The sequence below is a fragment of the Mesocricetus auratus genome, unplaced genomic scaffold, assembly GCF_017639785.1.
Source record: "Mesocricetus auratus isolate SY011 unplaced genomic scaffold, BCM_Maur_2.0 Super-Scaffold_100057, whole genome shotgun sequence".
Taxonomy (NCBI): domain Eukaryota; kingdom Metazoa; phylum Chordata; class Mammalia; order Rodentia; family Cricetidae; genus Mesocricetus; species Mesocricetus auratus.
In genome coordinates, this window is record NW_024429233.1 from 2844405 (window position 1) to 2973369 (window position 128965).

General features: G+C 44.8%; 2 protein-coding genes and 1 long non-coding RNA gene across 9 annotated transcripts; 1 reads left to right on the forward strand and 2 right to left on the reverse strand.

Annotated features, from left to right (window-relative positions):
* Positions 1 to 58178: 58178 nt before the first annotated feature.
* LOC101828508 (uncharacterized protein C2orf78 homolog) lies at positions 58179 to 92121 on the reverse strand. Of its 2 annotated transcripts, XM_040736497.1 has the most exons (4): positions 92003 to 92121; positions 91504 to 91625; positions 64065 to 64826; positions 58179 to 62869 (listed from the first exon to the last, which is right to left on the reverse strand). In XM_040736497.1, the coding sequence occupies exons 2-4, from the start codon at positions 91523 to 91525 to the stop codon at positions 61005 to 61007; spliced, it is 2649 nt and encodes an 882-aa protein (XP_040592431.1). In that variant the 5' UTR covers positions 91526 to 91625; positions 92003 to 92121; the 3' UTR covers positions 58179 to 61004. The 2 variants fall into 2 exon arrangements, with proteins under 2 accessions (XP_040592431.1, XP_021091647.2); XM_021235988.2 differs by lacking the exons at positions 91504 to 91625; positions 92003 to 92121 and adding an exon at positions 66740 to 66835.
* On the forward strand, positions 66972 to 86931 carry LOC121136285. 5 transcript variants are annotated; one of them, XR_005873434.1, is made up of 7 exons: positions 66972 to 67253; positions 67482 to 67628; positions 71178 to 71384; positions 74986 to 75149; positions 78284 to 78432; positions 86600 to 86654; positions 86764 to 86930. It is a non-coding gene; the product is annotated as an uncharacterized LOC121136285 (long non-coding RNA). The 5 variants fall into 5 exon arrangements; XR_005873433.1 differs by having other exon boundaries at positions 66979 to 67253; positions 86600 to 86931; XR_005873432.1 differs by lacking the exon at positions 86600 to 86654 and having other exon boundaries at positions 66987 to 67253; positions 86764 to 86928.
* Vstm2b (V-set and transmembrane domain containing 2B) lies at positions 91820 to 120471 on the reverse strand. Of its 2 annotated transcripts, none has more exons than XM_040736499.1 (6): positions 120037 to 120471; positions 119027 to 119639; positions 118323 to 118507; positions 117285 to 117314; positions 115659 to 116067; positions 91820 to 92373 (listed from the first exon to the last, which is right to left on the reverse strand). In XM_040736499.1, the coding sequence occupies exons 2-6, from the start codon at positions 119106 to 119108 to the stop codon at positions 92285 to 92287; spliced, it is 795 nt and encodes a 264-aa protein (XP_040592433.1). In that variant the 5' UTR covers positions 119109 to 119639; positions 120037 to 120471; the 3' UTR covers positions 91820 to 92284. The 2 variants fall into 2 exon arrangements, with proteins under 2 accessions (XP_040592433.1, XP_005085212.1); XM_005085155.4 differs by having other exon boundaries at positions 115659 to 116130; positions 120037 to 120464.
* Between the last annotated feature and the right edge of the window lie 8494 nt (positions 120472 to 128965).

Below are 128965 nucleotides of genomic sequence, written 5' to 3' on the forward strand. Positions count from 1 at the left end.
GACCCTTTCCCAAGAGTTCTGGGTGAGAGTGCACCTCACATTGTTCTATTGGAGTCCAAAGTCCGTGTGTATACTTGGGAGCGATTCTCTCAAGTGATTAAGACAAACCACAAGAGAAAAGTACCCCACATGTTCCTCTGACTTCTTCATGAATTCATAAGGATACAACGTGCTCACAAGCACACCTATAAAATAGTGCCTGGACACTAAGGCAAAACTGAAGATGAGGTTCAGAGTTGTACTCATATCTTGTCTTGCTTAAAGTCTTCCAAGTCACTGTCTTATGGCTTATAGATTTCTGAAAAAAATCTGTGTTGTATATGCAGATGAAGTTTCTTTCGTTTTTGAGATTTCAGCAGATAGATTGTAGCCACTGGTAATTCATCAGCACTACGAATATCAACAGTCATTTCTCCAAATAGATCCAGTGCTTTTGTTTCAAATTGTTCTTCCTGGTTATCAAGAGGCCATCAAACAACCTCTGGGGACTCATCAGTTTCCTGCTGCACTCTCCTTGACTCAAACTTCTAAAGTATTTAAGGATCTCCTGTCTCGTCTCTTTTGATGGTATAAAACCCAAGTGTGGTTTCAGCATGGTATCACCTTTTTCAGTGGCAGTTCCAAAAGTAAATATACCAGTTATGAACCATTGGGTGTCACCACCAGCATAAATTTCACTTAGAAGTTGGGGTAAGCTTCCAAGGATGCGGTGAGGTTTATCTTTGTTTTCTCTGAGGAAATAGAAGAGGGCAACCAAATACCACTGTAGTGCAGGATTTTAAAACACAAAGCAGTCACCTCGTGTATTGAGAAAATTCATTCACATCCACACTGTCTGCTCAGGTTAACATACCCCATTCCTCCTGAGATCCTCAGAGATAAACACAACTACCATTTCTATGTTTCCTCAACAGCCAAGGTACACAGAGTTTTTAATCGGGCTCTGTTCTCTTTAGATGGGCAGTTTGCCTCCTCTGGTCTGAATGAGCTCAGTATGAAGCTTGTATACAAAGCCAAATCTGGGTCACATTTCCTCTCATCTGTCACACTGCCACTTTAACATGCTACAGACCTCCAGCATATGTAACGATTGCTATCTATAGAGAACACTGGTTTGCTTGTTTGTAAATAATTAAAGACTTCTAAGCCATTCTCAATATTGTTTAAGAACACACAATATGATTTTATAATCAGGTTAGTAAATCCTCCAACAGTTATATTCCTTGGATACTGCAGCAACAGATAGATTTTTTGGTTCACTTGGGTGACCTAATTCAAATAGCAGAGAGGATTCTTTGAACATTAGTTTTTGTAGCAAACTGCTCAAGACAATGTGTGTCTACATCCTCTACCTCCAGTCACTGCACAAGTTTTTCCAGAGTTCCAAATCAAATTTCAGGTAGTCAAATCCCTCCAGGATAAACAGGATTCTCCTATGATCAGATAAGACATGGTCCAGAGCCTCTGAAGACTCAGACAACTTACTTAACAGGAACTTAACTCTGTGATGGTATTAAGAGACATGAGAGAGAAGAAGAAAACATACGAAAATCTGTTCTGCCAAAAGTCTCCTGACCCCAATCCAACATTACTTTTCTTAAGAAAGTGCTTTTTCCTTGTCTTTTATTACCAGAACAACTGCAGTGACTGGCTCTAACTGATGATCAAATACTTCTTGCAATGCATACTTGGCATTCTGCATCAGGCATATGAACGTAGTTCTCCTGGGCCTGTATGTATTTACATATAGTCTTCATAATCTCTTTGTGTGAACTTCATTTATCTGAGTTTGTTGAAATCAGAACACAAGGAAGTTAGGACTAGGATGCTCCTGATAATGAATCAGAGATTTTCTTATATACATATCTAGAGTGTTCTACACATCTGGATGACCAGTGAGGTCATGTGTCCCAAGGAAAGGACAAAAAGAGAAGAGCCACCCACCCCTCCCGCTGTAACAAGTTTCCATTTCCCTTCAACTGATACAGACTTTTCTTCCTGTTACACGACAAACAATGGGTAGGCCTGACCCTAACCCAATCAATGAACCTGTTCTTTCTACACCTACTCATCTAGGTAGAGACCTCTACTGTATGCAATTCTTTCTACGCTTGTGAACATGTGTTGGGAGTGTTAACTTACTCAAATCACTATCATAAAGGGGGTATATGGATATTTTAGGACCAATAGAAGAGAAGGGATGGCTCCAGATGGCAGGGGTACTTAAATCAAAGTAAAAACTTGGACCCCCCTAGTTATAAATAATTTCCATATGTAGGGCCCCTTCTCTACCTACAAAAAAGTATAATGCAAATAAACTCTACTTTCAATTTCCCTGGAAATATTCCTCCCCTTACATTCTTTAATTCATGAATAAAAAGAACTCACTAGCTGACCAGCTTCATCTTGGTACACACATGTGGCCTGAATCCCAGACATTCAGTTGGTAATTTCACCCTATCCAGGGTAATAATGTATTTGATATATTGCTTGTAAAAGCATTATGAGCAAACTGGAAACTCACCTCTCAATCACAGCTACTGTAAAGCATGAATTCTGGGTAATGCATTATGAATTTGAAAAGGGCAGGGTATCTCCCCAGGACAAATCCTTGAGTACTTCATTTATACTTAATTTCATGAGTGAGGGCTCAGAATAGTGTCACTAAAGTGTAAACTTTCATGCCTTCAGTAAGTCATTTACAAGTCATACTGTTTATAAGTTTTCAGCTTGATTTACATGTTTATAATTCCATGTTTTGTCAAAGCAAGATTTGACTCAGGCAATGAGAGAGAGTGAAACAAACTTTGGGCTTATGATTAGAAGTCTATGGAAAACAATCCTGATCAGGATGTCAGATTGTCCTATATTCAGTCTTAAGCATCTCATAGTTTTAAATATGTTATTTAATATATTTGGATCAATGTCCTAAGCCAAATGAGATTAACAAAATTATTTCTCTAATCATTCATGGAGGTATTTAGCAGGGAAATGGGAAATGATAAATACCACACTTCAATATTTTTTTCCATGAACTTCTGCCACAGGTTTTCTGACTGCAAAAGCCCACTGTCTTCTCTGAGATTTACGGGGACTTATGCCAGTGAGTAGTAAATTACAAATGTTCAATAAATTAAAAGTACTTGCTTCTCTTCCAGAGGACCTGGGTTCACAGCTCACCATCTACTCTAGAGGTACTTTCTCCTTGCCATTTAGTTCAGTTCCAGGGATTCCTGCCCTCTACTGGCAATCACAGGCACTGCATGAAGGTACACACACACACACACACACACACACACAATTCAAAAATCTTTTTAAAAGGGAAAAATGTTTTCTGTATAGACTTTTAAATGCTAGTAAATTATTGTTGTATTTTTAGAAAGAATTGTTGTATTCACACATTATAAAGTGTTGAGTGTTGGGCTGTCAACATGGCTCAATGGATGGGGGCACACAAACACTTTCAACAGGTTGTCCTCTGATCTCCACATGTTCTCAGTTGTAAACGAAGAGGAATGATGAAACTCATCAACATGGGTTAGAGTAGTAACTATGAGGTTAAGAGTGAATATAGATTTTGTGAAGGACCTGAATTCATTTCCCAGAACCCACATCAAGTGGTTCACGAATGCCTACAACTCCACCTCAGAGAACCAGATGAAACTCACCTCCAGGAACCTGCACATGTTGTTACACACATATAAACCTAATAAAAATAAACCTGAGAATAATAAATGTAAAACTTTATGTTAAGGGTATACGTTGTGATGTCAAATAAATGCCAGGATTGAAGTTTCACTGCTACTTTATTTGAAACTATAAGGTCTAGATTATTTCTGTTGTACAAAACTTGTGCTTAATTTCATAAATTATTCTTTCTATTCCCTGTGTCTGTAGCCCCTACTCTATGTTTCTGTCTCTCCAGGCAGACAATAGATAACATCTTTATTTTTCAGTTTCATCACTAATAGGGGGAGTCCTGTTATCTGATGAGGAAAAACCACCAATAATGTCTCTTAACAGTCAGGTCAACTTCCAAGTAAAAACCTGCACAGCTCCAAACATTGATGTCACTAAGCCTTGGAAACCTTGTTTTCAGAAGTAAAGGTTGCACAGGTCCACAGAGAACAGTCACTTAATTCGGCCATCCTAAGTGAGTCTACTATCTGCCATATGCTGTTGCAGGCTCTGGGGTGTGTGTGATGCTGCAACTTACTCTTAATTGAGAGAAACTTGCCATGTGCGTAATTCCACCCTTTAAAATTACCTAGGTGTAACTATTTAATCAAATTAATGGTTAACAAAGAACATCATTACATTCATAGGTGTAGTCAGGCAACCAGAAATCTCAACTGTGTAGAAATGACTCTAGCTCCATGCCCCAATAAGAGACTTCCATTCTGTAATTACTTTTATGGTAGTAGCCTAAAGAGGACAAAAGTTTAAGGTGATATGAGCTAGAAATTATCTTGCTTTAATCTAGCTTCTTTTGTCTTCTGCTTTTAGAGACAGGTTCATGTCTGGACCAGAATGTGCACTACCATCAAAATAGCCAATTAGTGAATGCTCCTCTTATCCTCCCAAACTCTCTCATTTGCCTCTGCCTGTGGAACACTAGGGGGAGCTAGACTGAATAGATGTGGGGGTTTGGATTAGAAATGTCCTCCATTGGCTGTTATTTGTAAAGATGTATTCCCCAGTTAATGGTCTTGTTTCTAAGTTTTAAGAGGTGTGGCCTTGCTGAAGAAGGATGTTGCTTAGGGCAGGCACTGAGATTTTATAGCCCCACACTAGCTCAGCTCACTCTCTCAGCTTTCGTGCTTGTAGCTAGCTTCCTGCCCCTATAATCATGCCTTTGTGTTCTCATACCTCTCTCCATGATGTTACTCATCACTTTGGGACCATAAGTCAATATGTCCCTTTCCAGAAGTTGCTTTTGGTCATGGTGTTTTATCACAGCAGCCAAAATATAACTGATAAAATAACCATGGCCTGTTATTCTCCATGTCTTGTATGCATGTGTCTGCTTGCTCCTTGCCAAATTACTGGATCTTTATCTACATGAGAAAACAGATATACTGACGTTTATCATCTTGCTGAAGCTGTCTAGAAAACTCTTTACATGACTAAGGACCAGCTAAATGATGCACATTTTTCATCATTTTTGGCTGACACTAACAGCATCTGTTATTTCATAGTTCCTCTAAAGGATCATGAACAACAAACAACTCAGAACATAATGCTACTTAATATGCATCTGAAATGTGGGATGATGTGTTGGTAAATTATTCCCCCTAGCAGGATTGTGACATGCCCCCAACCTGGACATCATCCAAGGTTAAACATTTTATGTCTGCCTCTATCGTCTCAAGACATTCATAGGAAATAAAGGTCAAGTCTCTGGAAAGAAGACAAAGGCCTATTCTTTGTCTTCTTTCATGTCTGCTCAAAAAGTTGAGTAAGTACTAAACTAGAACCCCAGCCCAGCTGAGTGTGGCACAGTGCACCTGAAACCCCAGAACTCAGGAAGCTGAGGAGGGAAATCATGAGTTCAAGACTAGTCTAGTCTATAGAGTGATTTTGAAGCCAGCCTTGGCTACACGGTAACACATTTTCAAAGACAGAAAGAACAAACAGAGAAGGGAGAGAGAGAGGAATGGAGGGGGAGAGAGAAGGGAGAAGAGGGGGAAGGGATTCTGTGATGTAATGCATTGTTTTGTATTGTAATTTTTAAAAATGCAAGGGAAAGAATAATTTTCTTGTTGAGCAGAAGAAAACAATGTTAATGTTAGGATCTGCCTTACTTGTTTCAATGGATCCTACATTTTCTTTTATTGGCAATGGTCATGTGTGTTAGGATACCTCCCCAAGCCCAGTTAAAGAATGATGTATGTAACAACCATTGGTTTCTTCAGTGCAGCCTTCCTCAACTCTTAGGACAGGGGTGACATGACCTTCACATTATGCTTCTTAGCATGATATTATTGTGGGCATCCTAGAAGTGGAAGTGGGCTGTCTGACTCTTTCACCTGCTTTTGGGACCCATTTCCTATTATGGAGATGCCTAGCCCAGCCTTGATGAGTGTTTGTGCCTAGTCTTACTGTATCTTGTCGTGCCATGTTCAGTCGATATTCCTGAGTGGTATGCTCTTTTCTGCAGGGAAATGCAGGAGCAGTGTATCTGAGGGAGAAGAAGGTGGGGAGGAGTGGGATAAATAGATAGAAGGGAAACTGGTCAGTATATATCATATGAGAGAATAAATTTTAAAAAGCAGATCCTATGTGACTAACTTTCCCCTTGTGCCCCCTCTGTCTCTATGCTCGCTTATCTCTCTTCAGTTTCCAAGTCATAATTCAGAGGTCTTTCCTATTGACTTGTGAAAACAGTCTCAAAACTATGTCCCATACCCTTCATGGACAATATGTTTTCAATAACATTTCCATGTCTTTTCTCCAAGCCATCTCAATCTTAGTCCAGGGGATCACCTTGAGTTTAAATAACTCTGGCACTTTTCCTGAGCAGCTCTTTAAATGTCTGGAGCTCTGCATCACTGAACTTTTGCAGGCAAAGAGTCAAGCTATAGGCAGTTGAAATCTGTAGAGCAGTGAAGTAATCAATAGAGCCAAAAAGGTATGTGTGCATTGTCTTTGTGCCTGCTACCACATGCTCCTAGGGACAATTCTTTGAACTGATTATAAAACAGAGTCCTTGTGAGAACCTCTCTATAAATTTTAACACAATGAAAATGGATTATTTTTAAACAATGTCTGCTCTAGCTTAATAGGTCAGAAATCCACACCCCCCCAAACACACACTCACACGGTTTCTCTGTGTAACTGCTCTGGCTATGCTGGACCTTTGTGGAAGAGGTTGACCTCAAACTCACAGAGAACCACCTGACTCTGCCTCCGTAACGCTAGGATTAAAGGCAAGCTCCACCATACCTGCTCCAAAGGAGTTTTCAATTAAAAAGTATTGTGTGTTTTGCCTGCATTTTTGACTAGGCAACATGTGCATACATGCAGTACTCATGGAGAACAGAAAAGGGCATCAGATCATGTAGCCCTGGAGTTCCAGTTGGTTGTAAGCCCTTAAAGATTGCTGGAAATTGATCATTTGTAGATCCACCAGTCCTCTAAATTATGGAGCAATCTCTCCAGACCCATAAAAGTTGTCTTCAAATAAAAGAAACAAACATTCTTTACATGCAGGAAAATGTTCATGGAACACTGAAAGATAGGTTCCATCAGTTATTGTATATAAAAATTGTTAATTTCAAAGAAGGGCCTTACCCCCTCTTAGAAATAGATGGAGGGTGAGCATGGGGGAGGTTGGGGATAAGAAAAGAGGAGGGAGGAGGGAACTGGGGTTGGTATGTAAAATGAAAAATAAAATATTTAAATAAATATTATTTTAATGTAAATTTTTGTTCTCATTCTTCTTTTTATTTAAATTAGCAACAAACTTATTTTACCTGTCAATCCCAGTTCCCTCTCCCTGCCCTCCTCCCTTGCCCTTCACTGAGCCTTTCTGCTCTGCAGGGAGGGTGAGGCCATCCACAGGGGATCTTCAAAGTCTGTCATATCATTTGGAGCAGGGCCTAGGCTCTTCCCATGTGTCTAGGTTGAAAAAGTATCCTTCTATGTGGAGTGGGCTCCCAAAGTCCATTCTTACACTAGAGATTAAATATTTATCCAGTACCAGAGGTCCCATAGATTGCCCAGGCCTCCTAACTGACAACCATGTTCAGAGGTCTGGAACAGTTCTATGCTGGTTTCCCAGCTATCAGTCCAGGATCTATGAGCACCCCCTTGTTCAGGTCAGATGTTTCTGTGGATTTCTCAACCCTTTTTCTCATCACTTCTCCCTCTCTGCAAATGGATTCCAGGAGTCCGGGTCAGTGTTAAGCTGTGGGTGTCTGCTTCTGCTTCCATTAGCTACTGGATGAAGGTTCTAGGATGGCATATAAGGTCTCATTATCGGGAAAGGGCATTTAATGTAGTCTCTCCACTATTGCTTAGATTGTTAGTTGGGGTCATCCTTGTAGATCTCTGGCTATTTCCCCAGTGCCAGATTTCTCTTTAAACCTTTAATGGCTTCCTCTATTATGGTATCTCTTTTCTTGCTCTCCACTATTCTTTCCCTGACTCGATCTTCCTGCTCTCTCATATCCTCCTTTCCCCTCCTCTTTTTCCCTTCTCTTTTTCCTAACTCCCTCTCCCTTCCCCCATGCTCCCAATTAGCTCAGGAGATCTTATCCCTTTTCCCTTCTTAGGGGGACTATGTATGTCTGTCTTAGGGTCCTCCTTGTTTCCTAGTTTCTTTGGCAGTGTATATTGTAGGCTGGTAATCCTTTCCTCTATGTCTAAAATGTGTATATGAATGACTACATACCATGTTTCTCTTTTGTGACTGGGTTACCTCACTCAGGATGGTTTCTTCTAGTTCCATCCATTTGCCTGTGAATTTCAAGATTCCATAGTTGTTTTTTTTAATGAGTAGTACTCCAGTACTCCATTGTATAAATGTACCACATTTTCTTTATCCATTCTCCAGTTGAGGGGTATCTAGTTTGGTTCCAGGTTCTGACTATTACAAATAATGCTGCTAAAAATATAGCTGAACAGATGTACTTTTTGTATGAATGTGCATCTTTTGGGTATATGCCTAAGAGTGCAATTGCTGGATCTTGTGGTAGAATGAGTCACATTTTCCTGAGGGAAGAGCTATACCGATTTCAAAAGTGGCTGTACTATTTTGCACTCCCACCAGCAGTGGAGGAGTATTCTCCTTTCTCCACATCTTCTCCATCATAAACTGTCATTGGTGTTTTTTATTTTAGCCATTGTCACAGGAGCAAGATGGTATCTCAGAGTTGTTTTGATTTGCATTTTCCTGATGGCTAAGGGTGTTGGGCAACTTCTTAAGTGATCTAGGCCATTTGAGATTCCTCTGTTGAGAATTCTCTATTTAGATTTGTACCCCTTTTTTTCATTAGAGCATTTGGTGTTATGGTGACTTGCTTCTTTTTTGGAGCTCAACCCTCTATCAGGGGTTTGTGGAGGTCTTTTCTCAGTCTGTAGGCTGTCATTTTATCTTGTTGACTGTGGCCTTTGCATTACAAAATCTTCTCAGTTTCAGGAGGTCCCATTTATTAATTGTGGATCTCAGTGTCTGTGCCTTTTGTGTTATATTCAGGAAGTGGTCTCCTGTACCAATGTGTTCAATGGTACTTCCCACTTTCTCTTCTAAGAGGTTCAATGCAGCTAGATTTATGTTGAGGCCTTTATCCACTTGTGCATTGGGATAGATATGGATCTATCTGCAGTCTCCAGTTATGTCAACACCATTTGTTGAAGATGCTTTCTTTTTACTGTTGCATTATTTTACCTTCTTCATCAAAAATCAGGTGTTTGTAGTTGTATGGATTAATATCAGAGCCTTCAACTTGGTCCACATGTCTGTTTTTGTGCAAATACCAATCTGTTTTCATTACTGTGGCTCTATAATAGAACTGCAAGTTAAAGATGTTGATGCCTCCGGAAGTTCCTTTATTATACAGGATTGTTTCAGCTATTCTATTTTTTGTTTGTTTGTTTTTCCATATTTAATTGAATATTGTTCTTTCAAGGTCTGTGAACAATTGTGTTAGGATTTTGATGGGGGGGTTGTCTTGCTTTTATTAACATTGCCATTTTTACTATGTTGATCCTACATATTATCCAAGAGCACGGGAGATCTTTCTATTTTCTGATATCTTCTCTAATTTCTTTCTTTAAAGACTTACATTTCTTGCCATACAGATCTTTCACTTGTTTGTGGCTATTGTGAAGGGTGATGTTTCTCTGATTTCTTTCTCAGCCCATATATTATCTATATACAGGAGGTCTACTGTTTTGGTTTTTTTTTAGTCAATCTTGTATCCTGCCACTTTACTGAAGGTGTTTCTCAGCTGTAGGAATGCGTTGGTAGAATTTTTTAGGTCACTCATGTAAAGTATTGTATCATCTACAAACAGTGAAAGTTTGACTTCTTCCTTTCCAATTTGTATTTCTTTTTTTTTTCAGAGACAGGGTTTCTCTGTATTGTTTTAAAGGCTGTCCTGGAACTTGCTCTATAGATCAGGCTGGCCTCTTTAAAGGCTGTCCTGGAATTTGCTGTATAGATCAGGTTGGCCTCGAACTCACAGAGATCGCCTGCCTATGCCTCCTGAGTGCTGGGATTAAAGGCATGTGCCACCAACGCCGACTCCAATTTGTATTTCTTTGCTCTCCTTTTGTTGTCTCATTGCTCTGGCTAGAACTTCAAGTACAATATTGAATAGATGCAGAGAGAGTGAACAGCCTTCTCTTGATACTGATTTTAGAGGAATCACATTGAATTTCCTTCCATTTAGTTTAATGTTGGCTGTTGGCTTGCTGTACATTGCTTTCATTATGTTTAGGTTCCTTGTGTCCCTGGTCTCTCCAAGACCTTAATCATGAAAGGCTATTGGATTTTGTCAAAGTTTCTTCAGATTCTAATGAGATGATCATGTGTTCCTTTCTCTTTTTTTCAGTTTGTTTTGTTGTAGATTACATTACAAGACCATGCTTTCTAATACTTCCCAAATAGCTCTTCCAACTGGGGCCTAAGCAATAAAAATACCTCATCCTGGTTTCTTGTCCTGAGATGACAGTCCTTAGAAGAAAAAAAGGGACTTTTTACAAGCTCTTGTTCTGTATCTTACTCTTAGAAACAAAGGAACCCCTCTACTGCCCTACTGGTTTGCAAGAGTCAGGATAAACTACATTATGTATCAGTAAGAAAATGTCCTAAAGCCTCAGTGACTTCAAATAAAATTCTGTATTTCTCTGTTGCTTGTTATGGTAGGTCAATACAGGGGCTGTCTTAGACACTTTTCCTGCTGCTATGATAAAATACTCTGTAAGAGACAACCTAACATAAAAAGGGCATATTTTGGCTCACAGTTCAAGGGTACAGTCCATCATGGTGTGAAGTCATGACAGCAAGACCTTGAGACAGCTAGTCACACTGCATCTGCGTCTCCAAGAAAGAAACAGTGATGTGTGCTTGTGCTGTATAAAAGTCCTGTACCCAAGGCCAGAGAATGGAGCTGCCCACTTTAAGTGTGAGTCTTCCCACTTCAAGAGCCTAATCAATATGATTCTTCCCAGTCCTTCCCAGAGGTTAAATAATCCCTCTCATTAGGACTGGAGGCCTGTCTTCTAGGTGACTGCAAAAAATCACAGGACTTCAGGGGAGGGGACAGTGCCATCTAGACCATTGTCGGTGGATAAGCAAAGGGAACATAGCTGTGGAAAGTGTCCCACTGACCTCCAAACACTGTAGATTTCAATGACACACATGACTTCTGCTCATGATATCAGCTAGCATTCTATGGTCCCATTCAAACACAAAGGGACAAGGAATTGCTTGGGCAAATAATTGCTACATCTGTTCTTATTGCTCAAGATAGGGTCTCATGTCTATTTTAAAGCTAATCCCTGAAAGGCTTTCTAGGATAGCCATGACCACTTTACAGCAGACATTTGGATAGCACAGAGACTTCCATAGTCCATGAATGTAGCTGGGGGTACACACTGTGAGAGTTCTCTGACATTCTTAGCCCCCAGGTGACTCGGAGCCAGGTTTTCCTTCCTTCCTTCATTTCTTCCTTCCTTCCTTTGTTGTTGTTACTCTGTTTTTTGAGACAGGTTTTCTCTGTTTAATATCCCTGGCTGTCCCAGAAGTTGCTCTGTAGAACAGGCTGGCCTTGATCCCACAGAGATTGACCTACTCTGCTTCCTCAGTGCTGGAATTAAAGGTGTGTAACACCACTGCCTGGCTGCACTCTGGTATTTAATCACATAGTCTATCTCATTTCTTTAAAAAATGTTGTTGCCCCTGCTACCCTTTTTTAATGTTTGTTTATTATTTGAATGTTTTCATGTATGCCTTCATGAATTTATGTGTGGTATGTGCATGCAAAGGTACATAGAAGTCAGAAAATGGTGTCAGATTCCCCTGGAACTACATATAGTCATAACCTACTCATTGGGTGGATGCTGAAAGTGAACCTGTGTCCTCTGGAAGAACAGCAGGTGCTTTTAACCATGGAGCCATCTGTCCAACTCCCACCCCTGTTATCTTAATGACAAGACATAGTGAAGTCATGATACCTAGTTTGGAGGCATTAGCCCATGGCACTCTCAATTCAAAGCATGCCGAGACAGACGGATCCTGGTGGGATGTTCAGTGAAACTTCTTTGAAGTACAGCTTGACCAAATGATGGCTCTTTAAGGGACCCACAAGTGCCTGATCACAGCAGCTTTGTAGACTTTCACCAAACACCTGCATGGAGCAAGCCTTTGTTCTAAGCTCTAAGACTCTGGTAGACTTCTCAGAGTTCAAAGTCTCTGACATATCATGGTAGGTCATGAAACATTTAAACCCCTGCTATCTGGGCTCTGGTTGCAGGGGCCTCTGGTCCTGCCTGGGGCCCCAGTGTGTGGCTGCAATTATCTTGGGATCTAGGGAACATACTTAGGATGGTAAGGCATGACTGTTCTCAAAGTACAAGTCTTGGAGTTAGGAACCATCCATTCAAAAACAAGAACCAAGACAGGGAATTTACAAGAGTATCTACTTGGGTTAGACCCTGTTTCCATCCTTTTCTTCATAGTCTTCCTCTCCTTCATGTTCTTCTGTGCTGGGGGTGGAACCCAGAGTCTTGTCACTTTCCCAACCTTTGGTTTCCAGAGACAGCATCTCACTATGTATGCAGCCCAGGCTGGCCTTGAATACGTGCTCTGCCTGTCTCAGTCTGTCAAACTTTGGGATGACAAGCATGCCCCACACCACAGCCTTACAGAGCAGAATGATTTTTGAAGGCTGTGGTAATGAAAGAATATAGATTCTTTTGAAAGAGTCACTGAAGACCGCATTGACCCTTGGCCATATCTCAGCCAGACAGCATTCTTAAAGAATGGGGCCCTATTTAATATCGAAACTTTGACCTTGGGCATGCCAGCATCCAGAGCCATGCAAAAAGTCTTTTATAAACTACCTGGTCTGTGGTTTTGTGACAGCAGCCTGAACAGATGAAGAGGTAGGCCCCTGGCAGGAAGTCATCCCAGACTCATGTCTAGAATCAAACTAAAGTACAATGACCAGTCACCCTGGTTGGTTCAGGACTCTGGCAACCCAGATCACTTCAGCCGCTTCATCTGAGTCAAAGGACAAGAGGAAGCCTGGATGAGGAAGGCAGAGGAGGCACAGAGCCAGGTGTGAGAACCTAGTGAGATTTGGGGGATAAGCACTTCCTTTGTCTGCCCCAAATGGAAGCCTCTGAACATGACCACATGTGTTTTGAGGGGCAGCTGAGACTCTTCATCAGAAAGGAAAGAGCCAGTCTAGTACTGAGCTGCCACAAGATTCCAGACTCAGGTTCAGATGCCCTTCTGCAGGAGCCCCTGAGTCCCTCTGTCTTCATTATTTAAGGATATGCTTATGTCTTACTCAACACAACCAAGGAGTGGCTGCCACTATAAAAAGCTCCTGCATTGGGGCTCAGATGGCTATCAGGCACTTCACAGAGGAACATAAGCTTCAGTGAGAGGACTGTAACTATTTGTTACATTAATTAGGCTTCCAGATAACATCATGTTGATGGTTACTGCAGTCTATCACTCCTATAGGAAACACAGGTAGGAGCATGGAGCTGCCAGGGGTTCCTGCCTGGCAGAAAATAGTCTTGGTTCTTTCTTGTTAATGGGGATTTTAAACTCAGGAGGAGTTTAAGTTCTGAAGACACAGATGATTTGGGGGAGAGAAGTCCAGCCATGAGACCCACCTGTTGTTGCATTCTACATAGATGGATCTGTGTTCTTAACTAGTCAATGGGCTACCAGTGTGGACTTTTTAGGGATAGCTAGAATTTGCTGTGGCAGGGACAGTTTGGAAGATAGTGTTGGAGATCCACAACACCAGGTGAAGCCACACACAAGAACTTTATGCCTTACACACTTCACTCATAGTTCTTATTTTAAAAATAATTCTGGGGTACCAGGAGGACCATGGTGGCTTGCCTAGGGTCACACAAACAAGACACGCAAGGACCCACTTTTCTGGTACCTCTCAGCTATGCCCACCTTGATCCTGGTATTTTGAACCTAACAGGCTTCTCCTGCCTCTCTTCCCACTCCCCCTTTCTCTGAGCCCTTGGCTGCAGGCCTGATACCAACTGTTCAGTCCTGCTGGCAGTAGGCCTCAGCTTCTCTCTCTACCAACCTACAATGTTTGTCTGTCCTAGTTAGCCAATCTCCTTTGGGCCACCTGCCTGTGGGTACATGGAAGTTCAAAGAGGCAGAGACTGCTTCTGAAACCTTGCTCATGGGTGCTAGTTTCATGCCTCATAACTGTTTCTGAGAGGCAATGGTGGAAAATGCCTATAATATACCTATAATCCTAGCATTTGGGAGGTTGAAGCAGGGAGTTCTGGTTTTCCCCGACTAGCCTGATCTATATAGTAAATGTCAGGCCAGCCCTGAAATATCAACATCGAGATCCCATTGAGAGAAAAAATATCAAAGCCAATCAACCAATCAAACAAGCAAAAGTTAAAAGAGAAGGAGGGTGGGATTGTAGGTCATGGGTACAGTGATCACCTTGCAGTTTCAGGGTTGGGATTTAGTTCCCAGCATTGCAAACAAACAACACAGAAAACCATGCTTCTGTGTACCTCTGTACTAGCTGGTTTTGCGTGTCAACTTGACACAAGATAGAGTCTCATTGGAGAGGAAGGGGTCTCAGCTGAGGAAATGCCTTCATGAAATCCATCTCTAAGGCACTATGGGGAAGGGCCCAGTCCATTGCGGATATTGCCATGCTTGGGCAGGTCACCCAGGGTTATGTAAGAAAAGAGGCTGAATAAACCAGGGGAGCAAGTCAGTAAGCAACACCCTCCCCAACCACTCCTAAGGCCTCTGCATCAGCTCCTGCCTGCAGGTTTCTGCCCTGATTGAGTTCTTGTCCTGACTTCCTTCAGTGATGAACAGCAAAGTGGAAATATAAGCTAAATTAACCCTTTCCTCTCCCTCCACCTGGCTTTTTGGCCATGGTGTTTTGTCACAGAAAAAAAAACTGTAACTAAGACAGCATACAAAGCTAACCCATATCTAGGATACAGATAGCCCTCACAGACCATGGCCACCTCCTCACTGCTCTTTTGGTCCTTGTTCTGGTCTCTCTGGTCTACCACTCCACTCTTGACCACTTTTCTCTGGCTTCTTCCCAGACCACCCATAGTCTGAAGCTTCCAGTTGCACTTGATCTAAGTACCCCGTAGGTTATACCCCATGCCAGTTTTCTGGCCTGCCTTACTCTAGTGTAGATGTCTGACCTCATTCTAATGTCAGTTCCCACAGGACATAGGCATATATTTCTTTCCTGTCCTATCCCATAGTCACATGGCCTCTTTTCCACTAATCACTGCTTTACCCACTAAATTGGGGATGACCTATGGGGTGGGAACAGCAGATTCAAGGCAATCACACCATAGTGACTGCAACACTCTTAAACTCCTGTTCTCCAAAGGTCCAGGGTAGAGAAATAGCCAATATTTTGAGAGGTGGCAGGAGATAATAAAATACTTTATTTGGAGACACACTGCAATCTTTAGGACTTGGTGTTTTCTTTCCTTAAATTTGTAGTTCTTAGGCAAAGGCCCTAAGTAGCCTAGGCCCTACTAAGTGGGATGCTTAAATTACTTCAGATAACTGTTAAGCTTGAATTTAGTAGTAGCCTTATTCATGGTTCTTGTTCTTTTTCTTCTTTCTTCTTCCTCTTCTGCCTCTTCCTCCCTCTTCTTCCTTCTTCTTCTTTTGGGTTTTCAAGACAGGGTTTCAAAGTGACTTTCTTCCTATCTGGAACACACATTCCACAGGCCCTTCCCCATCCATTTCAATCACAGTAACATGTCAGAAGGAAAGACTGCTGCAGGCAGGCTACACCAACAGTCTCCCAAGGGACCCTGCAACCTACAAATCCCACTCTGTCCCCAATCCCAACCATCCCTGGTACATCAGTGACTCCCTGTGTCACAGATACCTACTGTGCAGAGAGGGTTGAGAGAGAGGACAAAGAGGGTTGGATCAAGAAGCAAAGACACTGCCTTACCAAGTGGAAGAAGAGATGGGTAGATGTCAATGCAAGAATACATTCAACAACCTAAAGGGCTATATGGCAACATCAGAACTTAGTGGTGCTACATCAGGAGAAGCAGAAGAAAATGACCTTAAAAATAACTAAATCAAGATAATGGAGGCCCTTAAAGAAGAAATGAAGGATCCCCTTAAAGAAATGGGAGAAAAGACAAAATCCTAGAAGAAATCAATCCCTTAAAGAAAGCCAAGAAAAAAAACAATTAAGTCCAAGACTTGACGATGAAATGGAGGCAATAAAGAAAACACAAATGGGGGAATTCTGGAAGTAGAAAATCTGGGTAAAATAACAGGAACTATAGATACAAGCATAACCAACAGAATGCAAGAGATAGAAGACAGAATCTCAGGCACTGATGATATGATAGAGGAAAAAAGATTCATTGGTCAAAGAAAACATTAAAGTCAAGATAGGCTTTCTCTGTTGCTTTGCAGCCTGTCCTGGAACTCACGCTGTAGACCAGGCTGGCCCTGAACTCACAGAAATTCGCCTGCCTCTGAGTCCTGGGATTAAATGCTTGTGCCACTACCACCTAGCTTCATGATTCTTCTACAGATGACTCCCTTTGCCCCCAGTATCTAGGACTGAACCTAGATCTATAGACTAAAGCTATAATCCTGTTGCACAGGACTAGCCTCTGAGCGTAAGTGCAGCCCTGGGTTTGCTCTCCAAAGATTATCACAGCTGGCCTGTTGATGTTCCCTCTTGGAAGGAGGGACTAATGAGGATTATGGGACCCTCATCTGACTAATATCTGCAATTCTTCCCTACTTCACATGGCCTCTGGGTCTCTGGAAAGGGCCAGAGGACCCATGTCCTCTTGGATATATCCTATAGGTAGGGAGGGAGTCAGGGAAAAGGTTGTCCTTTTTGTTTTTGTTTTTCCCATCAACACAAGCTATAATTATCTTAGAAGAGGAACCTCAGTTGAAACAGCATGCTTCCATCAGATTACCTGTAGGGCATTTTCTTGCTTAAAGACTGAGGTGGGAGCATCCAGTTTACTGAGGGTGGTACCACCCTTGGGCAGGTGGTCCAGGATGGTATGAGAAAGCAGAGTAGGCAACCCATGAGGAATAAGCCAGTAAACAATACTCTTCTCTACTTCCTTGCGTCTGTTCCTGCCTTAAGTTCCTGCCCTAACTTTGCTTCATGATGGACCACAACCTAATGTGGGTTTCCTTAGTGTTTCTATTTCTGCAACAAAACACAATGACACAAAATCAAGTTGGGGAGGAAAGGGTTTAATTGACTTATACTTCTATACTGTTGTTCACCATTGAAGGGAGTCATGACAGGAACTCAAACAGGGCAGGAGACTCTTGGCAAGAGTTGATTCAGAGGCCTTGGGGAAATGCTGCTTATTGGCTTGCTCAGCCTGCTTTCTCATAGAACCCAGTATTACCAGCCCAGGGATGGCACCACCCACAATGAGCTGGGTCCTCCCCCCATCAATCACTAAGAAAATGCCTTATAGATGAATCTTATGGAGGCATTTTCTCAGTCAAGTTTTCCTCATTTCAGGTAACTAGATTGTGTCAAGTTGACATAAGACTAGCCAGCACAGGAGTGAAATGAAATCCTTTTTTCCAAGGTTGTTTTGGTCATTGTATTTTACCTGTTATTACATAGAAACCTAAGTAAGACAAGAGGACTCCATGCAACAGCTATGGAGAAGTGATCATCCATATTGGATTGAGACTATCCAGTGTGGCTGCTTTAAAATCACCCATTGCTCTGTAAGTAAGTCTAACAACTCACTGGTTTCCCAGAGTAAAATCTGGCCGAATCACATCTTGGATTGTGGTTGGAACCTTGGGAGGAGGGGGGGGGGGGGACATTATATCTCCTGAAGGGAAAGAATTGTAGCAACAACTCTCAATTTACTTTTACTTTTTCTTCTAACAGAACACTGTCAGTCTATCTTCCAGGCTGGCTAGAGCTCTCGTGGTACCATAGGCTAGCCTGTCACTTGTAACCCTCCTCCAGTCATGAATTACCTGGACATTTTTTCATTTAAGTATATACATCTTTCCTTGTGGTTACAAAATACTTTACAGAAGCAACTTAAGCTGGAAAGGTTTTGTTTTGTCTCTCAGTTTCAGAGGGCTCTGTCCATCATGGCAGGGAAGGCTTGCTGTTTGTTCCAATGGAGACAGGCACAAGGCAGAGAAAGCAGGTTGGAACCAGTTATAACCTTCAGGAATCATCCTTAGTGAGCCACCTCTAACAGCCAGAGCCCAACAGCCAGACCCCACATCCTCATGGATCCACAGCCTTCAAACTAATGAGAAACAAGTGCTCAGACACTAGCCTGTGGAGAATAATTCATATTAAAACCATAACAAAGTATAATACATACACAAAGAAAGCACAAACATAAAGTTTATGATTCTCTCCATTTCCAGTGAACACGTACACTGGCTGTTTCCGGCACCTGGACTTTGGCCTTTTGTGCTCCTTGGGGCTATGGCTGAAGGCAACCTTTCAGGCTCCATGCAGGAAGGGCATGACAGAGACTGACCCTGGGTCTTCAGGGCTCCTGCCCTTTGCTTGCCTCTGTCACCACCTCTACTGAGTACAGGGATACACCCCTATTTCCAGGCAGTGGCATCTTGAGTACGCCCTATTTGTTCTTGTGTGAAATGCAATTTTGAAAGTCCTGCCATGTCAATTTCATGCTGTCACTGGAAACATGGTGTCAGGAAGAGATGCACACACCTGTAGGATGAGTTTGTGTGTCCTCTGGGGTCATGGAAAACAGCATAATCATACACTGGTGAAAGAGACTGAGGCAGCCAACGGCTCTCCACCTCATGATCCCTGCAAACAGACTTTCTGTGGACGCGGGCACTGGAAGCAATCAATGTGACATTTCTCTCTCCTTCCCTTTTGGTGGAAGGTACTGTTTAATGCATGTGAATTAAATGCTTCAATAGTAGACACTGCTCCCTAGTCCTCATCCTCTGTTGTTCAAACTGGGGGTTGAGAGTAAGTTGCGCCTTGATCTCTGATTTCCTGACTCTCAAAGGTGACAGCACCTCTAGAGGCTCACACTCTTGTGTTTCAATGGGTAGATCTAAAAAGGCACAGTAACACTGGATTGGATACAAGTTCCTGCTATTTGTAAAGTGCAGACTTGTGGTTCTGAGTGTGTGTGTGTGTGTGTGTGTGTGTGTGTGTGTGTGTGTGTGTGTTGGGGACAGGCTCTCATGACACAGGACAGTTCCAGCACCTGGGGACTCTTGCTGCATGAAGTGCCTGCTTGTGTGGGAGGGTGGGTTGGTGGCATATAGATCTGCTGTGGACAAGTCACAAGGGGACTGATGGAGTCACTGATGTGTAAACCAACACCCACACATCATAGTCACACCCTTGGCTCCTTGACGTCCTCCCTCCCTCCCTCCTGCCCTCTCTCTCTCTCCCCAGACAACAACACACATACACACTTTTCTCTTTTTTTGTATGTGTGTTTCAGACAGGGTCTTATATTATGTATCCCAGGCTGGCCTCTTGGAACTCACTATTGACTTTGAACTCATGGCATCCTTCCATCCTTCTCCCAACTGATTGGAGTACTGGTATGAGCCATTATGGCTGGAAAAGCAACAAATACTTACAAACATTTTTTTCCTGTGCCAAGTATGGGTCATAGGGCTTTGAGCATATTGGGCAAGGTTCTCTACCACTGGACTACATGTTGTGGTCTTCCTTCTGTTTTTTTGACAGGGGTTTTTCTCTGTAGGTCAGGATTTCCTGGAACTTATTATCCTTCTGCCTCAGAGGCTTCCTGAGTGCTGAGATTATGGATGTGTGCCTCCATGCCCAGTGACCACTAAACACATTCTATACAAACACATTCTATACACTATGGGAATGTTTGATGTTTCTAATGACAAATAGGTAGGCAAAGTCCCAGCTGAGAAGTGCTGTAGGAGACATAAGAAATGACAGAGGCTATTGGAGGAGTGGCTCCTGAGCTAGGGAGGTGGAAATGAGCTAGGAAGGCCAAGAGGGAACCTTCTAGAACAGAGACAAATGCAGAAGATGAGGCTGACACAGGGTTGAGGAAAGCATGCCTCACAAAGAACTAACTAACTCAAGTGCAAACACTGAGAGTGGAGCAGAGACACATTTAAGGGGTCTAGATTGGACCTGCCAGGCACTGTGGAGGGGGAGCCTAGGCCATCAAGGAGGGACTTGGGAATTCTGGTCAGGAGCAGGAGTTACCATCAAGTTAGGGGAAAGTTACTTGTGGGTTTTAAGTGGAAAGACAAGATGGTCTGAGCCATGTTCCAATGGTCACCTTGTTTGAATATAGTCAGGAATGGTGTCAGGGAAGCCATGGGGTAGCTGAGGCTGTGACTGGCCAGTTGGCGTGTGGGAGGATGAGGGCTAGAGTTAGGACTGAGAAGAGCTGGAAGGAGTGGAGACTTCAGTTCCTCCATAAATTGACACTCAGTAGGACTTAAAGAAGTGGTGGATGGGGCTGTAGACAAGAGAAAAAGCAAAGCATAGGTGAGGTGGGTGTAGATGTACTTACATTGAGAGGTTAAAGGACAGTGTTTTCACACCAGCATTCAATGAGTCATCCATGGGTCAGGCTTGCTCCAGATAATGGGGGATCCAGAGTGATCAAAACACAGCCTTTGTTCTTACTGAGATTTTAATCTAACTTGGGGGAGGAATACAATGAAATTATACCTGGTTTCTTGTTGACAATATGATTTTGAGAGTTTTAGGTGTCCCTGAGGTTGTGGCCACATGACCATACATGGAGGGAAGTTGGAGAGAAGTCCAAAGATGGGGCTGAGAACAACCCAGCATTTATATCTGGGCCATAATGATCCACTGAAGGACTCTCAGAAGGAGTGGTCAGGAAGGTTGGGATGGTTCAGAGGGCAGGGATAGAGGAGTTCCTGGGTGAGGAATGGTCACCCATGTTAAATGCTGACTGGAGGGAGGTCAAACGAGATAAATATGAAGACAGCCTTAGGCTTTGCAAAGGTGCATCACGTGAGTGGTTGATGGAAGAAGCAGCAATGTACTATTTACATCTCATCCCATTCCATCCACCACCCCAACCAACCTGTCTCATCTGTGTCAGACCCACTGTGCCTCGTCCCTACTCCAATGTCACAACCCTCCACTCTCTTTTATGCTTTTCTCTCTTCATCCCTTTCTTTGTCCCCATCTTCTTCCCTTCCACACTCCTCTCCTCCTGGGAGTTCTGCCCAATGGTGTACAAAAACAGAAATCTTTTCTGTAAATGCATGTAACAGCTGAGGCCTTTGCTCCTGAGTGCTATCTTGGTGGCTGGGAAACATCTTTCTTTGTTGAAATCTCCTGGGACACAGAATGGTGAACCCTCAGGGCCCCCTCCATTCTGAATTTCCTGCTGCTCCAACACCTTTTCTTTTGCAGTCCATCTCTATGTTTGCCTACTTAGCAATGCTTGTCCTTCACAGCTCGTGAGAAATTACCAAGGATGTTATCGACTCCAATTTTAATTTGTCTAGCACTCTTGTTAATGATGTCTAGTTAAGACATCCATTAGAGGCCTATGAGGTTAATTAAATGGACAATTCCAATACAGTTCTATTACAGCACCTCTACTAAATTAATACTATAACATTTAACAGATGCCTTAATAAGGCATTATACTTAAGAAATACAAACTAAATTAATGCGAAAGTGAGCCTTTTACATTACTTGATGGATTTGGGGAAGAATCTTCATGCTCATTATTCAGAACCTTAAAGACTGGTCATTTGGTGATCCCTTTCAACATCCACAAAATCCTGGCTCAAGAATTTATGGTCAAATCAGACATTAGGACAGGAAGAGCCTTAGATGCCATCTGGAATTTGCCATCCTCAAATATTGGTACTGGAGGGTGGATGTCACATTAACACACGGATATCTGAGATCCACTCCTGGAGTGTGATTCACTATGACTGAACGGCAGCAGACATGTGCCTACATAATCCGATGCAGGAATCCTAGGAGCCTGATCTTAGAGGCCTTCATGCAGTCAAGTTGCCCCATTTGATAGATGGAGGTGATGAACTGATCAGAATTGTGTGTCCTGCTCCATGGTTTAGAAAGTTAGTAGATATCCCTGCCATCTCTTCTCCACCACTGAGCTGGGTGCAGCCTAAGGCATCTCTTATAGGGTTAGACTGTCATCCTGAAAGACCCCGGCCCAGTATACACAGGCAGCTGAGGCTTATGGAAAATTCCGTTTCCTCCACAGCTCAGCTGAATAGTCATTTTTTTTATCAGAAGGGAGCTCAGCTCAAGGTCCTAATGGCTGAATGGCTGAATAGTCACTACTATCAGAAGGGAACTCTGCCCAGGGACACAGGTGTCTGCTGTCTGCATAGCCATCCCAGCAAGATTGGGCAAGCACAGAGACCTATTGTTCCTCAGATAGGGCCAAGGCCGAGACTTGAGTTCCAAGCAAAACCTCAATTGCCCTCGTTCTGAGCCCCAGCCTCATTTAAATTGCCCAATCAGGGTCCTGTAACTAGGCTTCTCGCTTCTGTACTGCGCTTTTTGCTATAAAAGAATCCCCGAGTCCCCAGCTCGGCGCGCTCAGCCCCCCAAGACTGAGACGCCCGGGTACCCGTGTGTAAATGAAGCCTCTTGCTGTTGCATCCAAGCTCGTGGTCTCGTTGTTCCTTGGGTTCGGGTCTCCCTCCCGTGAAAGTCCCCCCCCCGTCTGGGGTCTTTCATTTGGTGCATTGGCCGGGAAACTTGAGACCCCCGCCCAGGGACCACCGACCCACTTCTGGGAGGTAAGAATTGTCCGGACTCAATTTCTGTTGTTTCTGTTGTCTGCTGTCTGTCTATGCCTGTTATTTTCTCTCGCCTGCGTTTGTAGTATACAGCTGTATACATTTGTATTTGGCGGCACCGAGGAGGAACTGACGGGTTCGTACTCCCGACCGCAGCTCCAGGAGACGTCCTGGTAGCGTTTGGAGTGCTTAAGGACTCATTTGGGTTAGGGGTAGATGTCTAGGAATCTGCCCCGTTTGTTTGGGGAAGTCCCGCTGGGATTTTCCATCCTTGTAGGGGACGAGGACGGGAGCACGAGGCCCCCGTCCCCGAGCCCAACTGAAGTTTTGCTTTTGACTTTACGTCAAAGCCACGCAGCGAAAATCTGTTTGTTTTTGTTTCTTATTTGTTCGTTCGTCTTAGTCATCGCTCTCGAGAAGATGGGCCAGACAGTTACCACTCCGCTCAGTCTGACCCTTTCACATTGGCCACAGGTTCAGGAGTATGCTCATAACCGGTCTGTCGATGTGCGCAAGAAGGAATGGGTCACCTTTTGCTCTTCCGAGTGGCCAGCTTTTAATGTTGGCTGGCCCCGAGATGGCACCTTTAACTCTCAAATTATCTTCCAGGTGAAAGAGAAAGTGATGGATCCTGGGCCCCACGGCCGTCCGGACCAAGTACCCTACATAGTCACCTGGGAAGCGTTAGTTCATAACCCTCCTACCTGGGTGCGCCCCTTTGTGCACCCCGGAGGGTCCCCCTCCTCCTCTTCCCTAACCCCGCCAATTCCAAACCATCCGCACCCCCCCCCTTCTGCCCCGTTTGACCCCCTCCCCGCATCCTCAGTCCTCCCATTCTGGCCTGTACCCCACCGTAACTAAGCAGAAAGAGAAAAAAAGGAGACCCCAAAGTCCTCCCTCCAGAAGACGGTCTCCTGTTGTATCTACTGACAGAGGAACCCCCACCGTACCAGGCTCCTCCGGCAGGTCAACCGGCAGCAGCAGCAGCAGCCGAGGCCCAACCTTCGCCTCCCACCGACCCGGAGCCCTCACCTATGGCCTCTAGACTGCGAGGCCACAGGGAGCAGCCCACTCCGGATTCCACTGCCCTGCCCCTCCGGACGCGCCATGATGGCCAATTACAGTACTGGCCGTTTTCTGCCTCTGATCTTTATAACTGGAAAAATAATAACCCCTCCTTTTCAGCAGATCCTGTGAGACTGACTGATCTATTGGAGTCAGTTCTTACTACCCATCAGCCCACCTGGGACGATTGCCAACAGCTTTTACAGGTCCTCCTCACTTCGGAGGAAAAACAGCGGGTCCTTCTTGAAGCCAGGAAGAATGTTCCTGGGGCAAATGGACAACCTACGCAGCTTCCAAATGAAATTGATGCTGCTTTCCCCCTCGACCGCCCAGACTGGGACTTCACCACTGAGGCAGGTAGGACCCATCTACGTCTTTATCGCCAGTTGCTTGTAGCGGGTCTCCGAGGGGCAGGTAAGCACCCTACCAATTTGGCCCAGGTAAGACAGATAGTTCAGAAGGCAGAGGAATCGCCAGCCGCATTTTTAGAAAGACTTAAGGAAGCTTACAGAATGTATACCCCATATGACCCTGAGGACCCCGGGCAAGCTACTAGCCTGACCATGTCTTTCATTTGGCAGTCGGATGCTGACATTAGAAACAAATTGCAGCGGCTAGAGAATTTACAGGGTTGTACTCTACCAGATGTATTAAAAGAGGCGGAGCGCATCTTTAACAAGAGAGAAACACAGGAGGAAAGGGAAGAGAGATGGAGAAAAGAGGACCAAGAAAGGGCAGAACGTCAGAGACAGGAAATGGAAGAGAGGGAGATAGAGAGGGACAAGAAGCGTAATAGAGAAATGAGTAAACTGTTGGCCACAGTAGTCGCAGAGCAGAGACAGGATAGGCAGAGAGAGGGACAAAGGGGGCCTCGCCTAGAAAGAGACCAATGTGCATATTGCAAGGAGAGAGGACACTGGGCTAGAGAATGCCCCAAGAACAAGAAACAAAGAAGGACATTTCAAAGGCCCAAACCCCGTTCTCAGACCTCTGACCTCCTGAGCCTCGAAGATTAGGGAGGTCAGGGCCAGGAGCCCCCCCTCCCTGAGCCCCGGATAACCATACCAGTAGGGGGGCGCCCGGTCACCTTCCTGGTCGACACGGGGGCTCAACACTCTGTTCTAAATCGGTCACCCGGCCCCCTGAGCCGCCGAACTGCCTGGGTACAAGGGGCCACCGGCGGGAAACAATATCGATGGACCACGGACCGCCAGCTCCACCTAGCGACCGGTAAGGTGATGCACTCCTTTTTTACATGTTCCTGACTGTCCATACCCCCTCCTGGGTGGAGACCTCCTAACGAAGTTAAAGGCTCAAGTACATTTCGAGAAAGCCAACATAAGAGTCACGGGGCCAGAAGGGGCCCCACTCACGGTGCTGACCATAGCCTTAGAAGAGGAATATAGAATACATGAGCCCAAGGATGACTCTTTTAAGGTCGAGGACCACTGGCTGACCGACTTTCCCCAGTCCTGGGCAGAGACTGGAGGAATGGGACTAGCCCTCCAGCAGGCTCCCATCATAGTCCATTTAAAGGCATCTGCTCTCCCGGCCTCAATTAAACAATATCCCATGTCCCGGGAGGCCCGCGATGGGATCAAACCTCACATTAGGAGGCTACTGGAGCAGGGCATTCTAACTCCCTGCCGGTCCCCCTGGAACACTCCCCTGTTGCCAGTCAAGAAGCCTGGAACCAATGACTATAGGCCGGTCCAGGACCTCCGGGAAGTCAATAAGTGGGTTGAGGACATACACCCCACGGTCCCCAATCCCTATAACCTCCTGAGTGGACTGCCACCTGACTATGTATGGTACTCAGTCCTGGATTTAAAGGATGCCTTCTTCTGCCTGTGGTTACACAAAGACAGTCAGCCACTGTTTGCCTTTGAATGGCAGGATGCAGACCTGGGAATCTCGGGACAACTTACATGGACTAGGTTGCCCAAAGGGTTCAAAAATAGCCCCACCCTCTTTGATGAGGCCTTGTATCAGGATTTGGCCGGATTTAGAGTCCACCACCCTGAGGTCATCCTCTTACAATATGTGGATGACATCCTGATAGCCACCAAAACAGAGGAGGAATGCCTTAGGGGGACAGAAGCTCTCTTAAAGACTTTAGGAGACTTGGGGTATAGGGCCTCTGCCAAGAAAGCCCAAATCTGCCGGACACAGGTCACCTACTTGGGGTACAAAATCCAGGATGGAAAACGTTGGCTAACAGAAGCCCGCAAACAGGCCATACTTGACATCCCTCCTCCCAAGACCCCCCGAAAACTGCGGGAATTCTTGGGAACGGCAGGTTTCTGTAGACTGTGGATCCCCGGGTTTGCGGAAATGGCAGCACCCCTGTGCCCCCTCACCAAGACGGGGGCTGCCTTTGACTGGGGGGAGAGCCAGGAAAAAGCCTTCATGGACATCAAGAAGGCTCTGCTCTGCTCCCCAGCTCTGGGGTTACCTGATCTGACTAAACCCTTTGACTTATTCGTGGCTGAGCAAGAGGGTTATGCGAAGGGGGTCCTAACTCAAAAACTTGGGCCCTGGAGATGACCGGTCGCCTACCTATCTAAGAGATTAGACCCCGAAGAGTCAGGATGGCCCCCATGTCTCCGCATGATTGCCGCCACCACAGTTCTCATAAAGGACTCTCACAAATTGACTTTGGGGCAGCCTTTGACTATTTATGCCCCCCCATGCTATGGAGGTGGTCATCAGGCAGCCACCGGGCCGCTGGCTCACCAATGCCAGGATGACTCAATACCAGACTTTGTTGCTGGACAAGGACCGAATTCACTTCGGGGCTCCAGTGACCCTAAACCCCGCCTCACTACTTCCCCTTCCCGGGGAAGCAGAGACTCATGACTGCTTGTAGGTCCTAGCTGAGGTCCATGGGACGAGAGCTGACCTCACGGATCAACCCCTTCCCAACCCCAACCATGTCTGGTTCACGGACGGAAGCAGCTTTGTACATCAAGGGGAGCGGAAAGCCGGTGCTGCAGTGACAACTGAGTCAGAAACAATTTGGGCCGAGGCCCTGCCGCCAGGAACATCGGCTCAACGAGCAGAACTGATTGCCTTAACACAGGCCCTGAGACTGGCAGAAGGTAAGAAACTCACTGTCTACACAGACAGCCGCTATGCTTTTGCCACCGCTCACATCCATGGTGAAATTTATAGGTGAAGGGGGCTATTGACCTCAGAGGGCAGAGACATTAAAGACAAAAAGGAAATTCTGGCCCTCTTAGAGGCTCTGCACCTGCCAACCGCCCTCAGTATTATACATTGCCCAGGGCATCAGAAAGACGACAGCCCAGTCGCCCGGGGAAACCAGAGGGCAGACCTGGCCGCCCGGGAGGCTGCCCTGGCCTTGGAAAGCAGCAGTCACCTCCTCCAGGCAGCTGTAGTCCCTGTAATTAATGAGGCTTCCGAGAAGACCTCCCTGTCATGGGACTATGAGATAAAAGACATCAAGGCCATGAAAAGACTGGGGGCGACCCGAGTACATGATGGTCTCTGGACCTATCATGGAAAAACTGTCCTTCCCCGCCTAATGACTAGATATCTGGTTAACAGCCTACACAAACTCACTCATTTGAGCTCCAGGAAAATGCGAGAACTATTAGCCCGGGAAGAAAATACTTGCCATCTGCTGGGAATAGAAGAAATAATAAAACAAGTGACTGAGCAATGTGACGCCTGCGCCCGCGTCAATGCGACCAGGCTAAAGCTACCCATGGGGACTCGAGCTCGTGGGCACCGGCCTGGGGTGCATTGGGAAATAGATTTCACAGAAATCAAACCAGGAAAATATGGATACAAGTACCTCCTGGTTTTTGTTGACACCTTCTCGGGATGGACTGAAGCCTACCCCACCAAGCACGAGACGGCGAAGGTGGTCACCAAGAAACTTCTTGAAGAAATCTTCCCCGTTACGGAATGCCACAGGTATTGGGGACAGACAACGGGCCTGCCTTTGTTTCTCAGGTAAGTCAGTCTGTGGCCACCTTGTTGGAGATTGATTGGAAATTACATTGTGCTTACCGACCCCAAAGCTCAGGACAGGTAGAGCGAATGAATAGAACCATTAAGGAGACTATAACTAAATTATCGCTTGCAGCTGGCACTAAAGACTGGGTCCTCTTGCTCCCCCTTGCCCTCTATCGTGCCCGGAATACACCGGGCCCCCATGGCCTCACCCCTTTTGAAATTTTATATGGAACCACCATTCCCTTTGTTCAGTTCTTTGACCAAGATATTTCTGACTATGCCAATTCCTCCTCTCTTCAAGCTCACCTGCAGGCACTCCAGCTGGTCCAGCAGGAAGTCTGGAAGCCTCTGGCCCAAGCCTACCGAGACCAGAGGAGACACCCTATCGTCCCTCACTCCTACCACGTGGGAGACAGCGTTTGGGTCCGGCGCCACCAGGCTAAGAACCTTGAACCCCGCTGGAAGGGACCATACACGGTCTTGTTGACCACCCCTACTGCTCTCAAGGTGGACGGGATTGCTGCTTGGATACACGCCTCACACGTAAAAGCTGCCTTCCCTGAGGAACCGGACTCAGGATGGAAGGCTCAACACACTCAAAATCCTTTAAAAATAAAACTTACCCGCTCCTCTCCCTCCTGCTAATAGCCCTCCTCATAAAATCAAACACTGGTGTGGCCTCCAGTCCCCATACCATTTATAAATTAACCTGGGAGGTTCTCTCCCAAGTGGGGGAGGTCATTTATGCTGTCACGGAACCACATGCACTTGGGACATGGTGGCCTACTCTATGGCCTGAATTTTGTGATTTAGTAGCAGGGTTGGACACTTGGGACATTCCCCATTGCCACCCAAAGGCATGCGCCAGAGGTTCCCACTTTTACAGACGTCGACGTGCACTCATGGACTCCAGAGAAACCACCCCCGGGTGTGTTAGTCGCAGAGCCAGAGAGCAGCTAAATTCACAGGACTTCTATGTCTGCCCCCAAGATGGACGTACCTGGCAACAGGCCCGGAAATGTGGGGGACATGATTACTTTTTCTGTGCAGCTTGGGGGTGCGAGACTACAGGGGACGCATATTGGAGGCCATCCTCATCCTGGGATAAAATACAAGTACACAGAGGCTGGGACAAAGGACAATCTTGAATGATATGTATGCCCCTTGCCATTTCCTTCACTGCGCAGGGAAAGCAAGCCCCGGACTGGCAGACTGGATATACCTGGGGTTTGCGTTGGTATCTATATGGGCCAGACAGGGGGGGGTAATCTTCAAAATCAGATGTAAGGTGGCTCCTGTCAATCCACAGGCCATAGGCCCTAACCAGGTCCTTGCTGATCAAAAGCAGCCTAGCCTACTCATGCCCAAGGCTGATACCAGGCCCCTGACCTTGCCTAAAACCACAGCTGCTCCCGCGCCTACAGAAAGCACTCCCAAACCCCCCTCCTCAGGTCCCCCCCCTTAAAGGCACGGGAAATAGAATATTAGCCCTGATCCAAGGGACATATGCCACTCTGAATTTAACTCGCCCAGATAAGACTAAGGAATGCTGGCTTTGTCTGACTCCGCAACCTCCCTATTATGAAGGCTTAGCGGTTGTGGGCAAATATACAAATCAGGCCACAGCCGAGGCTCTTTGTGGGACAGCCATGTAACATAAATTGACCATCTCAGAAGTGTCTGGAAAGGGGCTATGTATAGGTAAAGTCCCCGCCACGCATCAAGGACTATGCAATGCCACTGAGCCTTTGCCCCAAAGTGGCCGCTACTTGATAGCCCCCAATGGGACATATTGGGCATGCAACACAGGATTAACCCCTTGTGTCTCCACCACGGTACTAGATGCCACCGTTGATTATTGTGTTCTGATCGAATTATGGCCTAAGGTAATTTACCACCCCTCTGACTATGACTTGATAAGAACTGGCCGCAGTAAGAGGGAACCTATCTCCATCACTACTGCCATCCTACTAGGGGGATTAACCATGGGAGGCATAGCAGCAGGAATAGGAACCGGTACTGTCGCACTGCAGGAAACTAAACAGTTCCAACTCCTACAACAAGTAATGCGTGCAGATATTCGGTCTTTAGAGGAATCTGTCGCTGCCCTGGAGAAGTCCCTGTCCTCCCTGGCAGAAGTAGCCCTCCAAAATAGAAGGGGACTTGACCTTTTTTTTTTTTACAGCAGGGGGGAATTTGTGCGGCCCTTAAAGAAGAATGCTGCTTTTACGCAGACCATACCGGAGTGGTAAGAGACAACCTGGCTAAAATAAAAGAAAGACGCCAAAAGTACCACCAACTAATTGAGTCCCAACAGGGATGGTTTCAGAACTGGTATAACAGGTCCCCTTGGTATTCGACTCTCATATCCACCATTATGGGACCCCTGATCATTATACTTTTGATTCTGATGTTTGGGCCATGCATCTTAAGCAGATTGACCCAGTTCATAAAAGAAAGGTTATCAGTTGTACAATCACTGGTCTTGACTCAACAATACCAGCAGCTAAAGCAAAGGGATCTCGAGATGGCAGAAACCCTTGAATGAAAGATTCCATTCAGTTACAAGAGCAATGGGGGAATGAAAGACCCCGGCCCAGTATACACAGGCAGCTGAGGCTTACGGAAAATTCCGTTTCCCCCACAGCTCAGCTGAATAGTCATTTTTTTTATCAGAAGGGAGCTCAGCTCAAGGTCCTAATGGCTGAATGGCTCTTGTAACTACCCGTGTGTAAATAAAGCCTCTTGCTGTTGCATCCAAGCTCGTGGTCTCGTTGTTCCTTGGGTTCAGGTCTCCCTCCCGTGAAAGTCCCCCCCCCCGTCTGGGGTCTTTCAATCCCTCCCACATCTTCTGCTTGGCGGGGAGCACAGTAGGCAGACCTTTCCAGGCTTTGCTTTGATTGCCTGGGTTCTTTATCATGGTTCTGAACCTGGCTGGGATTAGATTCTTCATATCCCATAACATTCCTCAGGAGCCAACTCTGCCCATCCTACATGTTAGACTTTTTGTCTCTGGGAAAAAATACCTGACATAAATGATGCGAAGAAGGCATTATTTTGCTTATAGCTCCTGCCATCATTGCAGGGAGGGCACAGTGGCACAGGGACACATGACAGAAAAAAAGAGGAGACAGCAAGGATACCTATGAAATAGCCAGCTTTCTTTTCTTGTTTTCAGCTTGAGTGACCTTAGGGAATGAAACTTCCCATGTATAGGGTGGGTCTTCTATCTCAGATAATCCTTTCTGCAAAGCCTTCAGAATCACACCAATAAATGTACATTTTTAAGCATCTCTCAATCCAGTCATGTTGACATTAACCATCCCAGCACTCTACACATCGACAACCTGGCTGTGCTGGCCCCAGTGGAACAAAGAGGGAGAAGTTTGGTTGTTGACAACTCCAATACTCTGGATACTGTGTATTCTGCTTTAAGTCAAAGCCCATGAAATTCAGGAAAACAGGAGCTTGGAGTCTAGCAGTTAGGCTGGGCTGGCTGGTGGCCCAAGCATAGCATATATCAAGGAAACAACCGGAAATACTCAGGCCATTGTCTGTGGATGGGATCCAGGCTGGATGTTACTACATTCCTGGGAGGTATAATCAACTGTTTCTAATTAGGAACGTTTCACAGTTGTTACTGAGGTGTGCACTAAGCCCCCTCAAATTCCTATGTTGAAGTTCTAACCTCTAATACTACGTTTGGAGATATGATATTTAAGGTGGTAACTAAGGATAAATGTGTCATAAGACGAGATGTTAAGTCAATGGATGAGATGTTAATTCAATGAGATGTACTAGAGCTCCCCTCTCTTGAGGACAGACCATGTGAACAATGAGAGGTGGCTGTTGAGCAGTCAGAAGGCCTTAGTAGAAACTAATCTCTGAGCAGTCTGAGCCCTTTCTTGAGGTGCCACCTGCTCTTCCCATTGGCTTCTATGGCAGCCATCCTGGGGCTAAAGTTTCTATCTTGTGTGGTTAACATTCAACAGAGCTGGTTATCACACATGGCTCTCTACACCCCAAATCTCGCCTGTGGTGACAGTCACAAGTGGCAAGTACCATATAAGAGGTAATGTGCATGTACTCCCTAGATTTGTAGCCTGAACAGACTGGATATAAAGATTAACTGCCATTATCGCAGATGAGGAACCCAGGTTGGAGAGAGCTAACCTCAGAAGAGACCAAGGGCTCTGTGTTAGATAGATAGTTTAAGGTGCATCTTAAATGTCCAAGTAGCTGTTGGATGCCCTGGGTGAATGAGTCTGGCAATCACGGGAAAGGTCTGTGCCTGTGATGGCATCCTGGAAACCAAGATGAGAGGGAATCTTCCCCAAAAGAGTTTCAGCTAGAGGTTAGTTGCCAACCGTGTGAGCTGATGGCATGCAGAGACCAATTTGTGTGTTTAATGAGGGCCCTGAGTGGGTCAGGTCGCAATCATTTTAGAGCCTCACTGCTTGTACCTTAGAGATACCTCAGGGATGCCCAGTGACAGACGACAGGCTAAATCCAGCCTCTGAGTAACAGTCTCCAGATGGCCATATACTCCATAGAATTTACCTGAAATAAAAGCACCATGAAGATCTGCCTTTAGGAGCTTGTCCTGAACCATCTGCAGCTGCCTAGGAGGTGAAGAGAGCCACACAGAAGAGTTGGTAACAAAGCAAGCAGATCACAAACACCCACAGCCAGCTGGTTGCTCAGGTTGCATCTCTAGTGCTCTCAAGACATGGGATCTACTCCCATGACAGGCTTCTGAAATAACTCAAGTGTCTGGCTTAAGCTGGTGGCACAGGTAATGGATATACTGCTTCCAGAATTCATTCAGAGGAAGAGATTGTATCTGTCATAAAGTCAGAAACAGTGTTCAGCAAAACAGAGCTGGGCTCCAGGCTGAGAATGAGCACAAGGGAGCACCTGAGACTGTGTGTAAGTCTTAGGTTTCACAATGACAATGTAAAAAAGGCCAAGTACATTCCCCTCCTTCAGCTTCAATTTCTTTCCCTGTATAACCTTTTCAAGGTTAACATTTGCTCTCGAGAAGTGAAGAGGTGGCCCTCTGCCTTGATGCCCTTCCTGCTGGCTAGTTGTAGGTGTGATGGTGGAGCCCCTGGCTCAGAGCAGGAAGAGCACCTGAGGGTGGTAATGTAGCATCTGCCATAACAACTCAGGCACTATTCACCCTATCTTCTATTCCCAAGAGAAATGAACAAATGAACATCAGCATTGGTTAACAGGAAGTGAAGGTGGCCAGGCAGGTCCAGCTGAGAGTAGAGGACCAAATGTTACCATTTGTCTTGCTGCCCATTCACACAAAGCCAAGATTAGAGAGTCAAGAACACCAGGCTGAAATCTGAAACAAGCACTTCCTGCAAGGGCCCCAGGGCAAAGTGGCTTCTGGTACATGGGAGGCTGTGTGGCCATAGAGCGTTATACAAAGCCTATAAATTGTGGCTGTATGTAAATACAAACTCAGAAAAATCTTGAGGAATACATCTTTCCACAAGACAGTGATGAATTTCTTTCACAAACTTCTGAAATGCATATGCAGGACTTCTCCTTTGAGTGGGTGATTCTGTCTCGTGATAGTAAAAGCTATAGGAAAATACGTATTAAGGAATATCATGATGTTTCTCTTTTCTAGAAAGCCAAAAGACTTATTTACTAGTGAGGAAGCTAGGAGAGAAGCCAGAAGACCTCAGTCTCACCAATGCCTGCCTTTTATAGGCTAAGCCAAGACACAAGAAAACTGGTAGGGTGAGGCTGTCCCCTTGTGGCAGAAGGCAGAGAAGCCCCTGAGACTAAGGGGGCAGGACTGCCCAGTAAGCCCCTGGAGTCTTGAGTTTACACCCGGACCTGGAAGACTAGGCAATGGTGAGTGGCAAGGCCTTTAGAAAAGATGGGTGCAGCTCTGTTGCTCTGGGTTAATGTCAAAGAGCCTCATGTCTCTCCTCTGTTTGGCAGAGAGGCCTTTGGATTTCTTTTGCTGCTTTGGCTTCTGGCGAGTGGAGTATTCCAAGACCACAGCCTTGCGCTGCAGATGGCTCTCACAGTCTTGCTGGCAGTATGCTTCAATTCAGGAAGGCCTCAGGCTGCTGGGTTCCCAGTTCCTGCTCAGAGGCATGGTGGTGTGGTTCACTGTTCTGCTCTCAGACATCAGGACCCTCATACACCGTTCCTGAGAGCCACCATCTTTGCTGACCTTTCTGTCTGAGTATTTGTTCCACACAACTGCCAAGATGTAACAGTAACACTCATATGCTAGCTGTGACACTGTCCCACACTGCAGCTAGGTCAAACACTGACTTCCTGTCCTACTTTGAGGTTACTCTGTGGAGCATTCAAAATCCTTTGTAATGCAAGATTTCTTTAATCCTTGTGGGGAAGGAAGCTTGAGAAATGGATGAGCCAGGTCATTTAGTAAGTCATGACCACAAGACTAGACTGAAGTGGAAGGGAGCTGGGCTTGTTAGGGAAATGAACCATTTCAGCACCAGGGGAAACTGCCTGGGCTTCCAGGGAAGTCAAGGAGGAGGAATTCCGACTCTGAGCACCACAGTCCTCTGTCCTTGTTTTTCAGCCTTGTGGATCCATGTGGTTGTTCTTGGAGAATCTGCCCCAGCCCCACTTTGAGGCAGAAAGTGTGAGTGCATCTTGGGCACTATTCACTGTCAACAACAGGACATGCAATATCAAGTTACACAGATTCCTAGGGAAGTCAGAGTGAAAATACTTCACAGTTGCATCCAATCCTGAAACACTCTAGCATCACCACCTCTAAAGGTGGGGTGCAACAGTCTATTCTGCACTGGTCCTTCATATGTTGCAACCCTGGGCAGTGCTCTTTCCTGAGGACCTACCTCTTGGGGAATATTGTGTCCTTTGTTTATGCTACCTTGGTTTAACTCTGTGAAGCTGTGTTACTGTGCCTGTCTGAAACACTGGATGGTCTAATAAAGAGCTGAACATCCAATAGCAAGGCAGGAACAAGGACAGGCCTGGCTGGCAGGTGGAGAGCATAAATATTTGGAGAGAGGAAGAGAGGAAGCAAGAAGAGAACAAGGGGAGGAGGATGTCAGGGGCCGCCACCCAGCCAGCCAAGGAGTAAGCGTGAAATAAGATATGCAGAAGTAAGGCCCAGAGGCAAAAAAATAATATAATAATAATATATAGTTAAGTAAAGCTGACTAGCAATAAGTCAAGCGAGGCATTCATAATTAAGAAAGCCTCTGTGTGTGATTTATTTGTGAGCTGGGTGGTGTGCCCCCCCAGAAATGTGAAAGAGTAAAACATCACACTATACCTACCTCTTGGCTAGGCCATTTGCAGGGCTCTTTCTGCACCAACCAGACTGGAAAAGCAAGTCTGAGGCTAACTGCCAGTTTTAGGTCAACTTATGAACAGTGACTGATACCCTCTCTGTGCTAATGGAGGGGGGTAAAAAGATAGAATACACAATCCTTGAGGTACTTCAAGGCAGGGATGGCTAAACAATCCATTTCAACATCAGGAGATCTTGGTTCTTTTAAGTATATATGTGGTCTCTCTTTCATGGGGAAATGAAATTAAAGGTTTACTGGCCTTTAAAACTTTGATTTCAAGGATAGTCAGTCTCCTCTCTCTCTCTCTCTCTCTCTCTCTCTCTCTCTCTCTCTCTCTGTTTGGTTTGTTTGTTTGTTTGTTGTTTTTGAGACAGGGTTTTCTCTGTGTAGCCCTGGCTGTCCTAGAACTGAGACAACTGCCTGTCTCTGCCTCCCAATCACTGGGATTGAAGGCATGCTCCACACAGTCTGGCAGGACATGCTGTCTTTATGAGCCACAAGTGAAGCTTCTGCCTGACTGACAAAGCATGGTGGCACACTCAGTTCTAACTGTAACATTCACTTAAGATACAGGCTGAGCACCAAATAGGGCAGAGAAGCAAGAGCAAGAGAAGTTTCAGGTAGGCACAGGCTGTCACTGTCACTCCTTACAGAATGGAAGATGGCATGAAATCAAGGAGTCCAAGTCCCTCAGAGCTGACTCTGGTACCCTAGGAAAGGAGTCTGGCACATGAAGACATCAGCACAAAGACCTTGATGGAGCCTAACATACTGACTGTAAAGATGAGGAGTAACCCATGGGAAAGGACAGCTAGACCAGTCTTAGAAGACTCTGAGCCATCTTTGCTGTCAAGTCTCCTGCTCCCAGTCCACCTTTGAAAGACTGTACCTGTCCATCGTGCACTTTGGCTTCTTTATGAGAAAAGGCATGGAAAATCACAGCTGGGGGATGAAAGACAAAAATAGAAGATTACTTCCTGAGAGGAGTGAGTATAATACCCAAGGCTTTTCTAACTATGACAATAACTACACTTATGTAGAGGAGGAATACTAGGTTAGTATGAAAAGGCAAGCTTTCTTGGATGATCCTTCTATTTTACTCTGCAGTGCCAGATTAAACTCAGTGGGATTTAATGCAGGCCAGGCATGGGCTTCACCATGGATCCATGCCCCTGGTCCTACTGAATGCTGCTTGTTTACATATTAATTTACAGACAGGCTTTCACTTTGTATCTAGGCTGGCTTAGAGTTTGTAATGTAGCCCACAGTGGCCTTAAACACCCAGTACTCCTGTCTTAGGCTCCCAAGTGATAGTTTCTGGGATTATGGACAAGTACCACCACAACTATCCTAGATACATCTTATTCTTCCCTCTGGCCAGAGATTTGACCTGGAAATTCCCAGGAAGAGGTTTGAAAAGAGCACCTCTCACAGCTTAATGTGTTTAAGAATCACTGGGATCTTATTAAGACATGGGGTTTTAGATCCTACTCCAGACTCCATGTCTAAAAACATTCCTCACTGGAGCACATATAGAGTTGTTCTGATTGAAAGCCAAATTATAACTATATTTGGGCAGTTGCTCACTAAGTAGTAAAGACACTAACAATGAGGTGATGTTAATGGCTAGGGTGTGGTTGATTGAAACCTGACTTTCTGCTGACTACAAGAAGTTTAAAACAGATTTTTCAGGTTAGAATCTATAAAATTGGAATGTATGCTGACCAGATGGATACTATATGTCCAACATGATGCCAAACTCTCTCTAAACCTCATGCTCCAGTTTCTTGTTTGTTTAGAGGAAACATTCATGGTGAGACAGAGTAAAGGATAAATGGAATAAGAAAGGGCAAATGACCAGAATATGTAGCTCACACTGCACCCTATACATTCAATCTCTGAGCTGGGTGTTGTGGCACATACAGGTGATCCCATCACTTCAGACAGAGAGGCAGCCTCGTTTACACAGTGAGTTCCTGCTCAGTCAGGACTATATAGCTAACCTCATCCCAACAGCTACAATAAGAAACCAACAAACAAAAACCCATGTCTGTTCTCTTGTGCTTCTCTTGACAAACACTGAGTGTACCAGAGCTGTCACATATGTACTGCAGCAGGAAGACATCCAACTCTGATGCTAGGCATCTGGGTTAGGTAATCTAGGGTCCCTGGCCCTGCACATTTTTCTCAAAAAACAAACTAGAGTCTCAATCTGCAGTTCAAGGGAGAACTAGATTTTATATGTAAAACTGGTAACTGCCTTGTTTTCTTTGCTTGGTCAGACTGGTACACTCAGTGTTTGTCAAGTAACTGATTTAGGGACACATACATGCATACATGCATGCATACATACACACACGCATGGGTGTGTATAATTTATTTTAACCCCATCAACCTTTCTAAGCCATTTGGAATTAGTTATTTCCTTTTATGCACATAATAATATGTGTAAATCATCAAATCAAAGACTTAATCTTCACAGTGTTCTCTTCCCCCTCTAATACGGCTCTAGTGCTTACTTCCCTTCCTGGTTCATCTCTTTTCTGCTCAGATACCAATACCTTAGGATTGTGATACTGTGTCTAGGAAGCTTTTTATAAGAGGAAGAGTGAAAAGCCAGGAATATGGAGGGGAGCAAGAGATATCCAGGCAGGCAGTGGCCAGGACACGCTAACACCTTGGATGCACCTCTTCTCGTTCTCCTGAGTGGCACTAGCTCCCCTGGGGTAACACACACTCATCCTGACATCTATTCTAGTTTAGAGACTGAGTTGGCTGATTCACACTCGATTGCTGTTGTGTACTCTGAGTCAACTCCCTGGAAGTTGTCTTGAGACTCTGTTGTGACAGGTATCCCTGATTCAGCTTCCAGTTCCCGACCTTCTACACTGTCATCAGTCCCAATTTCGTGTCTCCCATACCACTTACCCTTCATTGTCAGTAGCTTCCCGAGCACTCCCATGAAGTCTACGTCAGGCCTCACTGACTCCTTCCCTTTCTTCGCTCTGTTCAGCAGCATTCAGGCCCCAGGACTCTTTCTCGTTGAAATTCCCGCTGGAAAAATCCGCTGTGCCCAAGAAACAAGGTAGGCACAGTGCACACACAGACTTGCTGCAGGGACATCAATGGACCACGACTAGACTTCGGCTTTGGCGCCTTGCGTGCCATCATCGATCGCCTTCGGCCCATGGCAGGAAAAGCACCTTGTGTTTAGTTCTGTGGCCCAGGGAGGGGCGAGCGAAGCTGCAGCTTCTGTGTGGGGTGGAGTCTGTTTATCGCGGTCTCCTCAGTTGGTGTCTCCTCCTGGTTGCTACAGTCGGGTTACCGGTCAGGATACATGAATATAGGAGGGAAGCTGTCATGGAGAGGACGCCAGGGAGACTGGGGACTAGAGAGGCCGAAATGGGCCGGAAATAGAGGAGGTAATGGCTGCATTGAGGTTTTAGGAGTCCTTTGGAGGTTTTTGTGTTTAAGTTTTCATTACAGGATTTTGCTGTTTAACAGCCATGCCCGACCTGGAACTCTCTCTGTAGAACAAGTAACCTCAAACTCAGAGACCTGCCTGCCTCTGCCTCGTGCGTGCTGGGATTAAAGGTATCTGACCCAACCCTCCATTAGTATTTATTTATTTATTTAGCAAGGGACTCTTTTTTTGCTGTATAATAGTTTCTTTATTAAATATGGGCTGTGAAGAAATACAGCATTTTTCTATCCTTTTCCTGCTCCTTTCTGATATACTGTGAACCAATCCATAGAGCATAATGCAGTTACTTTTTGTATTTACATGTTCAGGGATGTGATATTTAGATAAAATGAGCATAATTATGTGCCTTTTTTAAGGAATATAAAATACATTGCTACATTAAGACATTTTGCCTTTGTTTGGAAATAACTGGTTTAAATCCATGATAATTAGTAAGCTGCAATTCATCAAACTGTTACATTACTTAGCAAGGGACTCTTAATGGCCCTTGCTGTCCTAAAATTCTTCATTGTGTGCAATGATGAAGGGAATTCACTTCTGTTTCAGCTACTAAGTACTTTTATCACCTTATTTAAGGGTCTCCTTCCTATGAGTAAAAAGGGAGAGTGGCTTTAGCTGGCTTTGGCCTCAGAACTGTTGCTTTCTTAATTTTTTTCCCTCCGAATACCAAGTCTCCCTGAGTAGCCCAGACACTTACTATGTAGCCTAGGCTGAGCTTGGAAGTATAATATTACTGTCTCAGCCTCTGGCACATTAGAGTTCACAGGCCTCTCTTACTGCTTTCAACTCAGAAAGCAGCCCTGAGACTGGGAGCATTAGTTTCTGTCAGTATGATAAAAGACAAGAAGTGATTCTCATGGCTGTAGATCGGGGACCCAAAGGCCCTGCCCAGCCTGCTCAGGTTACCTGGGTGCTGTCTAGCACTGCCCTTAATTTCTGATGAGTGCTGGGTCTAACTTGGAGAGTGGGTGAGGGAAAACACTGTGTTTTAATAGTGAGCACTATGCAACTTTTAAAGGAAAAAAGAATTCTCAGAGAAACTTGGGCAAACAGTGCCACGTCCTTGTTTAAGAAACAGGCTTTGTAGAGCAGATCCAGTGGCAATACCAGGTAAAACAGGCCCTGCATTCAGGCCTGCATTCCAGTGCCTGGGGATTGCCTGGAGACTGCCACAGAGTTTCCCATTCCAGCAGGAGCCAAGCAACCCAGATCCTAGGTCTTCACTTCCACCAACAAGACCAGGGGACCAGGTGGGAGGCTACACACCCCAGATTCCTGGGCTTCTTCTCCACCCATGGGACCAGAACTACGACCAATACTCTAGTAGAGTATTGGATTTGCTTGTACCCACCAAAAGGGAACTCTGGTTCTCCAACCACCAGACCAGAAAGGGGCTCTTTCTGCACCCACGAGAAGAAGAGATGGGAAAGAGAAAAAACAAAAACACACTCAGCAACAGAACCAAATATGACACCACCAGATTCTAGAGACTCCACACCAGCAAGACTCCAACATTCCAATGCAAATGAAGCAGATTTCACTATTTGCAGGTGGTATGATAGTTTGCATAAGTGACTCAAAGCACTCTTACAGCTGATTAACACTTTCAGCAAAGTGGAAGGCTACAAGATCAACTCAAGAAAATCAGTAGCCCTACTATATACAGATGATAAAAGGCCTGAGAAAGAAATCAGAGAAACATCACCCTTTACAATTGCCACAAAAAAACTTAAAATACCTTGGGGTAACGCTAACCAAACCAGGGAAATACCTGTATTGCAAGAATTTTGAGTCTTTAAAGAAAGAAATTAAAGAAGACCCCAGAAAATGGAAAGATCTCCATGCTCTTGGATAGGTAGGATCAATGTAGTAAAACTGGCAATCCTGCCAAAAGCAATCTACCGATTCAATGCAATCCCCATTAAAATCCCAGCACAATTCTTCACAGACCTTGAAAGAAAAATAATCAATTTTGTATGGAAAAACAAAAGACCCAGGATAGACAAAACAACCTTACTCAACAATGCAACATCTGGAGGCATCACCATCCCCGACCTCAAGCTCTATTATAGAGCTGTAGTCCTGAAAACAGTTTGGTATTGGCACAAAAATAGCCAGGTAGACCAATGGAATCTAATTGAACACCCTGATATTAACCCATACATGTATGAACATCTGATCTTTGACAACGAAGCTAAAAATATACAATAGAAAAAAGAAAACATCTTTAACAAATGGTGCTGGCATAACTGGATGCTAGCATGTAGAAGAATGCAGATAGATCCATATCTATTGCCATGCACAAAACTTAAGTCCAAATGGATCAAAGACCTCAACATAAATCCAACCACAATGAACCTCTTAGAAGAGAAATTGGGTGGTACCCTTGAATGAATTGGTACAGGAGACAGCTTCCTGAAAATAACACCAGTAGCATAGACAGTGAGATCAACAATTAATAAATGGGACCTCCTGAAACTGAGAAGCTTCTGTAAGGCAAAGGACACAGCAAGACAAAAAGGCAGCCCACAGGATGGGAAAGATATTCACTAACCCCACATCTGACGGAGGGCTGATCTCCAAAATTTACAAAGGACTCAAGAAGCAAGTCTCCAAAACACCAAAGGATCCAATTAAAAGTGGGCTACAGAACTAAATAGAGAATTCTCAATAGAAGAGTCTAAAATGGCTGAGAGGCACTTGAGAAAGTGCTCAACATCCTTAGCCATCCAGGAAATGCAAATCAAATTAACTCTAAGATACCATCTTACTCCTGTCAGAATGGCTAAAATCAAAAACACCAATGACAATTTATGCTGGAGAGGATGTGGTGAAAAGGGAACACTCCTCCACTGCTGGTGGGAGTGCCAACTTGTATAGCCACTTTGGAAATCAGTATGGAGATTCCTCAGCAAAATGGGAATAAACCTACCACAAGACCCAGCACTCTTAGGTGTATATTCAAAAATGCCCATTCATACAACAAGGATGTCTCTTCCACTATGTTCATAGCAGCATTATTTGTAATAGCCAGAACTTGGAAGCAACCTAGATGATCCTCAACTGAAGACTGGATAGAGAAAATTTGGTACATTTACACAATGGAGAACGATTCAGCAGAAAAATACAATGGAATCCTGAAATTTGCAGGCAAATGGATGGCACTAGCGAAGTAACCCACTCACCAAAAGAGAAACATGGCATGTACTCTCTCATATATGGATTTTAGACATAGATCTGGGGAGTGCCAAATTACAATCCCATGGCCAGAGAGTCTGGGAAACAGAACCTTCATTCAGTGGCTGATGGGATCAGAGGCAGACTCCCATGGCAATGCACTTAGCTGAAATCAAGGAATCCAGGAACAGAGAGGGAGGACTGATGACCAAAGGGGTTAAGACTGGGTTGGTTTAACCCCCAGAATCAGCTGACCTGACAAGGGTTAGCTCTTGAATCCCAGACTGATGTCTGGGAATCCAGCATGACTGATCAAGACCTTCTGAATGTGGGTGTCAGTGAGGAGGCCTAGGTAATCTATTGAGCCTTGGGTAGTATATCAGTATTTATCCGGGGTATACAAGTGGACTTTGGGCTCCCATCCAACAATGAGAGATGCACTCTCACCTGGACTCTTGGGGGAGGGTCTAGGCCCTGCCCTGGATGAAATAACAGACTATAGACACCCTCATAGAGGGCCTCACCCTCCCTGGGGAAATGAGGGGATATTGGTGTGTTGGTGGGAGGGCATGGGAGGAGGGGAGGGAAAGGGAGAGGGACCTGGAATTGACATGTGAAGCAACATTGTTTCTAATTTAAACTTAAACTTAGAAATAAAAAATAAAATATAAAGAAAAAAAGAAACAGGCTTTGTAGATCTTTGGGTAATAATTGTGTGCCTTTTTTATTTTAAGCAGCACAGCACATAGTAAGGCACATAGGATTTAGAGTTTGAAGCGAGACTGATATCAACTGGATGGTCACTATATGTGTTTCATTTACAAAGACCTGTAACTAGTTTAGCCTCTATCAGAGTGTGTTTGAGAAAGTGCCCTTGAAGGCTCATAACATGTGAACTCAATAATGTCCACATGATCTCTTTTTTGAGACATGGTCTCCCTATGTAGGCCTGGCTGTCCAGGAAGTGGCTATGTATACCAGTTGGCTACAAACTCACAGAGATCCACCAACCTCTATCTCATGAGTGCTGGGATTAAAACATTTTAAAAGATTGCTTGACAAAAAATGTATATATTTATGACATTTAAAATGACACTTTGAAATTTGTGAAATGGTGAAATCAGGCTAATTAACACAATAACCTCATGTAATTGTTTTTGTGGTGAAATATTTAAAATTTTAGTGATTTTTTTCAAGTTTATGATGTTACTATAGTTACTATGTCATACATTGGGTTGTTATATGTGAACATTTGGTTTTCTTTAAAAAGTTAATTAGGTGCTTAGGATCAATCAAAGACCTAACTCATGGTCTGTATCACTGATCTATTCCTCCCTCAAAGTTATGAACTTAGATAAGCATAAGACAATAGTGGACTAGGGGTGCATCTCAGTGAGTGAACACTTGTACATTGAGGCCCTTGGTTTTGTTCTCAGGGTAGAAAACAGAAAATATGGGAGTCGTTTTTATGGGTTGTAGATTCAAAAGTAACATGACTTCTGTGGTTATAGTGGAACAGGCAAACACCAGCATCTTTCAGGTTATTAGGAGTCTCTCTTTTTAAAGGAATTATTTTTATTTTATGTGTATTTTTCTGGTTTTCTGAGATAGGGTTTCTCTGTGTAACAGCTCTAGCTGTCCTGGAACCCACTTTGTAGACCAGGCAGGTCTCTATCTCACAGAGATCATCTGGCTGGTCTCCTTTATCCTGGGTTTATAGATATGTGCTACCATGCCTGCCTCTATTTTATAGTGTTTCAAATTCATGTAATTGTGTGCACTGTGTGTGTGTGTGGCTAGTTCCTGAAGGGGCCAGAAGAGGGCCCCAGATTCTCTTGAACTGGACTTACACAGATGGTTGTAAAGCCTTATATGTTCAATGTGAATTGATCCTTGATCCTCAATAAGCATAGCAGGTGCTCTTAGCTGCTGAGCCATCTCTCTAACCCAGTTATTGGGACTCTCTTAATGAACCTTTGTCAAATAACTAGCATAGCTTTGGGTACCTGTCAATATAACCTGTGATTCTCAGATGACAGTAGGGTCCAGAGAGACAGTGTTTACTAAAATATTTGCCTTGTAGGAAGGAGGTGCCCTTACTCTATCATCTTCATAAAACAGTGCATGGAGAGAGATACCTATTAGAATTTTTGTGATTATTTATGATAGCAAAGGACTCAGAACAATATTTGATATGGATGGATTGAGCAAATGAAGTATGTGCTGATTTATTTGGTAAACCAAATTTATCCCACGGATAATAGAGTACATACCTATAATCCCAGCACTCAGATAGCTGTGCCGGGAGGATAAAGAGTTTGAGGGTCTCTTAGCATACACAGTGAGTCCCTGTCTGGAAAAGTAAATTAAAGGTTTCAACATTTCTGATTCCTAGGCATCTCTTAGGAGAATTACCTCACAAAAGAGAACCCAGAATCTATGATTTGGGTTTTTTGTTTGTTTGTTTTGCTTTTTGTTTTTTAAAAAAGATTTTAAAAACTGTGTGTGTGTGTGTGTGTGTGTGTGTATGTGTGTGCGTGCACCTGCGCATGTGCGTATTTATACACACTATGTTTGTGCCAGTAGCCATAGAGGTCAGAAGAACATTCCATTGGATCCTGAGTTACATGTAGTTTGCAACCACCCAATGTGGATGACTGGGAGCTGTGGAAAAGCATCAAGTTCTCTTAACCCCTGAGTCAAATCCCCAGCCCTGAAAATGTGTATCTTTAAAGAATGTTCTTAGGTGAGGTGTGCTCAAATGACATATAGTGTAGGGTCCCCTCAAGATTAGATAGTTACAATGTTAAGGACAGGTATAGAAAAATGGTAAATAACACCAAATATATACAGAAAAGAATATACAAATACATTAAAAGATTTTATAAATGGGTTAGGAAACATTTTCTTACTTAAAAATCTATTTTATGGCTGGGCGGTGGTGGCACATGCCTTTAATCTCAGCACTCGGGAGGCAGAGGCAGGCAGATCTCTGTGAGTCTGAGGCCGGGCTGGATGGACAGCCTCCAAAACAATACAGAGAAACCCTGTCTAGTAAAACAAAAAAAAATCTATTTTATGAAACTGACACATTAATTTTTTTCCTCTTTACAGCAACGAACAGTAAACTTTCCATCGTGGATCTGCATGTATGTTTCCAGACATGAATCTGTGAAAATTCTGTGGGAATTTGAGGTTCATTGACCTGGCTGTGACTCCATTCACCTCCAACAACACACTATGTATGACTTGAAATAGGATTGGTGAGATGGCTCAGCAGGTAAAGGAGTTTGCTATTTAAATCTGACCACCTGCACTCTGTCTCCGAATTCCACCAGGACAGAAAAGCATGGACTCCAGAGAGTTGACCTCTGACTTCTACACACATGCTGGGGCACACGTATACCATCGATTACACACATATTCACTCCAGTCAGTATGAGTATGCTTCTTTTTTTCCTTATTCATCATTTTAAAGTTTATTTTACATACCAGACACAGTTTCTCCTCCCTCCTCTCCTCCTGTTTCCTCCCCCACCTCCCTTCTACCTCCCTTCCTCCTCACTCAAAATATCTCCTTCATTACTCTCCCCCTCTGTTCTGTCCCCAACTCAATGATCCTGATCCCACATGTTTTCTTCCCACACCTCCACCCCTAGTTTATCCATGACATCTCAACTATTTCCTGTTCCCAGAGAGATCCATGTGCCCTCTTAGATTTTTCACTGTTTCCTAGCTTCTCTGGGGCTGTGGATTGTAGCCTGGTTATCCTTTGCTTTACATCTAATATCCACCTATGTGTGGTACATACCGTGTTTGTCTTTCAGGGTCTGGGTTACCTCATTCAGGATGATTTATTCTAGCTCTATCCATTTACCTACAAATTTCATGATGTCATTGTTTTATTCCTCTGAGTTTTTTAATCCTTTCTTTGGTCAAGGGGCATCTATGTTGTTTCATGTTCTGGCCAGTACAAATAATTCTGCTATGGAAATAGTTGAGGAAGTGTCCTTATGGTCTGATTGAGCACCCTTTGGGTGTATGCCCATGAGTTGTATTGTTGGGTCTTGAGGTATATGAATTCCTAATATTCTGAGAAAGTGCCATCATGATTTCCAAAGTAGCTGTACAAGTCTACTCTCCCACCAGTTGTGGAGTATTCCCCTTACTCCACATCCTCTCCAACATAGGCTATCATTAGCGTTTTTTTTATCTTGGCCATTCTGACTGGTGTAAGATGGTAGCTCAGAGTCATTTTGACTAGCAATTTCCTGATAGCTAAGGATGTTGAACACTCTTTAAGTGTATCTTGACCACTCATGATTCTTCTGTTGATCATTCTCTGTTCAAATCTGTACCCCATTTTAATAGGATTATTTGGTATTTTGATATTTAGCTTCTTGAGTTCTTAATATAGTTTAGATATGAATCCTCTGTCTGGTGTGGTATTCTGTAGGCTGCTCATTTGTCTTACTGAGAGTGTCCTTTGCCTTACATAAGCTTTTCAGATTAAGGAGGTCTCACCAGTATGCGTCTGTAACTGACACCTCCCTGTATTTGTGCAGGTTAGTTTTGCTTGCTGCCTTAAGACCTTCAGACTGTGGTATCAAAGACTGAGGAGCATTTTCATATAGAAACTAAAGAATAAGCTTCAGTTATTAAACACAGGAGTATTTGAAAATCAGGTCATTACTTGGCTTACTTCTGATTTTTTATTTTACTTTATTGATTTTTATTTCTGTGCATTGGCATTTTTCTTGCATGTATATCTATATGAGGATTCTGGTACCCTGGAAGTGGGGTTATAGACAATTGTGAGCTGCCATGTGGGTGCAAGGAAATGAACCCAGACTGGTCCTCTGGAAGAACAGTCAGTACTCTTCTCTCTACCCCCTTTCTTTTAGAGTTGGCAGGTGTGTCTCTGTGTGTTGGCATGTGTGTGCCACAGCACATTCAGGAAGGTCTAAGGACAGCTATGGAGTCAGTTCTCTCCCTTCACTGTGTGTGTCCCTGAAATTGAAGCCCTGTCATCAGTGTTGGCAGCAAGCACATTTACCCACTGTCCTAGTTAGGGTTTCTATTGGTGTGATGAAACACTATGACTCAAAGTAACTTGGGGAGGAAGGGTTTATTTTTCTTACATCCAGAGCCACAGTTCATTGAGGAAGCCAAGTCAGGAATTCGAACTGGGAAGGACTCTTGAGGCCATGGAGGAGTGATGCTTACTGACTTACCTTTCATTGCTTCTTCAGCCTGTTTTCTTGCAGAACCCAGAACCACCATCCCAGGAGTGGCACCAGCCACAATGGGCTGGGCCCTCCCATATCAATAACTACTTAAGACAATGTTCTGCATGTTTTCCTTCGACCTGACCTCCTTGAGGAATTTTATTAACTGAAACCTCACTTTCCCCTGCTCTCAGGTAACTTTAACTCATGTCAACATGACAGAAAATTAGCCTGTGTACCCACAGAATCATCTTGCTAACCCCTTAGTTTATCTCTTGCTGCTATGACATCATACCTACAGAAACAAGGGTGGAAAAGTCTACTTTGACTCAGGGTCAGTATTCTGGTATCTTTTTCAGCAGAGTGGGCATGGGGGAGTGACTCAGTTCATAGCAGTAGAAATGTATGGCTGGAGCTGTGGCTGTTCATTTCATGGATGACCAGGAAAAACAATGACTAGAACAATATCTGGGCTGTAACCTTAAAGGCCTCTCCTAATTATCCACTCTTCCAGGAATGCTGGGCTTCCTAGAGGTTCCATAGCCTTCCCAAACAGCGCTACCAAGTAGAGAACCAGTGCTCAAAACATGAGCCTGTTTTGCAGACTGTACATTCAAGCCATGTGTTCCATAAGTGAATGAGATTCTTTTGTCTAATGACTTCTGGTAACATTGGGAATTACTTTCTGTAGCCCCCTTAACTTTTGGATTAAGGTAAAACATTTCTACTGGAGTTTCCTGTCACCACTTTAAAAATTAGTAATTAGGAAGAAATCATCTCCAAGAATGCAATTAGACCAGAGTGTTCGTGAGAGTTGTGATCTGTTTCATTACTCTTTTATTTCATTTGTTGTATGAAATATGTATACACACATGCATACATATGCCTCAGCCTGCCCAGTGACAGGATTATAGGAGATCACTACTGTGTCCAATTCTGGTCTTTTCAGTGGATACATATATGTGAGACAGGCAGATCTTTTGTGCTCTCACACAAGGAAGCTCTGTGTGTAACAGTATGAGAATGGCAGAGGTGAGTATTTCTCATCTTATCCAAAATGTTTGGGACCAGAAATGTGTCATCCTTTGGAGTTTTCTGGACTGGGGGAATGTTGGCATGGGTTTGCTGATTGAACAATCCTAATCTGAAAACTTAAAGCTGGAATGATCTGATCAGAAAGTATTTCAAAACACTTTGGATTCTGGGTCATTTCAGAACTTGTAGTGTGAATTCTCCTTGCTTGCTTCATAGGATGGCTTGGAGTACTCTGTGAGACAGCACTGCTTAACAGTGCCCTCAAAACTACAAGGCACAGATTATGCAGTTTGCACTGGGTCCAAATACTGGACTCAGGACAGGGAGGACTGAAAAGCAAAACTGGAGGTTTTGGATAGAAAGTATGGACACATAGACACCAGCGTTTGTCAGGTTGGTGGGTTATTTATTGTGTTTGGGTGTATGCATATGTATGTCACCAGGCCATATATGTGGAGGTCAGAAGAGAACTTAAAACAGTTGCTTCTTTCCTTCTGTCACTGAGTTTAGAATATTGAACTCCAGTTGTCAGGCTTGGCAGCCAGCTTCCTTACCCACTGAATCACTGTGGTGTCTCCATTTGTCTAGTTTAGTAATGTCACCAGAAGCCATTGGAGAATAAAGAGACTGACACAGACCTTACTTCCCTCACTTTATTTTGTTAGGCCCCACAATATTGTGTATGGAACCCAGGTTTCCCACTTGTTAAGCAACAGATCTAATATTGAGCTTGACTGCAGCTCAACAGTGGGCAGTTCTGCTGGGCAAACCGTTCCTGCATTAAATAAATAGACACTAGAACTACAAATCACAGGTCAGATCATGTGCATCGCCCTGGTCAAGAGGTGGCACCATTTTAATAGTTGGAATTGTCAACAGTAGAGGCTTTGACAAATACCATGTATAGCCCAAGGTCAGTTTTTCAAATGCAATTCCATAGACTTTCAACTTGTGAAAGTCACTTTTTAGGCTGTCTTCACCCCATGTCATCTACAATAGAGCTTCAGTTGGTTTTCTTTTCCTAGACAGTGTCTCACTATGTAGCCATGACTATCCTGGAACTCACTATGTGTAGACCAGAGCGGTCTTGAACTCAAAGAGATCCACCTGCCTCTACCTCCTGAGTGCTGATATTAAAGGTGTGAAACACTATACCAGGTTTTTAAGTAGTTTAAATTAGCTGTAGTGTCTTTCTGTGACCTGACCCTAATGAGTAAAATTGTTTTGGTTTCCTGTGATAGGCTCACATAAATTTGAGTCTGTTCGAATTTGGCAGTTATTTCTGAGACACAAGATTTTCCAAGGCCCCCACTGTAGGCTGCAATGGCATGCACTCAGTTCACACTTGTACTCCCATTTCTGAGAAGTTGGGTCTCAGGGAAGTAGATGCCAGCTGCAGGTCTCACATATCCCTGTGCTTTCAGATGTAGGAAACTGTAGGTTAGACCAGGAGAGGGCAATGCTATGAGAATCAGGAAACTGTGGGTTAGACCAGGAGAGGAGAGAACCATAAGATAAAGGAAACTGCAAGTTAGACCAGGAGAGGACAGAACTGCGGATTTTCCTAGCTTCCTGAAGTGGAATAAAGTCCCATAAGATTCTCTGACAGACACATCAAACTGCTTAGAGGAAACAATGAACTCAATAGGTGAACAAATGATCCTCGAAAAGAGCTAAAGACCATGTTCTTTGTCTCACTGGGAGCCACACACATAAAGGAAACACAAGATAATTGCTGAGCATAAATCCAACCCAGGGTCACAGGCATACTTCCTGCTTAGTTGTCGAATAAACAGTTATCTGTAAGATTCATTATAGCAGCTTTCAAGTACTAGACAAGTGTTTTGCCACTGAGCTCAAATCCCACTCTCCTTTTTGATTTTATTTTGAGCCCAGGGTAGGATGCCCAGGCTAGCCTTGAAGTTGTGATCTCCCTGCCTCAGCCTCTCAGATAGTGGGATAATGGGCTTGCAGCTTCTGTCAGCTCTGAGATCTTTCCATGAAGATGTTGGACATGGAAGTGACCAGCTATGAGAAATACTAGACACCAACACTGCAGGAGGGGTTGGGGGAGGGCGGGCGACTAAAGGGTGATACTTTAGTTGCTCACTAGAGGGCAGGATAGCATCAGGAATGACACAAGGCTGGTGCCTTTTTCCTGAGTCAGGGAGTGATTTCCTTCCATTCCTGATTTTAATATGGGACTCCCATAGAACAATGTGAGGTGCACTCTCACCCTGAACTCTTGGGGAAGGGTCTAGGCCCTGCCCTATATGAAATGACAGACTATGGACACCCCCATGGAGGGCCTCACCCTCCCTGGGGGAACGAGGGGATAACGGGGGGGGGGAGGGCACGGGAGGAGGGGAGGGAAAGGGAGAGGGACCTGGAACTGACTTGTGAAGCAACCTTGTTTCTTATCTAAATTTAAAAAATAAAAATAAAAAAAATCAGGATTACCCACTACTTCTGAGGATCACAGCTGGTTCCTAAGAAAAGGAGTTATGGACAGTCAGATCAGAGTTATTTCTATGTCAACACTGTAGCAGTGTTTTGATTTAATGCCTCAACAGAGCCAGGTGGCTTCAGTGAGACAGAGGTTAAAAGGAGAGAAAAAAAAGGAGAAGAGGCATGGTTATAGATGACATTCAAGCATTGGTGGCTCTCAAGGGGGTGGAAGGTCAGGAGGCCAGCCATCCCAGAGGACAGAGGACTGGATGCACATGTAGATTTTAGTGAGTCCAACACAGGGCTGTTCTAATGAACACAAGGGGGTTGCCTTGCCACTCTGGCTTTATCTTATGTCTGTTACATATGTAATTTGATGTTATTCCTTCCTCTTTTTCCATGGAAGGATTTTCTTCCCTGTGACCTTGTTATGCCCATGGAGGGGCACTCATATCTGCAGACTGTCTGTGCACTGAGCAGTATATATGTGTTCACCAATACATGTGCATTATACATGATCACATGCTCAGGACTTTAAGGTGCCGGTGTCATTTTTCCTGTAACCAGTAGAATTCAGACAGAGGGAGCTGAAGTCACTTAGGGAAACTGTTAGTAACTGAGATTATTCATCTATTTTGGCACTTAGTGTGTGTATGGTGGTATTTATTGGTGCCATCTCGTTGGGATTTCTATTTTCCCTCCTTATCACCATGGAAGACAAGTTCTTGTAAGAGGGCAGGGCTCCTCAGTGCTGAGGTATGTGTGGGTGCAGACAGCATTTGTGAAGGAGTATAGCAATGACTGAGCAGTTGGGCTATGCTCAGGTAGCTTCCTGTGTGGTGTAATTCCAGAGAACACCATAACACGCCAGATTTCCTGTCTCTGTCAGGACAGCAGCAAGCATGTTCTTGTTCCAGGGAACTGCAGGGCCCAAGATGCCAACAGCAGAGGGGAGAGTCCTTCCATCAAACTGAGGTTACCAGCTTTCTTCAGGGTCATATTCTGGAATGCAAATGCCTGTGGAGAGGGTGATAAGAAACCTGCCATGTCCCAAGTTACACCTGTAGTCTGTTTCACTGAGAGTCAGGACATGAAGGGGAGCAAGGTAGCAGGTAAAGATCAAAGTTGGGGGTGGGGTGGGGTGGGTTGAGTTGAGACTAACTGTGTCCATTGGTTCTCCTTTGCCTCCTAAGGATAGCAAGATTCCATCTGACTAGGACAGAGCCTCTGGCAACTTTACTTATCTCTGGTGGGTGTAACTAGGGACAAGTAGCTTGTTTCCTTCCATGATCCCCTGAACCCTACCCACCAAGGATTTCCATAAATGGTCTCAGGAAGGCAGTATATGAGGGGACAGTGTGAGGAGCTCACCCCTGTTTCTGTCTCCTCTAAAATGACCTCCTTGCTTTGCCTGGCTGATGCAGGCCTGCTGAGCTCTGTCCTAAGCTGAGTTCTGTCTGTCCCATGCATTGTAGTTTTTTAAATGTCCCCCCTTTAGAACATTCAGTCTCTTCTGGAGTTACAGAGCACACAAGAATTCCTCATTGTTCTTGCAAGGTGATTGATCCCTGTTAATTCTGAATCCCCAGCAGAGAGCCAGCCCCAACAGATCTGAGAGTGCACATAAATTCACTCTGATGGGCAGAGAGGCTCTTCCTTCTCTTTAGTTAGATAACTAATCAATAAACATTGATAATAATTATGCCTGTTGATCATATTCCTAGGTGGTGATCCATGATGTTAATTTTCCATGCATGAGTTCTACACTAGTCACCAATTTGAAAGGAAAAGCTGTGTAATGGGTCACAGTGTGAGACCTAGGACAGACACACACTGAAAGGGTAACCAAGATATCTCCTTTTACCCACCTAGTTAACAGATAATGAAGTGGAAAATCCTTCCTGGTAGCTGGGTCCTGAAGGTAGATGTTTAGATGTCCCTCTCTAATGTCACATGAATGACCATTTATGTTCTCTGGCTTCCAGTGACAAGAAAATGACAATGGAGGGCTGGCATCAGCCTCTGCCTCTTCTTCTCCAGATGGGAGCAAACTCCTCCTTCCACTCAGTGTACCTTTTATTTCCCAAGCCCTATATTTTGTCATCAGTGAGAGAAAACTTTAAGTGGAAAGTTGAGAATTACAGCACCAAATATAGAAAGGCAGAAATAGCAGAAATAGTTCAACAGCAAAGGCAGCATCCGTGTTGTATCCTGAGTGCTGACCAGCCATGGTCCTTAGTGTGCATGTGTGCATCTGTGTGTGCGTCTGTGCGTCCGTGTGTGTGTGTGTGTGTGTGTGTGTGTGTGTGTTGGTCTCAGACATGCTTTCATAACTGTCACGTTCATGAGAAGTAATTATGGGCTGAAGGCAGATGTGGGATATTTTGACAGGTGTCCAGGAAGTGGATAGGGAAGGTTGATCGATTAGGTGAAATGATCTGGTATTTGACTGCTTCTCTAACACCCATGTCTTAAAGGCTTGGTCCTTGGGGGGAGGGCACTACTGGGAGTCAATGGATCCTTTAGGATGTGTGGCCATGGGAGAAGTTAGGTTATGAGGAGTGTAAGACCCTGGCCCCTTCCTGACTTTCCATGCTTTGTGGCTTATGAGATGAGCAGTGCTTTCTGTTTCTGCCACTCAGCACACCTGCCATGAACCCAATGCAGTGGGGCCACCTGAGCTGGAATGAGAACTTCAGAAGCATGAACTGCAGTATCCTCTGCTTTGGACTCCTTGTCCCTGGGTTGTTGGAGCTCCGGACATGTGCAGTCTTTGGGCTCCCCGCTCCTGATGGGCAAGGTGCCCTTTTCTTTTTCTTCATATGGGACTCATTAGCTTACTAACTCATGTGGCCCTTGTTTGTATTCTGTCACCTTCCTATGCCTGTCACTCTGATTATAGCAGAAAGTTGTCACTTATAGCACCTATGTGCTTGAAGGAAAATGACATGCTATTCACACACAGGGACTTGTGCCATGCAGGGTCCAGCTTCTGGTCTGCCACTCCATCTTTGGCCTGACTGCAGCATCAGCACACACATGTTCATGCAGCCGTGCTTGTTGGTCACCAGAAAGTGAAATGGCAACACTGAAGTGTTCTCTCACCAACTTGTTTCCATCTCCTTGACTTCCCAGAGCCCAGATTAGGTGGAGTCCAGCAACAGTGAACATATGCTAAGGGCACCACTTGATTGACAATGGTCCAGGCTGCCTGGCAGTGAACCTGAATGATCTCCTGCTGGCAGATCACAATTGGCTTTTCCATCTTGATGCAGTGTAGCAGGTGCAGCTTCCCTTGTACAGCCTCCTACAGCAAGCTTTCTTGTTGGACTATCTTTGGATTGCTAGCCCCTAAAATAAACATAGAGACTTCTGATTAATTTGAAAGCTTGACTTTGAGCTTAGATTTGTATAACTAGCTCTTATTACATAAATTACCCTGTTTCTACATTCTGCCATATGACAATTTTACTTTCCTCATTTTGTATGTAGAACTTGCTCTGCATCTCCTACTTGTTACTCTCTCTGCCCAGAAGTCCTACCTTCCCTCTCTTGCCTAATTATTGGTCATTCAGTTTTTTACTAAAGCAATCATAGTGACACATCTTCACATGGTCTAATCCAGTATCTCACAACAAACTCCACCTGCTCCAGCAGTTCTTTCGGATTGTGATTGGGATGTGGAGTGGAGTGGGGATAAAATTACAGGAATTCAAGGTCTGTTGAGTGGCTTGCTGTCCAAGAGGTAGGACCCCTAGAAGGTGATGTATTTGGCATAGCACTGGGACAATTAACTAAATTTACTTCATGGTATTTTATTTTCTGAAGGTCTTGTGGATGGGTTGTTTTCTTGATTTGATGCTCAATATGTTTGCTACTAGCATATAGAAAGATTACAATTTTTATACATTGATTTTTGTCTTGTTTCTTTGCTTAAAATGTTTATTAGTTCCAAAGAGTCTCCTAGTATAGTTTATAGAATCTCTTACATATAGATTATGTTATCTGTAACTAGGGGCAGATACTCCCTTTCTGTTTATGTTCCTTTTATTTCTTTCTCTTTTACTGTTCTAAGACTTCAAGTGCTGTATTAAAAAAGAATGGACTGTGTAGACACCTTTGTCTAAGTTCTGATTTTAGTGGAAATACTTTTTCTCTACTTAGCACAATACGGGTTATACTTTTATAGCCTTTATTGAGGTTCCTATTACTTCTAGGTTCTTCAGTGTTTTTTAATCATAAATGGATGTTGGACTTTGTCAAAGTACCTTTCTGAATCTTTTGATATGGTCAGGTTATGTCTATCCTTCTAGTTTATGTTATATTTTATATTTATTCTTTTACATATATTCAATTCACCTTGTTTCTCTGGAATTAAGCCAATTTGATAACGGTGAATGGTCTTTTTGATATGATTTAAATTTTGTTTGCCAGTTTATTGAGAATTTTTGTGTCTATGTTCATTAGGAAGACTGGACAACCTTTTTTGTTTTTTGTCTGGGTTTTTTAAAGATGTTTTTTCTGTTTAGCATTGGTTGTCATGGAACTCAGTATGTACATCAGGCTGGCCTCAAACTCACAGAAATTCATCTGCTTCTGCCTTCTGAGAGCTGTGATTAAAGGTGATCACCATCATAGCCTGGCCAAGTGATTTTAGTTGGTATTATTGATTTTTGAATCAGGATGTAACTGGATTTGTCAATGTGTTTGGTCCCCATTATTGTGCAGCAAGCATTATTAATCACTGAGCCATCTCTCTAGCCTCTCAAGACACACCATTTGAAAAAGCACCCCTCTGGGCAGGGAAAGGTAGAAGGGGAGTGGGGAAGAGGGAAGAGGGAGTGGGGAATAAAGTATAGCTCAATTTTAAAAATAAAAAATGTCACCTATTAATAAAAAGTCCTCCATTAAGTCAAAGATTTGCCAGTTCTAGACTCCCAATGAACTATACTCTTGGGAAATTCAGAGCAGTAAGTCATGGTCATGCATGTACTGAGACCAGGCTAACGGAATGTCTAGACCACAGGGAAGAATCTTTGCATCACAAAGAAATAAATTACTTTTAGAGGGAAGAAATAGGGCACTGTCACAACTGGATCAAAGCAAAATCCAACTGCAATTGTGTAAATAACACAATGTCCAATGTCTGAGATCCATTGATGATCTTCTGGGGTCTTCCCAAAGGATCTGGGTCACGTTTCTGCCTCTGCCATCTTCATTACAACAGCTTGTCTTCTAAACTCAGGCTAACTCTGATGCACTACTACTTCTGTTTTTGGTAGTAGTCCCATGGTACTGATGTCTAAAATGCTGGAGTCTTCTGCTGCAAGTGGGTTGCACTTTCACCAATTTCTTCTCCTGGACTCTCTTCATGTTGCAAAGCCTCAACTTTTCTCCATGACCCCTTTCATGCCTTTAAAACCAGTATCTCCCAGGAGACTTTGTACACTACCAAGTATGACTGCCAGGATGAGATAAAATCCTGGTTCCTCTGGAACACAGCTTCTGTGTGGTGACTCTGAGTAAATACTTGTTGGTCCCTTCCCACATAGGGATCTGCTGACCAGCTTGTGACTGGGAGCTTACTTCTTGTTTCCCTCCTTCTGATAAGGCCTGAACACAAACAAGTTCCTGTTATCCGCCCATCCTTATTGCAGGGCGGGGGGAGCGGGGGCGGGAATGTGAACTTCTGACCTTGGTAGTTTTCTACCTTGCCTGCTCACTGGTATATAACATTCCCCTCTTGTTGCAATAAAAGGCATTCTCCTTGCACAAATGACCCGCTGTCTCTTGTCTTTATTTCAGTCCTCAGGCCCCTCACCCGAATCCATTAGAAGTGTTGTAGTGCAGGCACTATAAATACTTACCTGGTGATTTCACATCAATGATTCAATCCATGATTATTTCTCAGTTCCAGATAACCAGTATCAATTGTTCCAGTAAAGCAAAAGTTTTATACTAGTGATTCTGGTCTCTAGTTAATCATAACTGATTCTTCAATTCCAGCTGACCAGACATCACAGATTCTTCATACAAATGAAAAGTCTTCATTTCCGTCTGAAATGCCACAAAGCAGGACTCCATTGTTCATCCTGCTGTCAACATTCTTATTTTCCAAGCTCCCACAGAACAGCCAATTGAGCTTAAATATTCGATGTCCTTTCTAGCCCAAAGTTCCAAAGTCCTTCCACAATTCTCCCCAAAACAACAAGGTCATGGTAGTTACAGCAATACTCCATGATCCTGGTACCCAATTCAGTCTTAGAGTTACAATAGCTATGATGAAACACCATGACTAAAAACACATCAGAGTGGAAAGGGTTTGTTTTGCTCTCGCAATTCCACATCATAGCCTATCATTGAAGAAAATCAGGGAAGGAACCTGGAAGCAGGAGATGAAGCAGAGGCCATAGAGGAGTGCTACTTACTGGCTTGATCCTCATAGATTTCTCAGCCTTTGCTCTAGTAAAACCCAGGACTGCCAACCCAGGAATGTCCTACCCACAATGGGCTGAGCACTCCTCCACCCATCACTAAGAAAATGCCCTACAACTTGCCTACAATCCTATCTTATGGAGGCATTTTAGTTTTTTCTTGGAATAAATGTTTAAATTGCTTTTTAATATTTTGAAGACGTGAATGAATCCAGCACATTCATTAAAATATGCCAAAAGGAAGGATGTTTGAATAACAAAGTGTGGAGGCATTTTCTTAATTTAGATTCCTTCAATTAAGCTTGTGTCAAATTGACATAAAACTAGCAAATAGAGTCATGGTCTTTATCACAGTAATATAAACCAATCTAAGACACCAACTCTATGCATCAGGAGAATAGAAAAAAGGTAAGAGCCAGTCAGTAGTGGTGCATGCCTTTAATCCCAGCACTCAGAAGGCAGAGACAGGTGGATCTCTGTGAGTTCGAGACCAGCCTGCTACAAGAGCTCGTTCCAGGAAAGCCTCCAAATCCACAGAGAAACCCCGTCTGAAACCTCCCCCCCCAAAAAGGAAAAAGGTAAGAATCTTATTCTAAAGGCATTTTCAATAAACTCATTACAGACTGTCTCAAACCTTGGGGAAGATAATCCTGTTTATATACAGGAGGTATTTATTATTTTGAATATTAAAGAAATGCAATGGGAGGTCTCTCCATGTAATCATATGTTCAAAATACTAAGTATATAAAATAAATGTGATATTGAATGATGCAAGAGAGACATACCAATGGTATATAATGGGAGACTCATCAGAATAACAAAATTGAAAAGTTTGGAGGACTTGGGATAATATATTTCATGCTCTGAAAGACAATTTACAATTTATTGAACTATAGATAGCAAAACTCCAGCCATAACTGAAGTAAGAAAGATAACTTTCCATAATAGAAACTAGAAAAAGTTATTCATGGTCACTATAGATACTAGAAGGCTAAAAACCATACTATACTTATGATGGCAAGAATTAATATTGTGAAAATGTCAAGTCAGTCTGCAAATTGAATAGTAATCTCCATAGAAATGCAAATGCCATTCTTCCTGGGTGTAGTAAAAAACTCTGAACATTCATATGCACACACAAAGTACCCCAGATACCCTAATGAACATTAAAAACATTAATGGTGGTGATATCACCATTCGTGACATAAAGTAATATTACAGAGACAGTAACAATCCGCATAGCACTGGCACAAAAGTAGGCACATAAATTCATGGATTTAGTAGAGGACTATGATATAAACCCACACAACTACATCCAACTGATTTTTGACAAAAAAAGCACAAACCTTGCAGAAAAAAGAAGCATCAACAGTTGTAGCTGGGAAAAGTGAATGTTCCCTTGTAGAAAAAATGAAACTAGATTCCTGTCTCTTACACTGTATTAAACTCAAGTCCAAATGCTCCAAGCATTTAAAGAAACACTTGAAACTGTTAGACGAAAAGTAAAGAAAACACAAGTACAGAACCAAACAAAGACTGGTAAGAACCTCTGTCATTCAAGAAATGATGCCAACAATTAGCAAGTGGAACCTCATGAACTCAAGAAGCCTCTTCCAGCCACGAGACACAGTGTGAAGAGGCAGCCCACATGATAGAAGAAAGTCTTTGGGCATTTACATCTGATAGAGGATTAATATCTAGAGTGCAAAGAAGTAAAAAAAAAAGACAACCTAGTTAATAGACTCATGAATTAAAGGATAGTTCACAAAAGATGAAATTCACCTGGCCAACACACACACACACTCACATACAAATGTTGAACCTCACTAATCATCAGGGAAATGCAAATTAAGACTACATTTATATTCATTTCACTCCAGTCAGAATGGCACTAATTAGGACAAGAAATAGCAAACCCTGTCAAGAACATAGACTGAAGAAAAACTTTATGTCACTGATGAGCCATTACATCAAATATAGGAGTTGTAATAGGGCCCAAACCTCAGCACAACTGATGCCATGTTGGAGGCACCATGCTAACCTTAGAATCCAGCATGTACGAAAAACCAAAAAAAAAAAAAGAATCCAGCATGTAGACTCCAACACCTGCTAAATGGGAACAAAGGTTCCAGGAAAATCTTAAATATATTAGCGTTGCTTTCGGCCTTTATAGTTCCGCTTCATGCTAACTGTTCTTGCTAACTAAACCAAGATATAGTTTATATGCTTTTAAAAAAAGCAGTAAGGCTTAGGGCTACATGATTTGTGGAAGATTTCCATGCAATTGCTGGCCAGAAATACAGACATTCTATTAGCTTTAAGAATGTCCATGTGTGTTCCTTACTAGAATTACCACACTCCAGGATCATAATGGAGATTCCTCAAAAGATTAAAAATGAATCTACCACATGACCCAGTTATACCACTCTTCGTTATGTACAAAAAGTATTTCAATTCATTGGAGACATATTTGCACATTAATATTGATTGCAGCATACTTATACTAGTCAGCATTCTCTAGAGGAACAGAACTGTTAGTGTCTATCTATCCATCTATCACATATAGAAAGGGGATTTATTAGAGTTGCTTACAGATCATGGTCTACCTAGTCCAATAATGGCTATTTATCAACAGAAATTTCAGTGGTAGAGCAACTGTTAAGTCTATGAGGCAGGGTATCTCAGCTGCTCTTCAGTATACTTTGGAATCCCTAAGAAGTAGGCTCTAAAACCAATGGAAGAAGGGACATGCTAGCAAGAGCAAGGCAAACAAGCAAAGAACGAAGAACTTCCTTCTTCTGTGTCCTGTATATAGGCTGTCACCAGACGTTGGAGCCCAAATTAAAGGCAGATCTTCCTATTTAAGATCTGGATTAAAGTTGGGCATTTCTACTTCAAATTATTTAATTTTTTTAGTTAAGAAAAATCCCTCACAAGTGTACCCCATCAATTGGGTTTTAGTTAATTCCACATTAGTCAGGTTGACAAAAAATTGGCTATTGCAATAGTCCACAGCAGCTATATTAGGGAAATAGCATGGGTGTCATCAACAGAGAAATGTGTAAAGAAAATGTGATATATTAACAGTAGAAAATAATTTATTCATAAAATGAATGAAATTATGTTTATTACAGGAAAAAAATTAAGCAGAGATCATCATATAAATTAACCAGGCTCAGTAAATGTTTCCTTTCCTATGTGGTTCCTAGATTATATTTACACAAATGAAATACTTTATATATATGTTTCATGAAATTAGAGGCAAAGCTCTGCAGCAGAAAATGATGACATAGTTCTCTGGGGAGAGGTAAGAAAAGGGCAGACTGTGGTACTGGAGGAGGTGTGCTCAAAACTCAATATCTGCTTCAAGACATATAATGTAGTGAATAGAAAACTGGAAAACTCAAGGAGAATAATTTTGATACAATTATAGCATTATATTAATTGATATTAAATAAGTATTTTATGAGCTTTATTTCATATAGGATATAATATTGCACTTAAAAATGTAAAAATTAAATTATCTAGATAAGAGAAATATTCAAAGACTCTTACTACTCACATATGAAATAACAGACTTGAGACTTTTTCTGGAGTTTTACTAAGTACTCAAATATGTGTGAATATAAATATTTTGTATATCCATCTATATTTACATAACCATCTATAATTCCTTCATTTGTACCAATAATTCGATACATTCATTTAAGACTTTAAACCCCATGTCAAGATGTGTATCAGTGTTTATATCTCTTCTTGTTGACATTGAAAAGCACTGTGTTCAAAAAACCTGGCCAGCTTTTATATTGCATAACCATAATATCGAGAAAATTCCATATCCTTCTCCCTCTGAAGGAAAAGCTGAAGTTTCCCCATAGAGGTGTACTTGGCAGCATTCTCTCGATCTTGCTGAGCCCTCTTCTTCATGGCCTCCCTCTCTGGCCTCTGCTCTGCTGTGATGGGCTGTGAGATGCCTGGACCTGGAATGTCGACTTTCCTCCATGGAATTGGTTGGCGGCTGAAGTCTTGCAGCAGATATTGGGTTTGAGGTTTGGGAGGTGATGGGGCCTTGTTCCTGGCAGCAGAGACAAGTTCCCTCTGGAGTGAGGGATGAGATGATGCTCTGTAGGGGGCAGGCCCAGGGACAGCTGGCCGAGGCCTCATGCAAGGATGGAAGCTGTTGGTTATGTTAGGTCGTGTGGCACTGGTGGCAGTCGGCACAGATGTCTTGTCAGAGGCTGTCAACAATACGCTGGCAGGAGCTGGTTGGGATGTCTTGACTGTGGTAGATGGAGCTGAGTGGGAATATGGCCTCACAGCGTAAGCTGCAGTGGGCCGACGAGAAGCCATAGAGAGAAGTTTTCTGGAAAGAGGTCTTGCTTGAGGCTTGTCCAGGGCTGGAAAAGGCAGAGGTACTAACTTAACCTTCCCAGGTGGGGGCAGCTCATACTGGGACAGAGTTGGACACTCCTTGTGAACACTACTCTCTGGTCTCTGAGTGTTGTCTGGGGTTTTATTAGCAGGCACATCGAGCAGTGATGTGGTGACTGGGCCTGTCCTGGTATCTTTGTTGCTGCTTAAATTTAGTAGAGCCCGGGAAGAAGAGATGCCCATTTTCTTATCACTCTTCTTTCCAAGTGGGTGAAAGACCTGCACAGATTCCAGCATGTGCATGCCGAGGTGAGTTCGAGGCTTTTTAAAGTTGTCCTGGCTAAGCTCAGGTGGATTCCTCGTCCTCTTGGTCTTGGAGATGGTGGGCTTCTCTTCTGCCTTGACTCTGGGACAAGATGGCTTCAGTTCCCCTTTTTTCTTGGTTTTGTTTTCTCTGGTCTTCTTGGTCTTGTCTTGGCCCTGTGCCCTAGCTATCCTGGGCCTGCTGGGTGTGGATTTCTGAGCTGTGCCATCCAAGTGCCTGGCCGTGTTGTCAAGAGCCCCTTCACTGGCCCTAGCACTACCCTCAGTTCCTTCTCCCTCCACCACATCCTGGCACTGATTTTTCACCTGAGGAGCTCCATCAAGCAGCTCAGAGGCTTTCTGGGTGCCCCTCACTTGGTCAGAGGGTACACTGATGACACTTGGGCTTTCCTGGGCCTGATCACTCCTGACATCTTTGGATTGGGTTGCTGTGGTATCCTGGAATCTGTCTACATCAGAGAGGGAGTTGAAAACTTGGGGAAGGTGAATATCTGTCACCATTGTAGCCATGTCTGCAAAGTCAATGCCAGACCCCATTGCACTCTGCAGACCCCCTAGCTCTTCCTGATCCAGGCTGCTGCTTCCCAAGGTGGCATTGTCAGAAGCTTGTTTCTGCCATATTCTCCCAGCATCAGTATAATGCAGGGCCTGCTGCATGTCGGGGTGTGCTAAAGGGAAGAGTGATGAGTCTTGGTTTTCTGTTGTGCCCTCATAGGCATCCAGAGGTGTTGATAGATTGGCTGTCATCTCATCCAAGTTGTTATTCTCTGTTTGTTCCAGGCCTGGAGCTGGAGGCAAGGCCAGGAACTCAGAAGGACTGTGGATGGGGGCAGTTAATGATCTGTCCCCATCCGCAAGTGGTGTTTTTATCTGTGCATCCTGTGTGCAGGCATTACAGAGGTCTGAACTCTGCAGCAGACAGATCGTCTGGCCTGAAGGTATTAGTCCCAGGGACGTCTCCATGTCCACCACTGAAAAAGAGTGAAGGAAAAAGTCAGTGCCTGGTGAGTGAGATGAGTGAGCTGCTCCCCTCCTTGCAGTACACCTCAGCACTCAGGACCTTACAGAAGGGGGGGGGCTTCCTGTTAGCTCTGCCTGAGTGAGAAGTGCATCACCTCTGTGTGGAGACACATAATACTGCTCAGTTGTTTCTAGTGACCGTGTGATGTCACATCTTCTTAGATGTTTGTGTGTTCCTTTGTATTTGTGTGGTGTATGCATACATAGTGATCATGGAGAGGTTACAGAATTCCCTTTGTGTGTAGTCGTATCTTGCCTTCCCTTTGTCTTTCAAAGAGTGCCCCTCATTTCCTTGGACATTTGCTATTAGGAAGATTGTCTGGTCAATAAATTCCAGGAAGTCACTTATCTCTACCAACTTCTTGCAGTTTAGGGCATTACTTAAATGACCCCGGTAGCCTGGCTTTTTATGTGGGTTTAGATTCTAGTTCCTCACTCCTGCAAGGCAAACAGTTCAACAACACAGGATTTCCTACAGCCCTACATTTCAGTCTTGTTATTAGTGAAATGAAAATTGGTTTAAGAAGGTGAAATCTTTGGGCTTAGGTGTGACTGTGTAATAAGGAACATGTCTTCATAGTCATGTTCTTGACTCAAAAGAAAAGTAGAAAGAGAAAAGAGAGAGACAGGGTAGCTTTGCCCAACTTAATAAATGTAAATGGGTTATATAAGACTTTCAATGACCTTATATTTGTAAGAGAATGGCAGGACCAGCACTTGGAATCTGGAAAGAATAATTCCTCCAGATCTGATTCGGAATTGCATTGCTCTGCAGTCAGATTTCAAAACAGGAAAAAAATCAAGTGCTACCAAAACAGAAAGGACTTTCCTTCCTCTAGGGTCCTGAAAACTAGATTCGGAAGGAGGTGACTGCAGTGTGTTGGTGCATGGGGCTGGCTACTTTGAACAGTAATATATGTGCCTGTAGTGTGCTCCTTGGACATGTCTTTATGAAGGATGGATGCCACTCATGCCCTGCATTCTCTGTCGTCATAGAGACTAGAGATGGGCAAAGTGAGCCAGAGGCAAACCTAACCTATCAGGACTCACATTCTTTCTCTGTGTGGACATGACTGTTAAAAGGTAAAGTTGTGTCCCCTTTGTTTGGTTGCTGATCTCACTCCTTGCCTTCCTGGATTTACTCACCTTGAAGACTGGTGTCTGGCATGGATTCAGCAGACCTGGGATAATAGATGGCAGAGGTGGAGAAAGGTGTTTGAACATTCGTTGGCTGAATCTCCTTTAGCACCATCACCATCTCTGGTTGCAGGGCAGAGGCCTGATTCCCAGGGTAGGACACAGAGCCGTAGGCCTGCAGACACTGCAGGAGTTCTCCAGCCATCAGAGGGCCCAAGCTGTTGTGGTCATAGTAATAGACTTGACTGCCCTCCTGATAGGAAGGTGCCAGACTGTCTCCTTGATTTGACACCTGTGGTGGTGTACCCTGGATAAGGCTAGCAGACAGTGTTGGGTAGAAAGGGACTAAGGCATTGGGATCTAAAATATTATTACACTGGGTTGTCATAGATAGAGAAGAAAGTGTGGTATTCTGGTCAATGATAGTTACAGTGAAGTCCCGGAATTCAGCTTCCCTCCTGTCAGTGCTTCCGGTGAGATCCCACGGGAGAGCATCCGGATAGGAGAGTGCTGAGGTAGAGATCTGGTTCTGGTCACTCAGTGTAGTCAGCATAGTGGTGCCAGCTCGTTGGTAAAGGGAGTCACTGTCCATGAGCTGCTGGCAGCAATTGCTGGTGTCTGATGGCAGGAGCCATGCGGAACTCACAGCTGGGGTGGAGACCCTGGAGAAGTTGCACACACTTCCTGTTGTGGGTGTGGAATTCCTCAGCACAGGCACAGAGGGCCTCAGAGCACATTCTGTCCCAAAGAAAGGTGTGCTTTGGAAATTATCTGTAGGAAGCAAGAGGACAGTGGGAAAATGGTGAGATGGAAACTTTGTAGCTTCCTGTGAAGAGCTGTGTTGTGGCCAGTTTGTCCTGTCTGGGAGAGCCTATCACCCATGCTCCCTCACATATCCCAAACAAATGGATTAAGAATGATTCTTGGTACAGGATAGGATGGCACTTATTGGATAAAATGCCTGTCATTCCTGTGTGGGCATGGAATCCTAGATGCTCTGTTTTAACCCTCGCTCTGATCTAGACACCACCGTTTCTTGCCCTGGTGTGCCTGCTGTGACACTCCCTCGCATCTGTGTCCTAGGTCAGATGTGTTTCCAGATAGGAGAACCTTAGACAACTTCTCATGCCTTGTCTTCATTATCACTGTTCTGTGCATATCTTACTCTGCTTAGTGAGCTAGAGAACAGTCTGGCCTTGAGTTCCACAGATCAACCTGCTTCTGCCTCCAGAGTGCTGTTGTCATTAAGTACTTGCCATGTCCACAGGCTTGTCTCTACACTGAGCTTCCTTCATATGATGTATCTGGAATTTTATAGACAACTATTGTAGTCAGCTAATAATCCCTTCCTCCTCAAGCTCCTCCTTTTCCCCTCCCAATCTTTATATCATCCATGATCTCTTATTAGTTTTACAGCCATTAATCACATATGCATATAAGAATTCACAAAGACAACCTGCTGGTAAAGTTTCTTGTTTGCACCTGTTTTTGTGTGACCTCTTGAGATTGTTAATGTATTATATATTTCATCTCTGAATATAATTGATTCTTCCTCAGTAACTTTTAATTTCCTAGAAAACTAAAGGGGAATTCTCCTGGGAATTTCCCCACACATAACATCAGTTGGTGTTGTTCAGAAAACAACTGATTGTGGAGTGGCCAGCACCAGCTGATAATGTCCTACACCAACAGTAACTCAACCCATGGGGAGTGCTGAAGATGATGGGCTGGATAGATTGTAAGAGCCAGGGACCAGAGGAGGATAGTATTTCCTATATGCAACAGGAAACATTTACCCAAACTAATTTCAACATTGGGTTGCCTAAACAAGGCTTGGGAAATGGCAATGCCTTGTGCCTTTTGATTTAAAATCTATGGTTTTCTGCAACATTCTGTTTCAAACTACCTTTGTGTACTTATAGGTTCATATCTGCAGTTTCCCTTCTTTTATTTGAGTATTTTCCCCCTCATTTTTATACTTTCTTCTTTTCCTCCCCCCAGTTCTTCTGGGTTTCTCTTTAATGGAACAGCTTTAATATTTCTACCGCTACAGTAACTGCCTTCTCAGAGTCCACAACCCTCTTAATCTCTCCCACATTCTTTCTTACCTAGGAAAAACAAACTCAAAACCATGCAGTCACTGTGCGTACGTGTGTGTGTGTGTGTGTGTGTGTGTGTGTGTATGTGTGTGTGTAGAGAAAGAGAGATAGAGAGAGGCCACTATAGATATTAAAATTGAACCGATCTTCCCGCCATCAGGCTCTACAGGTGTGTGCCACCATATCTAGTATGAAAATTACATTTAGAACAGTTTGAAAGAATTTGGTACAATAAGGGGAAACAGTAGTAGAGAGAGACTTTCCCAATGATTCTATCTTCTACATACCTTGTTAGTGTTCCTGTTTCAGTTGCGTTTAACACCCTCAAGAAGGGTTGAAACTAACCCTTGTTCACTTGCCTCTTAAGTGAAACAATGGAGACCACGGAGCAGTGACATTTTTATCTCCCTGAGGTGGATGGAAAACACTTGAGAGTAAACTGTTTGTCCAAACTCACATACCTAATATGAACCAAAGCTAAATATGTAAGCATTGATAGTATCGCTATTCATGAAAGATTTATATGTATAGTGAAAATAAGGGGAGAAGTGATCAAAAGACATGTTTCAAAGTTTCTTTCCTTACCTGACATGGTCAGGGGGAGAGTATCTTCAACCTACAATACAATGGATCAAGAAAAACTGGTTGTCCTTGTGTGATCAGCAGACCTCAGAGGCAAGTGTGTCTAGTATGAGACAGCACTCACTGGTCACTGGTCACAAATTTGTTTACAGGTTATCTCCATGGAAACACCAAGATTCTACCAGGTGTTGATAGGGTTGGAGGAAGAATGATGTCATAAATCAGTCAGTAGCCAATGGGAAGGTCCGATTCTGAGCTAAAAGATGAAATTGGGTGGAGCAGATGTCAGGAGACCAACAGTAGCCATGGAGTCTGAGGTGTGGACTAGTGAAAGGAGGAAATCATGCCATGGAAATCCCATTTCTGTGACATTTAGCCTGGACTATCATGGTTAACTGATGTGTTAATGTCCATATGATCTGTCACATTCCAACAGAAAGTGTCCCATGAGTATACACTGTATTACAGTCAGTACCTTGGAAGGAAGGAGAAGAACACCCAGGTTGAAGGAACTCAGGTGATAACACATTTCTGTTTATCTTATTTATGAGCTGTCAGCATCTGTCCATGATCCAAGGAAGAGATCAAAGACTTCCTGGTGACTGTGCTGAAGGGCATTGAGTGAACCTTGAATGATGAACTCTAAGACTCTTTTCTTTGGTTTCTTCTCTTAGAGTCCTTCCTTAGTCTGTGCTTTCCCAGGATGGACTTACACTTTCCTCCTCTACTTTTTATCCCTTTGTAGGGTTTCATTCTTGGACCAGCATGACCATGCATCCTTACACTGGTGGGTGATATCACTATGAACTTCCAGAAGCCATGGTCTCCTGTTCATCGTGAAGATGCTTGCAATTGGATGCTGATAGTAGAAGCAAGAAGCTAAAGGCTTATGGTGAGTTTGGTTGCACATATTCTCTCTTTCAAACTTTTGTTGCTCTTGTTTCCCAGACTCGGCTACCTCTGGATGTTTTCTCTCCTCCTCATCTTTAGTTTTCCTGAGATAGGCTTGTCTCTGTGGCTCCTGTTCTAGAACTCACTGTGGATCACACTCAGGCTTCCGACAGATGGACATTATTTTTTTTCTTTCCTCTCTTCTTATAATAGCAAGGTTGTGATCCAGTGAGTCTGGCTGCCTTCTCTATTTATCCACATGTACAATGAGTTTGACAGTTACTGAAGCTTCCTCCTCCTTGCAACAACCTCTGTAGAATCCTGGGCTTCTAGCATTATCTGCCATGCTTGGAACTAAGACCAAGCTAAATAGAGAACAGATCAGCAGGATGGGGAAGGCATTCATGGGTGTAGGGAGTGAGAATGTGGAAAAGAAGACATTCATGTGACTTTTTTATTTCTGTGAGAAATAATTCAACATAATTTTGCCTCATTTTTTGTAAGAGAACAGATAATTCAACACTTTATATGTTGTAAGTATTTCACACTGAAGAAAAAAATTTTAAATTATTTTTGTCATTTTTCTGAATAATAAATCTCGTATTTACATCATCATGCATTAGTATGTTTGTAGACTATGAATTGTAGTTTGTGGTTCATATATATGCATATATACATATATTCATGTACATTTCACTTTGGAGCTGCCTCACCACTGCAATAACATATGTCTAGTTCTCTGCAATAATAATGTCTAGTTCTCTTTTCTGAAAAACAGTTATCAAGCAAGTTAACTTTGTCCTTGAGCACATTTTTAAGTCCTAGAGAGTTCCATCATGGCCTCATGCACCCCAAGTTAGAGTTAGACAACTGACTTATACCCCTGACTCTACTACATTTTCTAGATCTATAGATTTTTTAATTTTGAGTAGTGATGAGTAAAATAATGTCAATATCCCTTTTCACAGAAAACCTCAATACTTTGTCCTTTACTTTTCCTCATTTTTTCTGGGCCCAAACCTGCTATATTAGCCATCCCTCACTGCTGTGGTGAAATGCTTGAGGCAGTGATGGAAAGGAATGAATTTTAATTTTAGCTACTAGTTGCAGGAATTTTGAATTACCACCACCTGGGTGAAACCAAGATTAAGTGGAAAATCAGGAGTGAGTGATTGAGGAGGCAAGGGAGTTGGAAGGATATAGGAGGGAAAGAGGTGGAGACAGAGACAAAGTGGGGAGCTGGGTCCTGTTTTTTGACCCATCAGGATAATCTGTTTTTTGATTGGATAATTGAGTCCATTGTTCATGCAGAGTTATGACTGACAGGTTTGCGTTAATTCCGACAGTTTTGTAGTATTTGTTACTTTCCTAATCCTCTGTTGATCCCTACTCTCATTGTGCAGCTCCTACTTTTCTGTGTCCTTACTCACATCTTCATCTCTTTCTTCAGTGTAGGTTTCCTCCAGGTATCTTCTGTGGTCCTCCTTCATGGCCACGAATTCCTTTAATTCTAGTGTTTTCTTTTCTCATTCAATTATTTCATTTTTTAAAGATTTATTTAGGTATGTATTTCTTGTATATAGGTGCTTTGTCTGCATGTATGCACATCAGAGGAAGCATTGGGTCCTATAGGACTGGAGTCAAATGGGACTACAGTCAGACAGTTGTGAGCTGCCATTTAGATGCTGGGAATTGAACTCAGGACCTCTGGAAGAGAAGCCAGTGCTCTTAACTGCTGAGCCATCTCTTCAGACACCTTCTCATTCACTTTTCAAGGATAGCTTTTCTGGATATCAGAACCCAGGTTTGTATTCTATATGTACTAGAGTTTGGAATGTATTATTACAGAGCTTCCTGGCTTCTAAAGCGTCTGTTGAGAAATCTGCTCTTCTAATAGGCTTCCCTCTTTATGTGACTTGGTATTTTTCTGATGCAGTTTTCACTATCTTTTTATTGTTCTTTATAGTTAGAGTTTTAGATTATGTGACCAGAGGAGGTTCTCCTTGGATCCTATGTGTTTAGCTTTCTTCTCATGTCTGTTTTGAACATCTCTTTACCTAGATTAAGGAAAGTATCATTGTATTGAATGTATTTTCTGAAGCTTTTTGATTTTTCTTCTCCTTATTCTATGCCCATGATTCAGTAATTTGGTCATTTAAGATGCTCTATAGGTCATGAACACTCTGTTCCTGTGTTCTTGGTATTGTGTATTTATTTATAATTGTTTGAATTCATCTTTTGTGTGTTTACATCCTTGTATTCTGTCTTCCATTCTATCTGAGAGGCACACACCACAGTTTTAATTCATGAGTTTTATTGCTTCATCAAGCACTTGTCCACCATGCACATGGTTCTATGGGTCTATGGGTCTCCTCTCAGCATGTGGAAAAGGTGATTTGGAATTTGGAGATGTAGTCTCAAAGACTTTTCTACTGACAGAGTGGTTTTTATGAAGATTCTCTCTGTTCTATTTGTTCCTTGCCCCAGTACTATGGTGAGGTAGGGCTGCCATTTAAAGCTAGTTCTTGCTGTCTTTGCTTCTGACTGTTTCATTTTTCCCTTTTGTTTACAGACCTAGAGTAGGAAGTGAAGAATTCTCCCTCCCCATCACCACTTTTCTTGTGTTCTCTAGGGTGGAAAGAGTCTGGGTTGAGTGTCAAGATTCTTTGTCTGTATTTTATCTTCTGTTCCTCAGGCTGTTGTACACTATCATCCTCCTTGTCTTTCCACATTTCTCATTCATGAAACCATAGGTTCTAGAGTGGTAGGGTTATAGGTACTCGCTATTTGTCCCTATTTTGTGTTTTCCAATCTCAATTTCAGGTTTGTCATTGTAGTAACAGGAAACTGAACAACAGCTCTGAGCTGTCACACCTGCTCCCCTCGACCCCTAAACTGTGAAGCTGTCTCTGGCTCTGATAATGTTGTGAGTGGTAGGGGTCTGAACTAAGTGGTCTTCAAGTTTCCCTTCACTTGAGGATTTAGGTTTCCAGACACATAGGGTTATATCATCATGTGTATGTCTAGGGAACTCTTAGGGGCTGCACCCCAGGCACCTGCTATGAACTAGATTACACATCCCTCTTTAATATGTTGAAACCCTCACCTACAATGTGATGACCTTTGGAGGTGGGATCTTCAGGAGGAAGTTATGCTTAATGAGGGTGGGCTCTCATTATGTGACTAGTGCCCTTATAAATAGAGACATTTTTAGCCTCATTCCTAGTGGAGGAAAATGAAAAGGCAATTGCTGGTGAGCCAGAAAGAGAGCACTATTCTGACTGAACTTCCAGCTTCCCAAATGCAAGAGTATATATTCCCTGTTATTCTGACACTCCATGGTATTTTGTTATGGTAACTTGAGCCAACTGAGATATTTTAAAGGATATTTAGCTTGCTTATCTGCAGAAGGATGTGATGGACTGTGGCAGGAAGCTCTTAGCTCTAGGTGGAAGGCAGATGGACAACCCTTCTATTAGTTACTTCTGTGCCTCTGTTGCAGAGACAATTTGGGAGAAGAAGAATTCATTTTGGCTTATTATTTCAAAAGGTTTGGTCTACCATCATCGTTCTTAGGTACCTGATTAGGACACCATGGAAAGTAGAGTGTGTGGAGAATGAGGCTGTCACATCACGATGAACAGGATGAGAGGAACACAGGAAGGGGCCAGGAACAAGATATCCCATGAACCCACTTCCAGTGACTACTTACTTCCTCAGTGCTGGTTTCTAGAATTTTTTAGAATAGTTCCACCAGGTGAGTACCTTACCTTTAATTTGAGAGTTGGATGACATTTCTCTTTCAAGCCAAGCTTGAAACCCTCATTAAGTTTCTACTTTGGTTAGGTACAGTGGCTTCTTGCCCCTCTTTCCTCCACCAGTGATGTCCAAATCCTTAACACAGTGATGTAGTATGCTATCTACAAAGATGATGGTTTGCATTCATAGATGTTTTGTGATGCATGCAGCCTTTAGATTGCAGACTGGAAATGCTGCTTTAGACTCTTATTAAATTCCTGCTAGAAAAGATCAGAAGAGTTTAACTGTTTTCATAAAACTATTTCTGAGTATCTTAAAGAAAGTACTCAAATGAACCCAACAACTGTTTATCTCAACAGCCTCCTGTGTGCCCAGTGATACTTATCTATGGCATGTGCTATTTTCCTGCTCAGGAACATGGATAGAACCTGAAATTCGGGGTCTCTAAGTAAGATGTAAAAGGTTTTCCTTGTTCTCCAGGGAACAGGCTAACCTGTTAGCTTCATGGATACTGATAGAAAACATAAGGCTACTTGATCAGAGGTAAAGGGCATATTCTCACAGTAATACCAGTAGCCAGGAGTGCCAGTGTTCTCTTGTGCTTACTCCTGCTGTAATAGTTGATGTGATAATCAGCTTCAGGCAGGAGAACAGTAAAACAGTCTTCTAGATGTGCCTAGATGTGATGGCATTTCCAGAGGCAATTACCCAAGGGAGAGAAAGATCTGCCCTGAAAGTTGGTAGTGCTGTCTATTTACTGGATTGGCAACCCACATGAGACGAAGGGGAGAAGGGGAGGAAAGAAAGAGATGGCTAGCACAGGCAGGTTGCCCTCTGATCCCTGGCTTCCATGAGGTAAGTGGTTCTGCCCTCTCCCAGTGCTGCATGGTACACCACCTCCATGGGTCCATAAACAGTCAGGTGATCACAGATGTGGACCTTAAGACATAAGTTAGATAAATATCTCCTTCCTTTAACTTGTTTTCTAAGGTATTTGTAACAGTGATGAAAAGCTACCTGTTCCAAGTTACTGACTGGAGACTTTTTCTCTTTATAATGAGCAGACAGCATACCTTCCCTTTTTGCAGAGGGAGGACCTTTCTATCTCTTTCCCAAGACTGTTCACTATACTGATATTCTTGAAAAAAATCTGTCTATAACAGAGAGTGGCAGTGTATCCAAGACAAACAGAAAGGTGAAAAACCAATGCACTGTTTTCTAAGTCTTCATGTCCTCTGGCCTCCAGCCTCCTCACCTCACGCTATCACGACAAACTGTCTGTAGTCCCACATGTGACTTGCTGTTTTGTACATGATGTTTTCAAAGCTGAGGCTGTCCTTCCTTCCTTCTGAACCCCTTCTGATATACTCATTAAAATTGCTTAAATGTCTCTGCCTCTTGAGAAACTTCTCTGTTAGACTAATAATTCCTCAAATGTCTTGAGAAGAGAGTATGGTAAATTTTTCCCAAGTGCAGACTCGTCCAGATTCCAACATCATTTACAGCTGACAGGTGTCCAACTGAACCTTGGCAAACTTAGATTTAGATGTGGCTGATTATTTCTCATTTGAGCATCTCCCCTACATTTACTATGGATTAGATACATTGGTAGATTGGAAGGCATGCCAAGACCGTGGTGGTAGTTAGTACCTCAGAGTCATGGCTCAGCGTGTGTGTTGCTGGGGAGGGTCCTTCTTGGGTATAGATGTTGCCTGATAGACACAATCTACTGAAATAGATTGCACTGACTTGACAACTGGTTTACAACCATTGCTTTTGCAATAAGCATCCCCTGGATTATACCAAGTGAGCTGAAGTCTGTGTTGGCCTGGTGTCTGTTAATCAGTGGGATGCATTTTACCTTTGAATGGAGGGAGAGAATTATTTCTGAGAAAAAGGAACACCTTTGGGCTCTCAGGGTTTCTCACATATAGAAAAATGGACATTTAGCCCAGCATGGTGGTATGGTCCCATAATTCTAGCACTAAGGAGGCTGAAGCAGGAAGATTGGGAGTATGAGGTTAGTTTGAGCTATATAACAAGATCAAGACCAGCCTGTTATACTATACATAGTGTGGCAATCTCAGAAAACAAAATAAAAAAGATGCAGATTCTGGCTCAGTGTTCATCTGGCATTTACAGTGTGTGAAGGATTAAGGATGCAGCTTCCAGACATTTCATGGGATCAGAATACTAAGTCACAGCAGGTCTTCTAACAGGTGATAATGGGACGAGACCTATCCACCTGCAATAGATGTAAATGTACCTTATTTATTTCTTTATTTATCATACATCATAAATACATTATTTATCATATAGTGGATTAAAGGAACAAGTGTTAGCTTCGTTTCCATGGATCAGGAAATTGAAAGTGGCTTTCCTGAGTGACTCAGGGTTCTCACATGGAAATCTAGTGTCAGTCCAGGCATTCATTATCTGAAAGCTTGCCTGTAATGAAACATATCCTCTCAGGATGGTCCATGCATATTTATGAAGGCAGGGGGCTTGGTTCCTTGTTATTTTTGTCTCTATTTCAATACATGTGTATGTGCATATATACATGCATGCATGTGTAGTGCTGGAGATGGAAGACAGGGCCTGGTTATTCTATGAGAATACTGCACCACTGAATTACCTTCCAATTCCCCAGAGGCCTTTGGAGTGTCTTCACAACCTGACAGATGACTTCTTCCAAAGTCAGAATCTGAGAGTAGAAGGGAGAAGCCACAATATGATTATGACTTACCCTCCAAGGACAGCATTGTTGCAGAAATATTTTATTGAGTGTTACTCATCATTGAAGGTGATAATGACAGGAGGTGGGAACTATAGGGGACCATTTTGGAAGCTGGTTATTGGAGGAGTAGTGAAACATCCTCCAAACAACTGTTTGTTTCCTGTCTCCTGAGCAAGCCAGACACTCTGATCAGTACTACTTTGTCCTCTTCACGTCAGGCACAGGCAGTGGGGAAAGTAGAGTTTTCTGTGGGGATGTTGCTGGTTGTGAGTGTAAAGTGTCCTATCCCAAGGGCCATTCCACAAGGTGGTGAGGAAATTGGTCTGGGCCTCCCAAGTCTGCTCTTTCTGTGACTTGTTCATTTTGAATCTTCAGCGAGGAAGCTTCTCTTGCACTTCATTGATGCTGTGCTTCAACTTTTTTAAAAAGTAAGGAACATTCTGTTTGACTGACCTAGATTGGGCACAGCTAAAGCAAAAATGCATTTTTTCCAGAGCCTGAGGCAGTTAGTACCTAAATGAAGTTTAATTAATGAAGATATTAGTTCCAGTAGGATTCTTGAGATGGAATTACAGGTTTGTGTGAAGCAAACTGGTAAGAGCAGCAAGCTCAAAGGCTGAGGATAAGCTAATGGGAACTATTTGCTAAGGACCTACCCCTCCAGCTTTCATTCGAGCATCTCTCCCATTCCTCTTAGCCTCTGAATCATCTAATAAGCACATCTGCTCTCACTGGGCCTGGTGATTGGCTCAGCATGAGAACAAGATCCAGCATGGGTCAATTGGAACCATGATAACTTAACTGGGGTACTTTTGTTGAACTGATGGACTTGCCACTGACTTGCTCTCTGTGTATTAAACAGGTCCAAGAGATGGAGAAATAACCCAGAGTACCTGACCCCATTGCTGTCGAAGAGCTGTGATGGAATTCACTTCTACAAATTCTCTTTTGGCTTGAGCCAGTTTGGATCACCCAACTTTGCCAACCATGCTCAATCTGGCTAATGTCAGCCTCCTTTATAATCAGGTGATGCGACCTCTTCTACGCTGCAATTCAGTGCTTTTGGTGCAGATGGTGTGGGATGTTTTTGTTTGTTTGTTTGTCTTTATGTCATACATGTGGCTTTTTGAACACACTTATTTCCACTCAGTAGACCCTGGCTCTCCTGTATCTGGGAATGAAGCCAGGTTCCTCTCTTCACCCTGGTGCTCATGAAGCTCAATGTTAGTCATACAGCCACTGACACATTGAACCTGAAACTCTCCATGAGACAGTTCAACTGGAAAGAGTAGTATGAGATGCAATCCGAGAGGCCTTTGTTCTCTGCTACCCATATAATGTAGAAAGAAATGAGCTACCCAATAACACAGCTAGACAAGGAGTCTGGACCCTTGCCATTGTCTTCAGGCCAGTTTTCCCAACTGTTAGCTTTGTAATGAAAGTTAAATCATTTCCAGCAACCCCCTACCCACTGCATGAATCACAGCTTCAGAATTACACACTCTATTGCTCTGCAATTAAGCAATAATGTAATTAGAAATGATATGGCAAAGATGATGCTCTGTGGGGTCTCTTCTTGAAAATGAGTTGCTTAAATATTGAGCTCATTGCTGAAAAGACTAAACATACATGATTCTATTTCTTAATGTTGGAAGGAATTGTCACAGAACAGTTGTGGACTGTGAGTCATCACTTCTGTGCAGCCTGCTCTTTTCTGCCATGAGTTACATCCAATAGCTTCTCTACCTCTCATGGTACCCTGCTCATCACTGTGCAGTGAGGTTGACTCTACAGGCAGATCATTCCTTCTATCACTTTTCCACATGCTGATGTCTTCCATGACTTACTGAGAACCAGATGACAGCTGCCTTGTAACAACCATTGTCTTCCCTCTCTTGGGGCCAGGACAACAGGTTTCTGGGTCAAAGTGGTGCATAATTGGAACCCTATTCCTGGAGCACAGAGTTTCATGGATGTTGCCCCAGGATGGGCTTTCCTGACATTTCTTTTACCTGATTGGGAAAATTAGGGTGACATGTCCACCTAACTGTGCAAAGTTGGTTCAATGAGCCTGACTGTTGAGCACTTTTTAAATTGCAAGGCCCTGCTCTCTGAGTTGATGGTTTTTAACCTGGGTAGTTTCTGTGTCTTTGCTGTTGAAATGGCTTCGATGATGAAGCCACATCTTTAGTGTTTTTAAGCTGTTATGGTGTTTTGTATTAGGTCAAGCATGTGAAATTGGTAATACTCAATTGTTTTTTTTACTTCATAAAAACAGCAAGACTGTAGTTCTATTTATCATTTTGACAGTAAAAATGGCTGTATCAGTGGGTTCAATTGAATAACTTTACTAATTCATGAGGAGCTAAAATCAGGGTCCCTGGGTGGCGTAGAGAGAGCTAATTTACACCAGGAATTGTTGTGTGTAGAGCCTGACTTGACTACTTTTTCTTCCAATGACCTCAGTGTCTTCTCTTGCCTAGATGAGGTTTGGTCCTTTGCATGGAGTGACACTCAAGACCACTCTGTGCTTGGTGTCACATAATAGTCAGTGACTTAGTTAAACAATGAAGATTGCATGAGTGCCTTTATGCACAGTGACCCAGGCTTTGGCTCGGGCCCTCTTTGCAGAACTATTCCTTCCTTCACTCAAGTATTAAGATCTTTGGGATGCAGATTATTGGGGACAAGCTATAGGGGCCAATTGAGATGATCCTGGTGTTACATATGCTGTGGTGATATGTCCATCTTCCTGAAGATTGGATAGACTGAATGAAGAGTTGAAAAGTCAAAATCAGTCTATTAGTGGCTCTGTCTCTACAGTTTGACTGTTTCATAAAAAAGAACTTGACTTAAAACACAAACAAAAAATAGCAACAAAAACTGCAAAACCTTGGAATTCAGTTTTCACTTCTCAGGGAAGCTTAGATACCATGTTATTTACTAAAATGTTTTGAAACTCTGAGAATAGTATCAAAGGCAAATAAAGCAACAGTCTCCAAACAGTTCACTTATGACTTTTATTTCTTTTATATTTTGTGGATATTTAAATTGTTGTTGTTGCTGTGTGTGTATGTGTGTGTGTGTGTGAGAGAGAGAGAGAGAGAGAGAGAGAGAGAGAGAGAGAGAGAGAAGGGGTAGGGAGGAAGGAAAGAGGGAGGGGCAGAGGGAGGGAAGGAGAAGAAGAAGGAAGAAAGGGAGGAGGAAGAGAAAGAATAAGAGGAAGGAGAAGAAAAAGAAGAAGCATCTGGAAGTCAATCTTGGCTGTTTTTCCTCAGGAGCTGTCCACCTTGCTTTTGAATTTTAACTGTGTGTTATATTGCTGTATGTGTGCAGTGCGTGGGTGTGTGGGAATATAGGCTTGTGTACACCCATGCAGAGGTCAAGGCAAGCTGTCAGGTGTCTTCTTTTATTACTCTTTACCTGATTTTCTGAGACAGACTCTCTTACTGACCTGGAGACTCCTCATTTAGGCTCAGCTGGACAGCCACTGAGCTCCCAGCATCTCCCTGTCTCTGCCAATGCTGGGGTTACAGGCATGTTTCCTTCCACTTTACCTAGCACTGGGATTGCAATTATGGGCCATCATATGTAGATTTTTAAAATATAGGTTCTGGGAGATTGCAGGTCCTTGTGAATGCAAATCAAACATGTTACTCATTGAGCATTCACAACAGCCCCTTGTAACTAAAACCAAAAAAAAAAAAAGATTTTATGTACTCAAACATAGGTCTGTGTGCCTGTGGTGCACACAGAGGTCATAATAGGGTGTCAGATCCCCTGAAACTGGAGTTAAAGATGTGTGTGAGCCACCATGTCGGTGCTGAAAACTGAATACAGGTTCTGTAAAAGATCAGAAAGTGCTCTTAACTGATGAAACAGCCCCATCCCATTTCTACTTTTGAAATACTGTAAAGTGGCTTCATTTACCATCATACCTAACCTCTGCTAATGGTATTTTCCAAAACGGGGCTTGATATAGTGGGTAGTGATACTCATATTAATTAAAAATACAGAGTTACCTGATGCATGTTAATCTGTGAGCATGTGCATGCTTGCCTGACCCAATATTTTATACAAGCTACCAATTACAATTGTGCCACTGTGGCCAAAATACTTTGTAAAGACAACCTAAAATATGTTTGTGCTCTTGATTTTAGGGATTGTGTAGGGGAAAGATCACATACCCAAGATACTGTCCACACCTGCAAAGGGGGACAGGTGAGAGATAAAAGGAGAAGGGAAAGTAAATATCTCTCTTGGATGCTGGCCGCGTTTCCAGGAGCTTCTCATCTTCCAAGCTTCTCATGTAAGTGATTTCTCCTGTTAATAAATATCCTTGTTTCCCCATTGCATTGGATCATTTTCAGGTTCCATTTCATCCTGGTGGACAAGGCATGGCAGAGTGGGTCACTGGACATGATGGCAGCTAGAAAGCAGTGAGGGGGAATACTGTACTCAACTCCTTTTATCCTCTCTTCTGGGGTTTCCAACCATAGGATGGCACCATCCACATCTAGAATGTCAAGCTCCACTTCAGTTTATGCTGTGGAAGTGCTATCTCAGACAGACCAGAGACATGCCTTGGTCTCCTAGGTGATTGCAAAGTCTGTCAGGTTAGCATTGAAGACTAAGTATGACATGGTAATTTTAGCAAGAAAATTTCACTGCTTGCAAAAATCTCTGTTAGCAGCTCCTCAGCATCCCTTTGGAAACATTCCTCTCTCACCCTCGGTCCCTGGCTCCACTGATAACAGGTTGACCAGGCCTGTGAATAAGAGTGCCACAGTCTCATGACCACTGTGATTCCATTTGATACACAAATCAAGTATGGTGGTTTGAATGAAACTCCCCCCCCATAGGCTCGTATGTTTGAATGTTTGGTTCCATTTGATAGAACTGTTTGAGAAGGGTTAGGAGGCATGGCCTTGTTGGAGGAGGTGTGCCACCAGGGGTGGGCTTTGAGGTTGCAAAGGATCCTGTCATTCTCAGTGTTGCTTTCTGCCTCATGGCTGTGGATTAAGACCTGAGCGGCCAGGTGTTCCTTTGCCATCAGACTCTAACCCTCTGAAACCATAAGCCAAATTAAACACTTTCTTTTATGAATTGCCTTGGTCTTGATATTTTATCACAGTGATAGAAAAGTAATGAAGACACAGAATAGACTTGAAGGCAGCAGGAGCCTGTTGCAGAGGCTTCTGGCTTCACAGCAGAGCAGGACTCAGTGAGCGGAAATGGAATTACTGGTTAGGCAAACCTCCAGAGGCCAGCCAGGCTTCACCTACTTAGTACTCCATAGCCTCCCCCAAATAGCACCATCAGCTGGGGGAAAAACACTCAGAACATGCGCTTGGAGACATTTCCAATTCAAACCAAACCATACTACATAACATTATATCAATCCCAAGGCTTTAGGTAGACCTTCCAGAAAGAAGTGGCCTCTCTCCGTCTACTCCTAAGCCAATGGGAGATGATTCTGGAGCCATATAGAAAGGGTGTGCATATAAGCCATTAATTTCAAGGAATGCAAGGGTGGAGATAGAGGAAGAATCAGTCTGGATAAAATTGGTTCTGCCCTAATCCAATCATTTTCGAATTCCTCAGCCACGTGAGTTGTATTTCTGTTTTTCCAGTTGATCTTGTCCTGTCAAAGGTGCTGAGTTCAGGGGAGCCTCTTTAGGAACACAGGTCTCCCTTATCAGAAGCTGAATGCCTACTAGAATTTGCAGTGAAGCTACTGAGAAATGTGGCTGTTGAGAAATATGGATACTGAGAAGGATGCCACAGTTTGGAAATGAAGCTTACATGAAAATTAAACTCAGGGAGACCACAGGCTCCTCCTGAGTCCCAGTGCTGAGTCTGGGTGGTGTTGTAAGCTTTCTTTCCCAAAGAGATGTGTAAAGAGATGTTCGACAGAAAGGTAGGGCCCGATGTCGTGTGACATAATCAGTATCAGGGCTCTTCTGTTCTGAGGTGACACCCCTTCTCTGAAACAAGCTGTGTGGCCCTACTTCTCAAGGATTGAAGAAAAGGTCAGATTCTCTCTTACCATCTGCCAGCCTCGTTTTTTAAAAAATACCATTGAGACTTCACTGCTGCTGAAAATGACTGCTGTGTATACCCTGAGAGTGGATTGAGCAGGTCGCTTGACTAACAAAAACAGAAATTCTCAGGAGGGAATGACTGGCCACATCCATGAGAGGCACTGGCAGTTGAGGCAGTGGATAGCACAGGGTAAAACATATCAGGTGAGGATTATGGTTAAGGGGAATATGCAAGTTTACAAGGCATGGGTGTGACTGTGGACCACAATCCATCACAAGATGTGGGCTGGACAGGGGTGAGATATGTAGGAGCCTGAGGGTTCAAGGTGGAAAGCTAAAAACCACCTGGGGACTAGACAAGGAGGGGACAGCTGAAACAGCCCACTCTGACGTGACCAAATGATTTGATTGAGCCAGAAGTGCTGTGTCAAGTTGCCAAAAGGCATCTTTTAATTAACCAGTGATGTTACCATCATGCTATCTGGCAGATGATGGGGTGAGTCTCAGGACTGGGATCTGATTTGATCATTACTTTCTGAAAGCAATTACTTGGCTGCAAGTTTAATGGTTTGGTTTGTAGGCTGTGTTAAATGTCCTTGTATTTAAAAAAAGCCCCATCAAAATGTCATTGACAACTCACTCCTTATCACAGCTCAACCAGAACAAAGTCTTCCTTTAATCTTTTCTGTTAAACAAAAAGGTTTTCTTGTTGGACATAGGGAGGGATAGCTAGCTTACTTAGGAAACCTAAAGAGAGGTTAAGCATTTTCTTATTAGAGGATCTTGTAATATCCTGCAACTGAGCACCTGCATAGCTGCATTAGTACCTCCTGGGATCTATCAGAGATGCAGGTTCTCCAGCCTGACCCTGAAGAGCACCTCAGTACAACACTGAGAGGTACATGTTTAGAGATGCTTGAGAAGCACTGCTAGGATGGGTGCCCATTCTAGCATCTTCCAGGCCAAGTGGATACCATGGGATTCCTTTATTGGTATCAGCATGTGAATCTGGTGCCTTTGTTATGATAAAGTGGTTTAGGAAGGGAGAAGTGGAGGAGGTGGAAGGAGGAAAAGAAGAGGGAGGGATGGTAGAAGGAGGAAAGAGGTATAAAAGCATGCTTTCTTTAGGCATATGGGTGTATGAGGCCAATACCAGGCCTGCAAGACCCCAAGCAAAGGGTACCAATGGACACAAAGAGAGGATTTATGGAAAGGGGTGTTGCTTAGAATGATAACAATGGGCCAGCAAGATGGCTCAGTGAGTTAAGGTGCCTACCACCAAGCCTGATGAGAAGTTCTTGGGACTCACTTTGTAGAGAAGGAGAACCCACATCCACAAGTTGTTCTCTAACCTCCACATAGTTACAGTATGTAACTCCCAAAAATGAAGTAGTAAAAATTGTTTTGAGGCCACGTGGTGGTGGCGCACGCCTTTAATCCCAGCACTCAGGAGGCAGAGGCAGGCTGACGTCTGTGAGTTTGAGACCAACCTGGTCTTCAAGAGCTACTAGTTCCAGAACAGCCTCCAAAACCACAGAGAAACCCTGTCTCAGAAAAACAAGAGAGAGAGAGAGAGAGAAAGAAAGAGAAAGACAAAGAGACAAAGAGAGCCCTCATGATCTATTCACTCCATTGGCTTTCTGTATAAGACTATCACCTGAAGTCCTAGGATTTCACATCTGAATTTTGGAAGAATATCAAACACCCAGATCCTAGTGGGCAGCCAGAATTTCTCTTTGGTTTCCACCATACTAGGACAAATGAAATCTCACCCTTGGCTGCCATGAAGCTGCCACAGTTCTGATGAAAAGCAAGATAATTGACAGTTGCTGGATGGCATTCACTGTCCCTGTACAGAGCCTGACTCTGGCTATCCTAAAATGGGGACAGAATCTGTTAATTGGAGTCAGAATCAGGAGCTCATGGGAGTGGCACTAAGGGAGCCAAGTGAATAAATAGGGTTGAAGAAGACACAGTCAGGGTCGTATAGAAGGACAGTAAATGGGTTGTTCTTTACCAGGGAATACTTAGGGAGTTCTCTTCATTCTTGCGAACTCCTGCAGTGCCTGCTTGGTAACTCAGATTTTTATGATTACTTGTCTCTGAGATGAGGGAAGGAAGTATGGTCACACTGGCTCCCTCATTGTGCATCCATCCCTGACTTAGCTGCAGAAAACAAAATTATGGTAATTACTCGAGGAAACACCAACCTCATGTCACACTGAAGGAAGAATGGAGGCAGGACAGTAAACCCTGCAAATATCTGTCCCAGAACAAGGTTTTTATTTGGGGATGATTCCAGAAGAAGAGTGAACATGATCTGGAAGAAGAAAACTATTTACAGATGTGTTGTCTAGGCTGTCCCACAAGACTACAGTCAGAGGTGCCTAAGAGAATGTCATACATGGCATAAGAAGCTCTGACACAGTTACAGCACATTTCAAGGGCAAGTCTCTACTTTCCAGGTACCAGAGTCATATAGCCTTCCAAGAATTTAGTGGATGCCCTGAAGGGCTGTCCTTATTTCAAGGACATTTGACCTTCCATCTGAATTTCCCCAATGAATCTGTCTTTTGTTTATGAAATTTGGGGGGCATGACCTTGCTATGTATATATAGCTCATGCTATCCTTGACTTTATAACAATTCTTCTCCTGCCTTAGGTTCCTAAGTGCTGACACTAGAAGCATTTGCAGCCCAACTAGCCTTCCCTTTTATTCAATAGAATGCCTGAGGTGACTGGACAGTTTAGAAACAAGCCAGGACAGAGACTCCTGACTTTCTCTGTGGTTTCACTCTCTTGGTCTCTGTTTTGTAGCAAGTATCACTGTAGCATTCAGGCACCACACACCTGCTTAATAAAAACTAAAAAAAAAAATAATTGCTGAAAACACTTCCTATTTGATAGATTCTTTCCTTGCCATTGACTAATAAAATTTAGGGAAGAAATGGCAAATATCTCATTTACTTGACTGATTCTAGTTGTCCACACAATCAACAAAGGCATCCTTGAGACCTGGATAACTCTGGTTCTTTGTGGAATCTCTATGCAGCAGCCTTGTTCTCTTGTCTCCTGTGGGTCTCTGTACACAGAGCACCCTGGTCTTGGCAGGGAGAAGACCTGGAATTTGTTTTGGAGTTTTTGCATGTTTCTGATCTGTGGCATACCCTCTGAATCCACACATATGTCTCCTCCTGCCATGGCAGGTGCCCTGTGGTTCATGTGTCACCATCTCTCCCAGGATGCTGGAACCACTCAACCCACACAACTCTCTGTGGCTGACTCAATTGAGCATATGCTACATGTCACAGCCCTTGTCCAGCAGTTTATTCGTGTTCTTGATCTGCTTCCTAGACTCCTACGCAGGCTGACTGTGGCTTAGACAACTCAAGATTTTCTGGGCTTTGTCTCCATATTTCAAGACACCTCAGAAAGCAATCCATAAGGCTGCCACTTCTGGTGACAGCCACTTGTGAAAAAGCATTGGGTTTTACCCAAGTGACAGCAGCTTTGGTTGTAAGGAAAGCTGGCTGCCTGAGTGCCTAACAGAACTCTCAAAGTGGGAAGAGAATGGTGGCTTGTGATGGCGCATCATTTCAAATGCCACTTTAGCTAAGAGTGAGCACTGTCGTCCTTCCTCCCCAGGGATTCCATCACAATGAATTAGTTCTCCTGAATTTCATTCTGAACTCATTACTGTGTTCATTGCAGTTCAGCTTGAATTCTAGTTAACTGTGTTTATTCCTCTTCATAGATCCTCAGCTTCCTTCTTTCACGGAGGAGAGGGAAGGTGTCTCACAGTCAGCTATTTTTTCTGCTCAGGAAGTCAGAAACTGTGTGATGTATGGATGCATGTAGCTCTGCCCCAGCTTTCCACAGCCTTGTGTGCCTATGTCTCCCATGGTTGCCACCACTCTAGTTATTGGGTTACAGTTTGGAAGGATGGTATGTTAGGTGATCCCCCATTACAGATGATACCTCAGCCTCCCCACTTAAGATATCTGCTTGGTGCCATGCTGAGACATCCAGGAAGTGGGACTGAAAGTGTGTTTCCTAGACCATGTGTTCCGTAGAGTAAGCATGCTTCTGACAGAAGGTGGAGAGGGGCAGCTTTGCAAATCAGATCTTATATTTGGGGGCACGGGAAATGTCTTTTAAAATTAATTTTATTGCTTTCATATTATTACAGAAATTACAAATGCTTTTTAAAGAATAGACAGACCTCAACCAGGTATTAAAGGCCACATGATCTCATCTACCTGCAAAACATAACTTACTTTTTTTGGCAGTGCTAGGGCTAGATGCCAGGGACTTATATGTATTAGGCAGGTGTTCTACCATTGACCAATATTCCTAGCCCAAGACAAAAAAAATTTGCAAATCTGTTCTCTCTCTCTCTCTCTCTCTCTCTCTCTCTCTCTCTCTCTCTCTCTCTCTCTCTCTCTCTCTCTCTCTTTCTCTGTGTGTGTGTGTGTGTAGGTGTGTGTGTCTGTCTCTCTCTGTCTCTCTCTGTGTGTGTGTGTGTGTGTGTGTGTGTGTGTGTGTGTGTGTGTGTGTGTGACTACATGGCTCAGTGGGTAAAGGTAATTGCCACCAGTCCTGATGACCACAGTTCTATGGTAGAGGGAAAAAACTGACTCCCACAGGTTGTTCTCTGATCTCTAAATGTGTGCCTTGGGCATACACACACACGCAAACACACACACACACACACAATGTATAGGCACACACACTTCTCTTTTGAGACTCAGGTCCTATTTAAACCCTGTTGTAGAAGAGGAACTGTGGAGTGAATCTTTTGGAGGGGAATAAATCATACCCCAGATTCATTTGTGCTATTGGTTCAAGTAAGACCTAGATATCATTAACTTTGCAAGGGGGATAGGAGTTGGGGGTGTCTCACAATCTGAAATTTTCTATATCTCTATCTCTTCTTCCTTCCATTCATCCCTACCCACCTTTCTTTATTCATTGATGTACCTACTCACATCACTTATCTACCCCTCCACCCACCCGTACACCCACCATCCATTGATGTATGTGTGTATCCATGTCCTACAACCATCGATTGGTCTATCATTCTACCCATATACATATTAATCCATGCATTCATCTATTAGTCATCATTCCTTATCTGGTCATGTATTTCCTAATTGAGTATTGAGAGACTAACATGAAAATCCCATAAGAAAAGGCAGGCTGGCTGATTGAGAGCCTTCTCAGTGAGTCTTTCACATGCAGTGCACATATTTATGGCATTCACCAAGGACTGGATTACAGAGTAAAAGACTAACATCCCTACTGCACAAATTTAAAAAATTCTCTATTGTTTGCAACATGGAGTGGACCAGCTGACGATCAGGGATCTTCTCTTTGAACAACATAATTGAATACCTCTCAGCCCGAACCCCTTGCTGTATTTATTAGAATTAACTACTTGTGCATTTGTACTCTCCTGGCTTTCTCAGTTCAGGAGTGCCCCACAGTGCAACACTGCACAACTACTATGTCTCCAGTCACCATCCCTAGTATGAAAGTGATGATACTTCTAAACGCAATCAGCCAGTCCAATGACATGAGATTCTGCTGATAAAGGAAAGACTTGCTTGTAAAACTGACATCCTATTTGATGGGAATTAGCATTCTGAAACATGAGTATGAACTGCCTTAGCTAAAAGCACCCATTCATTAGCTTGGGGTTTGGAGAAGCTGCAGGAGGTGGTGGTGGGAGGTGCTGAGAGCTGAGAAAGCCAGGCTTAGATAGCCACTGCCGAGTCTTGCTATTTAGAGAACAGAAATCTGTTGAGCTGCACATGGGAAGTCCACCAGCTTGATAGATATACTAGCAGATTGTGTTGTAGACATGCTTACTGCAGTCTTTTTTCCAAAGCCAAGCAGAAAAAAATTGTATTCTCTAATTTACTCAAAGAATTATGCAGGGAAAAAATGAGTCAAAATTTTCAAGAAAAAGGAAACCTAGGTCATCTTCCATACACATGACATATGTTATTTTGGAAGCATCAATTACCTGGTTCAGGCTGGGAGTTAACTTAAAACAACCTTTGACTTCATCCCTCTTGGAGGAGAATTCTGATTGTCTGCCCTGTCTCCTGGCCCTGGAAAGCCACTAGAATTGCCACAACCAGGCAGGGGCTATGGAGGTGAAAGATAGAATGGAAAATGGTCCAAGTGCAAGCTCTCGTTCTCACAGGTGTTGGAACCATGTACCTACATGAGGCAAGTAGGTGGCACTCTGAGTGGCAAGTTCTCAGGGAAGCCGGGAGACAATCTGCAGGTGGCTGTTGCTTGGCACTTAGTTGTCACCAAGTAGGGATGTAGATTCCATGTGCTTGTGTATTATAAGCCAGAGAGTTGTGCTTTTACATGAAAGTACCTGGTGTGGTAAGACAGTAATAAAACTTTCTATTGCAGGCTAAACAAAATGTGCTATGGGGTCAGGTGTGGCAGGAGAATGGCCAGTTTTCAGGTACTGGTGGGAGATGGAATTGGAGGCTAATCTGTCTCGGTCATGCAGGGTTGTTACTGTGTGTGACACAACGCCCCATAGAAGATTTCTTCTTCTTGCTTTGTTTTAGGTTCATCTGTACAGACAAGATCCATCACTCGCTGTTATGTTTATGATCGCCTGTTGTTGCTCTGCCTGTAACTCATTCCTTCACTTGGCAATTTTTGATGATGCAGTAAGAATCCACTCTCAGCCTAAAAACTAAGGTCTTGGTTGTCACTTGTATCTACCTGTGCGTCCTGTGTCACCCTATGTGTCTCATATCTAGGTGGCCATCACCACCATTTGCTTTTTAAGACAGTTTTATTTTAGTCACATATTTTCTTGAAAAATATTTTTGTTATATTTAATTCATTTATTAGTGTGTGTGTGTGTGTGTGTGTGTGTGTGTGTGTGTGTGTGAATGCCCGTGGCACGCATTCAGAGATCAGAGAACAACCTGTAGGAGTCAGTTTTTTCCCTTCTACCATAGAACTGTGGACATCAGGCCTGGTGGCAATTACCTTTACCCACTGAGCCATGAAGCCACCCTATCTACTCCTCTCTTGATCTGTCTTTCTCTATCATCCATCATCTCTCTGTCATCAATCAGTTATATATCTACCCACCCATCCTTAATTGTCTGTTTTTCAATTATTTATCTTACATCTATATGTCTGTATATATGTCTGCCTACTCATCCAGCAATTATCACTTTATCTACTCCCAATCATGTATCTAGCGCTATCTATTATGCATATATGTATGTATGATGTATCATCTATGTATGATACTTAGCAATCTTATTTTCAATACAACCAGTCTTATCCTTTCTTCCATCCATCAAGTATCAGATATCTGTTGACTTCAGCTCAAACAGACTTGACTCTTTATCTAAAGGGCATTGTGCTGTTGACTTCAGCTCAAACAGACTTGACTCTTTATCTAAAGGGCATTGTGCTGCACTCAGCGTTTGGGACTTTCTTTTCTTCTTCCAGTTAACAGATGTTGAGGCTCAGTGATTGTAACCTTATTGTTCGTGGCTCATTCACTCTGACCATTTGATATTCAATCATGAGAATATTCCATAATATTCATCCACTGTCCTGCTTACAGGTATTTATTTCCAGGTTATATGAAAAAAACTTCTGTAAGATATGTGTATGCATATTAAAAGTTTGATACTCAGACACGAAATCTTTGGGTGTCTGAATGTTCAGTTTTAACAATCAGTGTCCAATTTCTCCAATTTCTCCCTGATGTGTTTGTACCACAGTTGATTCTCAGTGATCTTGTGGACCCATATTCTCTCTAACACTTGGCACTGTCATGGTTTTAAAGTTTTGGTAATTAAGTGGGCATGGTCATTGTGCTTCTGGATTACTTTTTTAAATCATTATTCAGACTGAATGCCTTTATATATTTACTGGCAATGTTTTTACCTCCACGACATGGTGATTTGTGTATTTTATATATTTTCCCATTGCTTTGTGTATCTCTCTCTCTCTCTCTCTCTCTCTCTCTCTGTGTGTGTGTGTGTGTGTGTGTGTGTGTGTGTGTGTGTGTGTATCTCACAGTGTGGCCTCAGCTAAACCAAGTAGACCAGTTTGGCCAGAAATTGATATTGATCATCTTGTCTACTTCCAAAGTGATTGTACTGCAAGTATCCACAGCCCTCAGCTACTTTGGCTTTCTTTGTAGTAGCTGTGAATAAACTAACACTCTTATCTCTAACACAGTCAAAACTTTCCACTAGCTAGACATGTTGGCACATACCTATAATCCCAGTACTCAGGGAGGTTGAGAAAGAAGGATCATTTCAGTTTGAGGCCAGTCTAGACCTGTCTTAAAAACAATAAACAAGGGGAGGGAAACAGAGAGGGACCTGGAATTGACATGTGAAGCAACCTTGTTTCTAATTTAAAATTAAAAATAAATGTATATAATAAAAATAAAAATATATATATTAAAAAACAAACAAACAAAAACCTATTCACTTATAAGCAACCCTTCCTAACTCGAAAACTCTTTCTTTTCTTTTTTATGTTTCTGATACAGGATCTTACTATGTAGCCTACGCTGCCCTAAAATTTAGATCCAAGCAGGGTGTTGGTAGCGCATGCCTTTAATCCCAGCACTTGGGAGGCATAGGCAGGCAGATCTCTGTGAGTTCGAGGCCAGCCTGGTCTGCAGAGAGAGTTCCAGGACAGCCTCCAAAACAATACAGAGAAACCCTGTCTCGAAAACCCCCCCCCCAAAAAAAAGAATTTAGATCATCCTTCCTCAGCCTCCTGAATACCATCTGTGCTTTCTGCTAAGAGTTTTCTAGTTTCTACCCTGTGAAAACATTGAGTACAGGCAACATTGAATTCCTAGTTGATTTGCTGTTCTGTTTGTTGGTGGTGGTGATGTGGGGTTTTTTGTTTTGGGTTTTTTTTCCTTTTTTGGATAGTTGGTAAATTAGACTTGGTGTGAAGTCATGTTTTCTTATACTTGAAATATGCTTTTGGTGCCCATGGCTCTCTGTCACTTAAAAGAGCTCACTACTGCTGGTGTTTCTATACTTTGCCTCAAGTCCACAGCCACAAAACGGGGCAGGTCTCTAATAAAGGGAAATGGCTTTCTCTTATTCTTAGTGGATTGTCTTGGTTCTTGACTGATGACAGGAGGGATCCCTGAGGGCGGGGAGGAGCAGATGTATACATGAGCACAGTGCAGACATGTGCATGAACTATATCAATGTGCTATGCCTCTTGCCATGTCTTGTCCAGGAAAAGCAGAGACTGTAAATGTCAGCAAATGTGCTGTGGGGAGGGTTGCTAGCAAAGCAATAGGGGTTGGGCCTCATCCAGAAGTATCAGAAGCCCCTTAACTCTGAACAGAGCAAACTGAAGTGGCTCTGTTTATTGTACTCAAACCAAGGCCCACCTTGAACAGGTCAGACAGACCCTGTGTTCTCTGGGTCAAAGCCACATCTAGGAGCATGGATTTAGGATGAGAGTAGAATTTGGAATGCTACTGTGTTTGATTGTATCACATCCTGTCAAACTACAAGAATTTGTGCAGTGCCTGCCAAGGACAAGCTTTTAAAGACTGATTACTGTCTAAGAACATGAGTAAGTTGTCTCTTGGGAGGCACTACCAACCAGCATGCCACCTTTATCAGGACTGCAGAATTTAAGGCATCCCCCAGGCCTGAGCATGGAGACCTCCCCATCCTTCTCTGGTTTGCTTCCTTTTCCTGGTTCAACCTGTTGTTCTAATTCTTCTTCAAGCTCTAATTGTAAAGTAACTGTCATACCAACTTTCAGAGTTCCAGTTGGAACCCTGGAACTCAAACAGATTGGGTGTTGCTCATAGGCTGAGACCAGAGCACCCCACAACCCATTGTGTGCTTTTCACATAGAAATAAGTCATCTTGTTCTTGGACCCTACTCATGTCTGCCTTTGTCTGAAAACCAAATATAAAAAGGACAGGGAGGTTGGGCAATGAGTTCTGCAATTTTCCAGTTTGGATGAACTCTTGTCTTTCCAGGTTTGTGTGCTTCATGTCCGTTTCAATGCAGGCTGTGTGTCTGTCTGTCTTCCTGGAGGACTGCAGGATGGACATAGCCCACAAGTCTGCATTGTGAATCTACAGGTGCACACTTCTCCCTTTGTGCCCAGGATGAACCAGCAAGAATGTTGGTACCCAACACACAGGGCCCAGGGCCAGGGGCTTCTCTTGTGCTCCCTGCTTTGCCAGAACTCTGTGTGAGCTCTTGGTCCTATTGCCAGAGTGCACTTCCTCCAGACTCTTGTCATTTGCTTCCAGAGCACCCAACAGTCACACGTTTGCTTACTATAGCCTTGGCCAAGTGTCCAGGTTGTTCTCTGTACTAGGAGATGAAGTATTTATCTCTCTGTTTCAGGTGCCAATTTTTTTTATTGCTGTTCATTTTTTTTTTGAGACAGTCTCACCTTGAGCTCAGAGATCCTCCTTCCTTAGCCTCTTGAGTAGTGGGATTAAAGGCATGCATCACCACACTCATCTCTGGGTGTGCTTTGAGAGCCCAGGAGAGTTCTCAAAGACCACCTACCTCTCTTTCTCATGTCTGTTACACCAAAGTGGGAACCTCAGCAGGCACCTGGATTACTTCACCTGTGCTTTCTTTATGGGAACAGAAATTTTCTGCACCCCAACCCCTGCACATTTGGCATGACACCCTGTCTCTAACACATGTCTCCATTCAACCTGGCCTCTTTCACTTCCCAAGCACGGAGGGCTAAGATGTACAGTGATATTAGCAAAGTACAGTACTGAGTCCACTATAAAAACATAATCTTTCTGGACAGAGTCACTATCCACCAAGAAAATGATTAAATTTACAGCTCAGTTGGTGCTGATCAATAAAAATGAAATGTAGAACAGCCTGATGCATCCACCAGAAAACAGTGGTCCAAAGATTTCTTCACCAGCATGCAGCTTCATGCCAGGGTCTCTGCACATGTGGACTTTCCAAACATGAGATTTATCTTTTCTCTTAACTAAGCAGTTGATAATGTAAATGCTGAACTAGTCAAGATAGACAGAATTGTAGTACAGTAACAAGCAGATCTCCCAAAGTCACTATGTTTAAATAAGTAAGACTCATCAACTTGTAGAAGATTACAAATAGATCCATATCTATCGCCATGCACAACACTCAAGTACAAGTGGATCAAAGACCTCAACCTAAATCCAGGCATATTGAACATGATAGGACCAATACAGGCTGGTTCACAGCAGGTAAGTGCACCTCAGATCTACTGAAGGTCAGAGGGGAAGGCTGGCTCTTAGCCTACACAGTACCTCTCTCTCTTTCAGGATTCATTCTTGCTTTGTCAGCAGGCTGGGCTGGTATCCTTGTCTGCTTGTCTGCTCAGCCAGGTGTTCTGGGTTGCCTTCTATGCTGGGGGACATTCAGCTGGTGTCTGTGAAGAGAAGGCCACAGTGTCTGGCTGCAGCAGACACTGAAATTTGACAGTCATACATGGCTGTAGAAAGTCTATTTAAAAGGTTTTTTATTATTATTATCCAACTGTTATTCAGCAATATATAGTACAGTTTATAAACAACTATACCCTTGTTTTCAATCTTTATTTAAAAATAAATATTGTTGACAGAGTTTTTAATTATGATGTTTCTTTTTAATCAAAATGTTTCCAGAGAAATAATTTAATAAAGAAAAGTCCCCAAAGAAAATGTAAATTCAAAAAAATTTCTAAACACAATAATCTCCTAAAAATATTTTACTTTGTCAGAAAGGCTTTGACCCGACATTTTTTTTTACATATTATCCTCAAAGTACCTGTTCAACAGTTCGTGCAAAATGAAGATCGGAGGGAATGTGAAGAAAAGAAAAATACATTGTACATTGCTGTGGAGTACTCAGCGCCCCATGCACACTGCACAGCCTGCACTCCATCCTATTTGCAAATTTGATGCATTATTTTAAGTCTTCTAGATTTGTGTTACTTCCCCAAAAATAAGATTTATTTAGTTCTGCATGGACTTCTTCATGCTTCCCTTGGTCCCTGTGTCCATGTGGCAAGGTATTCTCCCTGGGGTGCCTGCTGAGGTTTTATTGCTGTCAGTGCCCCAGCAGTGGGTGCAGGAACTTATGCAGTGCTACCAAGAGCAGAGACAGCAGAGGGTCCGCGCTATAGCCAGGGCCAGTACCTGAAGGTAAAGAGAAAACAAGACAGTCAACTGAATTCCTAAGACCTGGAACCCTGAGGCAGACCAGAGCCAAGGGAGACTTCTCCAGGCTTCTGAAACCACAGTAGCCCACTGGAGACTGCCAAGGCTGCTTCAGTTTAAGGATGGAGCCAACTGTGGTCAGACACAAGTGGCCGTGCCCTGAGGTGGATGTGCTAACCCTGAATTAGCACCCAAAATAATAGATTTCTCAAAATGTCTCCATACTTGTCTTCATTAGACTTTGCTTATATACAGTCCCATTATCGCACTTCACCCTGTTCTCTACTCCTGTTTTGGTCTCCTTCTAGTCTGCACAATTAGACTAGTTCTGTATCTTGGTAATTGTGGCTAGTGCTAAACTGGTGTAGTAGTGCATGGTTGTGGTACACTGGCCTTCAGGCGCACACCTAGGCATGTTGTAACGGATCCAACCATTACTCTTTTTTGTCCAAAGCATTTCCCCTACTCCATAATCTAGCTTGCTCTGTCTGCAACTGTGTATGTCCATGTCTCCTTCTCTCCTTTATACAAGATCCAGTCAGAAGCTCCATGGCTCCAGCTGCCTATATGTGGACTGGTGCCGGCTCACACAGTGGAGTAAGAAGAAGGCAGGCTTTTCATGCATTCAGACTCTCCAGAGCTGCTGCTTCTGTGCACAGCCCTGACCCCGGCTAAGGCACCTATCCAGGACCCCATCCAGACACACTAGCCTTCAGATCTTAATTTCCCAGTTCGCTCTTGCCCTCCCACAAATCTGGCCACTCTGCCTCTGGCCATCAGCAGCAGAGAGAATCACAGTGCACTGATTGCTCCAAAGACTGCAATCCTCTTTTGCATGTCCTCATTGTCACACACTGCAAGGAAGATGAATGAGGGTGAGTTAATGGATGGCTAGGGGTCTGGGTGGAATTCATGGAAGCTCTTGGGCGCATGGACAAAAACAGGCTGAACAGAAGGACAGGGAATAGAGTGATACTTCTTGAGCACATAAAGCTTGGGAGACTAGCTTCAATGCCTACACTTGGTTCTTTACACTCTTGCAAACCCTAAAACTGAGGCAGGCTCAGGTGACAGAAACAAACATGAGCAGTATCTAAAAGCAGTTGTGCACAGAATTTCAGACCATCAAGATATGCAGCAGCCAGAGAAGTGGCCAATGGACATGTAATCCAGGCTGGGTAGAATTGTGAGCATAGGAGAGGAAAAGAGAGGTATAAACTTGCCTTCAAGTCCCCCCTTGGCTGGTACTGGCACTATTACAGTCTCACTTGCTTAAGGTTAAAAGTTTGCATACCAAGGACATAGCTCAGTTGTCCATAGTGTGCACAAAGCTCTGCATTCAATCCCCATTACACAAAAAGCAGCTTGATACTCTGTGCTAGGCTGGAAGTGGAAGTTTCAGGGACAGGAGGATCTCATGGTGACTGCCTAAGGCGATGCCTATGGAGGGTAGAGACCAATACCTGTGGGGTCTCCAATGCTGGATGCCTGCTTGGGGGCCACAGGGGTTCCTAAGCCTAGCCCTGTTGCTAAGAGCCCCCTCCATCTCTCTGGGTCCTATAGCAAATGTCATAAAATTAGTATGTGTCTGGATGGTGTCACTAGGCTGGGCTTTAAGCAGTTTCATAGAGGCAGGCTGCAGAAATGGACACAAGAAGCCTTCCTCCTCTCCAGCATGCACATCCTGTGATAGTGTCCCCCACGTGATTTGTTATAGACAGTGGAATATCATCGGGGAGAGGTAAAAGTTTACAGATGGGTATGAACTTTAGGAAGGAACTGTCTAAGCCTCAGTCAGCCTGCTGAAGAATGAGGGTCATGAGATATCCTAGGTAAGGTCCCTTTAGACCAATCAACCCCCAAGTGAACTGGCACCAACTGCCTAGATAAGCCCAACAGAGACCAAGTGAGAACCTTCCCAGATGAGCCCAGACAAATCATCATGTTAAGTAAATGACTGTGGTGGTTTAAAAGAAAATGGTCCCTAAAATGATGGCACTATTAGGAGGTGTGACTTTGTTGGAGTAGGTATAGTCTTGGAGGAAGTGTGCCACTGTGGAGGCAGGCTTTGAAGTCTCATAGATGCCCAGTGTCTCAGTTCACTTTCTGTTGCCTTTGGGTCAAGATGTACATTTCTCCAGCACCATGTCTGCCTTCACACTGCCATTCACTGAGCCACCATGAGTATAATAGACTAAACCTCTGAAACTGTATCTCAATTAAATGTTTCCCTTTATAAGAGTTGTGGCCATGCTGTCTCTTTACAACAATAGAAACCAAAGACAATGACCATAATGTCACACCAAAATCACTGAGTTTTAAGGTCCTCTGTCACACAGGAAAAGATATCCCATATAATATATAAAGAAAAGCAGCCAGATAGTCAGGGTCATGCAAGCAGAAAGCACAGGTTTCAGAAAAGGCTAGTGTTCGACACACTTGCAATCCTAGTACTCAGGAGGTTGAGGCAAGATGATCAGCCTGGGCTACATAGTAAGATCTTTTTCAAAAACAAAGAGAAAACAGTTCTAAGAATATATCTCAGAGAGACAGCACTTATCCAAATATACAGGGCCTTGAATTTGATCCCCAGCACCACATATACGTAACATTTTAGGGCTGGCTGGGTAACTCCGCATGCAGAGACACTTGCTTGAAAGCCTGACCACCTGTGTTCAGTCCTCAGAACTCACATAAAAGCAGGAGAGCACCAACTCCATTAGCAAAACTTTAAAAGGACTGTCTTATCTGAACAGGCTGAAGAGATAATTTTGTGAATGTCCTCCCAAGAGAGAACTTTTCCAACATGGGTGAACTGTCTCCTCATCTACTTTTTAAAACACCCTTGCATCTTGATGACCAATAGAGTCACATCCTTTGAGAGAGTCCTGGTGTGATGTCTAGCACTGGGCCTCCTCTACATCTGTGGCCTGAGTCCCTACCTCCCTGTCTCCCAGAGGCAGCCAGAACTTCTCACTGCAGTCTTGTCTTACAGGTACAACTCAGCTTAAGCCTTTGGGCATAAATGGACAATGATAGGTGGGTATGGTTGGCTCAGCGGGGATGGACTCACTGCCATACTTCATGGTCTCTTTTCTGATATTCCTAGAGCATGGTGCTGGACAGACAGGCTGGCATGCTGAAGAGATCAGAATGCTAACAGCATCTTCATCTGTTTCTTCCCTTGTGGAAGTGAGTCAAGAATAGTGCTGGAGTGTACACAAGTGTATTAGTCATGATAAAGCAGGAGTTTCAGGCAGCCTGGGAGGTGAGAGAAGCCAGAAAAATGACTGATTCATCTTCACCTTAAGCCAGTTCAAACTGCTTTGCTGATCATTCTTGATGAAACTGAAGTGTGTGAGACTCCAAATCAGGTGTGGTGGCACATAATCCCAGCACTTAGGCAGAAAGATTGTAAGTTCCAGGTCAGCCTGGACCACATACTAAGACCTGAGACCATGTCTGGGGAAGGGGATGGAATGAAAGAAGGGAGGGAGAAAATGGGGAGTAAAAGAAGTAGGAAAATGGAGGACAGTTGGGAGATGCAGGTAAATAAAATATAATAACTAAGAACTGGAAAGAATACAATGGATGTGTGCATGCTTATGTGCACACTCACACATGCACAAATGTGCATGCACACACATCTCAGTACAAGCAGCTTGTGCCTCAGAAATTCACTATTTCTATTTATTCAGCACCAAAAGAATTCTAAAGCCCTGGAAGAAAAGTGCAGGGAATTGTTGAAGCCATTTAATGTTCTGAGAAAAAAAGGAGGCTGTAAGGGCTCACAGAACAAAGCTTTGTACCCAGGTAGAAATGTCATTTGGGGAGGTGTTAGAAAACAGGTGGTCCTGATTGGAGGAAGAAGGCACTTGCAATGTGTCTTGTGCCCTCTCTTTCCTGTGCATATGAGTTGAAGAGTCTCATACCACCATATGCTCCCACCATGATGCTGTGCCTCACTATAGGCCCCAGGCAACAGAGCCACGGACAGAAGCCTCATTAAATGGAGCCAAAATAAAAATTCCTCCTTCTACGTTATTCATATTGGCTATTTTGTCACAGTGACACAAGTATGACTAACACAGAGGACCCTGTGAGGGTGGCATTGGTATCCACATGTACCTAGGGTCTAGAGTATCTGGTCTATGTGGAGGGCTGAGGAACTTCTGACCCAACCACCTGATTCCTGATTATGCAGACTGAGAGCTGTGCCAGGGTTGAGGAGGGCTGGCCTTGCTCAGCAGCTTGTACACACACACACACACACACACACACACACACACACACACACACCATTCAGCCAGGGGTTTTTCAGGGTTGCTCGCAGACTGCAGTTTTTAGTTTTTCAAACCTGAGAAGTGTAACTAGAGTTATGATATTTTGGGGTCAGAAAGCTGGTTCTGGTCCTGGTGGCCTGAGTGGGATGGAGCTCATTTTGCAGGTTGGTTCTGCAGGCTTTGCCTGTTTGTGCCTCCCTCTGCAGAACTGTGCAGAATGGGGACACATAGAGTACAGGCAGGCTGGTATTATCCCATCTCTCATGGGCAAAGCCATCCCACCCTTGAGCCTGGCTGTGATGTCAGGAGGACCCCTGGAGGGTATATTTGCAGCTGGGCCCAATTCTATTGAGCACACTATGGTCACCAAAGGCTGCTGTGTACTTTGTGAAGTTTTTGAACAAAGAGTTCTTGATGAAAACGGTTAGGGAGTCAAGCCATGTATGCTGGATGGGTCTTTTGAGTACTCATATTCAACAGTATTGCTTTCTCTTTTTGTAGACGAAAGGGCTGCCCCAGAAGTAAGCTTGACCTAGAACCTCCACTCAAAGCTGGAGGGAGCCCACCCTTTTTAGGAGAGTTTTTACCCACTGTCTCCCCTCACATGCTTGAGGACCCTGCTCTTCCAGCTGCACCTGTGCTCTCTCTGAGAGCAGCAGACCTACCCATCCCCCACCTCCAGAAGAGAACAAAGGACATGAGCAGCATCTTGGCCAAGGTCAATGCCACACATCATCCCTTTTCTACATATCATCCTGAAGCCTCAGCCAGTGCCTGAGTCTGTCACTATAGAAAACTATCCTTCACCCTTCATCATGATTCCCCACCTCCCCCACTGCCTGCCTCTCTGGTTGTAAACCCTATCTTCTGCAGAACCTATGGACAAAGTGAGGAACAAAGTGGCCATCTGAAGACGGCCACAGAAGGGTGCAAAAAGAAACAGTAAATTCAAACCTGACATGGAAATTGGGAAACTCCTATAATAAACAAATAGATTTTGGAAAGGCCCAAGCACCAGCACCCCTGCTTCTACTTTTCCACTGAGGCAATCTGCCCTTCTCAGCAGGAATCTCCAAGTCCTTGCCCTCCTGACTCCCAACGCAGACCCAGGTGAGCTGTCAGCAGATTCCTGTACAGTCTTTCTCATTAACACCCATCCCCACACCCTGCCATTTGCTGATATCCAAGTTCACATTGTGTGAGCCAGCTCTGGCTCAGAACTAAGGAGGAGTCTGGTTTGGATCCCACTAGGTCTGTGCTCAGCTGTGCCATGGGCAGGGGCAGGTCCCTTCCCTGACATGGAGCTGGCCCTCCTGGCAAGCTCAGTTCTCAGTTCTCCCTGGTGGACTCTACATGGGTCCAACTTGCTGCAGAGTGGGAAGATGGCACCATGCAAGGCTGCTTCCCCTGTTGACATTTTAATTAAAGCCTCTTTATCTAAAGGGAGCCAATGAGGAACAATTTGAGCACTGAAGGAGTTTGTTTGGGTGGAATTCATTTCTGCCATAAAATTAATGTGTGCTGGTAAGTGGAGCAAAAACTAGAAGCAACTAAATAATGCTGTTGGGTTTTAAAAGAAATAGATATCTCTTAGAGAAAAGGTTGGCATGGGACCTGGAGACATGGGCTGCAGTTGAGATGTGTGCCTATGCCTTGCTGGTGGCTTCCTGATCACTCATCCTACCCAAGACTATGAGGTTTCTTCCTTCAACAAATTCCCCTAGCACCCCCCACCCACTTTACTCATTGGGAGGAGCCTAACTGCTACTAGAGTATTTGAGACACTTTTTATTACTGTGGCAAAATACATGAATGAATCAACCCACAGGAGGAAAGATTCCCTTTGGCTCATGTTTCCAGGGGGTGTCAGGCCACGGTCTCCTGGCTCACTGCTCTGGGGCTGTAGGAGGTAGAACATCATAGCAGAAGAGCACAGTGAGGAATTCTGCTCCCCTCACGGCAGCCAGAAACAGAGAGTGGGGGAAGGTGAGACACACCCTACAACGCCTCCAGCCTTGCTTCTCCTCTTCCTAGCAAACCATTCAGCTATGAATTCAGCAATGGATTAATTCAGTGATAGGGTTGTCTATGTCTCAACAATGCCATTATCTAGAGACTAAACCTCCAACTCATGAACGTTTTCATGTCTTATCCAAATAGGTTAATGAGTTCAGCCATGTGGTTGAGTCATTCCTCTATGGCAGCTTAATGCTGACCTCAGTATTCTGAAACCTTTTTCTCCCTGAATACCTGAATTGCTTCTTGCATGTACTTGGGGAAGGCATCCTAAAGTGCAAAGCTTTGGGCAGATTCCCACTGAGCCACTAGCTCAGTGCCACCATAAGAACCTCTCTTGATTGTCTCAATAGTTCCATACTGCCAGCCATGTACGATGGTCCACTGTCTTTGCCAGCACCCAGGGTTGGTCTGTAAAATGACTAACCAGTACCTCTATTTCTCTTGGATTGATCCATTCCTTATGTCTGAACTTCATTTTGCCTCCTCCAGGAAGCCTACCTCAGTCACCAAGGCACCAGGCACTAACATCTCCATCCATGTGGCCTGGAGCTTGTTGGGTAGCCCAGATTAATCTGGTAATCCTCCTTCCTCAGGCTACTGAGTGCTGGAATTACAAGTTTGTAGAGCACCACACCCTGCTAAGTGATACTTTAAAACCAAACCTCACAAAACAAAAAACCACATTCGTTTTAGAATGGAGAAACTGAGGTCCAATAATGAGAAGTAATTTGCCCAAGGCCCGAGAGTTACAAATTAAATTATAGGCCATGCAGTTTGTTTTGAGCTTCACATCAACAGTGGGCAGTGTCTAGGACCAGCCTACCCCAAATGGCTCATGGGCTACATTTACATCAAGGTACCAGTAATTGTCTATCTGTATCCCAAGTTTAATGGGAAGTCCTCTGTTTTTATTTGATACAGATAAAAGTTACACTGAGGTCAGCTGTGCTGACTAACCCAGGCAACCTAGCTCCTGTCCACACTGTAGACTATAGCCATCACCTATGCCTCTCCTAGGACCGAAATACAGGAAGTCATTTTTCCTACGGTTCACAGCTGGAGCCCTGCTCTAGGTTGGTTCCAAAGTGGGAGTAAGGAGGTGTTTCCTTCACAATAACTTATTTTCATTGTTTTTTATTGTTTTGTGCTAATTGTACAGAACAATGGGTTTCATTTAACATTTTCTGCATTTCTGGGGTTGTAACTCAGGAGCTTGTACAGGACAGTGCTCTACCACTGAGCCACATCCCCAGCCTCTCTCTCACCAGTGGATTCTATCACTAAGCCATGTTCTCTCCATGTTCATTGTGGCATTTTTCACACATGCATATAACACACTTTCTTGGATGGCCAACTTACCAGCATTTTTATTTCAGAATGGGATCTTGCCCCCAAAGGATCCTTTTGTGGAATCAATTACAGTGCTGAGTGATCAGGCCCTTTCTCCACATCAGATGGCTGTGAGCAGTGGGCCACCAGAAGCCCTAATTACAGTGGGCATGAAGGATGGTCAGCAGCTGCACATGCTGAGACTGCCTCTCTGTGTGGGGGCCAGTTCTCATCTGGGGGATCCCACACCCAGTTTGCTTTGGTTTAATAATCTTCGGGGGCCATGGAGTATTAATAGGCACCTGAAATATCCTCAGTGCCTAGAAATGTACTCTACCTTTTTTGAGAATTCTCCCTGTGACCAGATCACAGTGGCCTTAGGAGGTAGAACCTGTTTTTCCCTTTTGTGGGTGAGTCCTAGAGTTAGTGACATGCCTGCTATGGCACAGCTGTGGAGTGCTGGTAGAGTTGTGGCCAGTGACTTCCTGGTATCTGTGAGTTTTCAAGTTTCCTAGCTGCTAGAACCTCTTCTGAACCCTCTTCGGGAGAAAGACTTTACCCACCTCTTCCTCCAAGCAGATCAAGTTCCAGGCAAGGTGGACTCTCAAATGGAGGCTAGTTGTGTGTACTTGTTTCTCCTGCCCCCTTGCCTCCAGGAAGGCTACTTTCATTGTCAGGGTTCTCGAGTATACCAACCTTCCCTTGTTGAGCCCAGAGGTTCCCACAGATTACTTCAGGATATGTCTGCCTCTGGTGGATATTGCTCCCGTACTGCCCCCTTGAACAGCTTCTCACCATACCAACTCTCATCTGGACACAGCCTCATTTAGTTACATCCTCCATGCCCCTCACCCACCTGTCTTTCTACTCCCAGAAGTTCCTTTCAGGCATCAGGTTAGAGACTGCCCTTGTCTAAAGGACTCTAGAGCAAGGCTGTATGTGGGCAGCTGTGGGTGTGCTTGCTTTCTGATACGCTTGTCTTCTGCCAGGCCGTGAGCCAAACTGTGACTCAGCTATGTGCCTCCCTGTCTCTGCATACTGCCTGTGCTGTGAGATTCAGTGTCTGTGGGGTGAATGGTTAAACACTCTCACATGCCCCCACTGTCCACTGTGTAGCAGTGACCAGATGCTCCATACACAGCCTCCACCTGGGGCTAAGAACCTATCCTGGATCCCGAGGGAGTCAGGCTTAGTAACCTGACCTTCTAACTGACTGACTTAGATATATCTCTCATGCACATGTCCTCAGACTCAGATAAACTTTTTCTTTCACTCATTTCTTCCTTAATGCAACATGCCTTTTTGAAAGCTGTTCCAAGACCCTTCCAGAAAAGTCACTGCATTGATGTGTGCAATATATTTGTGGATTTTGTCTATTTCCTAATATATATGTATTATAATAAAGTATATATACATTATATGTATATAAAATCTGTGCACATATTTTACATGTAATTTGGACCACATCAACTGTTTGAATATATTTAAATTATAAAATGGTTTTCTCAAACTAAATACTACATGAAACCAAAATATAACCACCAGAAATCTGGCAAGGGACCAAGGCATCTCAGTGGTGTAACACCTGCCTAGAATCCACCAGTAAGGAGCTAGGGGTGTAGTTCAGTGGTACAATGCTTGTCCAGCCCAGAATGTGCAAGGCTCTTGATCCCTAGTACTACAATAAATAAACATGCAAACATAAATGTAATTACTAAAAATAGAACCAAATGAAGCTGGCAGTGCTTAGCAGTTTACGTGGTTTCAAGGAACGCGGTTTGGGAACACTTGTTCCAGGTCACCTGAGTCTACTTCCCAATGTGAAATGTGGACTTGAGGATTCTGCAGTGCACATGTGCCCATTACACTGACTGGGGAGTGGAGCTATGGTGATAGATAAGTGAGTCTGACCCTCTCTGAACTCTCCCACCTAGCCTATTTCCATTCAAGTTGTCTGGTCTTCTTTTCTCCTGTTCTGTATTCATGGTCCTTGAGTCAGAGTGTTCAAGCTTTCCCTGGATCAGGCACAGAATGAATGAGCTCTCAATGGTTGCCCATTGGAGGCTGCTAAAAAGAGGTCTGGGCCCCAGTCACCCTATACTTCTCCTCAGATCCAAGCCTAACAAGAACCTAGCATGTGGTATTGGTCTCAGGACAGAGAAGAGGGTTAGCCCTGTGACCAGAACTATCAGCTTTATCAGACCTGTTTTCCATCTTCAGCCTCCCTGTTTTCTGTTTCAGGGATGCCTGCATATTGTTTCTCACTGAGAACTTTCCTTTAGAAATATAATTTTGTCAAAATGGTTAATGCATTTTAATTGTCATAGAATAATGCTTGGAAAATTCTATAACACATGCTCATTAAATAAAATTAGTATCAAGAAACTTCCCAGGATGTGTCATACATTAAAATATGACTCTAGAATAAAATACATCATGAAATAACAGCTCTGTGTGCTTTCTTGTTACAATAATCTTTAAAGCAAATACAGTTAGTTACTCATCCACTCACCTGGAGACTGTCTATCTTTTAATGTCTGAAGAGACAAACCTACAATATCTTTTAATGACCATCACCAAGTCTGGGGCCAGGCTCTGTTCCCCAGATAACCGAGTGTGCACTCATGGGAGAGTGCACCATACCTGTTTCAGAAGGCTGAGGAACTCAGACAGCTGGAGGCAATCTGAGGACAACTGTGCCCCAGCTGTGTGCATCATATTGTTCTACCCCATGCTTCAGAGGTAGGCACAGAACATGGACTAGCATGGCATTGTGATTATACTACTGTCTAGGACCTTTCTTTCTATGGCATCTTTCCTGATACATGTTCCAGAAATTCCTCACTTAAACATATGACAGTTGCAACCCACCATTCTTGCAAGGTTCACCTGGTCCTTAACTCAAACATCTTCCTACCAATGTTTTATCCACAAATCCAATTGTCTTTTTGTCTATACCCATTCCCACAACCTCTTTCCATCTACCCAGCAGCTACTTTACCCATCCATTTTTTAACCCACTCATCCATCCATGTATAGCCAGCCACCCATGTCCCCTTTCACTTCCTCTAAGATCATTACCCATTGTAACAGCTTGGATTTGAAATCCCTCTGCCCCAAAGGCTCACACATTGAAGGTTTGGTCATTAACTGGTAGATCCATTCATTGAGAGGTGACTGGATCTGATCAGTGGGTTACTCCATTGAGAGATTCATAAATTTGATGGTATTATTGGGAGGACATGGACATCTTTGGGGGTGGAGTCTGGTTAGAGTTAGGCCACTGGAGATTTGTTTTGGAGGACTCCATATTGTGCAGGTCTGGTTCTTTGTTTCCTCGCTGACATGAAGTGAGCAGTGGTGCTCTGACATATGCTCCTACCATGGTGCTCTGTTCCACTTTGGATCTACAGGTAACTTTGGAAACCATGAACCCCAAACAAACTTTCCTTTATTTAAATTGTTGTTCTGTGTTGGGTATTCTGTTGTAGTACAGAAAAATACAAACTACTCCTTCTATTCATTTACAAATCTCTCTTCCACATTTTACTACCTACTAATTTTTCTTTCCAGTCTTGATACATACATCCATCTATCCATTCCCCTACCTACCCACCCACCTGTCTTCTCATCCACCCACCTCACCATCCCTTTCCACTCATTCCATTCTCCTGCCAATCATTCTATCCACCCATATTTCCTCGTGATCATCCTATCTCATGTCCACCCATTCACACACCCTTCCCTCAGCTCACCCGTTGCACCAGCAACTTGCTTTTCCATCCACCCCCCCCATGCAGGCATCCTTCTACCTGTTCATTTAACTAGCCCACACACTGTCCTCTCTTGGCACTGTCTTCCCCCAGCTACACTGCCTGTCTCTGTCTCCACACTGTGGCTGGAGCCATCATCCCCAGAGGATCCTGCCTTTTTCCACCCCGTTTGCTCTCATCCCACAGCCTTCAGAGAAAAGCAAAATCCCTGAAGTCTTACTTGTTTGTCTTATTTAACCAATGAACTTTTTCTGACTTCTTGCTTTCTTTGCAGAGACAGACTAACCCTCTGTCAGGCCTTTGAATTTCCTGGCTATATGACATCACAGGGCATTTGTACATGTTATCTGCCCTTCCTGGAAGTCACTACCCTCTCTCCTTACATTGTCAACTTAAAAAACAGTTCTTTTTGTGGTGGGAGGAAATCTCAGTGATTCATCCCATGGTTTTGGTGTCTCCTTTGTCCCTCAAGTTTGGTGTCCGTCGAGTTATGTTTCTTGTATTACTTGCAGCAATTACCAGCGCATATCCTGGCATGGGATTCAATTAGACCATATGACACTCCCGGCACACACACTCCACTACTAATCTACAATCCCAAGTCATAAAATAGCCCCTCTTCACCAGCAGTGGCACCCTGCATCCAGGAATGGCGGTTTCCCAGATGGGGCCTTTAGTCCTCTACCCACACTACCTCACCATAGCCCACCATGTCCTTATGCAGACCTAGCCCCATTTCAAGTTCTTCTTCTATATCAACTGACCACAAGCAAATAGAGACAGCTGTCAAGGGCTCAGTGCTGGAAGTAAGGTATGGGAGTAGCATACCTCTAAGACCTCCATTTGTAACTGACACCATAAAGGACACAAACCTAGAGGGCTACCAAGTTTGGTAATTTTCAAATATGTAAGCTCCAAAATAGAAAACAGGGAAAATCACAGTTGTTTTGATTGGAGAAGGAATGATGTACTGGAATGTTCTGTGTTGTGTCTTCCTGTTCCTTCTCAATCCTCATAGAAGGTCCCAGAGACATCTATACAAGGATTCCTTAATCTCTCAGAATCGATTTCTCCCTTTCTCCCTCTCCTTCCCTTTCCTGAGTCTCATGGTGTAGATTTCTCTAGCTTTGAATCCTAAATCCTCCTTCCTTAGCCTGCCCAGTGCTGGGATTATACAAATGTGCACCACTATGCCTCTAAGGTTTCCTCAACTCAAAATTACCAACCAAACCCAAATATGGTAGCTCACATCAGCACCAGGGAAGAAAAGGCTGTGAGAGCCTGCCTCAAACAGTATTACATCCCTTAAACAAGAACAACCTCTCATCTTATATGTGTGAAGGCAGAGGTCAAAAGGGAAAATGGTGGCCAGGTCACACAATGATGGTACAAGGCTCCAGTTATCTCCCTGTCTAATTTACCTTCTAGGACAGTGCTGTGCCTACTGAGAGATCCCCTAACCTTGAAGTTCTGAGTTCCTTGAGGTCAGTGAACGACGATATTGGGGAAAAGGAAGAGGTACTTGCCTTTCCTGTTTATGTTCAGAATGTACACGCTACACCTACTCTAGCTTCTCAATAGCTGCTGGTTTGGTCTTCTTGGGTTAGCCTAGACTGAGTTTTAGTGGCTAAAGAAACACCCAGGCTGAAAGGAGGAGGCCCTAGAAGACACTGGAGTAGACTGGGATGGAGTGAGAATGAGAAATAGCAGAATTAGGGGTCTGACACCTCCCTCCCACTTGTCCTTTCCCTCTTTCTCTTCCTTTGAGCTCTAGCGTTCCTCTAACAAGTTGCTAGAGTACAGGGGGCTATACCAGACTGCCCTCTAACTCCAGTGCTCTACCTGACCTTTCTACTTATGTGACTCTCTTTCCGCTTCCAGGGCTTGATCAGCTACCCCCTTCAAACCATGTTGACTCTCTAAAGAATTAACTTCAAACACAATAGGCACTTCTGTGTGTTTGAAAAGATGATGCCTGAAGAGAAGAGGAGTTGAACTTCCTTCTGACCTGGCTCACAACTCCCTTCCAGTTACTATCCTCAGTTATTCCCCCTTGGGTGTCTTCAGAGGTGAACAGGGCAGGAGCCACCATCTACACTCTGCAGATGTGAGACTGGGTAGCTTGCAGCAGTCAGCTCACTACACTCCCGTGGCCTCTCTGGGACTGAGACCCTTTATCTCAGGGCCTCTACCTTTAACTTCTCTCTAAAGATAAAGCCCTCCTCTCCCAACATTCCTAGCTACCAAATGTCTTCCTCTGGGACTTCCTCTAACATGAAACCCATTACAGGGGATTTTAACTTTGGATGCATGGGTTAGTTTCCCTGTAGGATTCCCAGACCTCACTGGCTATATTCAAATTGTGTTCATGGTATATAGAGCTGTCTCTACATATAAAGATTCTGGTGGACATTGGTTGGTTGAATGAATGAATAAACAAACTAGCTCCAGGCCTAATGAATACAGAACAGTGGACATATAGAAGCAATACCCTTCATTGCACTGGCTAGGGTGGATACTCAGCTAGGCTCACACTCTAGAACAGAGAAAGGAGCCCAGAGACTATATAAGGAAACTTCGAGAAGCTCAAGTTTCAGGTGAGGCCATTGATTACTAGGTCTTGGACACCATCCTCCCAACTACCATCTATTCTGACCCACCATTACAGCTATCTAAACATTAGAACATAGCTTTCCCCTCAGGTGGGGTGTCTCTCCCTTGACCCTGCCCAGTGCCAGATCAGGAATCACATCTCCAGTCCTGCTGTTACATTAGCTTCCCTCCCTGAGCTTACTGAAGATCTTTCCTCTAGGCTAAGTGACCATTTGCACATTTTAATAAGTTTCTATAAAGAACTGACATTTACAGCCAGGCAGTGGTGGCACATGCATTTAATTCCAGTACTGGAGGGGAGGGGCAGAGGCAGGTGGATCTCTGTGAGTTCAAGGCCAGCCTGGTCTACAGCTAGTTCCAGGACTGCTAAGGCTATTACACAGTGATACACTCTATCTCAGAAAAAAAGAAGATTCATCTATGGGTGATAAAACAAGGGTCAGTTGAAGGAAGTGCTCTCTATCCAGTGCAGTCCAGCACCAGGAAGTAGGCCGTGCTGGGTGTGTCTTCAGTGGCTTTCTGTGCCACTCAGGCTGATGTGGACCTGAAAGAATGGGACATGGGAAAGGATCCTGCCTTATGGTTCCTGTGCAGTCCATTCATACTCCCAGCACCTCCTGGCTGAAGCATCTTTGTTCTGCATTCTCACTTGTCCCTGGGTGCCCTGTGAGTTCTTATTGGCAATCTCTGGGCACAGATGCCACATTGAGAAACACGGGCAGATTCCTGTACTCAAACCAGGATGCAGGAATACAAAGCAGACCTGAGCCTGGGAAGGTGGCCTGGAACCTATCTATCACCAACACATCCACCACAAGGCATAGTGCTTCCCAATGCAAAGTGGTTTTGAGCTGCTCTCCCAGGAAATGTCAGGCCTCTCCTATCCAATAATCCAGGCCTTCCCTCAAGGTAGCTCTGTGGTTACCTGCCTGAGTGGGGGGTCTTCTCCTTCTGTTTCCATATGCCATGGAGAGATAGTCATCTCCTGCTGCATAACCCAGTTGTCCCTCCAACCTTGGCTTCCTTGCTCCTTGGCCCCTCTTGTAAAGAGAAGCTTTTTCCTTATACAGCATCGAATATCGTTAGACCCTCTTATCAATGGCACCCCACAACTGGCAGCACAGAAGCAAAGCACAAGTACAGGTAAGGCTTTCCCAAGGAACTACTCTGGCATAGCCAGCCCTACAGCGGACCAACTAGGATTGGAGATTCAGTTTTCTAAAGGAGATGAGAGACTTGGCAAAATTCTTCTTGCTCAACTATGGAGCTCAACTCATAAAAAACAACCCCAGACAGGCAGGGATGATTACACGGTATCCACCTCATTTCCTACCCACCCTTCACAAATGGTAGAGAGAATAACAGCTCCTGAGCCATTTGCAGATGCTCCATAATTTCTTTACTGAAGCTCCACCAGCTTCTCCAAGCTTCCTTCCACCATCATTTGTTCCATGAAGGTTAACTGGTGTATAGGAGAGAGAGGGGGCTCATGAGATAAATCTCACACTGAGGTTCCTAGCTTGTTGGATAATCTAAACACTTAATGCCATTCCCACATAAACTTTTAGATTACAGGAATCAACATCTCCTAGTGTTTCCTAGATATTGGGCTCTGTGCTTGGTAAACATCCCATGATGGCTGATCTTCACCATTGACTTGAGTGCATTTGGAAGTTCCTGGGAGACTGTGTCTGTGTGTGCACTTCCAAAAAGGAGTAATTAGGGGAAGAAGATCCATCATGATTGTGGGTGGTTAAAGGTCTCAATGAGATACAGAAGGACAGCTGAGTACAAGAATCCCCCTACTCTGCTTCTCCACCCACCATGAAGAACTATATTAGTTACTTTTATATGCTGTAATAAAACACCATAATCAAGGCAATTTATAGAAGGGTTAATTTGGGCTTATGGTTCTAAAGGATTAGAGTCCATGCTGATGAAGTGGAGGCAGCAAGGCAGCAGGAACTAGATGCTGAGAGCAGAAGCTGAGAGTACATATCTCAATCCATAAGCAGGGAACAGAGAGTAAACTGAGGGTGGAGAAGGTCGCTGAAACCTCAAAACCCTCTCCATGACAGACATCCTCCAGCATAGCCACACCTCCTAAACCTACCCAAACACCACTTCCAACTGGAGATCAAACATTTAAATGTTTGAGCCTGTGAGAGTTATTCTCCCATTACATGAACCAATGCCTCTGAAATTGAGCCAAAACTAAATCCTTCCTTGTTCCATCAAGTGTTTCATTCATCTAATTATGAAAATTAACAGATGACTTCCTCTGATGCAGTCGGCTTTCCTCCAGCCTGGGACCTGGTTCCACACAGAGGAGGGAACTTGCTCATGGCAGTGACAATGTGAAGATTCCAACCCACAAAGGTGGACATTATCAGGAGGAAATGTACTACTTATGAAAGGCAAGTTGTATAATGTGACTGGGTCATTGAACCTCCAAGGTCCAGAAGTAGAATTTGTTGGCACTCAAACCTGGGTTTGCCTGAAGATGAGTAAGCTGAACAGTGGGAATGATTAAAATGTCAGAGAAACCAATGATGTGGTCACATGTGATAGTCGCTGTCTCTCCTCCCAAGCTATGCTAACATTTATTGGGTTTGTGCTTTGAGTCTACAAGGATGCGTAGCATGGGGGCATGCCAGAGAACATTCTGACCCAGGTCCTTCTCCTGCCCTTACTCTCCAACAGCACAGGGTAGACAGTTTGGTGCTGGTAGGACATGTCCTGTCGACCATCAGCCTTCAAAGACTCATGAGTGGTCAAAACACTATGACAGTCCTCTGACAGGGTAACCACTTCTGAGATGGAAGAAGAAGGACCCTTGAGCTTGGAATGAAAAACTTCTGAGGCTTCCATTATGGTTTGATATAAAATATTCTCAACTTGGTTGTCAGCTGGTGACGCTATTCTGAGATTGAGGAATGGAAACTTTGGGACGGAGGCATGTCTGGAGGAGGCAGGTCAGTGGAAGCAAGCCTTTGGTATTTACATGAGCCTCTTCCTTTAGACTACCAAAGCTACCAGCTCATTTCCCAGGAAGCTCCACTCTGAGAAAGGTCCTCCTTAAGAAATAGGGAGGCAGTACGGAACTGGCTTACTCTCAACTTCCCTGCAGCCTTTACAGAAGAGAAAGTGAGATTTCTCACTTCTCTAGAAGAGTTTGCAAGAGATGCCTGAGAAGCATTATCAGAGCACAGGGGAATAAAACAGATAATATGTGTGTGTGTACCCCCACCCCGGTGCTACAAAAATACCTTAAAACCTTGCTAGCATTCCCATAAAGCTCCAGGGTTTAGTCCACAGGCAAGTTCTCACCACTGTCCACATGGAGCAGGACTAATCAATATCATATTACAGAAGCACTTGACCCCGTTTATCCCTGTGGATGCTTGGGGAATCCTTAACATTCAGAGCTTTAAAAATGTGCTCCTGGTGTATTTAATGAGAAGTTCCTTAGTGGTTTGGCTCCTGGTGACATTTAGAAAGTCTGGACACTTGGCTCTTCTCTTGGGGGTTGCCATTCCTGTGAATGAAAGGGTCTGGGCTGCAGCAACAAACTGGAGAAGAGGCTGTGTTCTTGGGGGAATGAATGAAGGCAGCTGAGTTAGAGAGAACCGCTGCAGACAGTAAAGGTGACAGCAGCAAGCATATGTGCTCAGCAAAAAGTAGTTATAACTGAATAATCATTACACTGCAGGAACAGCTTGTATTTCTTGGGGATTTGTAATGCAAGAGAGAAAGATTAGATTGTGAGCTGACTGACCACTCGTGGGTAGATGTAATGGACAAAGCCATTCCATTTCGTGCAGACTTCATAGTTCATCATGAAGAACTGGGTGAGGAGCTATAGGAAAATTTAGAGCCTCTCTGGACATCACCTAAGCTAAGAGGACATCACCCCTAACTGACTCTTTCAAGCCTGGAAACAGTCTGCCTGCAGGAAGCCTCCCCTGATTACGTCAATAGTCCATCGGTGCTATTTCTGGTTCCCACTCATAGGAATCATGAGGCTGGTCTGGATAGAATCCCAGTGGTTGACAGAGAGGGAGAGAGCCTCCTATCACTGATAAGACATGGCTTTGGCATTATTCAGGAAGATGCAGATGTCTCTTGCCAGCTGTGAGCCTCCAATACCGCTTTCACAAAGTCCTTTCATATTTTTTTCTCCCTCGGGATGCTCAGTGAGTCCCTCCCTCTTCTGAGTACATCCTTTACCAGGCTTATTTCCTCCTTCCTAAAATGAGGTTCTTGATGTCACTTGAGAGCTTGAGGGAAGAGCAGATTATGAGCAGATTATTTACAACAGTGTCCTCCTGGGCCCAGGGTTCCTGGCCTTGCTGTTGTGGCTGGGGGTTCTGCAGCATTTTCATTCTCCAGCACCACTCTGGTACCATTGTGCCAGCTTTGTCATGTACTCAGGGCACAGGTTAAGGCAGAGCCAGTGTATTCACTTCAACCATAGTAGCCCCATTTGGTCATGGTTTATGGTTGCCATGGCAACATCCAAGGATGGTTTACCCCACTTTCCCAGATGGCTCCCAGAAGAAACAGCCTCTCTAAAACAGAATACCACAGTCACACCAATGGCCTTAGCTGTTATCTCACCATTAGTTATTAGGAAGGAGCATCAAGTTGTCTGAATCCAGACACACCCAGAAGGGATTGTCGTGCTTCTCCTTGGTACTGAAGCCCTCAGGCTAGTTAGAGGTTCACTCACCACAATCAGATCCCAAGGTCCCTACAGAAGGGAACCTCTTGTCAACATGGGGGTCTTTCTGTAGTAAACTATGTTCTTTTTCGAGGATGGGCTGGATTCCTTGGTGCCCTTCCTCCATTAGAAGTGTTTTTAAGATACTCTTGTCTCCCCCAATGGCAACCAGCAACAAAGTGTGAGTGAGAGTGGACCAGCATTCACACAAGTATCCAGGTTGGCTCACACAGTGAGGAAGGGACACTGCCTTCTCTGCCTAATCTGCTTTGCTAACCCAACCCATGATTATTTTTAAGCATATGTACTAAAATGTCTCTTAACAAATGAAACATGAAACAAGTGTTTTTTTAAAACAAACTTTTAGCGCAAATGCATACATGGTCATGTTGGGCACAGGTGGGAAGAGAAAAGGTTTTCTTTCCTGGTTGAGGAGTAAGAAAGGTGTGATGTGGCAATGCTTTGAGCAAGCTGCGCTGCTCCTCCTCCCTGGCAGTGTGGAAATAGCTCACTTCACAAACATGGGCATTTGAAGACCTTTTAGAATTCACTGCATATGGAACCTTGCGGAAAGCTGGCTGGGGCCACTGTTGAAGTTGTTCATCTGAAAAGGCTAGGATGCACTACACCAAGGCTGAGGTGACACTTCCAGTCCCCTGGGTCCTCCATCAGTCTTCCTAAACTGTGCACTGTGCTCTAAGCCCTGGGGCTTACCTCTCTAGACAGCCTCCCCAGACACCCTTGTCCTTGGCTTTCAAAAGGGTTTGGCTAATAGGAGGCCATGTCAGGACCATGCAAGAGGGAATTAGATCCTTGTTGGGTCATGGAAAGTCAACTGAGTCCCTGAATTGGGACTTTGAGAACACAGAACTGATCTTGGAACATTGTCCCACCAGCTGCTCTGACTTCTGCCAATCTCATTGCCCCACCCCTGTTCTGTATCTCATGGACACTAAAAGCTCCTATTGCTGCCAGTCCTGGGGGCTTGCAACAGTTCTCTGCTGGCTGGCCTATCCCTGCCTCTATCTTCATAAATACCATGTGCCAATGCCCCTCAGTGACTCTGCTTGACTGTGCCATCTGCTCTTCCAGCATCCTGACTGAGAGACACTATAAACACGCCTGCCTGTTAACCAAGAGCAATGGCTTAGAACTGTGCACTGCGAAAAAGCTGGGAGGCAGACTCAGAACATGATGTACTCTCTTGCTGCTGGAGGCTCTGAGGTATCCCTGAACATGCTGCCTCCCTGGAGAATTCATAGTACCCAGAGCTGGCACTGAGCCCAGGGAAGTCTTGCAGAAAGGTTAATACCCACCATGCAAACAGTCTAAAGGTTTCAACCTCACCAGCTGGGGGTGGTTCCCTTCTTGAAACCAAAGCTCTTTGAATTTGCAGATTAGAGGTCGCATGTCCCACTTCTCCAGATTCAGAGTGGGATATTGGGTACCTACAACTAAGTGGCTCTCCCAAGACCTTCCCAGAGAGGCACACGGGTCGGGGAAGTGCACAGGCTTGCTGACTTCATTTGACCACCTTTCAACTTCAAGAGGGAGCTGGAGAGAAATCAGAGCTTGGTCTGGGATATGCCTCTTCTTGACCTGTGTAGAATCTGGCAAAGGTTATTGGGTGATGGATATACCAAGAGCCAGACAGTGCAATGGTCCTGCATGGTCTGCGCTTCAGGGGCCTCAACTGCCAGTGCTTTCTGAATGACAGTAAAGACTACTGTCCCCCAAAGGAAAGACAAACACAAATCCCAAACTGGTTGCCACCCTCACCTCTGTGGCATAAATGTAGGGTCCTGGGACTGGCATGCATCCAAGACCCCATCTGCTGTGACAGCTCTGACAACTCTGCCGTCAGAGTTCTGCTACAAAGACCCTATATCTTTTAGGATATAAAAGATACATCATGTGCTACATCATCCCATTCCAGGGTTGAATTCTCTGTTGTGGGGGAGCATCCTCACTTGCTCATCCAACTCCAGTGGCTCGCAGGACACAGACTGGCTATGCTTGGTTCTCAAGGCCAGTGTAGCTCTCAAGGGCCAGGCACTAGCAAAAGAAGAGGAGTTTCAAACAGGAATGAGCTCATGCCCTTGGTCTCATTACAATTTCATGGCCAAGTTCACTCTTACGAATCTCTAGTACATAGTACTTCCTAGGTCAAAGCGTCCATTCATTTCTTAAGGCCCCTCTACAGCTTGTTCTCCAGCCGTCAGCTTGTTCATTTTCTCCTCTTCTACTCTCTATTCAGAGCAGCTAAAGGCCACAGCGATGATGATGAATATGTATGCATAGAAGTTACCACACTGAGCTACTTGTCTATATGTGCCTAGCCATGTTGGTTTGCCTCACCGTGGTCTGAACTGGAAAATCTAAAACCAAAGTCAAGTTGTTTCTTTAATCATTCCATTTGCCAAAGCAATTGAAAAGTCAAACTAACATACAGAGATGCTTAACCACTTACCTAAAGTCCCACACAAAGTCTTAGATGGCATAAATATACCTCTTATCCGAGCTTTTGTATTATCTGTTTTGTCACTGATCTGGGAAACATTCCAGAGGTTTGCTACAGTTCTACCACATATCACTTATTTCCTACTTTCCGAGCGAAAAAGGCAGGAGGGTCTTTTAATCAGCAGCAATTAACCAATCATAGCATGAGTCAACAAACACGTTTCTAACACACCCAGTGTGTGCTACATAGAGACTGTTAGTCCCTTCAAAAAATTGCCCTCTTCCATTGCAGAGAGATGAAGCTAGAAGGCAGTTGTCAAGACAACTGGTACATTTTCTCCAAACCCTTGCATCTATGTGGAACCACACGGTGGTCAGTGGATGAGGGCAGATGCCACCTCTAGGCCTGGTCCTTAAAAATCCAACTCGCCACTCTTGAATGACTTTTCTCAGAGAACATGAGGCACTACAGAATGATTTGGGAGACACTTGCCTGTTTCTCCCAAATATTGCACACATGGAGAGAGCCATTCTAAATGTACAGGAAATAAGTGAATTCACTGTGCACCATGCATACTTTATAGCATTAGTTTCTATTCTCTCCTAGAACTGGTTCAAAAGAACATTTCTAATTCATACTGCTGTATGCTGCTTCTCAGAGAGACTTTTGGAGCTACTTACTGGCACTAATACAGTCTATCATCCAGGGTTTCTGAGTGACTGAACAGAATATGCCATTCCCACCCAGGACAAGATATGATGCAACAAGACCATAAATTTGGAGCGTGTTGAGCTAGTGACATTTTGGGGTTTTGTCATGGTATCTAGCATTATCTTAAATTAATACAGATGGTACGAAGTCCCATATTAAACAGGAATGCTTGGAGTTCATTGGAGCTGACCCATCTTTCCCACGGCTTGGGGATGGGGTCTTGTAGCTCCCTTGAGCTAAGAGTGACATAATCCTTCTGATTCCCAGAGAATGGGGACACAGAGGGTTCACACAAGGAAGATGAGACACAGAGTAAGCTACTGTTTCAGGGTGTGTGTGTATGTCTGTTCTGTGGAACAGACTCCCTTGGGGGACATTCAGTGAGGACAGTCCAGGAGCCTGCATTCTTAGTTTGCAGCAGAAGATGGACTTTGAGACCAGCCAGGCTGAGGGCATGACAGTGTACCTTATCCCATCAGTGCCGTATGACTCTCCTAGACATCCACGTTGTAAAGATTCCCTTAATGTGGAGATATGCATTGTACAAGACTGAAGAGAGGGGTTCAGGCAGGGGGTGAAATATTTAAAATCAGATACTAGGAGTGAGCATTGGAGATGGTCTCCCTCTGAGTTGGGTTGGAGGGGGGATCTTGGGAGAAGTACTTGGCACAGTAGTTACAGCTTATCTGGGCATCCTAAACCCTCACTACTGCTATGAAACATCCCCCAGGGCCCATTAACAAGGTACCCGTTCATTTTTCTGGTCTATTCTCACAATCCCTAACCTCAGCTTCTTGCCTCCCCAACAAAAGTAGGTATGAGACTCTGTGTTTTCATAACTTTAGTACACGGCTCCATCCTCAACTCTTTTCTCTCTGGAACCAAGGAGAACAGAGGCTATGAATTACATACAGAATTTACAGCCCAGTGTAAGGCCACACCTAGCAGCCACAGAGAAACAGCTACACAGCCAAACTTCCTGAACCTTATAACACAGTAAAAATGCCACCAATCAGCAAGGACAGACAGTTGTCTGCTTCCACAGCTTTCTTCCTCTCTCAAAAGGAGCCAGCACCCCACCTGGGGAAAGCCTTTTAAAGCTTGAGAGCCGCAGAGTACAGCTTTCAACGCTGCCCAAGAAAGGATGCCAGGCAGGGCAGCCACACAGTCATGAATATACTTGGTAAGATGCTCCAACAGGCTAAGAATCAAGGCTGGGATGATGCCCAGAAAACAGGAGAAAGGCGCTCCTGGTTCACACAACTGCAGCTGCACTAAGACTATCCGACTATGTCCTGGGTAGTCCCCTCCCTCTCCTGTGCATACAGGAGCCCTCCAGGGCCAGCCCTTACCGGAACCATGCCTCTGGCGCAGAAGTACAGCCTGACCGGATGGTAGAGAAGCTGATGAAGAAGCTGCAGCTGCAGTGGTGGTGACTGTGTGGGTTGCAGAGGCAGCAGCAGCAGCAGCAGCGGCCTCCGGAACTTCTGGTCCAGCAGGAGGACTCCCAGGAGGTGGGTTCTTGTCTCCATGCCCAGGTTCAGAGGTGGTGCGGACAGTGGCGCCTGCGGTGCTGGAGCTGACAACGCTGGGGGCTCCGTGTCGACGTGGGCCACTGCTCTGGATGTGGGACACTGCCTCAGCAGCCTGCATGTTGGGCGGTGCGAAACGCGATAGCACGCGCAGCAACGCCTGGGCCTTGTGTTCCTGAGTGTCGTCGTCGCTGTAGTCCGACACTCGACACTCATAAACTCCTTCGTCCTGCAGTCGTACAGCGGACAACCGAAGGCGGTGTGAGATGTCATTGCCCTGGACACGCACGGTCTGTAAGACAGCTGGGTTAGAGGCCTGACCACATCTGCTTTGGTGACTGGGGCTCTTGATTCCCCTGTCACTGTGCCAACAACGTGCCAATTGTCATAGCTCCCCAATATTTCCTAACACCTCAATGCATCTCAATTCAGGGCACCCAGCTCTCAGTTGTGTCTAGCTAGACATCGTGTTGTACACTGTGTTGGGTCCGCAGTTCCCCGTTCCCTCAACTCACATATATTCTTGCTTAGACTTTCCCATATTTCCCCTTCAGAATGTAATTCTCCACAACTTGCAAGAAATTTCGGGTTGGGGCTCTGTGTCACTAACCAGTCACATCCTTCCTGCACCTCAATGTCCAGGCTAACTGCTCTGGGATATCCTACATATACCTGAAATCATGCTCACTTTCACTTAGAACCCAGACAGCCTGGTCTGTGTCCATCTTACCTATATAGCATGCATAGCTACACATCCCCTGCCCTGTAATTTACAGCTAGTCCTTGCCTTGCTGAATACTGAACACTTGTTAAGATCCCTGACAAAGCCCTCTTGGCCTCTTGTCATAGTGGAAATGTTAAGACTATGACCAAACGCAGGCACAACCTCTGGATTGGGACTACGAACAGGTTCCGTCGATTTTAGGCCCTGCTACTTCCATGTTCCTCCAGTTGTACAAACATCATCGGGTCAAAAACAGCCCCCAGGAGACTACAACAATGCTATCCACAGAGTAGGAGATGGTTGAGCAGAGGGTGCTTGTGGAGAGCTTGGTGAGTGTTCAGGGTGGGGCAGAAGGGGATGGGAAATTGAAGCAGCCTAAGCTAGAAGCCACATTCAAGGTCTTGGAAAAAATGATAGCAAAGGAAATCAAGAGAAGGTGCATGCCAGGGGCCTGAGCAAATGGTGAAGCGGGAGAGGTTTTTATGGGTGAGCAACCAGCAGGGTTGGGGAACTGATTTGGGGGCTGATTTACACAAAAGACTACCTAATCCCTCTACTAGCAACAGATGGCGCCTGGAATCCGCCAAGCAGCCCTCAATGCTTCCAGAAGGTAGCAGAGCTCTCACTGCTTGGTGGCAGAGATTTTCTAAAGAGGAGGGAGCTGCAGGGCGAAAAGCAGCCAGAAGGGGTCTCCCGTGGCCCACGCTGGGCTCCACACTTACGCTGATTTTAGTTGCATCCTTATTTGTTACCTAAAATGCAGAGGGGGGAGGGAGGAAGGGAAAGGGAGGGAGAGGGGAGGAAGACAGAGAAGGAGGGAAAGAGAGATCAATTAAACTGGTGGCATTTGTGCACAGGGGAAACTCTGCCCAGTCGTTGACAACAAGGACTTTCTGCAGATGGGCTGGGAGTAGAAACCCCTGGGGTGTGGTAATGTGATGTATACCAGATAACTTAGCTTTGTCGCAGTGTACCAAGAGAAACTGCTTTGGGGCTAACACCTTGTTTGGCTAAGCAAAACAGGTGTGGCTGCCCTGACACACACCTGTTTGCTTGGGAGAGTAGGGGTACTGGATGGCCAAGAAGACACAAAGGAGGGACCCTTATTTCCTACTCATTTTCTCTAAATCGTCCACTTAATTTGGAACTGTGAAAAATTGGATGGAGGGTCCAGCATCACTGAGACCTTGAGAGCCTGGTACTTGTGGATATGTGCCAGAGGAAGACAAGAACAGGAACTCTAAGTGGAATCGTGGGAACACTGTAGGTAGGTGCATGTGTGAGTGTTAGTGTGGGTTACAGAGCAAACTGAAAGGTTTTCCAGCCACTGAGGGTGGGGCAGCCCCTCAGTAGTTAGTACCCTGTTCTCTATCATGTAAATATAATCTGGAGGAACTGAACTCCGTGGCCTTGAGCAGCAACACCTCGGGGTGGTAGAGGAGAACTGGCAGAACCAATGATCTTCTTTCTCCAGCCAGCACCCATCAGAGTATAGCCCAAAAGCTAGCAAGCATGGGCAGCCAAACTGGATCAGGTGTAGGTTTTCAAGGGTTGGGCGTCAAGGGAGTTCCCTGAGGTTGCAGAAAAGCAGTGTAAAGAACCGACAGCTTCTAGGGACAGCCACCACCGACTTTGACAATGATGTGGAGATGCAGAGGATGGGAGGTGGCTGCGCGACAGGGCGGTGCCCTCTAGGGGTAACCCTCACTTCCCCTGGAAGGAGCAGGGTAAGCACCAATGACACTTGGGCAGCGGGTTACCTTGCTCCGGGCGCCCGGCACGCTGAGCGCCAGTTCGTGTAATAGCTCCCGGGGAGGCTCCTTAAGGTACCACCACTGAATCTCCAGCGAGTATGAGGTGGCTCCGCTGGCTCGGAACGCGCAGGGCATTTCGATATCGTCTCCCTCCCGCACGGTTACATCTTTGGGGACTTCGGTGAATGTAGCTGGGGGCGGGAGAGAGAGGCGTGACCAACTGAAAGGCGGGGGTTTGGGACAACCCGAGGCTGAGGCAGTCGATCTCCCGCTCTCCGGCCTTGGGCTCCCCACACTCCTGTCCCCAGCTACTGTGTGGCCCAGGGCGGGAGGCACCAGCAAAGTTCAGAGAGCAACTGCAAGGCGGAAGCAGAGACCCTCCACTTACTGCAGACTGCTTCCCTCCGGGTCGTGCAGGGTGCAGGGCAGATAGGACCGGGCCAGCATTGGAGTCGGACAGTGGCGCGCCAACTTTTGCTTACTGCAGGCCTCCTCTGCCTTGAGGGGGGGGCCCCGCAGAAAGATTCCCTAAGCGGACGCCACACCGCCTTGGTGACCCTCCTCTGCTCTCGTGCCCCTACCCACTTCCACTGGAGACCGTGAAACCTGCCGCTTCCTTTCCTCCTCTATGGCCAAGCTGGCAGACTTCCGTGGCCACCTCAGCAAAGGATCCCCTGAGCCCAACGCGGCCGCGAAGTTCCCGCGCTCACCGTCGGCGACGAAGAGCAGCAGGCCGTGTAGCAGCAGGGGCGGCAGGTATCCGAGGGCACCGAGCCGGTTCCGCTGTTCCATCTCCCGCAGGGTTGCGGCGGCGGCGGGGCCCCGGCGCGGAGAGGCGGCGGCGGCGGCAGCGTGGGATTGGCTCCGGCTCGAGCTCGGGCTAGGACTCCGCGGAGCCTGCCATGGCCCCGCACGGCGCCCCCTCCCCTGGCCGCCGGCGGCCTCCAATCAGCCCCGCTTTCTTGCCGGCTGGCCCGGCGCGGGTCTGACGAGGGGAGCTGCGCTGGGGGCGCAGGAGGCGAGGTCAAGCCAGGAGGTTCCTTTGGTCGGTGCCTCCTTCGGTCCAGTGGTCCACAAGGAAATGGGGATCCGCAGTTCAGTCTCTGGCCGGCGGGCCGGGCAGCGGCCGGGCTGCACCAGGACCCATCCTTGGAGAAGGGGGTGAGTGTCTGAGAGCCACCAGCTTCTGCCTCTCGGTCTCCTGGCTGGGTTCCCGACTGCCACCTCCTTTGGCTCTCGCCGAGCTCTCCCGCCGCCGCCCCCGCTGGTTTCTCCGCGGTTCTCTCCGCAAAGCGAGTGGGCGCTCAACCGCGGCGCGCAGACCTGGCGTCCGACCCAGCGCAGAGCAGGGAGAGCGGGTCCGGCGTGGTAGACCCGCAGCCAGAGAGAGGCGGGGAGAGGGGGGAGGGGAGAGGAAGGGAGGGGGCGGTCAGTGGCTGGGCGGCGAGCAGCCTCCTCCACAGCATCACCCCCGCCTTCCCCTCCGAGTCCGCCCCGCCCCCACCCCATTGGGCCCCCATCTCTCCGCGGGGTCACTAGGAGCGACCATCGTCTTTCTGGCTGCAGCGCAGCCCCACCCGCCTCTGCTTTGCTTAGGGGGGTCCTCCCACCCAAACTCCCGGCTTCTTCCCAATGTGTCCATCCTTGGAGACAGCTGCTCCACCCTGCTTCCGTGTGTCCCCCGATACTCTCCGCAGCCCCCAGGGCCTCAACTCCTTACCCAGGTTTGGGCCACGAGCCACACCACTCTTTGGCCCAGACCCGGGCCATGACCGGTGGATGGGCGCTAGGGGACTGCGAGAAGGGCGGAGCGCTGTGTCCGGCCAGAAGCAAGGCCAGGTGACAGTGAAGACTAGGAGTCCGCAGTGAGAGAGAGATGTGAGCGCCCAGCGAGCAGGTGCCTGTGGCGCGGAGCGCACCAGAGAGCCTGCAAGCAGCGGCTGTGAGTGACGGCAGAGGCGGTGCGGGTGGGGTGGAATGGGGAGCGCCGGGCACGACTCAAGGCTCCGGAGGTTTCTGGGTGGGGGCGGTTCTTGCCCGAGGAGAGTTGGTCCCTGTGTCCTCACCAGCTCTTCCCAGCCATTGCCCCCTCTTTACCCATTACAAAGGAGTTCCCCCGCCCCCACCACGGGCGGAAGGAGGCAGAGGTGGGAAACACAGTCGGGTTCACAGCCCATCCCCCACTTTTGCATCTTCTATGTCCCTGAACATTTCCTGGACGCCTCCTGAACCACTTTCCTGCCTTCCTAAGGGGAATGTGGGTGGATGAGTGGTTCAACCCGGGCACAATGACTTAGGGGCGAGCCCTGGAGCTCTCCTTGGGGCTCTTCTCTTTCTTTTCCTCAGAATTTGAGATTTCCCAGCTAGTGGTCTGGTCTAGTCTCTTAGTTTAACCTGAAGTTATGGTGGCACATCCCAGTGAACTTCCCCTGCAGGCTGGGGCCAGTCTCCTAGTGTCTCTACCAGTGGACTAAGGAAACCCAGAAGGGAAGTAATTTTCCAGTAGCCATCCTAGTCTAAGACAAGAAGGACACAGTCCTAGAGAAGAGGCTGCTAGCCCTTTCTAAACTTTGCCTTCAACAGTGAAGACCATGGCACTGCATTCCTCTGCCCCTCCTCTTCCTTATGTGACAAGTGGGTCATTTCCACCCACTGGTCATTCACTGATGCTCTTGGGAACAGAAAACCATGTAGACCTTTCCTCCAGGGTCCCCATTGCCTGCTCCCTCTGCATATCACCATTGGCCTGCCTCCCCCTGGACATTCCACCTTTAGAAACCAGACTAGGTCTGTGAATACAAGACCTTGCAGGCCCCTTGCTGTCCTCGGCTTTTGAAGGGAGGGGGCAGACTTGTATCATGCTACACAGATGCAGGGACTTAACATCTAAGGGAGCTGTTGGGGAATTGATTCCAAGCAGGGATCTGATGGCATGAGCTAGCTCACTCACTATGCCTGGGCTTGTTTGGAGAGGTAGTGAGCTTTTTTCCCAGTACCAGGGAATGGAAGACTAATGGCCAGTGGGTAGGCTCACAGGGGGGAATTCCTGCTCCTAGAAGGAGGTAAACCTTGGTCACTCTGAAGGTTTGTGGATTCTTTCCACCCATTTCCCCTGGTGGGATTTTTTTTTTTTGCCTGTGACATAAATTGGTGTGACTATAATAGTAGAATAATAGTAGTGCTGCTTGCCACCATGTGCTTGTCACACAGCAAGACTCTGGCTTCTTTTTCTATGCATCAGTTCTCAGGATAACAACCGAGAGTTCCTTCTCAAACATCAGGCAGATCATCCTTCCTCTACTCTGAAGTCTACAGTGGCTCCCACTCTGCTAAGTACAAACGCTAGTGGCTTCTCAGGATCAAATGGTTGCCTTCTCAATCTCTACTTTCCCCTCCCTCTGCCATCTCTGCCTTTCTGTCGTTCCCCTGGCTCACACTCCTACCTGGACAAGGTCCTTTCTCATGCAATACAACATACTAGGCCCACCCCAGGGCCTTTGCATCATATGGTCCAGCTAGGATGTACCTCTGCCCAATACTCTGCTTTTTGTCAGGAAGTCGCTTTCTTAGCTAGGCCCACCCACCTCTAACTCATGTTTGATTCTGCAGTCTGGTGCTCCCTCCCCCAGAACTCCTCCTTTGTCCTTCCATTCTTTTCTTTTCAAACAGCCTCTTTCATCATATAGTTCAATGTCTTTACTTAGTGTCTTTCCAGCTTAAAGTCCGTAAAACCGTTGCCGCTTTCATCACTGGGGCATCTCTGGCTTTTAGCTCAGGGGTCAAACACAGAGTCTGAGTTTGCCAGTGTGGTTTCAGCCTGAGTTATGGATGAGGTAGTTGAGGCTCAGAGAGCTTGTGGGACTTCCCTATGGTCACCAGCTAGTAGGTGGCTGAGGCTTCAGCACAGGGTTGTCTTACTTAAGGTTCTTTATTTAACAACAACAACAAAACAACAGCTTACATGCCCCTCTTCCAAGTCAAGAAAACCTGGAGCTTCTGAGAAAGAGCAGAGTCACCTGGTTAGCTCTGTGTTGGTAGGAGCTGCTTGCCTGCCCATGTAGATTAGAGTGGAGAGTTGCACTGTCCTCTCTGTCTTTACTATCTACCAGTGCTAGGGACAGTAATGAGCAAGGAATGTCATTGGGAGCATTGGGAATGGCTCCTGCCCCCCCCTTTAAATGGGTTTCCTGGTGGTAGGCATAGACTCTGGAACTCCTACTTTGTTTTGTCCTGGGTACCACCTGTCCTGATCGGCCAGAGGCAGGCACCTGTGGCAATGTGTGCATATATATTCTCTAAGGGGTTGCTTCCCTCTGGGGGCACAGCCACTCAGCCTTACCCACTGCAAATATCCCTCCAGCACCTGCAGCGATGCCTTGCTGGCATGCATCCTGTTTTTATGAGGGAAGCAGTTTCCTGTGATGGATCTGTGGGAGCATTCCAAGGGTGTTTGGTTCCCCTCCATGATTGCTCATCAGTGGTGTGGAGAATTGCAGGGCTTCCCTCCCTCTCTCTCTACAGTCACAGATCTTAAGTGCCTGTGGGGCTGCAGTGTTAAGGGGTCTCCCATAAGATGCCTAGTGGCCTTTGAACTGGCTGTTTCCATGGGCTTGTTCCTGCTAGACCTGGCCGGCGTGCTCTGGGTGCCCTTTCTAGCATGCCCTGATTATTTTTGCTGTAGCTCGACTGGGAATTGAGCTAGAAGTCCTTGCGGGTGCTGTTCTGGGGATGGTGATCTCTGAAAATATCTTTAGTACTGCTTTAGCAAATGTGCCTCCTGGAGTCACTTCCAAAGTTTATTTATTTTAATGTTCCATTTTCAAGTTGAGGTTTCAATATCCTTGTCTCGGCTGACCTTTCCTGTCCTTTCATTGCCACGTGCAGCAACATTGATTTTGGGTAATGTGTTTTGATTTTAAGATGCAGTCCATCCATAAACTTTTCTATCAATAACCCCAGCACACTCTGGGTACCAGGCAGCTTAAAGCAAAATATCAGATTTATGGGGACCTTTATTTTTGGGAAATGTGGTCATTCATTTGCCATTAGTGTCAGGGGATTAAGGCTTGGAGTCTGGCTCGGATGGGGGGGACCCTACTTCAAGGACACACATCAGGTCAGGATCCACAAAAATTGCTAGAGAGGGAGAAGGTGAGGGGATTGCTTCTGAGCCAGGAGGAGGGCAGGTGGAAAAGCTTTCATTTTGTGTTCCTTTTGCCCTCTTCTGACCAGCATCATGACCAACTTCCAGTGTCAGATTCCTGTAAGAGGACAACCCCTGCATTGCATGGGGACAAGAGAGGCTCTTGTATGCTCATCAGACCTTGGGCTGTCACAGAGGCTGCCTGGCCCTGTCCTTGTACCTTCTGCAAAGCAGGCATAGATTTCAGTCTGGGCTCAGCTGGTTTGCAGAAGGGACACACAGCTGTCCTGCCCCAGGGTCTGGCCTGCCGCTGCTCATTGCAGTAGCAGTGGCCGCTCACTGGGTTTACAGAGCTGGGGCTGTTTGTGAGTCTATCAGAGCCATAGTTTACTGGGCTTAACAACTGCCCAGAGAAGGGTATGAAGAAAGAAACACCCAGGCAGGATCTGCTTCACTATTTTCCAGCACTGGGAACACTTCCGAGAGCAGGACATAGTGGGGGCCCTGTGCAAGGCCTCTGCACTTAAGTGAAAGTTTAGGAGGAAGTTGGTCCAAATTTTAAATTCACAGAGTCTCCTAGCAAAGGCTGGTCTGGAACTTACCATCCTTCTACCTCAGTTTCCTGAGCTTTCGCATCCTGGGTCTTGCACCTCCATCTCTTGTGAGGATTTTTGTGCCTAGAAGAGAGAGGCAGAAAGTTACACATGGTGTCAGGGCCGAGTCTTGCAGGAAGTAGGTCAGCGTGTGATGGAGTGATGCCCCTAGCTGGGGATAGTAATGAGAGAAAAGTTGGAGACCCTTTGGGCAGGCTTCCTGACAGAGCTGAGCCTGTGTGCAGAGCATGAGTGAAATGGTCTCCCATGCAGCCTGGTTAGCGTTGTTGAGTGCTGTCCATGAGAGCATGCTGGGCCAAGTGACCAGGGGATGTGACTGAGACAGACAGGAGTCCAGAGTAAGAAGATCATGAGAGGAGATGAGAGACAGGGCAGGCTTTGGACTTGTGACAAAAAGGTAGTAGGGACTCTGGGGGTTTGTCTGTAGGGTTAGGTAGGAGCAGGGATATCAGCAGATCTAGTCACAGTTGGAGGCAGAGGCACATTCATCGCTGTAGACAGCTCTCTTGGACTGATCTCTCAGGTGAGTCCTCAGCTTGCCACCTTTCTCTGCTCCCCACACCTCTCAACCTTTGAGAATAGGTCCTGGCAAGCAGAAGCACCATCATATTCAGATGTGAAAGCCCCACAATGCCCAAGTCGGCAGTAAAGGAGACTGACCATGAGAGTTGACAACTGGGCTGCTGGTGTAGAAGTGACAGCCACAGTCCACATTGGAAATGCTGGCTTTTGGTGCTGTGGGGAAGAAGGATGGGGCATTGCAGTGAACCTTGAACCTGGGTGCTCAGGACAGGCAGAAACAGAACTAGAAGTGACCAGGAGAGATGAGCACCCCTTAACGGATTTTATCTCCCTTCACCGTGTATGTGTGTGTGTTTTATTTAATCATTTGCCAAAATAAATCTTTTAGACCTACAGAGAATTAATTTTTTATTTTTTAATGTTCTCAGTGCACTTGGGTTTTTATTTCCCACTAGATCTATTAGTTTAATTTAGTAGGGGACAGACTATGTACTTAACCAAAAATTGCTTTGACATTATGGAGAATTAAGATGCTTGGGCCAGATAGATGGAACTGATCGATCTGCTTGAGATAAACTCTATTATTTCCCCACATGCTTTCTTCACCTTAATTGTGAAGACAGTGATTGGAAAACACGGCACTGTTTGATCATGAATAGGCCAGAGGGTCAGGGCTCTCACTCCCTAGTCTTTTACAGAGAGTTAGAGATCACCTCCTTGGTAAGATGATGTTGGAACATGGCAGTAGAGGTGCTTTGCAGGGATGTTGTCACCTGTAGCATTCCCAAGTGTCCATTATTGCCAGCTATGATCTCTGTGTGAGTGACCAGCCTTCTGCAGAGTTGACCTCACTTCAGGGAACCTGTGTGAGTGTAGGACTCAAGGCATGGAACTGGGGATCCAGGGATGGACAAGTCCAGGCCTGAGAGCAGACCAGCCACGGAGTCTTTCCTCTGGAGCAGTGGCTGAGTCTCTGCTCTTGTTAGAAAATGCTGGGATGAATGCCTCCTCAGCTGCTGTGGAATGGATGAATGCTGTCTGGGCGGTAGCTATGGAAACTGCCAGGGTGATGCATACTACAGGATTATGGTCTTTTTTTCTCCATCATGTTGACCTTAGGAGAAGCTCTGGATGTGCCAGTTCCATTAAAGGACAATCACAGATCTAGGACCCCAGGCTTGCAGCATCCTTCTAAAACTATCTGAACCTCCACCTAGAAGTCTCTGAACAGAGCATCTCCATAGGGTGCTGGACCAATAGGAGGCACTCTGGCAGTTCTAGACTGTTAATTGCAATTCTCCCTTGAAGAGCCCACCCATGTCTACACTTGGGTATGCCTTTCTGTCTGAGCACCTCTCATTCTCCTGCCCCAGTGGTAGCTCTGAATAGTGTGATCAAGTAGAAGGCCCCTTTGTCCCAGCGGCACTGCCCCAGACTGTGTGGTCCCTGCAGTTCTTGGAGAAAGTTTAGCTCTGGCCTTATGTAGGAACTTCAAAGCTGGGCGCTGGAAGCCATAGTTCTCCATGGTCCAACCCTAGACAGTTGTCAGTCTACTCGGCGAGTTGGAATCTTTTGTCAGAAAGCTTTCCTGGTGATTACTCCTGCCTTCATGTCCATCTGTTCTTGATTGTTCCCATACCCAGAAGGGCCCTGCCATGTAACCTTAAGTGGTCACTCTGGAAGGCCCAGGTCTGCTTACATCTGCCAGTCCATCTCTAAGGGTCTGGTGATTTCTGGGGCTCTACCTTTAGTACACTGAGGCCTCATCTGGGCTGAGCATGGGGGTTGACTGATTAATGGTCTACTGTTGGCATGGGAGGTGACAGGGCAGGATTTTCCACATCTAGGGTGGATTCCTGGGCCATTCTGACTAACGCATGAGTTTCTGTCTTTTTTTCTTTACTTCAAGGCCAGCATAGGTACAGATCCACTTGCCTGTATGGGTCTGTGCCTGGAGATAGGAGACCTGAGGAAACTTGCTGCTCACCAATCTAGTAGGGACAGCCATTATTGAAAGACCTGTGGCTGTCCTGAATCTTTTCAGGGTAGGAACTGTGCCCAGTTCATCCTTACACCTTCCCAGACACATTGCTCAGCATGTGACAGGTGTTCAATGGGTGATGGGTGACAGGAAGCCAAAACTATTGTGTGGTCCCTACTGAGTTCCCAGGCTGCTCAAAGAAACTTTGGCCTTCATGGTCTCATTCTGGGAGTTAGCCCATCTCTATTGCGAGACTATGTATGGGGAGTGGGGATAGTCTCAAACTCTGATTTGGTATTTTCTCTAGCTTCAGGGCCTTGCTGGCCAGTATAGTTTTACCTCTATACTGGATAGTCACAGGCAAGGGCACAGACAGAGTCCAGGGCAGACAGGAGTATTACATCAGGGCACCTGCGCTAGTAAATCCAGACTCTGGTCATCTTGACTGCTCTATTGGTGCTTACGCCCAGGTCTTGGAGGAGTTCCCACGCACTGCTGTGACCTTCATGCCTGAATCACCCCCTCAGACTTTGTCCTGCTGGTAGACTGGCAGCTGCCAATGCTGCACGGTTTGTGAAATGTCAGTGGTTTAATATCAATTCTGGAGGTTTTATTGCCTCCCCCTCCCCCATTTTCTGTTGGGATTTGATCCAATCAACACTGATTCAGATGATGGTAGATTTGTGTTCCCAGCTGAAGTTGACAAAAGGTCACCCTGCCGGGGAGAGGGGCTGCCTTGACCCAGCATTCCCGTCTTTGCTCTTCCTCTAGGCTTTTCCCTGTAGCATGGTCAGGTGAGTGCAGTGCTTGGCCTTGTAGAGTCATTGTCAAGACCAGGGTACCTGGAGGTTTAAGATATGCAGTTGTCAACAACAAAAGACCCTGACTTCATCTGCAGAATGTCTTGTTGCTTCAGATCTGACTTAATTTTTCTCCACAGTATTTTAAAATACAATTTTCCTCTTTCTGGGAAGCAAAACCAAGGTACCAAATGAGATTCTCTTTGTGTGGAAAGCCCATCACTAGGCCATGCTGGCTTGTGCCTCTGTTCCCTCTCTTTGACTTAGCATTGGGACAGCAGAAACTACATATAGACCTAGACCAAATGAGTCATTGGGCTCACATTTCACTTTTCCTTGCTAGGGAGAAGCCAGCCCACATGATTGAAGCATCATCCCCTGCTCTGCCCAGTGGCAGATGATCATGTATGTGGCACAACTTTCAGAGCATACCTGGGCTGGATATGATCAGATAGAGGAAAGAATGGTGACTGAGGCAGGATAGAAAGCTAAAGAACATTGTGGGGACACAAGGTTGGAGAGGGGCCCCTCTCCCAAGAATCTGGCTGTTTTCACTAACAGTGTAGGAAGAATTCCAGTTCAATTAACAACTGACTGCTGAGGGCCTGTCTCCTTTTCCAAATATAAACCTACAGTTTTGTAGGAATCTCACCAGAAGCCCCATGTTCAGAGAAGAAATATGTACTAAACCCTCTGTGCAATCTTAGTGGCTCCTGGAATCAACAGATTATAATTCTGTGCAATCTTAGTGGCTCCTGGAATCAACAGATTATAATTCTGCCTAAGGTACCTTCAGAGTCATCTTATAATTTCACTTACCAAAAGAGGGGAGGGGTGGCTGAAATTTCTTATCAATCTTTAAAGTATAGCATGAGACCCACCAAAGTGTTATATATATAGCAATTGCTAAGACAGTTAACTTCTGCTCTCCCTCAAGGAGTCCATATTTACAGTGGAGTAGTGTACTCTCTGGATGTGCTTCCCTGTTGGCCTCCATTCTGCACAGCCATGCTAGGCTGCCCATGGGGGGAGGGGGATTGTGGATGGTAACCCTAGGCTCAGGTGACCTAATGATCTGTTCTTAGGCCCTTTCCTAGCTACAAAAGAGGGCTCAACTCCCCATACTCTTTGGGGGCTATGTCCCCTCCAGATGCCTAAAAAGATGTCTGTCTGAGATAGTTCAGAAGCCTAAGGACACTGGATTCCAAGACCTGTGAAGATCATATAGGAAAGGGTGGGGCTCATTGCAGAGATACTGGGGCTACAGAGAAATCAGAGATGTTTGTCTGAAGATACCCCATGGCTCTGGAGGAAAGTGCCAGAAGGAACTACCCTTCAGAATGAGGAATTGTCTTCCAACTACTATTTTTTGTTTTAGGTGGAGGGATTTTATTATTTATATATTTGTTTATTTATCTATTTATTTTTTGAGACAGGCTCTTGTTCTATAGTCCAGGTTGGCCTCTACCTCATGAATCCTAAATGCTGGGATTTTAGGCATGTGCCACCACACCTGACAAGCCTGGCCACCTTCCAAATCTGGCCCACTGCCAACCTGAACATTTCCTATGTCTCACTAGGTTACTTGA

Coding starts and splice junctions, on each gene's coding strand:
- Vstm2b (XM_005085155.4), bottom strand. CDS start 119,108: ATGGAACAGCGGAACCGGCTCGGTGCCCTCGGATACCTGCCGCCCCTG. Junction 117,315..118,322: donor TGCCGGGCGCCCGGAGCAAG/GTAACCCGCTGC, acceptor TCTGCATTTTAG/GTAACAAATAAGGATGCAAC. Junction 92,374..115,658: donor GCGCCAGAGGCATGGTTCCG/GTAAGGGCTGGC, acceptor CTTTACCTTCAG/GTACTGGCCCTGGCTATAGC.
- LOC101828508 (XM_040736497.1), bottom strand. CDS start 91,525: ATGAATCCTGAAAGAGAGAGAG. Junction 64,827..91,503: donor GAATCCTGAAAGAGAGAGAG/GTACTGTGTAGG, acceptor TGCTTCCTACAG/ATAATTTCCAAAGCACACCT. Junction 62,870..64,064: donor GCCAGACACCAGTCTTCAAG/GTGAGTAAATCC, acceptor ACTCTTTTTCAG/TGGTGGACATGGAGACGTCC.